This window comes from Leptosomus discolor, chromosome 1 (assembly GCF_034619465.1).
Source record: "Leptosomus discolor isolate bLepDis1 chromosome 1, bLepDis1.hap2, whole genome shotgun sequence".
NCBI classification, from domain to species: Eukaryota; Metazoa; Chordata; class Aves; order Leptosomiformes; family Leptosomidae; genus Leptosomus; species Leptosomus discolor.
The window spans coordinates 120,699,999-120,831,485 of NC_141391.1; the positions used below are offsets into that span (position 1 = coordinate 120,699,999).

A 131,487-nucleotide genomic window follows, 5' to 3' on the forward strand; every position below is an offset into this window, starting at 1 on the left:
CATTGCTGCACAGAACCTCACCAAAGACACTCAGGCAGGTACGTGCTGACAAGGAGCCAAGAGGGAAAGCATTGAAGAGACACGTGTAACAGCCTGAATCATCCATTCTAGTGTCCCAAAAAGTGATGCTTGTCTTATTGAGTAGCAGACTTGTGAAATTCATTCGGCCTTGATAGGGCTCATGAATCTTTAATCCATTTACAGTGCTGTACGTAGCTATATTATTGGGGTTTTTTTCAGAGTCCTTCTGCCACGTCACTTGCAGAACTTCCATGGGTTCTGTCAGGGCACAGCCAAGGGTCACGCTGCTGCCCACTGTCACATTTCTATGTTCAGCTTGCGGAACCACTGCAATGACATGAAACAGTCCATGAAATAGACAGATATCACACTTATTCAGAAGCCTAATGCTGATTCTAAGGCCTAGATTACCCACAGACACAACAATTCCATTAATTACATATTGTCTCTACGATTTTCTTCCAACAAAAAGTCCTCCCGCATCCTCCTAGAAATCAATGAAGTTATGTTGATTTACACTGGCTGAGGCTCTGGCTTTCTTCTAGACTGTTTAAAAGAAAAAGACATGCCCCTACTTCTATACCCAGCCCTTGCAGAGTTCCCCCTTTAGTTTTACTAAAGCAGCTTGTGGCTTCCCATTAATCAGCAAAGACTCAAATCTCTGTTTCCTAAAAGCTAGAGGAAGATTGAATGCATAAGGGAACTGCACACCAAGCCATTCCCAGAGAACTGAGCAGCAAAACAGGATAAACAGAAGTTCTGGAGTACGTAGCTTCAGAGTTTGCAGTGCATTTGAGAGGGAGGGCGGGGGGGAAAAATGTTTGTTCCAGAGGGGAGAATCCACTACGGAAAGTTGTGAACTCAGGTGAACTGCATCCAGTGTCACTGCAGATATGGGATGCTGCATGTCCCTCCCATCTCCAAGTACTGCTCCAGGAGGTCTTGTGTCGTCTCTACCAGCTCCATGTCTATATACGTCAAATGTATTTCACCTATTTTTGCCTCTTGCTCTGACCACTGAAGCCTCAGGAATCAGAAACCGGTTCCCCAATCACTTTCAGGCAGATTTCAGGAAATTCAACTTACCATTTGCCTTTCCAAGCCCAGCACAAGTCAAACACAAAACCAGAGCTTGGAAAGCCATTTTGGAACGGAAAGTCTGCTTCACCTGAAGAAAGATAAGGAGATGGGTGACTTAATGACAGATCATCTTCCGGTGATACAATGTTTCTGAGGTGCAAACATTAACGGTAGCTTTGTCATGTGAGAAAAACAGTTCTGGGGGCAGGCAGCAAGTTTTGACAGGTCTCATCACTCAACACAGAAAGCATTCTAGTCAAGAGAAAAAAAAAATTGCACGATGGACGTTCGAAAGGCATCCGCCAGAAGCGTGATGTACCGCATGTCCAGGATTACCTGTGGCACTGGGAAGGAGATAGGGTTAACTTGTGAAATCAAGGGATAGATTGAAAGCAACTTCTCTGAGGACTTCAGATGTGTCCAAAACTGCATGAATTGGGGCACTTTTGAGGCATACTGCACCTGCTACATACAAATATATTTCCAAAGTGAGAGGGGTAAAAATAAGGTTGCGTTGCTGTTTTCCCTAGTGAACAGCTTTTGACCTGCTTCTTGTTCCCTCAAGCAGTTAATCTTGCCACAATACAACTGCGTTGTAGACCTGCCTGCAACTGAAGCTGATGTCATATTTAAGTAGAGACGTTATTTCACTCAAAACACCTCTATAACATATCACCTACACCTGAGGTTTTTTGCCAATGCCTACAAAACTAGCTGATGCATCTTGGCAATGGCTTCTGTCAAGAATGTAAGCAAAGCCCAACTTTTTAAAGATTTTCAGAATGTGCAAAAAAACAGAAGAGAGAATCAACTGTAAAGCATTTGCTATATTATCATACAGCTCAACAAAGAAAGTCTGATGAATAAAGAAACTGGTTAGAAAGAGGAAAAAAAAAGAGTCTATTTAAGAAACAAATTCCCAGCAAACGTGTGTACATAATGCATACTCACACAACCAGCAGCCTGCCTTAAATGTTAAGCACACTGTGCTAAAACAACTCCCGATACAACTCTGCAGTTACCAAGCACGAATCCAGACCAAGCTCTTGGTGTAAAAATCAGGAAACGAGAATCGATGAGCAACAGACACAATTAATAATGAATTTGCCAGATAATACAGTGTATCCAGATACTGGAGCACATCTCTAAGTCATTCAGATAGATATTCCTAAAAACATGCAAAAATCAAGTGCCAGCATAGCTAGTAAGAAATTCCCAGTTATAGAAATGTTTCTAAACCAGTGAAAGATGCGCCACACCTCCAGGAAAGCACTGTAACAGCCTTCTATCTTACCGCTTTAATACCCGTTAAAAGTCCTTAACACACCACTGCTCACACCCGCTGTAGCTACAGGATTTCACACAACGAGGAACCAGGCTATCGTGTTGCTATATTGGTCCTGCCAGAAAAGTCCCTTCAGGTCACAAGCCCAATCTAGCGTATTATAGGGGAAAATAAAGAAGAGAGGGAAGGAAAAAAAGAAAAAAAAAAAAGGCAAAAAGCCAGAACATAAGACTCGGGGAAGTAAAGAGCAGAGCCTTCACCGTACCATACCTTCCCCAAACCGCACCTCAGAGGTCTCCTGAGCCACCGACTGCACCCCTGAGCTGGATTCACCAGTCCTCCGCCACCTCCCGTGAAACTCCTCCAACATTTACAACCTCTTTGTAGCCCTGGCCACCAGCACCAGCTCCGGCACCCGCTCGGCGCCGCTCGTCCCTGCCGGCGGCGTCACATACGCCTCGGGGGGCAGCCGCTGCGTGAGCCCGGCACCTCGGGGACCGCTCAGCTGGAAAAGGCGGGGGGGTGTCTGGGCCCCGCTCCAACACCTGGGAGCGGTCCTGAGGCGGCGGCCGAACTTCCCCGGGTATGAGCCTCCGGGCGCGGGCAGGGCCTCAGCGGCGGGGGACACCGGCCTCTCCCCCCGGCCCCGCTTCGGGCGGTCACTCCAGCCCCACCCCGGCCCGCCCGGCGGGGTCCTGCTCCCGACACCGCCCCGCTCCCGCCACCATGGCGGGCTGCCCCGCGCCCAGCCCACTGCTTGCCTCCGCACCACCACCACTCCCCCTCCCCCAAAAAAGAACCAGCCCGCCTCAAACCTGTAAAGGCGCCTGGGGCAGCCGGCGAGAGGGATGGCTGCTGACGGCTGAGTACATGGAAGCAGGAGGGAGCGAATGTGCCCGGGGGCCTGGCACAGGCGGAGCGCTCAGGGCCCCCCGCCCCGCCCCGGAGCTTGGAGTTCCAGAAAGTGTTGGGGTTGGTTTTTTTTGTTTGTTTGTTTGGGTTTTTTCGTGGTTTTTTTTTTTTTCCCCAGAACAGATCAATTCCTTTAACTTAATTATTGCAAGACGTCACTGGAAGTAGCACAACAAAGGTACCAAGGTTTTGCTAAACCTGGTAATTGTTTTATTCTTAATCACCACCAACTGTAATAATGAACTGCAGGTCTTTAGGCTGCCGGTAGTCAGTGCCTATGTTTAGCCCACACCTAGGGCTAAACCGCAGCAGTCGCTCTGTCACCCGCTGACCCCTCAGCGGCCAGGAAGGGGAGTCGAGAAAAGGAGAGGAGACCCTCCAACTCAGGTTGGAGTGAAAACAGACATAATAAACCAGCACTAATACCAACAGAGATATACAGAGATACACTCACCCAAATAAATATCCAGTCATCACAATCAACCAGGGACCAGTTCTCAGGAGCAGCCAGAGAAGGAGCAGAAGGAACCCCAGCAGAAACCCCACAGGAGCTCCCCTTCCTTGGCAAACCTTCCCCCTTTACAACGGTCATGACACTATGGGATGGGCTACACCTGTAGCTCACTCAGCTCAGCTGCCCTGGCTGACTTGAAACTACTAACGGGCTGCCCAGCATGTGATGCTGTGCCAGCCAAACCAGGACAGTCAGCAAAAAAAAAAAAAAAAAAAAAAAATAAATTGAGCACTAGATCAAGGCTCTGCCTCTTTTCTGGATCTTCAGCCCAGATAATCAATCAACACTTTGTTTTTGTTCTGTTTTTCCTGATATTAGGCTGTAGTAAATTAGCATTTAAAAAAAATCAGAGAATGATCTTCTGGAAAGAAAAGGTAATTTTATTATACAAAATCTCTAGCCAAGTTGATTTTATGCCCAGTTTCATACCCACAAGCTGTAGGCATGTAAGCGGTTTGGCCAAGATCTTCTGGGTTCCTCTTCATTTTTGATGAGAAACTGATTTTGGGTTATGTCTCTTGTATCATTGGGAGTGGTCTTTTGCTTTCGCTGCTGCCTTTGTGTTGGAGTGAGAGGAAAAGGGGTAGCACGAGTTATACAGGGCAATCGTGCTGCTATATTCCTGTTGTTAGACCACAGGATCTTCCATCAACAATTTGTCTCTGTTGTAGTTTTATTAGGCTTGTCCCAGGCTTGACAGAAACAACCCATTTCTCAGTTTAATTAGTTAGAAAAAGCATCCTTTGCAATCAATACAGGACGTTCGGTGTCTGCTGTTTGCTGTTTCTTCGGCTGCTTTCACACACACATGCACATGCCTGTGTTCATACATCATTCGCACCAACTGTAATATTTCTCTTGCAAGGCCCTAGAAGGTCTCATGTTTAAAACATCATTGCTCATGGGAAAAATACCAGACTTGGCACAATTTCAACCCCCTGTCAAAATTAATTAACAAATATGCCCATATAATGGCCAAGAGCCCACAGAAAACCAGAAACCCTTTCTTAATTATGCAGATGTGTGAGAATATTCACAGCACTGTTATTAAACTGTCCTAAGGAACTGGCTGGTTTTTGCACCTTTCCTGAGTCATCCCAGGCTCACATGTGTGTTAAACATGCCTGTTCCACTGATCTCAGCACCTCAGTGCACAAAGTAGTGCCTTCTGACCTGTGAAAAAAGTAAGCCCCTGCCACCCTGACTAGACCAGGTCTAACCTGTTGCTGGAGGCTGGGGGTCAGGGCAGCGGCTCTTCCAGCTGGGTACAGCTGTCCTCAGAGACAGCTTCACCACCTTGCTCGATATAGTGGAGCCCTCCTTCTGCCAGCTAACAAACCAAAGCTCAAGCTCTGCCATTACCTTTATTCAACATTTTCTTCTATCTCCTAGGACTAATGAGTAAGTCTTGGATCACTTTAATTTCCCTCTGCCAGCCTTCCCCTTTTCGTTCTGAGTAGAGAATTGGTTGCCTCTAAAGCAGGTCAGGTCTCCAGCAGGTAAACCTGTTGTTTGAGGTTGACATACCTACACCCTTCACACTCATTTTTCTTCTTATGGGAAAACTGCATTAGCAAGTTTCCTGTGCTCACCTACCTTCACTATAGTTGAGGGGATTTCAGAGGGAACTCCAGAGAACTGCAGACTACACAGCTTAAAATAAATTTATCCAGAAGTGCCCTGTGCCATCAAAGTGACAAAAGCAAGGAAGTCCCCAGGACATCTTCCTTCCCTTATTTCATGAAAATTAAGGGCACTTTGGGGGCACTTGAGTGGTGTTTTACATTAGATCATCCTGCAACTCAGATCTGCCGAGGTGGAAAAGTTTTCTATTTATCAGACTTTCACTGCTCCTTCGATGGTCTGGGAAAATGTAGAGAAGAATTCTGCCTCATTGCAAGTAAATATGTGATTTAAACTAGCCTGTGGAATAATTGTCATTATTTCAAACTGCTGCATAGAATATTTAGAAGATTGCCTTCCCCTAGACCGCTGAGTGGGACTGGACAACGGCTGAGGCTGGGCCAGCCACTAAGCAATGACACACACTTTCTATTCACTCTCTATTAAACCCTCTTGGCTCCCAGAAGGGGAAGGGAGAGAGAACAAGGGAGAGACTGACAGGTTGGAAAAGAAAACTAAACCGTCTCTAATGAAACAGTAACAACAAAAGAAAAGATAATAAAAAATAAGAAAATAATGAAATATATACAAAATTAATACAAAACCAGTACCGAACCAAACTCCCCCCACCCACCCATGCCGATGACAATACATCCCAGTGATGCTGCAGGGCTGGCACTGGGGCAGTCCCAGGGTGGACTTGGTAGCAGACAGGAATGCGATGCAGGAGCTGGACTCAGGCACTGGTTTCAAGAACACATGGATCAGGATTGCAGACAGAAGAATGGACAGAGTGCTTCTCAGATGGGGGAGGCCAACAAAGGAGAGAGCTTGACGCTCCTGATCCCTCAGCTTTATACTGTATATGACATATATGGGATGGTATACTGAGTTGGTCAGTTTTGGGTCACCTGTCTGGTTCGCTCCTCCCTGCAAGTGTGAATTTTTTATGTGCTTGCGACCCTTTTCACTTATGGCACCCCAACACGGAGTACAAGGTTCAGCAGTGACCTTGGTTGCTATAGGAGCAAGTATAAGCAAGAGCCTTTCTGTTTACCATTCCTTGGTATTAGCCATAAACATCAAGCATTATCACTACTAGAAGCAGTCACTGTCTGGAAAAACACGCTGTTGATTTCAGAAAGTGCAGTTACTTAGAAGAGACTTAGCTGAAAAGTAAAAGCACTAAAACAGAATTAGTTCTGTTTTAGCTCAAACCAGGACGCTAAAAAATATACTTGCACCCCTAGACAGTGCAAATCCTGCTTTCCTAGAGATGAGTAACTGAAAGAAAATCAGGCTGATACTCAGGAAAGAAGGATATTTCACAAAAGAAAGGCAAGACAGTCATTAAAATGTTTTATATTAATTTCTGTTGTCCTACAGCTCTTGGGACAGGCACACTAAAAAGAAAACAAGCTTCGGCATGTGGCTTTGGGACAGCTTTTTTGGTCTCAAGCTTTTTGTTTTGTTTTGCTTCTAAAACTGGTAACGTTTTTCCTCCTGAAAGGAAACAACACAATTACTAGGACTGAAAAAAAGAATTAATTCAATCAAAGAGCACTTCTAAACTCCTGCATGAAGAGTAGTGAAAAATAGGTAAACTGCCCTTTAGAAGTCCGGTACTGAAGTGTTTTGAAAAAAGCCCTCAAGTGAGATGTTTTGGAAAAACTGAGACTGCTTCTGCCTATTTGTTTTCTGAGTACTTGGTGTGCATTTCATTGTATTTTCCTTTTTCCTTCTCCATCACCAAAGCTAACTTTTTACTCTTAGAAAAGCCATACTTTTGCACAGAGTATAAATTATGTACTAGCTGCCGGAAGTACAGAGGTGAGGCCATTCCTCTCCCCCTCCTTCAGGGGGGCTCTGATCTGCTCAGCTGGAATACCACTGGTCACTATCTCACAGCGCAAGCCTGCGTATTTCTCTTTAAAATTTCCATTTCCTGGGAAAAATTTATCTTTGAAAAGCAGTAGTTAAACTCACTCACCTCTTCTTTTGTTGTTGCGTTTATACGCAATATATTGATGGCTTCCAATCATAGCCTCAATTGAAGATCACGTACATGTTCATGACTACCATGGAAAAAAACAGAGATAATTTCTCTGCCCCAAAAAAAAAAAAAATTAATAAGCATTTAATCTCAGAACGCTGTCATTCGAGGAATGCCAAATTGAAGCCCCCCATTGTAGCCTGCAAGCATGTGGCATGACAACCTTCAAAGCAAGCTGAATCAGCACGATTTTCAGAATGCAGGAAGCAGTTGCCCTTTGAATACTGGGCAACTCTGGGTCAAAACATCACTCGAGATTGACTTCTAAAGGTCCCTTGGCCAAGAAGCCTGAGATTGTTTTCTAAAGGTCTGTTGACCAAGAATCCCAGCTGCAGAAAATCCAGCTCTCACGAGGCAACCCTAGGCAGAACTTGTCAGAGGGATCTGGGCAGCCTAGATGCCTTCCCAGGTACTACCAAATGCCTGCTGTCCCCTCTTCTCCTCTAGCACACCTTCTTTTATCCATCTCAGGCCAGCCTGGCAGCTTTGAGTAAGGACTTGGGAACATTTCCATGTTTCCTTCCTTGGTCCTTTGCAAGAGCTCTTTATCCAGGAGAGCAAGGCAGAACTGAAACCAAATGCCCAGTTCTTTCTGTCAGTCCATTTCAATACCTTCTCTTCCAGTGACCACAGTCAGTGTCTGCCACAGGAAAGCCATCATAAAGTCATTTTGTTATGTTCCTCATTGTCTTTGGATACAGTTGTTGTAATTTCTTGATACCTGGATACTGAAAGTCTATTTGAATGTCCAAAGAGAAAAAAGTAACACTTCTGAGTTACTATTTTAATGGAAGACTCACTGGAGACATTTTCACTTTCTTGCACGATCTCTCCCCACTAGAGGGTACTCTGCTATTATAAAAGAAAGTGCTTTGCTCTGAGGTTGCACCATGACACAAGCTGTTAGAAGGGCCTTTGCAAATACATTGGAAGGACACTTCTAACACACCTTGCGTAATGATACAGAGAGCTGGAGGGGAAGCTTTCCAGCTCGCATCCTTGAAAATACAACTTTTTTCGAAATACTGATCCTGGTACAGTTCTGCAGGTCTTGCTCCATCTACTGGACAGATCCTCCCATCTGATTACTTGTGAAATGTCAAAAGGCGTCCCGGGACACAACACCTACTCACCAGCTTCTCTGGCTTGATCCTTGCTGGCACTCACATGCTCACCGGAGCTCTCTGCGGGTGCTGCACCAGTGACACACAGGTTCTGACCCTGGTCCATGCTGGTGGCTGGCACTTGGTTTCTCTCACTTAGGTCTCCTCAGTCCTGGGCCAGCTGCTGGCACCAGGCCCCCATACACATGCATACCGACTAGAAAGTCCCTCACCCAGGAAAAACGTTAGAAATGGAGTTTAAGGAGAAGACATAACCAGAAGGCAATGGTGACCAGGCACTAAGCGTGGCCAGACAAGCATACGGACCAACCTCCTGCATAAATGCGACCAGACCTTTTTTTCCCTTTATCCCTTCATTTCCCCAGGCTTTTTTATCCCCAGACCCCCTTGATTCCTCCCTTTCATCATTTTTGGTTCCTCTCCTAAGCATCCCATAAGTCCTGTGGAATCCCAAAACGCTCTTCCATTGCATCCCATCATGTGTCCATACCCCTTTAGGCAGTGGCCCCCCCACAGTTCAAAAGGTGCTCCACTGATAACTCATCTGGATGGGTTTCACACCTGGACCCTAGGGCTGAGGATCTCCTGGGACATCCCTGGGAGGGGCCTGGGCAAGGTGTCTCTTCTTCTGAGTCCTTAGTTTGGATTCCCCACCTGCCCTTGCATTCCTGTGCTCCTCTGGACTTGTGGAGGTGCACCTCTTGAGGGCTGATGTCTCTCCTTCTTGTGCTCAGCTGGGGTGTTATTTGGACTCCTCCATCTTCTGTTACCTCTCTGTCCTCCTTCGTGGGTGTGCATCCAAGTTCCTTGATGCACAATGCAACAGGTCCCCTCTCAAACTCACCATGGATGTTGCTGTTCAGGTTCTCCACTTCCTCTGAAAATAAGTGCCTGCAACTTTTTTTCTCTCTTAGGTTTCTCTTCAGACCTGGTAGCATTTTACAAAGTGAAGAGCCTGGTGTCTGCTCCTGCAAAAGACCCAGCACAGTGGCATGGTAATGACAACACATTTTTACATTATCTGGCAGAGAGAAGTGATGAGAAGACAAGAGGCCTCTCATTCACAGCACAGGATTAGCAAAACCTTGCAAGGAACTGGAGGGAGGTCAGAGGAAAGTGGCTAGTGGGTGACTCCCAGCTGTGGTCACTTAACTGATTTTGTCTGTGGATGCCACCAGCCCTCCAGAGCACCTTCATGACTGTGTGACAAGTGGGGCAGGGCAGACTTTTACGGGGAAACTACAGTGCCCAAGCTTTGTAGCACTCCCTAGCTTTTGTCCAAAAGGGACATGCTGTCTGCACCTCCTGGGCAGTTCCAGTACCTCTTCCATGCCCTTCCACCTAACCATTGACTAACTTTTCTCATTCACACTCCAGGCCTTCCCCAGCATTGCTAGAGGTTAGATGAGGCACGTATGCTGTCATCTACCTGGTATGGTTGTCGCATGGAAGCAGGAGTGGACCCCAGCTCTCGATGGAAGGGGTTTGTCATGTTCCTGGTAAATGTTGCCAAGGCTTTTGAATGATATGAATAATTACTGGAAGCCTTGAGTGTTTGCATTACCTCATTTTGATAAGCAAGGTGCTGGTCCTTCGATGTGTGCAGGCTCACAGCTTTCTCGCTTAGGCCTAGGTGTAAGCCTTTCTCCTTTTCAGATGTTCTGGATGTACTATGTCTCTTTGGTCTGAAAAAAAAATAAGTTAACTAGTCACATAATGCTTAGAAACCTCTTGGCATTTAGAGCAAATCTTGCTACTTTAAAATTGCTGTTACCAACTGGATAAGTTTCCACCAACAGGAAACAGAAAGGGAAACTGCAAGGTGAACATAGGCAAGCCATGACATTTGCAAGAAAATTGAATTTATTCTTACTTTTTCCTTTTTGTGTTGACTGTTTTCATGATGCAATATATCAAGATTGTTAAGGACATCACAGCTATTAAGACCGCCATGATAATTGTGCTCTTCTGAATACCTACAAAAAGAAACCTGTAAGTTCTGGGACATAAAGGGATGTCAACGTGTTTCTCATGTTCTCTTCCTGAGGTGGGGGCTGAAGTGAAATATTTATCAGTTTGTGCTCATTCATTCTTTGAAGAAGAAAAGGAACAGTGTAATAGGCAAAGAATTATTTTATTTTTAAAATAAATACTGATAATGTTTCACATTTCCCTGGTATTGGAGGAATCAAAACCCAGCATTTTTACTCCTGGTCTATTTGTGTTTCTCTTTCTGTATGATTAAATTTTATCATGAGGAAAGTCTCCCATCCTTCCTGAGACATACCCTCCTGCAAGATCTTCCATGTGAAATATTGTTCCCCAGCACCCAACAGCCAGGGGCCTGCTCTACTGGTACCCTCCAACTGAGGATACTGCTGGAGAGCTGATCACATCTGCTCTAAATCAGTGACTATGTAGAAACATAAACATACAGAGACATATATACATATGTACACACAAATCTATGTATTTATTATTAACATATTTATATATATGCACGCACCCACCACACAGACAAAAAGGTATCACAGGAAGTAGTCTTCTGGATGGTTTCAAATAATGAAATCTTCATCTAGCATGAGGTCTGAAGTCCCAGAAAAATGTCTAGTGAGACCTGTGCAAGTACAAGCTGCACACGCACAATTGCACATCTTTTCCTAAGCACTCCCCGCTATATGCTGCACCTCTCATGCAAACACAGCCTACCTTCCCTTCCTTTTTCCAGGTAAACGGTCTTCATTTTCCTTCCCTGTGGGTGGTCAAGGAGGCAGGCCAAGGCACGGAGGTGCCTGGGAGAGAATGTAAGTCTGTTTGCCACAGTTACTGTTCCATCTGCGTTTTGGAGATGGTGTATTTCAGGGGACTCATCCAGGTCTCCGTCATCCAGCCAGGTGATTTTTGGGGCAGGCTTTCCTGTTGCTGAGCAAACTGCAGTAAGGAGACCCGTGGTGGGCAGGTGGGATTCATATTCCACTGTTAGCTCAGAAATTGCTGAGAGTGAAAAGAGAAGGTACTTTTTATACTCTGTGGCAAGTTTACAGTCAAAGCTGGACAGAGCACCTCTCTTTATGGGGATTCTTATCTGAAAGCATCTCCTGGCTTATTTGCCTTCACCTCCTCTGAGGAAAGGTGCGGCAATTCTGGAGGCTATCCACCAAGAAGATGCTGCTGCATGGAAAATCTCCATGCGGTGGAGGGGATAATGCCTTACCCACCTCCTGACTACATCAGACCTGTGCTGAGTGCCAGAAAATGAGAAGGTGTTAGTAGAAAACTTACTTTGGATGTTGAGGCATATATCTTTGCTGAAAGAGCCGTGAGGGAACACGTTGAAAATGCATCTGTAATAGGACTCATCCTCAAATGTGAGATTTTGGAGCGTGATAGCTGAGGCCTTCAGGGTTACTCTAGTGAAACGTGCCTTCTTCCAAAATGACCCTATCAGCCTCAGCCCGTGGTTTGGGCTGTAGGTGGCTATGTTCTGGAGGGAAGACCCATTTCTCTTCTGCCAAGTGACTTGCAAAACATCCACCGAGAGCGAGAAATTGCAATAGAAATTTGCCTCTCCTCCAAGGACTGCTGCAATAACGCTATCAGATTTCACTACTTCCTTCAAACCTAGGAAAAAAGCAAACCCCAAAATCAGAGCAAGAGGAAAAGCAATTCTTTCAGGGAAGGCGATAGTGCCTTGAAGCAACCGGTCACAGTGTTCCCATCTCACAGAGCACTGGAGCAAGCAACTCTGCCATGAGGGTGTGTGGCACACTGGGAGACCTCAGACACCTTGGTATTATGGGTGGCCATCACATCATTAGCTATGCTGTACATTTCCTGTGGTGAGGAGGAAGGTGGCATGGAACAGAGGGCAGGCAGGCTCCTTAGCAAGCACAGCAAACACTGTCCCCGAGCTTGCCTGCCTGCTTCTTCCCAGTGCATTAACTCTTAGCTCGCTTTTGTCACCAGGATCTCAGAGGTACCCTCTATAGACCTGACATACAGCAACCACCTAGCGAAAGCAGGTCCCGGTCCTGAAAGCATCCTCACTCCACTCTCACTAATGCCTGGAGAGGAGCGGGGGGCTGGGGGGCAGTACAGCCCAAGGCACCCTGCAACTGGGAGGCCATGCAAATGGCCCCAGCAGAAGTGTGCACTGCCCAGACGTGTGCATTGGAAAGACAAACCTGCTCCATCCCTTGTGTTGAGGAGCTTAGCAACATTTACGAAGAAAGGAAATACACACAGGCTGAATATACAGCTTGAGTGCAAAAACAAACTGCCCTGTGCTGTCTTTGACCTGCATTTCCCGATTTTGCTGTTGACCAGCCCCGAGATTTCTAGCTACTGTTCCAGTTACCAATTAGTATTTGTCAGTATGAATGGCATCTATGTCTCTCTGATTGCCAAGAAAGGCTGGTGCTGTTCCGGAGTTAACCTTGTGCAGGGAAAGGATGCTCCACTCACCCATTTTTGGCTCTTCCAGCTGGCAACCTCTACAGTGCAGCAGCAGGCAGATTTCAGCCCAGCAAAGCAAGAGAACAAGCATCGTAGGACAGAGTAATTCGTTGGAAAACCTCACCCTCTTTCCCCTCATCCCTCAGAGGGTGGCTGGCGTGCCTAGAGAGACGGTTGAAGAATTTGCGCCTTCTTTTCAAAGGACTCCTCAGAGGCCAATCAGCAGAGCTGTGGTGGCAGGGCGTGGGCAGCCCAGACAGGCGCATTCCTCCCGGGAGTCTGGTCAATCATAAACTGACTGCAGGTTACCAGCTCGACTTTGTACCCTGCTGACTGCACCGGTTGATAAAGCTGGAAATAAAAAGCACCCCTTTTATTTTTTTCCCCAGCAAAGTTTGGTGCTGCCCCTAGTTAGCCCCATGCTGCTGAGCTCTACTGTGAGTGCCACCAGGACTTGCAGCTTGCAAAATGTAAACGTGGGATCTTCCTCGTAAGCACGGGTGGTGGCTGGCAGAGAGGGAAGAAATGAAGGACCACAGGCCCCGGCAGCCCCTGCTCCCTTTTTTTTTGTCAGGGGAGCAAGGGTGGGCAGTGAGGCGCTGCCTGTGGATCACCACCTGTACGTCTTGCTGAGCACCACGCTGGGCACCAATCCTGGGCTCCTCGAGAGGGTTGCTTTCATTCCCCAGGCCTGGCAAGGACTCACAAGCAAGAACAGGAGATTATTCTCCACCATGAGGGTAGCATGGAGACACCTGCAGGTGCCACTGCTTCACCCCAACCAAAACAAGAAATAGGATTACGGAAGGAGTCTCTGCGGAGGGGAGGTTTGTCTGAAGTCTCCCTGCTCCAAATGTGTCTGTATCTGCTGTAATTCCAGAAAGGAAAGCCAGGGGTGCAAAAGTGCTCCTGGGCTAAGGGCCAAGGTCCTGTGCCCAAGGAGTTTGCTGTAAAACCACACAGCACAGCTCCTGGCCACGCGGTAATCCAGCTGTGGGATTAAGCACCATGTGAATTTTCTGGCTGTATTTATGGAAGGATACTAGCCATATTTTATACAATTTTTCCTGGGTTTCTCTGTAAGAAAGGAAGAAGGTTATCTTACAGCAAAACATGAGAAGCAAATACCATACACATTCTGTCTGTGTTCATCTCTGTTTTTTATGAATTTGACTCTTCCTTCCATCAGGAGGGGCAGCATAATGTTTTAGATTTCTTACAAATTTCCACGGGTTTACATTCCCCTGCCCCTGAACCTTATAGATTAATTCATAAAAAGGCAAATTGTAATCCAGAACATGCCTCCTGGCACCTCCGGTAGGGGAAGCGGCTCTGTCCAGCCTCTCATTGGGCCTCACAGCACCAGCTTGCACTGCAGGCAAAAAGCAGGGAAGGGAAACCAGTGTGCCCTATTGTGTCGGAGCCTTTCCACAGGGTCCATTGGGGATTTTCAGCTTGTCTCCTTTTCCCTGGCTTTATTGTCTCTCTTCTCCGATGCCGGCTCCCATCTCAGTCTCCTCTTTCCCAGACTTCTGATCTGGGCAGAAGGAGCTGCCTTACCCCAGGGGAGGAGCCAGGCAGAAGCATTTGGGATCCGCCTCCCTCTGACACCCTCTGACACCCTCTGACTCCCTCTGAGTGAGCCCCCAGGGGCCTGCTGAGTGATGCTCCACAGCGGAACTCTATGGCACATAATAGAGAAAGCCATGGCAACTCACTTATGTCCCCTTTCCCAGGCTCAGAATTGCAAACCAAATTCAGGTGCTTTCTTGACAAACCAAAAAACCTCAACAAAAACAAGCATCGGAGACTCTTGCAGAAGCAACTCAAGTCAAGAAAGGGAAGGCAAGGACAAGAGAGGGTGCAGCTAATGCTGTGGAGGTCACATGAGGACTTTCCTGGGTTAGGAGGGCCAAAGAGCAAGTGGAGGTATATATACTCAATGCATATTATAATTATAATCGGGACAGGAGCTCGCTGCCCCAAGCAAACACCCATCACTAGCTAGCAGCCAATACAAATATCCCTGCAATGTGGAACTTGCACCCAAGATACAGTAGATAGAGCAGAGAAGATTCACTCCTCTCTCATCAGTCCCCAGAGCCTGGCTGGAGATGGGAAAGGAGACCCAGGTGCAGGCACCAGTAGAAGGTCACATGCATAAAGGATTTTGTGCAGGTGTATCTTCAGTTTCTTTCCCATGTGAGAGAGGAGGCTGGTGCAATTATCTTATATTGTGCTGACTTCTCTCCTAGAAACTCTTCATCATCCAGGCAGCAAAATGGGCTTGGGTATTTTTATTACAGCAACAACCTTTACCCTCTGAATCTCACTGCTTTTTTTATCCGGGCAAGGATCCTATCAGCCAACTGCATGCTGTGGGGCAAAACATGCCCCCACCTGCTCACATATAAAATAACAACATACAAAAATGGCACTTGCATGTCTAAAATACCCTGACAACAGGTCAGATGATTGAAACTGAATCTGTTCAACTTCTTACATTGTTTCCCACATCCCTCCTCCCTGGCTTTATTTTATGCAGCTCCTGAACTTTGCACACAAAAAGAAACTCGCTGGTTTTCTCTTTTCAGGCATTTATCAAAGGCCCTGCAATGCCTTCAACTTTTCAAATAAAGCAGCATGTTTGGACTGTAAGTACCAGAGAGTTTGACCTTAATTAATTTAAAAAAAAAAAAAAAATTTAAAGTCTGCAGAATTGCCCCAGGGTTACATTGAAAAGAATACTTTCTGGGTGTCACTGTCTATTTCAGGCTTTGGTTTTGCTTTTTCTACTGATGCCAATGAGGAGAATTACTAGTGAAGAGAAAGATAGTTCAACAACTGTTTAATAGCACTGTATTTTCTCTCCCTTTCTGCTGGTTAATGTTTCTTGTTCTCAGTTCTGCTGGAGACCAAGGGGCATCATGCTCCTGGTCACAGCCAGGAATGGTGAAGGAGGAAAGGAAATGTTGGCTCACTCCTGGCTGCAAGCCCAGACACACTGGCTGCTGAGGAGAGAGGGGCAGACAGCCCAGCAAACACACAGCAGGTTATCACCGCAAGGGTTCACCCGCCTTGTTTCCTGTCGGTAGCATGTTTACTTCAGTTAGGAAGTGATGCGGATTTCATACTTTTGATCAGAAACTTGCTGGGGTACATAGTGAAATACTTAGTGCCACTTCCCTCCCGCAGCATTGGCTCCCAGCTGTACCCCTCTCATTCCCTGGCTGTATTGCTTGTAGGAAGTCTCATGTCATACACCAGGGGCACCAACCCACAGGCAAAAAAGAGACCTTCCATCACTAATTAACTCCACAGACTTTGTAAACAGGGCATGTGCACATGCACTTAAGCCATATGCTTTCAAGCACTCCTCAAATTCCTTTTCCTGAAGTTCTTGGCCCATGTCCTTTGTGGTTTTGTTGTCAAACTGGCCAAACTTCTCAAGCCAATTATTCTGCTAATGCTCTGCCACAGAGTGGTATAGATCCCAGATAATATTCTCATTGCAAAGATAATCTTGTGAGAAGTGTTTCTCCTGGAAGCAGCCAAATCCTGAGGACTTGTTTTCTAACAAATTGCCAGCCTGAAAGATTTCCTGGGGAAATCATTCCCCCATTTAGCTCCATTTAGAACCCCTTCCCCTCCCCTCAGGCTCTGAGTGTGCCCTTTTGCCTTGGTCCCTTCTCCTTCCCTCCTTCCTCCCTGACTCCCCCTCAGCCCTGTGAAAACCCTGATGGAGAAGGGCAAGGGGTGCCCAGCAGAGAAGGGGTAATCCAGGAAAAAGGATAGCATCTTCAAAGGTGTGATGAGATGGAATAGCATCAGGGAGAGGAAACAACCTCAAACAGACCAGGAGAGGGAAACTGTGTGGCTGGGTCAAGGCAAAGCAAAGGACAAACTTTCTGTTGTTTGCAGCAGAGGTATTGCATCAGTTGAAAGTAAAACATCAGGTCCAGAAAAGGAGCAAAGGAAGAAGAAATGTGCTAAGGGAACAAAGGAAGCTGTAGAGAATCAAGTAGAAGGTCCCCAGACCTTCTCACTCACCTTTCAGTAACAACATCTGTCCTGCTAGCGATGATTGGTGCTGTTCCTGGCAGCTTCTGGCTTCAGTTTTTCCAAGTTGACCTCCAAATCCATGTCTGCCAGTTCCACAGCAGAATGACACACAGAGTCATAAACTTGAGACTAGAGGAGTTAAAACTGGACCGCGACCACAAGTTCCTTCTGCTGGGCCAGAGCCCACAGGAGACCCTGATGCATAACCCCCTCCTTCAGGCTGGAGTGTTGCTACCTGTGACCCAGGATTGGGCCCCCCTTCTTTTGCATACTAGTCAGAAGGTTTCCACCCCAGAGGAGCCTACAGGATTGGTGATGCAGCAAGGTCTTGGTTTCCCCATGCAGCCTGAGCTGGACTCTGAGGAATGCTTGCTGATTGTCTTGACGTGGCCAGAAATCTTTTCAATAAAGATTTTAAGAAATGTTGAAGTTATATATGTGGATAAATACTGAGGCATTGAGTAGAGAACTGACACCTTGCTTCTATTAATAAATCATTTTTAGAAAGGAGACAGCCTACATTTAATACCCTTAAAATTAAACTGTTCTGAAGTAGATATGAAAAGATCTTCAGAAAACTATACTAGGACATTCCTTCTTTTCTTCTCTTTATGCATATGTTCTGATATTAAGAGAAAAACCTGTAGAAAATAAAGATATTTATTTTTACTCGGCTGATGGGCAACTAAAATGAAAATAGCTGCATTCCTGTAGACAAGGAAGACTCAAGGCAAATTGGTTTCCTTAAGCCTAAAATGCAACCCTGGGTGTTTAGGATGAGATGCTGGACATTCTGTAGTTTATTTGAAGGATAATATCAAATAAAATAATCTGAATGAAAATTAAATCTCTAATGTTTAGTCTAAAACTGTAGGGCTTTTTTCTGCAAGTTTTTCATTGCATCTTAGTTTTTCGTGTACAATTTCAAGTGCTCTTTTACTAGACAAGATGCCTTTTCTTCACTTTTCCTTAGGGTTGTTAAGAACTACAGCCTCTAACAAGTTAGGGAAGTCAAAACTCCATTTGTATTGTGTATGGGTCTTAGACAAGGGATTCCCTCAGACTTCCCAGAAATTTCGGGTGACTTTTTTCAAAGCTGAGTAGACTACAATAGAGTTCATCTGCAAACCGCTTGGACAAAAGTTCAGTGCTCCTTTCACACACAGCTTTATATGAGCAAAGATGAAAGCAGCTGAGATACGAGAAGGCCCTTTGTATGACTTCCAAAATATGAGTAATTTCTGGTATACTGAGTGAAAACAAAAATATGCTTGATTTTTATCTGCCTAGTTTGAAGAGTCTCATTTGTGAAAAACGCACTCAATTAGTGCAATTCTCTTATTTCAGCGAATTTGCAGGGCTCGGTGCTGAAAACTGAACAAAAAACAATAGGTTATATTTTCTTCCATGTCTGAGTTCATAAGAAAATTTACCAGCGTGGTATTTAGTAGACGAATCATTCCCCCAGGGTCACACAACATAGCAACAATGAATGATGCTTTCAGTCTTCTATCACCAAAACAAAGTTCCTTTTCACTGTGTAGATTTAGTCCCGTTCCTCTGCCAGCAGTGGTTTCAGAAAAAGAATATTATTCCTATTTCAGCCAGTGACTTGTAAAATATCTAAGGGTAGCATTTCAGCCCCATTTCAAAATCACATCTTCAGCCACAGCTGCTGGGGTGATTCCTTTACATCTTAGTGTTCTGTTAGAACGAGGAACCCAGTACCCAGGCAAAGAAAATACCAACACAGTACATCTCTGAAACAGCCTAGCATGCCAGAACAGGAACCTAGACATTTTATACGGCCTGAGGACCCTTTATTATATGCTAATTCATACAAATATAAAATACACAGTTTAAAAAGACACTGTCTTAAGGCCCTACATGAGTTAAAACCTTAACCCCAGCTGGCTAATGTCAAGATTAAGGGATGCCAGAGTGAGAGGCGAAGGCTAAATAATCCTGTTCGCTTTGCAGAGAGAAACACATTACCTAGAGTCAGTTTTACCCAAGTAAGAGGCAAGCAGGGGGGATGGCATTCCCGCTTGCCTTCTTTCCATCTGTTAGGAAAAATGATGCCCTGCATCGGCACCACTGTTGCCTGGGGCTGGAAAAGTTGCAGTGACAGGAGGTGGCTGAAGGCATGATTGGGTCAGAACAACAACTGCCCAGCCACAGCACAGGCAAAAATCCTAGGCTTTTTGCAGGTTTTTCTTTTTTTAAAAAAAACTTTTTTTTTTTTTTTTTCGGGTGGTGGCGATATTAGCTCAGAAAATTCCTGTAAACTTTGAAGATATGCTCTGCTTTCATTTACTTACAAAGTTAACTTCATATCACTCATATTGGAGCAGCAAAATAGAGCAGTCCATTCCACTTTAATTTCTTACCAGTTTTATTTTTACTTCTCAAGAGCCATTCAAAATTTCCAGCATTTCATGGCCTAGACACTATTTATTAAAATAAATACTAAGTATCTGTATAAGCCCATCTGAAATATAGCTGCCAAAGAATTACTGCCAAATCGTTAAGAGAGATAACTGAACAGACAAGCACAAGATAATCACAAAGAAACCTCAGAGCAACAGTTAGGATGTTATTCACCCACAGCAAAACCTTCTGATCCCCTCAGTCATGTGCTTCTTTGTTCCCTGAAAGGTGGTATCTACTTTGTACTTTTTTTTTCCCCAGCTAACAGCCAGTTAATTATACATAGTCTGTATGTTTATATTAATTTCGTTGCTACTTGAACTCCACAGCACTAGCATATGTCATTTTTATGGCATTTCATTTTAGTAGCTGGCTTTGTATAGCATGAAGGCAAATCCATGTATTGGTTTTAAGTGTTCCACCTCTGGACGTCGTTTGTTCTTCTCATTATGATACTGTGAAAGACAAATAAATCAATAACGCCTTCCTTTCTTGTACAGCATTTTGTTTGTAAGCTACCACATCCTCCTCTTTCACTTGGTCTCTAGTCCTATAGTGCTCATAAGAAGAAAACTATGAGAGCTTTTCACAATTCAACATTCAGCTAAACAGTAAATGAATTTACAACGCCACACGTGAATATATAATTTCAAGACTGCAAACCCTGTTTTCCCCCACTCCAGGTGATCAGTTTGTAGAAAATAATAATACATTATCTCTGCAATCTTCCTGGGTTTATAAAGATTTCTTGCCAGCTTTGTGCCTTTCTCTCTTCCCTCTGAAAATCCTTTTCATTACCCATGTCCACACTCCCTCTTTCTGTGAAAGAGTAATTTCTCTTCTCTAAAAAAGCACCTATTAGTTTAAACTTTATTGGAAACCTTCTTTTAAAAGTATAGAAAACCTCTCCAAAAACCCCCTGAAGCACAAGTGCGGATCCTGCTGAGTAGCGAGGGCTGACACTGCACGGCCCGTGCAGGAGGAATGCCAGGGGCTGATCCCTGTCCTCTCACAAACCACCGACCCAGAGGAAAACTTGCTTCTCTCCCAGACCCTTCCCTCAGAGGAGGGGCAGAGGAGAAGGAAATTAAGCTGCAGTGGTGGGAAAGCCTAGACAAAATGCGGCTTCCTCCTTCGACAATTACAGGGTTCAGGAAAAAAATTCCTGATTGTGACAGTTGCAGCCGGTTCCCCTTTCCCCGCACTCACCAGCTGCACTATTACTAATCATTAGGAAACCTAAAAAAGTGGTTTATGACAAGGACTGGGTTTATTCATTCTCAACTCACCCACTTGCTTTCATTTTAGGTTACTTGGCTTTTTGACTACAACTCGACCTGATTCATCTGGGATACACATTTGAAACAGATGGGTGAGGAAAAACCAGATGACATGCACTTGCTCCAGGAAGCCACGAGAAGAGGAAACAGCCTGCACTGGCTGACTTCATGCTGCTCACGAGACCACACCAGGTAGGTGGGCTCATCTCTCCTTTCACGGATCTACAAGGAAAAAATCCGTGGGCATAGTGTGGGATTCATAGAATTACAGGAGAACTGCTCAGATCTGACCTACAGATTACAAGCAATGAGTTTTAGCAATAGGTGACACTTGTTGCCCTGTACTAGTGTATCTCTGCCCACGTACAACAGCCACTTCCTCCCTCCTACTAGCCCACTGCACTCACCTGCCACCATGCCACTATACCATGACATACACAAAATCAACTGCCCTGACAACTGCCCTTTTATTTCCCTACTGCCTCCCGCAGGCAGGTGGGGCACCTGGAAACACAAGGCAGATGTGATGGATTGGGGAAATTAAGAAGGGGGCTATGGAAACCACAGAAGGAGAAGAAGAGGGAAGGAAATGTCTATGTGTCCTTTGCTTTTGCATTACTTTCTAAGAAAGGCAGGTGGGAGTTGGAGTTGGCAACTTCCTCATGCCTGATGACTCCTGACTTGAAGCCTGTTTCTTCTGGCACCTGGGTTACAAGTTCAGGCTGGCTGCAGTCTTGGCCTGCTCTCTCGTGCCATTTGGGGAGCAGGTTCAACACCCAAAGCTCACAGCAGTGTGCTAGGCTTCTCCAAGGGTATTCTGCACCCTGTATCCTGGCGAGGGGATCCTTTGGCTCATCAGCAACACCTCCTAGGCCAGCACCCCTACAAAATGCTGCCTTATTTCAGACAGTCCCCCACCCAGTTTTGAGCTTGCAATGTTAAAATATCAGAAAGGAATAAACATAATGTTCAAAACCCCAGAAAATACAAAATACGAGTTTCATTATGCAGTTCTACACAGCCAGCCTGAGTCTCAAATAAATACTTCACAGCTTTTTTCTACAAAATGGAATATTTTAGTTTAACAAAATAAATAAATATCTATTGTGAATTGTCCTTTTTCGTATTTATCTTGAAGTGAGTCACAGCACATTTACTTGGAAACCCAAGGTGCCGTTGTAAGAAGCTTCTTTCTTGCATGTGTAGGGTGGGCAGCTGCTCAGGTGTTCAGCGGCATGCTGGGGCTGGGGGGCGCTGCTGCAGCCCTGCTGCCCGCAGCTCCATACTGCTCACACTTCTTGGCCTTGGTACAGGCAGGAAGGACCTAACAGAAGAGAGGTTGTTGGTTTTTTTTTTTTCCTTCTTCAAAATATATAGATGTTTTAAGTGCAGGGGTGAAGATCCAGGCTATTTGTGTTACATGATGGGTCCTTGTGTCTCTCTGTGTGAGGGGAAACTAAGCAGGCTCCAGCTTGGACATAGAGGCATGGTGCCCATTGGAGTCATGTATCACATTTCCTCCCACTGTTTTTTTTTTCTCCAAAACACTCATCAAAAGTCAGGGTGCACACTCTAGATATATCCCCCAAGGAGGCTGAGATGCCTTCAGCACAAAACCGGGCTGTGATTTTCTGAAATGATGCCACCTCACTCAGTTTACTCCTGCCTTGAGCTTGCTTCCTTTACTCTCTGCATCAGGATGGCCTTGGTGGATCACTGGCAGCGCCTCAGCCCTTGCCACAGCATCTCAGCCCCTGCCACAGCGTGGCACCCTGGGCTTTCCTCACAGAGGCATGCTCTTCCTCTAAGACCCCATTTTGTTTAGACGCATCCTCGAAGCTTCTTCCTCCGTGAGCTGCACTGGCCGTGCTGGAGGGAGCTTATTTTAGGAGATGCAGAAGAATGGTGCAAGGGCACAGCCACTGCTTGAACAACTGTTTTGTGCATAAATATAGTAACAGAGCAATGCTTCCCCCGCAGCATGCCTTGTCATAGAAAAAGTGAATGTTTTCTAGTTGTCATCACTGTTGGACACCTATGGGCCTGGCTAAGTACATTCAGCTTTCCCCTTCCCAGTGTGCTGCCACCCAGCCCTCTGTCTGGGGGCCTATCTCTTTGTCCCTCTCCGACCCAGGTGCAGCCTGGGCTGGGCAGCATGCAGCCAGCCCTGGGGTGGCTGGGAAGAGCTGGGTCTCAGCGTTGAGCCCCATGACCGGTGGGGGTGAGCCCTGCAGCACCCTGGGGAAAGGCAGACCTACCCAGCATGGCCAGGCTGGGTTTCTCTCTGGGTCACGTAGGTGCCTGAGGCAGCAGCAGAGGAGGCAGGTGAGAAGGAGGAGGGAAGCCAGGGGCACCAGCACCCCCACTGCAATGACAATGGCTGGTGCCACACTGCTGTCTGGACCTGTGGGGAAAGCAGCAGGTAATCTGTGCGTGAAGAAAATAAAACAACCCCAAATCCACTTCAGAAATCCCTTGGCCCATCCCCAGCGTGGGACGAGGTGGATAGGGGCACTGGGAGCACATACGAGCACGCACATGAGCAGCACTGCCAGCAGACCTGTGCTTGGGGTCTGATGCTGCGGCTGGGTGTGTGGCACCCATCCCCTCTGAGCTACCCAAAGCAGGCATGGTTGGTGTGTCAGACTACACGACAGGGAAACCCTGCGAGCCCTTGGCAGAGGCAGGGAAGCTGGGGGACATCATAGCATGTAGGGGACCCCATGAGCGGTGAGACCTTGTATGCCATTGCCCAGGGTGTCTGGATGCTCCCCTGCACCTTCTCCACCCCTCCCAAGCCCAATCCTAGTGGCTCTTCCAGGTGCCTTTCCAATGTGTCCCCAACCCTCTGAGGAGTTTCCTGATCTACCCCAGGAGGTGTTTTGCGGTATCCTCCCCACTCCACAGCAGGAACAGGGGATTACATACTGACCCTGTGCCAGGCTGTCCGTGGGCAGGACCAGTGTCACGTTTAGAGAGGGGTGTTGGATCACGCAGGCGATGGGGTATTCCTGGAGGATTTTGGAGTGTGTGTGGGTGAAATTGCTGATAACAGTCACAGTCTGGTTGCCAAGCTTGACATGGTACTCCCTCGGTTTCTGCTGCAGGATGCTGGGAAGGCGCCAGCTGATTTTTGGAGCTGGTTTCCCTGTTGCTGAGCAGCTCATCCCCACCACTTTCTCAGAGCCCTCAGCTTTCTCTGGATGGGGTATAAGCTTAGCCTCCACTTTGGGGTCTGAAATGGCTGTGAAACACAAAGTGACAAAATCCATTACTTTCTGCTCATGTTTGAGCTAAGAGTATCTGTATTTACCATTGTCTTGGAGGAACAATCTTGGTATCTAATGTTGTCTCGCCCTCCCCAAAGCCCCAGCAGCAACAAATAAACATGCAAGTTATCAGGCAGCAGTCTGGAAATGAAGAGCTTGGCAAAAACAGAGGACAAGAGAGTAGAAACATCCATGTTCCAATTCTATTATTAATGACAGCACTGCAGCATCCCAGCTGAGAAATGGTGATCATGGACGACTAAAAAGCAATAGGTAGTGAAACAACAAAACCGTATGTCCTTCTCCCTCTGAAAGGGCTGAACTTCCTCAATGAGTCAAAATTCTTGTTCTTTTCCCTCAAATATATCTGCAGGATTAGGTTTACTGCTGTTTGAGATGTGTAGGCTTGTGGACCAAAGGACTAAATGTATCTATTCATGCAAGACAGTAACAGCGATTTTGTACATGGTTACACCACAGGATTTCACCTCTAGAGGTTTTGTGCTTGTACAATTTTCCTCCCTCTTGGGTTGGCATCATGGTATCCCCCAAGACCTTCATTAAAGATTATTTATTCTGAACTCCTTCTCTACCCTAGAAGTTTTGTGGGTGCTGTCACATTTAGTCTTAGTCGGCAAGAAAGATGAACTATAGGCATCATATATGCTTACTCACACGAAGTGTCCTTGTTGATTCCTGTTTATATGAGCTGTATTTGCAAGGAATAAAGAAAGGGGAGGGGTGCAGGAAGCTGTTTTCAACCTGGGCAGAACTCCAGGGGAGATCTGAACACATAAGGGCATGTCTATCACCTGTGGAAAATCACCTATTGACTCCTCAGCCATAAAAACATACCATAATTTAGGTCAGAAAGGACCTCTGGAGGTCATCTAGCCCAAGCTCCTGCTTAAAGCCAGACTAATTAGCTCAGTTTGGTCAGGCCAAGATCTGTAAAGGCACATAGCTCCATTTGGGAGTGCAGTCCACAGGTTTCTGTACAGCTGCTCACCAGCTTGTCTTCCACTTCAGTACATGTGCTGATGGCATAGGGGTCCAAACCATGCTCTGCTTTTTGGTCCCTGTTTCTGAGAATATTACTTTTTTAAACCATTTAAGTGCAGTGGCAATTCTAGTTTCATTCACGTCTGAGTTAATATGAATGCCCTCTGGTTAAAAATTAGCTATTACTATATTTGATAGTACTCCATGTGTATATTACTATTGACATAGCAAAAATAACAACGGTCAACACAATATTTATGCTGAAATTAGATTTTGTCCCAACACTAGCAAACATATCACTTTTAAACAACAACAAAATTCTGTTTATTCTTCTTAGGAAAAAATTATTCTTTTTCCTTTTGGGAGGTAAACGAACATTTGGGTATGAATGAAGTGTACCAGACACTGAAAGACCCTGTGAAAGGGGGAAAAGGCTTTTGCCACATGCATAATGGTGCTTATAACCTCCTAGCACAATTCCAGATGCACCTCATGATGTTGTCTGGACCTCCAAGCCATAACTGCCAGAGGGTGGGAGCAAGACTTTTTTTTTTTTTTTTCTAGATTTCTTTTATTTACTATGGTTATGCCTTCCTAGAAAAAAAAAAATAGGTATTTCTCATTTTTTGCATCATCCATAGACAGAAACACAAGAAACAGAGTTGATGAAACCCGCTAGTGTTGCTCTGAGAGCAACAAGAAAAGTGTGTAGGGGGATTTCAGCTGGAACTTCTCAAAATCTCCCATGTATGAAAAGACAAGTGTCACAAACAGTTTATGTTTTGATTAATAAATGATCTCTGAGCTTCTTCTTTCTCTCACTGGATGCATAAAAATAACACATCCACCCACAGCATTAACTTCAAATATTAGGTTGCAACATCCAAAAACAATAAAGGAAAGCTGTCACAGATGTTTCTAGAGGAGATGAGAAAAAACATTGAGTATCTTGGCAGAAACACATGCACTTCACATCTGCTCTTCTTCTGACTAAGCAGTCCTCTGTCCTCACATCGCACCCCAAGGAATGATTATCAAGTGAAAAAAATCCTGCATGGTTGAGCTCCCCCTTAGCAAGTGTCTGTAATAGATGCACGGTCAAAACCTGTAAGTGCTTCCTTTTGCAGTAAAGTCCTAGACTAGAAGCTAGACTCTTTGTTAGCGTATGCCTGCTGTTGATGTTTGCTGCATACACTTGAAATAGCTGCTTCTTTTGCCTTTCATCAAAGTATTTGTTTCTAGTGAAAAATTGCCCACAAGAGATGTGGCATGCAAGTGCTTGCTTTAGTAACTTTTGCAGAGCAGTAACGCAAATGTTCCTGAATTGGAGCTGTGGCAGCGTTCCCAAGTATTTGAAAAACGAACTTTCTAGTGAAGTACATCAGCTTTGATTATCTCTAATGGCCTTCTGTAGTTAAAGGGGGACTATCAGGTCGTGAGGAGCTTTTTATGTTTAAATGCTTGACAGGGGTCTCGGAGAGACTGATAAAAAAAAAATTAGGAATTACTGTATGCCTCATGATGACAGAAAGCTTTTTCCAACCATATAGGTGTTCACCAGCAACCCTGTGCTTTGGTTTCCCTGTTTAAGAAATAACAATGCTATCGCTCAACTGTGCTCGAGATTTCCAGGAGAATGGTGACACCTACAATGAAGGCAGAAGGTCTCCAAAGATGTCCCAGCAAATGCCCAGAGAATTTTGTGACCCTGCAAGTCTTGCCTGTTCTCGTGTGGAACGTACCCCTCTCTCTGTACCTGCTCACTTGATCCCATTCCTGGGTTTCATTCTTGTCCTCTCTGGAGGTGAAAGTCAGCAAAATATTTTTGAAGGAAAACAGAAGACTGTTCAAAAGACACCAGCCAAGCACACTTGAAACTATTCTGTTCTGAAACGGGTTTTGCTACAGGCTAGGAAATTTCTGCTTCTTCTTGGGTTTGCTGTGTTCAACCAGGCCGGTCTGAGATTCCTCCAGACATACCTGTTTCTTTTTTCACAGTTTTGTAGAGTTCTTACATGGTTTCACTTCCCCTTGCCACACAGCGACAGTGCCCATCCTGGAACAGCCCCTTTTGTGAAGGCTGTTGTAACTGGGCAATCACCAGCTTGTAAACTCCCTGGCAGTCCCCTCTTGAGGGCAAAAACATGGCAGCGTTTCATTTTCAGCTGATGACTCTGGCTTGCTTGCCTTGCCCTGAATACCTGAGCCTTGGGAGATTCCTGCTGGCTTCACACTCCATCCCAGGGAGTCCTCTGGGCTTGTTCAGACAAGTTGTTCCCATCTTTACGAGTTGGGGAATAAGGGAATAAGGCTGTGGCTTTTAAGTAACATTGCACAAATTAGCTTCAATGAAATACATAATATGTGAACTAAAATCTTCTGTCACAGTAGCAAATACTCAAGTTTATTCATGGTGACCCTCTAGGACATGTTCAATAAAGCACGTTTCAGGGACGCAACTGTGACCCTTACAAGCCATCCCCTGGCAGTGGCCCATGAGCCTGCCCTGGTCTAGCAGGAGCAGCAGCCTAATGCTTGTCCATGAGAGAAGTGAAACTCTTCTCAGTTGATGCGTTTTCATCTGAGACGCAGGAGGAGGTGCTCACAGGAGTGTGTGTAGCAGCAGAAAAACATTTTTTTTTAAAGTAGTGCTCTGCTGAAGAATGAATCATAGCCACAAGGCTGATGATTTTGGGAAATATTTCCCCCACTTGGATAAAAAAACAAACAAAACAAATCTAACTACATATTTACAGGATAAACAAGAAGGGGATCTCTCTGCGAGGCACTTCCATATTTTCCTGTAATATATAATCAGTGTTTACCCTCTGAATGACTCAGGGCTGGGTATCTTTAGGAACACCTTCCTGTTCATATGTGAAATATTGAGTGAATTTATCCTAATTTCTCTTTTCTGCTGTACGAGCTTGCCCAAGAGGAAAAAAAGAACTTTTCTTCCAGGCTTGGTTTTCCCCTGTATTCCCACTGCTCCCCCTTCCCTTATTGCTTAAGTCATCTTTCCTCTATAAGCCAGGGGCATCTTTTCTTCCACACAGAGGACTCCTGGCACATGAGTATTTCTGTGGGCATATGTGTCCGTGTCTTTGTCAGCAGAAGGTACCAAGGGTAAACAAAATACTCTTCAGGGATCATACCACCAGCAGCAGGTCCCAGGCACTGATATTTTTCGCATGGGACATGAGCTTTGGCCACGCTCCCACAGCAGAGTAACCCATGAGAAAGTCAGGAGCCAACAGGATGTCCTCAGGGCGCGTCTAATGTCTCAGCTTTCTCGCTGGCAGGGAATCAAGACACTTGAAACATAAAGAGCTTTTCACTGTTGTTCCTTTTGAGTTCATCTATTTGTCTATATTTCAGCTTGTACTTGCTAGCTGATGATTCTGTATGGAGGTGTCAAATATTGACACCTTGAGTCATGATATGTTTTAACTCTCTTCTTGAAGCTGATTGATGTTGACATGCACAAGATATTAATGTGGCAAAGGCCACGAGCTGCGCTGTATTTCAGCCTTTTTTTTTTTGCAATCCTTTCCTGAGCCCAGCTTAACTATTGTCATTTTTACTATAGCTTCAAAATCATCTTCCAGATACTCTGGTCATGCATATGCCTCTCTTCCTTTCGAATACCTTGATTTTTTTTAAGATCAAAGGCAGAGATTTCCAGGCTGAGGAGGCAAGAGCAGCAGTGAAAGGAAGCAGAGGAGCATGGGGTTCATAGATGTGGAAGGCCAGCTCTCAGCACAGCACACAGACAGGGAAACTCGGAGGAAGTTGTGGGTTACACATCAGCTTTTGGATCTCGCTGGTGTTGACTTAAAGGGGAAGAAAATTAAAGAACTGTTGAAAGTTGGTTTCCCATCAGTGGTAAAACCAGAGAGGGAGGGAGAGCCAGAGAGGAAGCTGAGCCACCTTTCCCACCACAATTTAGCAATGACCAGTGGTCATTTTTCATGGGGAAAACAACTTAGTCCTCAGATGACAGTCTATATGCAATAATAATGCCTTACCGTAAACCTTGAGACACATCCTGCCAGTGACAGCCCCTGAGGGAAATGTGTTGAATATGCACTTGTAGCATCCTTCATCTTGGAGGGTGACTCCACCAAGGGAGATGGCAGAGACCTGTAACTCACTGTGGGCAAAGCTCACATGGCCGAGATAGCCTTTCGCTATCTTTTGGCCATTCATTGTACTGTAAGTCGCTATGTTGTCTTCAGCCCCATCTGTCTCCTTCTGCCAGGTGACCTGTAGCACATCTTCTTTCGTGACCAACTGGCATGAAAAAGTAACATTTCCTCCTGCCTGGACTGACTGGACCTTTTTGTGCATCACCTGCACAGAACCTGGGAGAGAAGCAGGTGCCACAGTCAACATTTCTCAACACACTTCTGCAACCCGTCCACAGCAGAGGACCCTCCAGCCCCTCGCCCTGACTGCTGAACAGAGCAACTCTGGAGGGTGTCTCTGCTCCTCCATCCAGGAAAAAAATGAAAACACAGCTCGAAAGAACTGCCCCAAGAGTTTTGCTGGACCTGACACTCCTCACACAAAGCATCGCACCAGCCTGATACCTGTGCTGCAGAGCACGCCACTGAGAAAGGCGGCTCTGATGTCAGGAGTGACTGATTTCTGTCTGATAAAACTTATCCCACGTGGACCCGTGGAAAGGTTCCCTAAACATTCAGCTGCAGTAACAACCAAATGGCTGTCGGTGCACTACCTCTCTCCAAGCCCTCCTGCAGCACAGAGAGATGCAAATCAGTGAAGCTGCTAAAAATTATTACGTGTATCACCATACACAGTGCGTCCACACTTGTTAGAGACTGACAAGAGAACAGAAAACCAGAAGGAAAAAGCAAGTTAGGGAGGACCAGAGGCAAACTGCCTCTGTCCTCTTGTCTCAGGTTTGACTAAGAAGCAGCTGAGACCCTGCTAAAAGTCCATGAATGGGAAATTTTCATAGCATAAGTGCCATGGTATTAAAGGTCTCCAGGGAAAAGAGAAAAAACAAATTAATCTCCTCTTCCAATTCACAGACACATGTGGAAAAACTATTAAGATGACATGCAAGCAAAATGAATGCTCCCAGGTTTGACAGCTCAGCTCCACAGTCCTCTTAGGATAACAGATTTTAAAATTTATTTGTGTACAGCAGCATGGGAAGGGAGGTATCAGCAGGGACAGTTACAGCACTGAAAATATATAGTTCCATTTACAAGAAAGGGAAATATATTTGCAGGTTTTAAACAGATCGAGGCTGTTTGCAGTCCCCAAAGCTACACTTGGCTAATCTGTCTGACAAAGATCTCAGGTTCTGCCCCCTCCATGGCTGTGGCCATGCCCAGGTAGCTCTCTGCTGGAGACCAAGAAGCCAGCTGTGAAGCTGTGTCAGTCGTTTTGCTTTTCAGAGCTCAGTAGTGCCATAGGCAGAATACAAACCATGACAATGGAAGTCATTTGTTGAATGAACAAATTCAGGCTTTTCTACATTATTTTTAATTACAAAACCAAATGTAACACACGCGTGCTTTTGGTAACCTGAGCAGATACCTACAAGCACCATGTCCACCACTACAAATAATTCTATCCTGGATACAGCAAATCAGCGGCATACTCTGACCCAAATCCTAGCCATAACAGGAGCTGAAATCAAACTTCAGTCATACGGGTCATTGTGAGTGTTTGGACATTTATCTGGTTTGTGATTTGCAAATTGCAATAAATTCGTATGTCTCTCTGCAGCTTATAAATGCACTGGTGGTAGATTAAAGAGAGGATGCTGTCAACGCAACCAACATATCAGAAGCCCCGCGCAAGCAGTGCGGTCACACAGAGTGCCACAAGTGTCCTGTCACCACTGGGCTTGCCCCAGGTGGATGCCGCATGGGGACTGTAGCACCCAGCAGCAGCCTGGCAGGGCCACCAAGGTCCCCAACAATAACAATACAGACAGACAGACAGACAGACAAGGGAGTTACCTGATGCAATGTTCCAGATGCTGGAGAGAAGAAGATAAGCAACAATCATCTTAGCTGTGTGCTCAGTGAGATGAGTGACTGAACCATTGAGTGTGGCTTCCCCTTTTTTATACACTTCGCTCTTACTCTAGGGACATTCCCCCTCCCTGCACATACGGTAAGAGGCACTTTGTAAAAAACCTCCTGCTCCTCTGTCACTCAGCCGAATAACAAAAATTTCAAGGGGCATGACAACGAATGTCAGAGCCAGAAACTGATGACTTCCCAGCCAGGCTGCTAGAAGGACAGGGGTAACAAGTTACAAGGCTGGGTTTTTCACAAGCGCCTTTACCATAAAGCTAGGGTTTTGCAAGTGCCTAAAAACAAGCCCAGATTCCTAAGCTGGATGACCACCCAACGTCTTCAGTGGGCAGGCGGAAAGGCTACCCTGGCCCTGACCTAAGCTGCAATGAGTAGTACAAATGTCCCCAACATGCAACTCAGAAGATCCAGTTAGGGGTCTGCACCCCACGTGTAAATCAGTGGAGGGCCAGGAGCTGCTGCTGCAGTGCAACTCTTTTTCCAGGTAAGGAGACCAGAGCAAACCAAGTGCCCAATCCATGGCCTAGGTCGTATGTCACCTAGGCGAAAAAGTAGAGCCTTGGTCTCCCCTCTCCTCCATTGAGGCTATCCCTGTCTCTGAAGGTCCATGCTCCTTCCCTAGCCCTGTTCCTGGGAGAGACACAGCCGCTGTCCCACAAGCATACCCCTTCCTCTCTTCCCTCATCTGAGATGATGTAAAAATAGCTCACACAGCTGTTTTGAGTCATTGGTTTATGCCTTTTTGCTTTGTCATCTTTACACCTATGTTTCTTTTTTTCTGTCAGCTGAAGTCACGTTGCTGAAACCAATAAAATCCTCAGCCTGTGGGTCACTCATGCACCACATGGTGGGGCAACCAGCCAGTGAGACCTCATTTGCTAATCAAAAATTGTACTGGTAAACCGTGTTTCATGTTTCTGCTTTCTGATTAGGTGGCTTATATTTTTGCAAATTCTTACGACTCTAAATGACTGTGATTGCATTAAAAATGTTTTCTTTTAGTTGAGTTGCCACACAGTCTGACCTTGAATCATGCAAATTGCTTGGGGAAAGCCAACAGGTCCAAAATATAACGTGACAAAAAAAAAAAATTCTCAGACATGCTCTCACATACACTGTTCCTTCTCTCCTCCCAAGTGGTAATTAAGTATCTGAAAATAGAAACATCTCAAGTATCAGTATTCCTCTAAAGAAACATTTTGGATGTGCTTTTGGATATGTTCAATAACTCATTCCCGTCACCCTGCAAACTGCGAGTGCTTCACCCTATTGTCTTCTTCCTTTGAGGTATCACATCTCATTTTCTTTTCCTTGAGTTATTTTCATAGTTGTGTTTTCCTGCAAGATTTCCAGAAGGGCATTCTGGCCTGACCAAAACGTGAAATCAATGAAAAACAGTTCTTGGGAGGTTTGCCAGACCATTTTACATCCATTAAGTGATGTAAACAGCTCCAACAGACCATGGAACAAAGCCTTGGACCAAGTCAGAAGGGAAAACTGCCAGCCTTGAAATAGAGATTCACAAACAAATATTTAATTTCTGATTGTCAGCCTCTCAGAACTTTCAAAACTGAAAACAACATTGAGGATTTGCCAGAAATATGTCCTTTTGCACCAAAGCCTCCTAGCAGGGTGTGACTTATGCAGGGATGCAGAGATTCATTCCAGGCTTTGTTGGTGTCCTCGCCTTAGCTCTGTTACAATCATGAAACAAAACTTTAAAGGAAGAACTTTTCACAAGCTTGCAGACACTTTTACTGAAGTCCTCGTAGCTGAACTTCACCACTTAGTGATCACAAAAGGAGCTGCACTTGATTTAAAAAAAGAAGTGCAAGCCAGTTGATGTATTTTTCTGTTCATAGGAAAAGTTCTTGTCAGCTTTAACCATTGTATTTTCTACCACAAACACTGCCATGTTCCAAAAGCCTTTTCAAACAACTCTGGAAACCTGGGTGCTGCTACAGCAAACACTTTTCAATAAAGACCAAATCTTCAATTTTAACAACAGCCATACAAAAGGTAGACATGGCTATTTCAACTGGAAAAACATGATGATTTTCAATTTCTTACTGCATTCCCTACCTGGTGATAGAGAGCCACATATGCTGGTTGCTCCTTCCAGGCTCTGCCTCTCCCCTAACAGCTCCTGACACTGCAGAGAACCCAGGCATGTGGGGACCCACCTCCCAGCCCACATGCGTGTGGGTCTGCATGCACATCTGACTGCTGCAGCATCTCTTTCTGACATTCCCTTCTTACAGGGATCAGCCAACATCAGCAGTTAATTCATTACTTTAAACATAAGGTAGGCAGGAAAGTAAGGTCCACTCATTAACCCCACCACTTATTTCAGTTTTGTGTGTCTATCTTTAAGTCTGTTTATTCAGACATTTCTTGATCTGTTTGTCTTTGCACAGACCTTTGGTGGATTACACACCTCATCCTTACTTGTCACTCAGATCCCATGATGTCCTGCTTCAGTTGCACTTTCCAAAGTATGGTGAAAGCTTGGGAATAAATTAGGCAGAAGATAAATCTTCCACCGCTGCTTGAAAAGCACAATGATTCACATTCTTCCTTTCCCTTTTGCTGCACTAGGATGGTCTCTCTAATTTCCAGTAAGTCAAAAAAAGGACATACATGCATCGCGGCTGGATTTGGAGAGCCGCAGTACACTGGGGTAAAGACAGTAGCTGCATCTACTGATGCATGATCCAGCCTGTGTCACTGCACCAGGGCAGGCTGTGGCAGGACCCGCAGCCAGTGGCTGAGGGATGCTGCAGGACCAGGTGATGCTCATTCAGGCAGGGCTGCAAACAAAGTGACACATTTGTGCACAAATTTTAGATGAGATGGCACAAGGGTAGTTTGTACACAGCCGCAGCTGTTTATCCTTGGTCATGTTTGACTTATCTGTGGTCTCTTCCTAAATTGGGCTCCCTTCTTTGCTACCACATTGCCATTAGCTGCAGTGAAGGACTGCAAATTACAGCTGAAATCTGGTGTGGGACTGCCTAGCAAGTGCAAAAGAGGAACAAAGGCAGGGGGCTGCTTAGCTGAGACCTAGCTTCTGGTGGGCTACATCTATCTGCAAAATCACATGTTACTGGGGGATGGCACGTGTTTAGAAACTGTCCAGTTAACCGCCTGTCGCTTCTCACCTCTGTGTTTTGATGAAATTGCTGCAGGTATCTGAAGTCTCACAGAGTTCTTTTTATTTTTCTTTTCCAGCAATGTACCACAATTAGTGCGTGAATTAAAATATACTTACTCCCTGAATCATCAGCCTTCCAAATTGTATTGCTGGTTCTTCTATTTTTCCTCTTTCTTGTAGCTCAGGAGGAAGTAAAAGGGACAAAAACCACAAAAAGGATAGGCAAAACCAGATTGCACTGGAAAGCTTCAGTAGCAAAGGATGTGCTTTGTTGGGGTTTGAAGGGTTTGTTTGTTACCACTCAGTTTCTCACATCATTTCTCAGAAAAGCGAGATGGCCAGGCGTGTGGTTTCCTCTTGCCAAGAACATCCCAAGTTGCTATTTCACTCAAGGGATCCTAGAGGGAGTCCACGCTGCAACCCACCAGCCCCTTCATGGAGGTCACCAGCACCAGCACGCCCTTGCTGGTCCTGGCACCACAGGAAGCCACATCACTCATCCATTCCTCCCCTCTTCCTCTCCCACCCCCACTTGTCAGTTCTTGTCTGCCGTGGAGGCTTTGGGTGGGTTTTTTTTTAGGTGAACAATGACTGGGTGCTGCATACACTTACAATGCGAGAGATCATGAGCCTTTTTTGTAACTGAGTTTCACTCCATAGCACAGCCGGTACAGAAAACAATTCAGGCAGCAGGGAAACCAAGCCAAAATTGACTACCCAAGGGTGTAGAGATCCAGTGGAAGGATGGGAAACTGCCTACCAAAACTAAGGTAGGTTCAATACCATTCTATATTTAATTACTAAACAAGAGGACTAAGAGAGTGATTCTATTAAAAATAGGAACGAATGCAATGAAACAGTCTTAAGGGACCATGTAAGGCACTATGAGGAGCTTTTTGATTAAACAAAGGTAATTTAGTGAGCAAATTAAGATGAACAACACAGTTGTTAGTACGTCAAAGAGTATTGCCTCAGGATGATTTTTAGGGAGGTAACTTCATCTGTAGGCTCTGAGAGTCTACTGAAGGGAGGAGGGGTGTTACAGATGAGGAACAGAAGGAGCAGAGAGCACTTGTCATCTGCTCTGAGTTTCCAGGCAGAAAAACTACACTTAGAGGTTCACCTTGTCATCTCTTATCTGTTGGCACTGTGTCTCATAAAGACAAGGCTTTATATATGCTATATAGAAATAGTTAAAATTATACAATATATTTAAATGCTGTACATGGGACATAGAAGTATACTATAGTGTTTAGGAATAAATTGTCTCCTGAGGAGTTCTGAAGACAGAGGAGGATGCTTGGCAGGAGCCACCTAGTACAGGCAGGTGGCCTTCCATGCCGTCTGTGCTGGAGGTGCTCAGTGCAGGGATTCTGAGCACCGCTGGGCACTGGCCAGGCTGCCCCTCTGCTATGGCCAGCAGGCTGCCATCTCTGCCCTCCCTGGGGTGAGGGTTTCCAGCAGGATTCACAACTATTGAGGACAACCCACTTTAATGTCACCCATACAAAGCAGGACAAATTATATTAGAAATTTCCCTTTCGGAATGGGACAACTTTGCGTGGGTCAGCAGATTCTGCTGGACCCTCATGAGGGCTCTCTGGTAACACCTGTCCTAGTACAAACAACCAAAAAACCACTGTGTGGCCAGTTGATTTCCTTGAAGGCCCACAGAGAGGAAAATTCCCTCTCTTTCCCATTGTCTTTTTGTGAGATCAAAGAAAAAGTCTTGCAGCCTCAGAGTACTGTACCCTGACTGCTTACTTGGTCTTAAGTATTTCAGAGAAGGTACTCTGTTGCCAAAATTAGATGTTCTGACTGTTTCTGAAGAGAGTGCATCTTTCACCTCCCTGCAGGTCTGTGGCCAGGTGTGTAAGGTATGATCACTTTTCCTGGCTTTCAGGGAAAGGGCAAAATTCCCCAAAGCATGAAGCCTTGCTCTCAGAAGCGGTTTGAGTCAAGGCCAACAACATCCACATGAAGCTGGTAGGTCCTCACCTGTGGCAGCAAGAAGCAGGGATAAGCTCCTGTGCCTGTAGGGTCTCAGCCCCAGGCTCTTGACCCCCAAGCTTGACAAATCCCCATTGCTTTAAGTGCCTGTGTCACGGTTATAGATGGGACTTCTGCTGCTTTTGAAAACATTTATGACTGCTTTTTAGGACCAGGAATCAGAACATCGTAAGCAAGGTTTTCATAAAGCAGATTTTTCCTGCTAGCTGTTGATGGGACCATGAAACCCATATCCGCCATCAGAGGGGAGGAGAGGAAGGTACATGTAAAAGATAACACCAGCGTGGTGTCATGTCACAGCCTGTGCTCATGCAGCTCCACACCCTGTTTTCCTCACTCTCAAAGGCTCTTCTCTAACAAGTCAGGAGAGGTAATATTGAGAGAGCATATTAACTAGCTGCTCTTGCAGGACAGAGAGCAACTGCAACCTGTCTTGCTCCAGCTCCCATCAATTAGCAGTGTCAGCTTGTTGTGTGCTTTGTGTAGCACATCATTCCTCAGTCATAGCTGCCTGATTGCTGATAAAGCCATGTCTTTCTGAAAAATCATAGACCTGGCAGCTCAGCAGGATAGAGAAATGACAAGGGTTTTGTTTCTTTACCAGAAAAACTTCCATTCCTGTGCAGTGACTCAGAATCCTTGCAAAGCTCCAGTGCTGAGGAGGTCCAACCCTGACCACTGCTGCTCACCAGGCAGTGTGAGAGAGACTGGGGGTCAACTAGAATGCAGTCCTCTGTTCCACAGCACAGGGCAGGCTCACAGTCAGGCTAAAGGAAAATCTTGGGTTATGACATAAAGGTTTATACATATCTCATAGGAGTCAGCCCATCTATGCCAACCTGATCCTGTGTCCCTGAAGGTGCTTTGTACTGCTGTGGGTTCAAATCCATAACAATTACGCTAAACTTCCCCAAAGCATCGTGTTTCTTGTCTTAGATGCTAGGCACACACCCGCCTCTAAAAATCCTCCCCAAAGCATTTTGTTCTGCATTCACAGATTATATTGTTGCAAACCCAAATTCCTAAGGAACGAGGCTCATGCAGTCACACCATCCAGCTGTCAGCATCTCTTCTGAGCAGCTTTAACCGGATCTGGGGAGAAAAAAAAAAAAAAAATCAAAATGGATGGGCACCTGTGGATAGGGGAGTATCTAGAGGCTTAGGAAAACTGGCAGCCAGGTGGAGGAAGTAACCCCAGATTATCAGATGGGAGGCATAGTCCATCAGCTTGAGGTGAATCAGCCCACCTGTAGGTAAGCACCAGCTGCAGCTGGTGTTGTCCCAGGGGCAATTACAGGGGTAGCTGGAATTACGAGGTACTGAATTGATGGGGTGTTGGGCTTTGTCAAGCAGCCAGCTGCAGAGCTGACAAAAGGATGGCCCTTTTTTTGCTTGGTCAGATGGTTTCTTTTTTGAGGGTTTGGCAGTTTTGCGTCAGAGGTGGTGGGTTTAAGGAGCCAGGTAGGAACTGCTATTTCTGGAGGTCCAGCTATTTTTGGAGGAAGGTCCAGCTGTTTCTGGACTGGTAACCTCTTGTTGAGGGAGACCAAGGTAGATAGAGCTGCAGCAGCTCCCCACTGAAGTCCTTCCTCGTGAAGGCTGGAGGTGTCATGTCTCACAACAGATCAGAGGAGCATCGTATTTCTGAAAGTAGGTGAGGCTGGCATCACGCCTTTATAAAGGTGTCCCAGTGGATGTATGTGTGACCTTACCAGCAGCATCCCACTACCTCTACCGAGGAGGTCTCCCTTCAGAGTCAGAAAGAGCATTCACCGCTTTGTCTCTTGGCCATTTGGCAGATGGATCTGAAGGAAAATCAACTGAAGACAACCTTAGTTTCAGATGCGCAAAACAGGCCTAAAACAAACTTGAACTCTTAATAGCAGGTGGCTTAATACTGCAGCTGCTGGGAGAAAACGTTGCAAGTGGGAGCTGAACAATTTCAGACCCTACCATTTACCCTTAGACCCCACTACCTTCTCTATATTTGATTTCTTGACCCTCTTTTCTTCTTTTTATTTATCCCCAAGTCTGCCACTTCATCCCTTCTGTTTGGAAAGCTTACATTTTAGTAGCACTTCTATATTTGGCTTGACCACTTCCCAAGCATGAGAGCCTCTGAAGCTCGTGCAGCAGCTCATACAGCTGCTCTGCAAACAGCAAAGTGAAACTATAGAAACAAAGAAATTGAATTCTTTGTTTTTATTTTAATAGTTGAGTCACATTTCTCCTCTTTTGAGGCTGCTTTCCAGAACTATTTCCCAATATTTTCACTGATAAAGCTATACTTATAATTGCCTCAAAAAACCACCAACAAGTCTTTGGGTTGGGCTCTCCTCCTCTAACTGGTGAGCACCTGCCTCAAAGGAGCCAGCATGTCTAATATGAATGCAGATGATGAGAAATGCTTTCAGTTCTCAGACCACGTGACTATTTTCGCACAGGATTATACATTATTGACTAAATAAGAATTTATCTAAGGATTTTGCAGCAATTTGCAGGTCTAATTTGCTAGGAACGTATACTATTTGTCTTTTGACAGTCCAGGGGAAGAGCTATTCAAGCCCACCAGCTTTTCATCGGAGCCAGGGACTGAAAAATCAGAAGCCAACTGAATATAAACAAGAAAAAATGGAACAAATAGATGATCACAAAATAAAAATATTTCTATCAAAATCATGATATTTAACAGTTATGATATACTTCTAATGTAAATTATGTGTATGACAAATATTCATGACATAATTATACATATTTTATTTTAAATGTATCTCACAAGACTTCTAGGATCAAACTGTATGGAATGTTCACACTGGCATCTCCAACTAAGCTAGAGGAGTTTATGCTCAGTATAGGGAAAACACTACATACAATTCAAACAAAACCAGGGAGGCCACCTGGAATGAGGTAGGATTAGTTTCAGCTTTACATCTTGCTGTTACAAAAGTGATGTAAAATCTTTCACTAAACAGGAAGTTGGGAAGTTCACTAATATTTTCAAGATTCCTGCTACTCTGATAAGATCAACAGGGGCACATGCAGAAAAAAATTTTTTCACATGAATTGCTGAACTTAGGTATTATATAAAAGAAATAAGACCTAAGAGCACATATTTAGCAAGAAGAGTATCAACAGCAGCAAAGAATGGTGACATTACCTATTTACCTCCAGTCCTGGGAAAGAAAAAGATATGCAAATATGCAATTAGAGACTGACTCATAATGCACCTCCACTGGCAAATTGGGCGCATTTCCCAAATTCATACCACTTGGCAGCTTTACAATCCCTTAGTATTTTTATTTTATATGCAACTCTAATATATATATACCAAAATCACATTGTAAAGTGTTTGTAAATTACAGGCATTTTACAAGCACAAACTTATAAATTATAACCAATAGCATACACTCCAGTGAGCCTAGCTCTTATTACCAAAAAGCTTGGTAACAACAACCTGGATGTAACTTAAAGGATCTTAAATTTGCCAAATAATTTCAGTACTTAAACCTGGAAGTACAATCTTCTGCTTGAAATAGCAAAGATTATTTCAACTGCTAGAGATTAGATGTGTCAGAAACCGGTCTGTCGGCTAGCCTTGCAATCACCCTTGGGTTTGCAGTTCATGTTACACAATCACCGTATTTCTCATTCTTTTGGTTTTCACTGAGACACGCCAGAGGGTAGATTGATATGAATAAATTGGTGGGGGATGGGGCTGGTTCTCTCCTATCTATTCCTGATATTTGCTACTCACTCATGCATCTGGAGGTATTTAATACAGACAAGCCCAGAAAAGTTGATTGCTCCTCAAACCCACAAACTTTGCTGAGCAGTACTACCAGGCTTCCCAGGGGGACAGAGGCTGTACTTCACAGGAACAGCTAAATACCATAACACCTGTCATCAGCTGCTGTCTTGTCCCTGCCATCCCTCCACCTGCAGACCTGTGACTTGTGCCTCTGCTCCTCTGGGACAGCCCCTCCTCCTGCAGCTCCCAGAGCAGGGCTCTGTGCCTGCCTAGGGCTGCCTCCCGGGGAGGACAAGCCAAAGGCTGAGAAGGCAGAGAAGCTTATAAAGTGACTTCTCCAAAAAGCTGACGGAGGGGTCTCCCTACACGACTGTGGGTGCTCGGGGTTTGGCAGTGGGGATCAAGGACTAACCAGCACCAGACTTAACCTGACCATGCTTATTTCAACACCCTAGGTGGAAAGTGCGCATCCCCATCAGGAGAAAAAGATACTCCCACAAAGAGAGTAAGTAAAGAGGTTCCTTTAGCACCCTGGGCGTGGTGTGGCACGGAGTGGGTGGGAGGGAGCCCTCCGCCAGCACCCAGCATCGCTGTGAGGCAGCCAGCGGGCACAGGCACTGCTGTGGGCAGCAGCCATAGCAGGGCATTTTGCATCCCAGCCACAGGAAACCTCCTTACATCCTGCCCTCTTGCTGCCCCACCACATTGGGTTATTTGGCCTCTTTGTTTTTTTTGGTTTCTGCAGAAGGCAGAGCGAGGGGGCTGCCATCCCTGCCAGCCATCTAAACCACACATGCCTTGGCCACCACCTCACAGCTGCCTCCCGCGATAGTGAACTCAGCCTTCGTATATCACAGCTGGGCCCGCAGGCTTGCAAGCATCCAAACCACAGCGAGGGGAGCACCCACTCCATGGGGCGCCTCTGCTGCGCCCCTACTTCATCCTCTGCAAATGCGGCAGAGAGCTGCAGGAGGAAGGGGCTGCCCTGCGTTTGGTCACACGCCAGCACCCGTTCCCGATATACAAGCACAGTTTAGGACTTCTTCTAAACAGACATCAACATGACGCATCTTCCTAACAAAATCATTTCTGCATGTTAAATATGCAAATAGGGAAGGATCATGTGTGTTCATGTGAATCATGAGGTCTTTGTTTCAATTCAGACTACTACCTTTCCCATCAGTGGGCAAAGCCATTCACGTAGGGATGATATAATACTTTTACCACTTTCACAAGTTGCAGTATTTGCCTAGAGAGGAACAGCTTCTTGTTAGTCTTGTACATCGGCAATTTCATGGCAGCACCAAGGCAGCACAGTAGTGTTTGAAAACCCTGCAAGTTCTCTAAGATGGCAGCTTTAATGAAATACTGAGAGACTGATGTCTTTCCTTCAGTCAGGTTTCAAAACAAGTATGCTTAAAAAAACCTGTCACCTTAAGCAAAAGCGAAAGCTCAGCTCTGAAGTTTTTACAGGAGCAACGAATAGTTCAATCAACCTCATAACAAGAACCAGCTAGGCAAATAAAAATAAAAGTATGAGAAAAGATGATGCAAACAACAACCCTCTGACATTTAGATGCTTATGGGACAGAGACAAATTTCCAGAACAGCTCAAGCCTGCCAAACCTATGTGCACATACACCCAGTGCACACTCAGGCACATAACACATTATTCAGTGCTGCTGTGCTCCAGTGCCCAGCCAGCGATTCCAGGCAGAATTAAGGCTGCATTGACCATAAAGCTGAAATACAGAGACCAAGCAAGCAGGAACAGCAGTTTCTAAGAGAGGCACGTAAAACTGATTTCGGTTAAGTTTTTTTTAAAAAAAAAAAAGCCACAAAAAAGAAACCAGCCCAAAAAGGTTGCTCACTCAGCAGCTAAGGCTGAGTCAATCCTGTGCTGCAGAAAGTCCTTGTGCACCAAAGAACAGCAATCAATCACGTGTGTTTTCTTTCTCTCTCCTCAGCACAGACCTACAGCTATCCACCAAGTACTGTCAAGGTAATGACTAAAAGTGAATGTTTTTGCTGCTCTCTGGGGCAACTGAGTCTGAAACACCCGTGTGTCAGAAAGGCAAGGTATCTATCATATTCCTGCAGAAGAGATAAAAGCTCATTATCAGGGTATTTGCTTGGGATGCAGAAAAACATCAGTTTAAGCCTATGCACAAAATAAATGTATATACATAAACTATGACAATGATACGCAGCTCCACTAGCAGGCAGCCAGTGGCCAAACAGATCGCAGCACTGACTCTTAATTTCAGAGACTGAGTGTAACGCTGCCTGGCCCAAATCAGACCATTCAGGAGGCTGAACCTCATCATTGTGTCCTAGATGACTGTCTCCAGCCACTGGGCAACTTATGGCCGCGGGGCTCTTCTCTGTCCTCCTCCTTCTTCCCTTCTCCACTCAGATTTCTGGTAGCTAGCGTAACCTCTCTTGCTTACAGTTTCATCAAAACTGGAATGTTTCCACAAAAAGTTTCAGTTTCAGTACGACATCTTCTAATAAAAAACCATTTAATTGGTCTACTGCTGACCAGCTTTAATATTAAAATAAGTCTTCACTTAAAAGACAAAAGGAGATTTGAATACTTGGAGGCTTAAAAGGTTTTGGTTAATTACTCCATTGTAAAAAAATAGCTGACATCTCAACAAATGGCTAAATGTCTGTTGGAACAGAATAAGGTCCTACCACCTTCAGAAGAAAGGAAGGAAAAAACACCAAAACCATGCACTGTCAGATTGAAGATGTAGTTTCTTATAAACCAGAATGGATCAAATGGTTGCACTGCAGAGGAGGACACACAGGAAAGACTGGTGTAATAAACACATTGCCTGGTCCATCTTACTCCCCTGGTTTGGGCTTAGATTAAGGAGCTCTGGCAACACATCCCAAGGTAATTTAAGAGGTAACCGTACAACTTGGTGTGTGCCCTGCTCCTCTGCCCAAACTCATTGTCCTGGAGACAGGGGTGGGGACCAGCCAGTTCTTAACTGATGTGCTTCACAGTGATGTGTGCTCGTTTGTGTTAATATGCTGGGCTCCAACAGGCAGCAGCTGGGTACCTGTGGTTTTCTCTCTCTGCTTTGTGAATAGTTCATTTTGGCAGAGGGTAATTGAAATTGCTTCTTGATCACAAACGATCACCAGAAGCCCTATGTACTGCAGAACAAAGCACTGCCATTTAGCAGCCCGACCTGGTGTTTTGGTTCTTTTTTTTTTAAATAAAGATGACATCAGTAATACAAAATTTGGTGCTCGGCAGATATGTGGGTGTTTAGCAGAAAATTTTGAAGAAGGTGGGCAAGATGACAGAAAAGAGTGTGATTAAATGAGCTCATAGTTTGTTCATGTGAGTGTGGGGTGGACTGCGGGGGGGGGGGGTGGACGGGGGGGGGGGGAAGAGAAGAGGGTGTGGAACTGTAATGGGGAACCTGCCAAGTAGCTGTCTAGTTTTGACAGTTTTTGGTGTCCCAAATAAAAGCACCAGAGTGTGGTTTGAAGACAGTCCTGGGAGGGTTGTTAGTGCAACAGGAGAGACACTGCTTTCAAGTATTAAACTTGGCCTGTGAATAATGAAATATTCAAATGAAATCTCAAGAGTTTTCATGTGTGCTCCTCCTGCACCATCAGTGTGTGGGACAAATCACTCCATCTCTGCATTTCAGTCTCCCCACTGATAAGAGAAGGTCAATAATAACAACCTTTCAAAACTGGTAGACTGGAAGTATTCTGGAAAATGTGGCTGCGAGCAAGTCTTGGGTAGACCTATATGTTGGAAAGGAGAAGAAGCATGCCAGATTTCACTCAGTGGATTTGGAACAAGTCACTCATGAAGATTAAGAGCCTACCTGTCCTCATTTCACAGGCACATTGCTGCTGCCCTCTGAATTCTTTGCAATAGCAACTAGAGGATGAAAGAGCATGCCCCTGCAGATAGGTAGGGAATTCCTTTTCTTAAGCAAGTGCACCCTGATTGCTCTGCTCCTTAATTCTTCCAGAATTTCTAAATCTCAAAATTTTATAAAGCCTCAAATCAAAACTCAGGAATTATTTTCAGTGCAGTGTCCTCAAGGTCAGGAGATCTTTCACACCACACAGAATATAAACAGACAAAATGATTTATGTAAGACGGGACAATCAGAAACAGATTCTGCAGGAACTGTGTTCTATCAACTCCTTCTCACTTCTAGGTTTGAAAAATAAAAGTGAACCCTTTGGATTTATTGACTCGTGGATCAGAGCCCTCTGTTCCACTTACAGAGTTTGAAAAATAGCTACAAATGTCAGCATGAACTCAGCAACACCCACTTAAAATACTACTACTACTACTGCAGGCAATAGAGGATACCACTATAAAGCCAGTACTTACCCACTGGCTTTATTACCCAGTGGGTTCAAATCAAGAACGTCAGGGCAAACACATTTCTAACTTCTGGTTCCAAGTACTTAATCAGTTCACATTGTCCCTTAGATGCAATGAGTCATCCTGCTAGCTATTTAGATGCACAATCACCCACAACCCATTAGCAAACACATTCAAGAGGCAAAAGGAGGGACAAGTCTAAACAGAGTTGGGAAGGCATTTACCCACACAATCTTACCTCCTCCTTCATTAATGGCTCTTCCTTTTCCTCCCTCCGTTTTCAAGAAAAGCATTAGTTGAGGACCACCAGGGAGGGTGTTAGCCATCGCTGCATCTCCCGTGAGTCCAGGGCCCATTCCAGGACAATGTGTCTCTACACAGGCATGTGCACACAGATACTTGAGGTCTTAGTTGACTCACAGACCCTACGGTCTCCCTGGCAGCTGGCTGCAACTCCCCTGGCCCTCCCTTTATTTCTGTTTTCCTATGGTTTTTACTCTGCAAATCACCCTGACCCCTCCCTTTAGTTCCTCCCCTAAACATCCAAGTCTTGCGCAAACCCTGAATATTCTCCCCTCACGTGCATCAATAATAAGTCCCACACCTTTAGTTACTCTCCCTCCACCTCCATCCGCTCTCATTCACTCATTAGGTGGATGTCACCATGGGCTCTCTGGGATGTCTCTCCTGGTAGAGCCCTGGGAGGAGATGGGGCAGGGGATGATTCAGGCTCCCCGCCTGCAATTGTGTTGCTGTGCTCCCTCAGGTGTGTGGTGATGAGGTTTTTATCACATATAACCTACCACCAAGCAGAGCCAATCTCAGGACAACAATTAGGCCTCCACCCTCCATCCACACTAGGCATGCATGTGTGGTTAGGTGCTCCTGGTGTCCAGGCACAGCTGGTACAGTAGCGAAGTGACTGCGGATTTACAAACCATTCTTGGTACCGTGTACATTGGTCAGCACCACTTCATGAGTGCACAGGCTGTGCCAGATTTTTTCATGTTGCAAACTTCTTCAGGGTATAATCATGTTGAAGTTGATCTCTCCCTCTCTCTTTCTCCCCTCCTTCTCAGGAACATTTTGGCAAAAACAATTTTGTGAATTCCAGTGAACTGTGGTACTCTACTGTCAGCCACGATATAAAACATGAAGCCTCTGTGATTAACAGCAATAATCAGACCGAATACGCACTTGTCAACATGCCCAAAACAAAGGAAAATATTGCCAGCGCTGAAGAACACAGTGAATATGATTATGTCCTGATAACTTAGAAAAGGACACTTTCTGCCCCCAAGGCACTCTTTTACTTGAATGTGTCAGCCTTGCTAACCATCCTACCTCTCCTGTCAGGTCTTCAAACAAACACCTCTCTCTTATTATCAGGCTTACTCATTAGGATACATCTACCAGTCATTCCAATAAGACAAATCTGTCCCTGAAAAGGTGATTCGAGAAAGAGACTTGGACAAGGTATAGAACTTGACAATCAAACCAGGAGGAATCATTATCAACTGCCATTGTAAGACGATGTTTCGCTATAGAAAATTAGGTGCTTCATTCCTAAGTAACTGAGGCTGCACTTTTTTCTGGACTTTTACAGTACTATTTTTTTTAAAAGAGGTCTTACAGGAGTACTGATAGAAATCTCAAAAATATAATAATAATAGCCCTTATTTTTTTTTTGAGTGTTTGGTTTTGTTTTTTTTTTAAAATGAAAGCATAGACCCTGTGTTATGTGCATTTACTCTTTTCCAAAGTTTCTCTGGCCTGCTTGATATATAGCATTACAGCATTACACAATGCACAGGTTTGATAAATAACTCATTTCTCAAATTCCACCCCCCCCCCCCATATCTTACAGTGAAGTCTTAACGAAGTTGGAATTAAATAAAAAACCCCAACAAACTGTATGCAAAACAAAAATTCCAGACACTTAGAAGATTATGAAAACTGATGCTGCACAGGCAGATGCCACACACCTCTCAGGAGAGGATTCCCAAGTGCTGCCTCCATGACATAATGCTTTCAGCTCACTCCTGCAGGAGTCTCAGGTTTAGCTCTCTGCGATGCCAGAATATAACCTCCTCACAGCCCATCAACCCTCTGCAACAGCATTTCTGGACATGCTCATAGGACTGAAACCAGTTATTCAACTGTTCACCACAGCTCATAAAATGATTATGTCTTGCTTAAGCATGGGTGTTTTTCTCCCTCCATTTTTTTAATAAAACAATTTGAAAGAAAACGTTGAACAGTTTTTCTGATTTTAAATCCTCCTTTGTACGTGATGGCTGGCTGCAGCCCTGGCCTTACCAGGTAGCGCCTTTGCGATTCCTGCCTGCAGTTTCCGTGCCAGGGGCAGTCCCATGGGTGAATGGCTACACACAGCAACGGACAGACACAGTGCTAGCATGGTGCAGGCAGACCTCTGCAGGTACTGCTGCAGTGACGGGCAGCTGAATCTGCCCCAAATTTGTACTGGCTGCTGTGGCTATACAGATGACTGCCTGCCATGGGATTTTAAAGAGCTGGCTGTACACTCCACAAGCTGAATTACCAGAACTATCTTTTCTCTTCCTTTTTAACAGTGTCTCAGTTGCCTTGGTCATTAAAGTATTACCCACAATCCTTCTATTGAAATTAACATTAAGCATTCACACAAAATATCTAACTTAATAAAATAATGTGTTTTCACACTGCTCTGTCCCTTATAAATGAGGTCGCGATTAATTCACTTGGTAATTTTATTTTACATGATCGATTTTCCTCAAAGATATAACTCCAGAAACCACTTTTTGTCATTTTTTGACATTTCCTTCAATGAGAGCTCAAAGCTTGACTGAAGGTAGACTGTGAAGTCGGACATTTTCTGTTGAATATCACGACACCTTGCTACAACTCTACCTCCTTCTTTCCTGTGAATTGCTGGGGTAAAGGTACTGGGGCAGAGGAGGATGGCTGGGGAAAAAAAAAGAATGTTTGTTTCCTTTTTTCTGTTGACTCTTAATGCTCATAGGAGTATCACCATAAAGAAGCATAATCATCATATTATTTTTCAGTTCCTAGAAACACAATCAAGATGAAGTTTTCAAGGGCAGGTTCAGTTATCTTAGTAAGCATAATAAGATCAAGCAACATCTCAAAGGCAAATTATTTCTTTGCAGTTGATATTTACATAGCCTGCTGGTTTTGGGACAAACCATGAATTTTATCCTTCCCCTGCGTAAGAATCAGAAGCAACATCTCTTCTAGTTGTATGCTGCATAGAATATTGCATTAAGAGAAATTATGGTTCTTACAGCCAACGCTACATCTTGCAGATCAAAATGGAGTCAGAATTAGCCACAAATACAAGAGCCATGTGAACTACTAACTTGGTCTAGGCTGTTTCCCAAGCTCAGTTAAAACTCGAGCAACAACAAATATGGGTTTGAGTGTCTGGCTTTATCAGACCGTCACTCCACACATCTGTCAGCATTTAGAATTTTGGTGGTTATTTTCCAACTCAAACAGCTAAAAGATGAGAGCCACTGAAGAATGAAAACAATCACTTCAAGATAAAAATAAATAATTTAATGCACAGTAAAACTGTCAGATTACTCCTTAAATAAACTAGTAATATTAGAAAAAGAGATACAGTTTCCCACAAGATATTTCTCACAACACAAAATGTTTCTTGAAATAAATTTATCTGTCCAACAGCACTAACATTTATACCGGCTATAAACAAATGACAAGAAGCTATACTTCACTAACATGGTAGTGAATCAATTCTATCCTGCGTTAAGTTAATGCTTTTTTAATTTTCATGTGATAGCCAGTTAGTTGCTAGAACTCTTATGCTATGCTGGCCTACATGGTCTGCTTCAGCACCTTCCTCTTGGCCTTGGTCCATATCAGCTGATCTCTTGTCAACAAGAACAAATATTTGCTGCCTTATTAAGGCAAATATCTTGCATCTGTTCATTTTTATCCCCACTGCTGGGACAGGGGCTATAATTAAGGGTACAGATTAGTTTCTCTTTGAATTGACAAATGCAGATCAAATAGCTGTCTATTCACTAGTATAAATGTCTAATTATTAAAGCACCCAGCTAATTTGACCCTTGAAATATTCCTGTGGCATTCAGATGTGTTAACGAACAAGGCATGTTTCTTCCCAATGTTTCTTCCTTCATTTCTATTTCACATTACAGAAGAGAAAAATAGAACAGATACCACCTTATCCAGGAAGGTTATAGGGTGACCAAGGGAATGAAGAGAGTTGAAGCTCACTTAAGAAGCTAGTGCAAGGGTATTGCATATAATTAAAGAAAATAGAGAGAGGATATTTAAGTTTTCAGGCTGTTTTATGAGGAAAGAACAGGGAAACATGGCATACAAATTTAACAGGGAAAAAAGTAACAGACATGAGCGTGGGGGGAAGTGAGCATTAAGGATGAAGCTGTGCAGATAATTTTGGATAAGCCAAGAGAAGGAGAAAGGAGCCACGTGCAAGACTGTTTTGAAAGCTTATGCAGGGAATCCAGATTTAATTATAAGGCAAGATAAAGCAGAAGTTTCAAAGTCAACAAAGCATGCATCAGACAAAGTACATGATTTTTGTTAGAGTGAAATGTGTTATTGAGGTGCCAGGACAACAACGAAGGAGGTAGCGGCATTATAGGAATATAACACTGTTATAAATATACCACATTTTCCATTTACAATATTGCATCAGAGACAGTATTTACAGGACAACATCTTTAGAAGTGTTTCTACCGAATGAATAGGTCCCTATCCTAGGATTACTACTAGATAAGGAGAAGCTCATGTCTTCTAGGAGGTGTGGAAGGTGAGGAGTCTTTCCATCATTTCTCTGAAAGTTAAACCAGTACATTATTAACATTAAAATGAAACTTCATATATTTCATTCCTGCCCCTTTACACTACATTTTCTATGAATCTTGTCAATATATAAGGAACAAAATGATACTGAGAATTGGAATGCATGACTTTTACTGCTCTCTTGTCCCCTGATAAGAGTACCAAGAAAAACTGAACAAGATAATTGCAAATCTTACTTATATACACTGTGTAGTGATGCATTAGCCTAGAATTATTCTGAAAGCATGCAGGTGTGGCTCAGTAAGTTGCGGGTGGGGGGAAGCAGGTCCATGCATTGTTTTCAGTAAAACTGCAAAGCTCATAGGACTTTTATCCTGATATTTCAATCAAGACAAATCTAAATGCATTTGAATCACTACTTAGTCACTGGTAGTCATTGGAATCACTACCTAGAAAACCTGTAAGAATGAATATTTGGTTCCTTTAAAAGGTATTTGTTTTATAATACATTTGTCCAAAAAACTAAAAAGACAAAAGTCAGGAGGTTTTTTCATCCTTGACTGTGAAAAAAAAAAAATCAGAAGTTTAATCCTGAATTACTTATCCTCTTTTACTTGGATTAAAATTTGTTTATAAGCATTCAAATATGAATATACAATGAGGAGAAATATTTAAAATTATTTGGCACCCTGTTATGGTACACACATATATGAGGAGATTGTCTTGTATGCAGAGATCTGAAAAGTTATGTTGGAGTCCATAGCTAACCAGTCTCATCACTACTCCCTTTCTCATCAGAGGACCAAACAGTGAATCCTAGGTTATAAACTAAGCATAATAAGACTCTTGAAAACTGAATATTTTACAATTTTCTTAATACTGTTGTGCAAAATATATTTACTAACAAATCTCAATATCTTTCTAGAAAAATTTCTCTCCTTTCAGGTAAACACTTCCGCTCTTTGTAAAGAAACAGACTCTCTAATGTACAGTACTTACATGTTAACGTGAGAGAAGTTGGGTCAAGCTTTAACCTGTTATATTCAGATGTCCCAGGACCAAAAGTATCTTCTTCATCATAAATACTTTGACGTAAAACGTTCCTTATAAAATCTGGGTTCATTATGTTTTCCATAAACCCCTCTGCAGATGGTGGTACAGAAAACTCTAGCTGATAAAATACAGTGGAGCTTTCATTACTGAAAAACAAACAAAGTATGTATGCCTTCAAGTCCCCGCTGGATCTTTTGTTTTTTGAGAAGGCTGACTTTTCATACAAATGTTGGCAAGGATTTTTTAAAAACTTGTTCTAAAGACAATCATTATTAAAAAACCCCTGCCACCAAAGATTCCAGTTTCCTCCTCCCCCTTCCTTGTCAGAACAGCTCTTGACATTAACAGAAACTGGGCACACACCTGAAGCCAACCTGAGACAGGTTTTCAAATGCACAAAGGGCAATTGGACCTGTGTCCTAATGGGGTGAGGTTTTTAGCAGTTGTGCTTCACAAGTACATGACAATAAGAGGTGCTGGGATATCTCATGCATAGGTTAGCTGCAAACCTGCAGAGATTTGCTTTCCTGCTAGCAGTACCTGGGGCCATCAAGCTCTACTCCTAACTCAGAGATGGAGTGGATTATGCAAACCACTGAACTGGAATCCATCTCTGGAGATTTCATTGTTTGTGATCTACCAAATCCACTGACTACAATTTGACAGTTACATTTTGTACTCACAGAATTTAAAATATCAAACAAGCAGTTGGATGGGGGAAAAGAAGACACAGAGAGAGAGAAAGAGAGAGAGGGAGAGAGAGGGAGAGGGGGAGATCAGCTAGTCAATATGTATGCAGAACTACAGCTTTCTACTTGAAGGTCTAAATCATAATGTTTACCCGTAAGGTTAAGGAGCTACAGCTCATTCATTGAACAGAACCAGAATGCACAAGGCTGGCAGTGCAGGTGAGCACATTCTCCAAAGCTGGAGCATAGGAGGTTCTGCATTAGCATAAGGAAAAACTTTTTCAATATGAGGGTGCCAGAGCACTGGAACAGGCTGCCCAGAGAGGCTGTGGAGTCTCCTTCTCTGGAGACATTCAACACCTGCCTGGACATGTTCCTGTGTGACCTACTCTAGGTGGTCCTGCTCTGGCAGGGGGGTTGGACTAGATGATCTTTCGAGGTCCCTTCCAACCCCTAACATTCTGTCATTCTGTGATTCTCAGGACAGACCCTTGCTGCAGCCCAAGGGGGGGGTTTCTTCCATTCTTGCTCTCTCAAAGGCCTTGAGACTTTGCAAATCTACTTTCCTTGATCGTCTCCTGTCTTTCTAATGCCTTTTGTAACAGTGCATTTTCAGAAGTCCTTGGGGAAGTTCTCTGACTGCCCTCCCTTGCCTCTACTCTCTCTCTACCACAGGACCATGCTGCAGCTGATCTTCCCAGCCCCACCCTTCCCTCTGCTGCTCAGTCACCTTCCTGTTGTAAAACTGTGGTATACCCATAGATTAAAACTTTGCAGTCTCAAACACAGTAAACTCCTTAGCCTTCCTCCAGTGACAGTTTCCACCAAGAGTAAGATCCTCCCTCTGTTCAAGCTTGTAGCTTTCTGTTGCCACTGCAAGGCAGGCCTTTATGCTTTTCCACTTCTTCCCACCACTGCTACTCTGCTGGCTCCATCAGTCTTCAGTGGCTAAGCTTCCTTCACATGTAAGCATCTCCCACCCAGGCTAGCCTAGCCTCCACTCTGCCACCTGCTCTGCCTCTCACTCCTGTTATGCCAGTCTCTCCAACATGCTGTTGCTTTGAGATTTACTCCTGTTGTCCAAAACAAAGCAAGGGAGAAGAGTGGTCCAAACAAACTAGCAATGCTATATTACTGTTTTGTCTCTCACAACTTGTATGTCCCCATTGCCTTTAGCTCTTTTGGAAACAAAAGAGTTCTCCCCTCCCCATGAACGCTGTTTTGTTTATTTAAGGCTATTTAAGCCATGTCAATCTCAAGTGGTTCCAGCAGCTCATTTTCTTTTTAATAAACATACTTGAACATGTTTATTAAGGGCTGCACTTGGAACCAAAGACAACAGAGATGATACTTAACAGCAACAAAATGTTAGCATCATTATGTATTATTAGCAGCACTTGCCATTTACACCAGAGGATCCTTTGACCTGTTTTTGCTGCCTATATATGTAACTTTCCCCAAAAAAACCTATTTTTCACAGATTTAAATGTTGTGCAAATTTACACAGGCACATGTATGTCTCATCAAAAGCTCGGAATTTTCAGATAAATTTTATGATGCTTACCTGAAGTAAACTACCTGAGCTGACCTAAAGTAGCGTCCTAGAGCTGGAGATGAACTGTAGACATCTGTTAACTTGGAGAGAAAAAAAGAAAAAAAAATAAAAATTCTTCCATTCACTCTCTTTTCCCCATGAAAGAAAGTATAGCAAATCATTCTTACAAGGTGTTTTAACAGGCATAAACACAGGTGTTGAAGGTCAAATATCAGCAAATATCTGCCCTGGAAAAGGCACACAATCCCTTTAATCTTGGCAGACAAGTTAACTTATGTGTTTGAGTGATTACTGTATTACCTATACAGAACGGAGGCATTCAAGGTGAACTAAAAAGCAAGTGCTCATATTGCCATGTGCAATTTATGTTGTTTGGCTTGGGGTTTTATCAGCATCAAAAAGCCCTTCTACTCGTACTTGGTAGAGGGAAGGGTCTCTCTACTGAGAGTCCCTTTCCATGATAAGTCTAAATCAGCACTGCCGTGCCTGTTGAGCTTATTTCAGCCCTAACTCACAGCTGTGATGGCTCAATGGAAACAACAGTTATAAACTCAGGATGTCATCGTGTACTTACAGCAGAATGCAACACATAGGATTTTTAGCCAGCATAGGGTTTAGATGTCCTTCACTGACCCCTCCTAACCTAAATTATTCAATGATTCTATGAAAAAGGTGAAGACTGTCCCAATCATTACCCAAATTTGGGGAAAAAAAACAGGCACACTACTTTTTTTTTTTTTTTTTTTTTTTTTTTTTTATGTCAATGTGAACTGCTTGTGTGCTTAAAAGCAGACAATTATTTTTTCTAGATCAGGACTTAAAATTATACTAGAAAAGTACAACTCAGAATTTTTTGTGGACTTGCAAATAACTGAGTTGCTGCACAGAGAAACAGAAACTTCTTAAGAGGGAAAACACTGAATCTGAGTTACAAGCAGAATCAGCTTTGTCAAGAACCGCATCAACATATACCTTTTTAGTAATATCTTCAGAGAAAATGTGTGGGAGACAACACATTAACTTCAACGTTCCCGAAAAATTGCGACAATTTCCACTATTTAGCAGTGCATCAGGATCCCAATAGTCATCCTCATCTATGTAAACATCTAATATTTGAAAGGAGATAGAAAGGGAAGGAAAAAGTTCCAGTTAGAAGAAGTATTGAAAAAAACTCTCTTGGCTTTCTCCAGGGTGACTTTCTCAAAAGTTTCCTTGGTAATGACAGACTGGGAGTGACAGAAAGAAAGTGCAAGTCACCTGAAGAAAAGGGACAGCACATGGAGGTCAATCACCCACCCCCATTAACAAAGGTCAGGTGCTTTGGGAGCCTGACTGACACCACATGAAGGGACGCAAGTGATCCATTGCACTTGTTGCAATGTTACAAGCATCATTCCCATCCTCATCCACGACTCTGTTCTCATAACACTTTCTCGTTTCACTACAAACTGGAATTGCCATCTGATCAGGATAAAAGTTGCTTGCTGCCAGTTAAAATAAAAGCATTCACACGGACTACTCAACACACCACCCTCTGCAGCCAGCATCCCAGTCCCTTCGGCAGTTTACAGGAGATTACAGGATGCTGCTGTTCAATTTGTGTTATATTAGACTGTATATATTTGTATTAGAGGACAAACCAAGAGTGAGTTACTTACTAGAATAAAGAATTAGGCTGATGAGAATGACCAGGAAGAACACTAGAAAAATTGTACTTATAACCATCCATAGTTTACACTTCCAGAAAACTACATTCCTGCATGTTTTCCAGTGATCTCTCTCCTAGTTATAAAAGGAAAGGGCAAACTGATTAATGACATAAGGCAGGAAAAAATATTGAAACATGTCTCTACTGTCACATTTAGAAACAAAAAGCCCCACATAGATGTAAGTGCCTCATTGGTAAACAATGCCCTACACCAGGGGTTCCCACCCTTAACTCTTGCTGCAGGTGGGAATGTAGACCTGCAGAAGGCAAAGGACATTCACAGGCAGGCTATTACTTGAAAAAGAGACGTACCATTCCCCATTTGTGCAGAATTTCTAACTCCTGAATTGCCCATAAAGCTAGGGTGCTACAAAGGTGCTCTCATGGCTTTCAATTTCTCTTTAAACTATGTCAATTTGATTTGCATGTTCCACAAGCTGTCTTTTTAAAGTTTGACATCTCTCCCAACCAAAAAGGTGTCTGTGGAGGAATTTCCAGAATCATTCACCTCTGCAACGTTGATGATATCAATCTGCATGGCTTCTGGGTGTCAGCACCCAGAGCAAGTGTACTGCTATTCGTTAGACACTATTGCATTAAAAACCACTGTAACATAATTGAGACTTTTACAGGTGACTCCCTGTTTTCTTCAGAAGATTAGAAATTTGAAGGCTGTTTGGTACACTTAACAAAGTTTATTACAAGTCTCACCTGTTCTAGGAGATCACAAGGAAACTCTCTTCAAAGCAACTGTGCATGCATGTACATTTACATAGGACAGAAAGGGCAATAGTTTAATTTTAGATAAGGTTTAAGACAATAGCAGAAATTAGTCTTTTAATTAGTCTTTAACACCAGCAGTACTAATGTTAAAAAAAACAACTCAGGTGACATAGCAAAAAAAAACCCCAACTCCAACTGCTTTGTTCCATGGCCAGAACACTGAAGGAAAGCCATGAATTCATAAGTAGACCATGTTGCCTTTTTAATTCCTCCTCCTCTCCATCCACCATAAACCCAGTGGTAAACTCCATGTCATTTTTGACATCAAGACCAGGCAAGGAAAACACATGCTGTAGGTTGTCTGGGCCACACACATGCAGGTTGGCAGGAATGAGCTGCTGGCTGGAGGTGCTAACCCAGGTTACCTTCCCTTACTTTTTGAACTTTCTAAGAACCCAGCATAATAGAAAGCTTTTCACTGAATTTAACTGACATCCACCAGCTGGCTTAAAGCTTCTTTGGGGGTGACAGATGAACAGGGAGAGAAAACAGACACCCACAGAAAGATCTTACAAGAGTCATTTCTCCAGGAATAGAGGCAGAGAAAGTGAAAGTGCTCTCTGCAGACATCCCTGCATGCAGAACTTTGCTTTGGTGGAGAATGAAGGGCAAAGGCTGGATACGGTTTCACTTACAACATGCTTTCACGTGTGATCATGTTTACATACATATTTTTTATTTGATTTGTAAAATGTATTAGAAGAATGAAGATTCAATTTAATACTTGACACTAGCATATTGTTTTGTATTGGACTAAGAAAAAAAAAAGCCAGTAACTGCTGCCTAGAGTACAACTATGAAATCAGCCATAGTAATATGGACTGAGACAACTATGAAGCCCAAGTTTCAATTGAGCCACATATTTAGAGCATCACAAAAGTGTAATTTTTAATCACACATAGCAAACTGGCTTGATCTCAAGCAAACATTCAGTTCTCCAACTATCCAACACTCTCTGGACACTGCTCATATATATCACAAGACTGCTGGGAGGGAGCGACAGCAGAGAAAAATCTCTCTCTGGTGGGCAGGGCAGTTCTTCTGATTAACGTGCCACTTGAGCAGGAAGCAGAGCATGATAGTTTACCAGCAGTCCCTGTAGGATAGGAAGCCAATTGCCAGAATCAGCAGAAACAGAGCCCAAATGAAAACTCAGTTCTGGGAGGGGGAAGGCTAAACAGAAACTTAAGGGTAAAGTTTCTCAAGATAGCTGAGCAGATCTCGCTCACCCCTGCATCTCTTCCACCCTCTTCTGTTCCTCTTTGCACCTCCCTAGAATTTGTCTGACCCTGCAGCAAGCTGATTCAGCTTACCAGACCAGAGGAGAAGTAGCTGGCCTGCAATATAGTAGAGTAAATGGAGTTTTTGTCTAGCTGGTGGAATGAATCAGCCCATGGAGATGATCAGCAGGGCTCACACAAAGAAGCGGTCGCTGCCGGGAGCAGGGAGGGAGTGGTGGCGTGACTAATACAGTCAAGCTCTCAGGGTGGCTCAGCCACCCCTACTGAAAAGGCGGAAACTTCTTAGCTCTGCCACAGATATTCCCTCTGCACTTGAGTAAGTAATGAAAAATCATCGTACAACAGTCACCTGTGAGAGTTGTCCACATTACTCCTTTGCCAGTGTCAGTCTGTTCCATAGCTTTGAGCTAGACGCTGGCAGCTACCTCCCTCAGGACTCACATGCTGGTCTTAACTGAGACTTTGGGGCACTCTATTAGTACAAATTCATAATTGTTAGCAACTGCAAACCACTCAAAGATAAAAAAAAGAGAGAATCCAGCACAGTCTGTTGCAGGGCATCCTATTCTTGTTTTGGCAGCGCTCTTTTCTGATTAATTTCTTCTGAAAGAAAGCCTGTTTTGATATGGGTTCCAACCTTACTCTGATCTGGATTTGAGCCCAATCCTACACATGAAAAGAGAACGCAAAACTCAGAATACCAATTATAAATTCATTTCCTAAAGTAAAGCTCACAAACAGCCAAGCAAAAAAAAAAAAATAAAGCTTAAAATCCCATTCCAATATTAGAATACTTTATTGAGAGGAAGAAAAGAAATATATTTAACAGGTTTTCAGCCTTTACTTCAAGTGAATAACCTTTCCTGCTCACTCAAATGACAAATTAAACCACCCCTACAAAATGTTCCTGCAAAGTGGTATTTTCCACAACAGCAATCATCAAATAAGCAGAAGTCCTACCTTTCTTGTTTGAGCGTTTAGAGGCTTGTCATGATCAGCCTCACTTTCCTCCACATTATCTTCTTGTAATTCAATAACCTCATGCTCCTGACTACAGCTTTGCCTTTTCATAGCTTCTGTCTCTGTGCGAGGACCTCTGTCTCTGAAGCAAGCACGGAGGCAACTCATTTCCTTCTGGTTTCAGCTGCAGTTATGGTCAGTAACAGTTCTGGTATGAGGGTGGAGACGATAACAGGGAGAGTTGGGACAGTTTTCACTGGAGTGATCTCAAAACACTGATAAATAAAGGGAATTCCCTAGAAGGACAAATAACATTGTCTGCACTAGTTACAGAGACATGGGAGGTGGAAGGAGTATCGATTTGCCTAGTTGTCATAACTACCACTCTCAGCTGGGCAATACTAGGTTTTCCAGTTTGTCTACCTTACTCTACGATCCCTTTATAAGCAGGTGACTAAACCTTCAGCAATGCTGTCATTTGCTATGGCAATTTTGAAAGGAACCGGTTGCTTTCCCTTGTGCTATCAGCTGAAACAGTAAAACACTACCGCTGTTATCCACGCAGCTAAACAAACAGATGTGGTTCTGAACAGCACAAACTGAGTAAAGGATCACATAGGCTGTAAAGGGAAGGAATAATATTGACCTTTGTGCTGTTAATTGTCCTCTGTCTAGCTGTTATACAGACTAAAATCCGGTCTGGTGTTAAAGAACCATTTATATCTACATATACTATCCAACCTAAACCTGAGAAGCTGCTTCCATGCAAAAAAACCAAAAGGACAAATCTGAAGAGAAGAGACAGATGGACTTCAATTTCAGCCTGTGCTCTACAGAGCATGCTTTTGTGAAACAATCATGGTGTGAGTTGAGATCTGGTCTGCACTAGCTTCCCACATGAACTCTCCCGTGTTACTTAGAGTCACTCATAACAACGCACTGCAGCCGAGGGCTGATTTATCCCTCCACTACCCCAGTATTCTTCATCCTACCTCCTCTCATTTTTCCTGCTCTAACTCCATCCTCGTGTCTCCTTCCTCCCCACAGAGCACCTCTCTCCCCTCTGGATCAAGGGTTGGGCAGGCAGCCTGTAGCTGCTCGCTCTCTTGTCCCATAACAGAGAGGATCAGGCACTAAGAGAGAAACAAAGCCTCTTTCTCCAATTCCCTCCTCTCTGGCCCAGTGTCCACTCACAGCACTGCTCTATCTTTTTCCTGCTAAGTGCTGAGGATGCTTCCTCATGCCCCAGATTTTCACTTTGTGCAACTCATCTGGCTGCTGATGCCTGGAGCATTCCCAGGGATTCAGACTCCCAACGTCATGTCACAGCCATCCAGGCAAAGGCAATCCATGAAGCTGAGCACACAGCTTGGTTTCATTCGGCAAATAAAAAGAAATACAAATTGCATACCTCACCTTTGGTTCTGGAGAATCCTTAAAACTCTGGAGGACTGAGGATGAAGCTGAGAAGTCATCAAGACAAAAACTTGTGTCTGGATCTACAAGATTCTACCTGGAACATCTTCACTAGAAAAGCCTTTGCCCGCTGATTCTCAGTACTTGTGCTGGAGATGAGCTTCATTTATTTCATTTCCACTCGCAGAAAAAGAACTTACCTTCCTACTGAATTGTTTGAAACCAAAACAGTCTTTTTAAGTCAAACAAGTTAATGATTATAGATCTCAACCTGCAAAAGCCAAAGTCCTTTCTTTTACAACTGTGAAGGAGCTCCTTACTAAGTCTTGAGTTTCTTTCATCTGGGTGATCTAACTTCCACATTTGATGCCTTTCTTGCACATGAAGTAACTGACCTTTCTGACACATGGAGCTGAGAAAATCTTAAAGAAAATGGGAAGTCAAGAACCGATCTGAACTTTCTGGCCTATGCTTTTATCTGAAACAGAACAGCAGGAAAATTATTTTCTTTCATAGTGAAGGCATCTCTGGTTTCAATATATGAAAGAGAACCTTGTGTTCTTAAAGGTGTGCTTTAGTAAAATAGGCAAGCTAGGCTCAGCTTTACAAAAGACGAAACACTGAGGTACAAATACAGTTCTGATTGCAGCTGGGGATTAGAGTTTCAGAGGCATAATCAAATAAATAAAACATAGCCACTTGCATTTTTAGCTCATGTTTACTAAAAAAGAAGATGTGAATGACTAACTAGCCATTAAAGATACTAAACCACTTAAAGTATAGGCTTTGAGTATAGCTTATGTAGTAAGTTTGACATAAGCATCAGGGAGGCAGGGGGAATTCACAACACTACTGCAAGAAATGAAGGAAAAGCAGTATCAGTGTTAAAAACAGGAATCTCACTGCATGTAGATTACAGCGCTAGCTCATTCCAGTGTGTTCCCCACATGCTGCCAAGGTGGGTCTAAAGCTAAACAAGGATCACATATTTATGTGCTGTAGAATAAAAGTGTACTGTGTGGACAGCAGTTACTGGTATTTGAAAGGCCAGCTTCATCATGGTTGGTTTTTCTTAATACATTAGAGTTGACAGCTAAACACTTGCAAATACTGAACACAATTTTAACACCATCTAGACAGATATTTTATTGAATTAAATACCAGACTTAAGTCCCATAAACAGCTTTGGAAACCTTAAATCAGCTAGATTTGGACTGATTGGCTCATCAGATGATTATAATTATCAAAACTAGATTTACTGCTAGAGTTAAAGCAATGTGGCTGCCATTTCCTCTTCTACTTTCTTTGAGTACAAGGATATATCCAACTACATAAATTCATTTTCCTTTTATGTCCTTTTCAATATAGTGTGGCCATGTGGACACAGCCCAGGAAGAGATACAAACCAAAAATACTGACCCTGAAACTCTGCTTGCTGCAGACCGAGGACATTAGGAAAAGCAGTGTGAACCCACCAAGAGCATGCTAAATATTCACAAAGAGAGATGGGGAAATACGCTTTTAACGTATTGTAAACATCAGACCCTACAGCTATGTTCAAACTGTAAAGAGAACGTAAGAAAGTGCTGAAGTTTCCTTTTGTTTAATTAATGAAAACAGAGTATTTCTTTCCTCTTATTTAAACATCATCCCAAAGAACCTAAATGATGTTCTTCTAGTTCTTCAGTGAAAATTTCTTACATCCTAACATTTGATAGCTATTTTGCTGATGTTTGTAGGAAAACACGAGACAGCCTAAAAGTTACAGCCCAGAAAGGAGCAGTCATGTAGTGGCAGCATAACTAGAGAAATAATTCATTTTAGCTTTCTACACTATACCGATCATAGTATTTGTATTTTCAAGAAACACGAAATAATCATTTATGTTTAGAATCCTCTAACATCACTAAGGTAATATATATGAGTTGAGTATATATGGGATGTGGCCATGAATATCCAGATATGACATACAGAGAGCAAGGTAGGTGGAAGAAGGGGAGAAGGTTTGCAAAAGAGAGATTTGGCTGGATGCTTGTTACAGGTTCTAATCCATTTTAATTTGGTTTTAAGGCAGTGCTGTTTCTGCTGATGGGGATAAGGAAAGTGAATCCATAAGGAATCTGAAGTTGCCTTGAATCTGAACAATTACTTCTAGGTGAACAACAAATGACAGTTTCTTCATTAAGAAAGTGCATTCTTTTGCAACGAAACAGTCAATGGCATTTTTGTGTTATATCATCAGAGATGGACATGATAGACTACTGTAGGAAGTAGCTTTCGTAAGGGTGATAGATGATCTGCATTTTCTCCTTGGCATATCTGGTTTGTATTCTGACGAATCCACTCATAAAGTGCCGTCACTTTAGTGTATACACCAGAACGATTGCAGCGAGCACATCCTTCACCCCAGCTCACAATGCCAGCAAGGTACCACCTATTTCCCTTTCCTGTGCAGGCCAAGGGACCTCCAGAATCTCCCTAAAATGAAGGTAGTTCAGCCATTAGTGAACATGCACACACACAGAGCACTGTAACAAAAGTTAAGTTATTTAAGGTCAGCAAATACCTGCTGTGCTCTTTCTCAAATTACAAATTATTATTAGAATCTTATTTCTGGATAGAATGCACCCAGCTAGATATCAAGTTTATTCAATTTCTTTCAAATACATAGCAATGGCAAGAAGAAGTTTGAAAAATTACTCATTGCTAATGTCCCATTACTGGATTCATAAAGCAACTGATTAGTTTGAATGAGAAGAGGAAAAGACAGGGATGGAAAGCAGGAATTCTGATACCATTTGACCATAAATTTTTCATAGATTGAAGGCAGAACTCTTTTACTATGTATTAAATAGGAACAGAAAAATATCACTCATCCCCAACAAAAAAAAAAAAACAACAACACAACACGCACACACAAAAAACCCTCCAAAACCAAAAAACAAACAAACAAACAAAACCCAAACAAACCCAAAACCAAAAAACAAACCAGGCACAATCAAGTATTATCAGCAGTTCATAATCAAGACTGTGTCTACTTTCATAGAGGGGGAGGAAGGAAAAAAGACTAAGAACTGGCTTCAAAGGGAACATGCAGCCCTATACAGGAATGTAGAAAAGTAACAATTCCTATTTAGTTCAGTTCATAGGCTCAAAATGCATTCGGGCTCCCAAACGCTTTGTGCCCTTCATTGTTTTAACTTTGTTCGCCTTCTGTGAACAGGCCTGGCCACAGAACTCAGAGCAGTTATGAATGCAGCTCATCTCTGCTGTTGTTCCTTGAGCATACAAGGCAGACAGCAGCCTCCAAGTTGACCCTGAGTCTTGTTTGCTGCCCTCAGTTGGAGCTAAAACATGGAAGAGATCAGAAGAAAGCCATATGCTGAGAAAAGAGTAACAATAGAGAGTCTCCATCACCCAATCAGTCAAAATTATCTAGAGATATAAGAAAAGAAGCCTGCATGGTTCTTCCTCTCTCTCAGGCTGCTGTTGTACTGGCAATTTTGATAATCCAAGGGCTGATATCAAAGTGACTTGAGAAAGGAGGCTATATGGTCAATCCAGTTACACAGCCAGTTCTGAAAGATTGAAGGGGGGGAGAGGAAGGATCCTAAAAAGAGGAACCAAGATCAAAGAACATCCTAAAGTGATAAGAAGCAGAGCCTACGAGAGCAAATGTTTTATGTCTCACTGCAAGTATCACATCCTCTAAAGACGAAAAGTGTTTGGAAGCTTCACATAACCTGTGCAATACCTGCACAGCTTACATGTCTGTGAAGAAATGAAACAAATCAGGAGCCTTGACCTGTAGTAAAAGGGTTTCAGGGTGCTGTGGTGGTTTCCAGAATGAAGAAATAGCAAAGATTCTACCCAGACTAAGAACTTAAAGGCCCAGAGGGCCAGTAGACTGAGACTCAAACACAGCACATTATGATAGAAACTGGATTGACCAACATGTTATGTAGCCAAATTGGTTTAAATGTCCATCTAAAAATTCAAGGGCATTTCTTAAGCAACAGACTTTTGAAGGACATCAAGCCTCTAAACTAACATGTTCTAGCAAAACTATTCCAAGGTCTAAGGTTATAGACAAACTGCACATAAATTTAACAAAAATAATAATTGAATTAGAGCTTAGAGACTACAGAAAAATCCTGCCAACAGTCTGTTATGCATGAAGAATTTCAACCCATTATGAGCTATGGTCTTGCAAAAAATTATTCTATTACATTGAAATAGTAAAATTTATATATTACACAAAAATTCTATCAAATTACTGCAGTGTAAAATCAGTAACACATTTCTCTCCCTATACGCAGTAACTGGTGTAATAACCACATTTGTAATTTTGAAAGTGGGTATTCATCATAGTAAGTTTAAATACTCATAAAGTACACAACTAGTCTAATAACTGAGAAGCAGGAAGAAGGCAGAGTCAAGACAGTTGAAATACATCCAAAGAGCAGTTTCTGATTGTGTGTGTAAATAAACTAGGTCATACAACTTATGATACCATGACGAAATCAAAACTTGTGATTATACACATGAATGAACATTTGAAACTAAAAGGCAGCATTGCAACTGCATTTACCAAACCTAGCTTACCTCTTCCTTCTGCATTTCTTTGGAACAGTAACAATACATTATCATCATACCATTACAGTCACACCCAGATATCAAAAAAGGATAAAGATCAATATGAATGGCAAAAATTGCAGATGGCCCTAACTTTATTCCCTTTATCTTTATGTCCCTGCATTATAGGAAATGTAACTGTTGAAGAGGAAAAAGAATTATTTTTGATACATTTTACCCCTTGTCTTTGCAAAGCAACATTTCTCAAGAGCTTCAAAAATTATCTATGCCAAATTTCCTTCCTTAGTTTGGAGAGCCTTTAACTGCCATCTTAAATAAACCGTACACTCAAGACATCTCTCTCTATTCCTAAGAAAAAAAAGAAAAAAAATCAACAACCCACAACTCTGAACAGCTTTCCGATGAAAGTAAATATGCCTTTGTAGTTTTTCTACAAGTTGCAGATTACCTGGCACGTATCAACACCACCATTAAGATTTCCAGCACACAGCATACGTGATGTGATAAGGTCATCATACAGCTTGTTGCAAATACTTTGGTTGATCATTCTCACTCGAGCTTCCTGCAGTGTTTTGGCAAGATGACCTAGAAAAAATACAAATGACATTGCAGAGGTTATGGTGGTACAGAATTCTGACAGAGATACAACTTGTCAAAACAAAAAAGAATTGCTCCATGCTCAAAATCTACTCAACTGATGACAGAAGAGTAATTCCCCTCCCTTCAATCGCTGCCTGCCCTCAGCTTTTTAAGCTGTTGTCTACACTACCCTCTAGACATAGAGGTCCCTGTGCACCACCTGTCCATTTCCTTAGTCTTTGTTCTTGTGAGCTTGTTCTGCCAGAAAACAGTAAAAAAGCCATGCAAATTATAATACAATCTTCCACACAGTGCAACTGACTTTGAATGCCATTTCAAATTATGCCCAAAAGTTTTTGGTTTTATTTACAATACAGTTGTCTTCAAACACTGTTCAAGTCTTACTAAATTGAATTTCCCCATTCTTTTCCATCCTTTCACTTCTAGGTAAGGAGCTGATGAATGAAGCTGAGAGGGGAAAAATAAGTAACTAAAAGCATCAAGCCTGTAAGTCACAACTGATGCTAAGAGTTTAATTCTGTGCTACAGTATCAGCATAAAATGTTCATTGTGAACTAAATATTCTCAGTCATGTTTTGGCCCAACAGTGAACAGAACCTTTTCAATACTTAGATGATCAGAGGAAGTATTGGGTTTTGGTTAGTTTGCTCGATCAGCTCTGAAGGTGGCTTGGGAACGAAACAAGTAAGATATAGAAAAATATGTTTTTTTTCACATGCCATTATACTGACTTTTAAATATTACTTACATCATTGTGTTAAAAAGCAAGACATTGTAAGAACGCATCAGTTGTAAAGTCATTTGCCCTTCATGAGGCTATTACGTTATTACCTAGATTTAAAATTTTTTTTAAAAAGGCATATTAAGAAAGCCATAATTATCACAGCATATGGCTTCTGACCAAATATAAAGAACTAGGTCTCAATGCAATTGTGGGAACCACTGCAATGCTGAAGAGCTGTCTAAGCTCAGGTTTCAAAGCTGACTCCTGTTTAATGCTGAGACAGGGCCAAGATCCCGCAGAGCTCCCACACCAGCTCTCTCCAGTTCTGCTTTATTCCTGCCTCCCCGCTGCAGCATGCTACTCCAGGCTTCACAGAGGCAGAACTCTTAATGTACTAAAGGTGTACATTAAATTGTCTTTAGATAAGACAGACAAAACAAAAAAAACTCCACAATTTTTTTTGCAATTATTACTGTTCATGGCTCCATATTGTCAAACACAGTCTTAGAAGACAAATTCTTTCGCTGCAATAGTTGCAAGTTGCTGTTTCCTTTACCTGCAGGACTGCTTATGACCTATTAATGAGACAAAATGAGCCAGGAGCACAAAAATGGGCACATTTTTGTAAATCTATGGCAATTTGCTTTTCAATGATCTGTGACACCTGAGTACACATATTGTCACTTGTCACCCACCACTCAGGCAAACTCAGAATTCAGACTGTAGCTGAGGGGACATTTTCCAGCTTTTTATAGACCTACTAAATAAACCATGGATATTTTTTCTTATGACTATAAATATTTCATTGTTAGAGTTTAAAACTAAGACAAATTTGAAAGAAGTATATCCAGGAAATAAACATACTATTTTCTTTTATGACTCCCCAGCCAGTTACATAGCAGACAGTTCCATAAACAAACACTCTAGAGGTGCTGGGTAAACAAATGGGCTGTACCAGCTCACTGAAGAATACAGGCATCTCCATTTCCAACAGAGCAATGTCATAGTCTGAGATAGATTGGTCATACTGCGGGTGGACAATAATCCTTTTGATTGATCTCATAGCTACATGATTGCTCTTTTCATCAATAGCATGTAAGTCCATATATGCTCTCCATCCTGAACGAAGGGAGTATCTGTAAAAAGAATGTTTTTAGAACATCCCATTGGAAAGTAATGCAGTGTCAGCTCATGCCTTTTTGTCTGCTTTTCAGTGTTTGATAAGATGCACCAAAACCAAAGTGAAGGGAGTAGAATACCACTTAGGAAGATAGATGCACTACAGTCCCTGTCTCCTAAAACATTAAGTAGTGTTTTTACTTACTATATTGAAAAAAATTCCTAGAGTTGGAAGACCAATTCCTTGCAGTGCTCCATGCTTTGGAAGTCAGAAAAGTGTATTATTAAACTCTATTTCCTCCTTGCCACATGTAGGAGGTACGTCTTTTCAATTTATGCTACCTAAACTGAACAGTCATAAGTTTTACACTCCACTTACAAATAAGTAGTAGTATTCTGGGAAGAAAAGGCTCAGAAAATCCCTGCCTTCTAAAAAATTGATGTTTACCCTAAATCTAACAAAACGGTGTGTTTTATCATGCAGGATTTATGGCAATAGAGGCAAAACAATTACTTCAGATACTTAGGACTTTCGAAACCAGCAGAATACAATATCAAGTGTTCATATAGTACACCATGTCACAGAGTTATACGTGAATCTACTTATCCAGACAAAGAATAGCTACTACAGAGTTTTGAAAGTAACACTGTAAGGTTGTCAAGCTGCAAATACTCTATGACAGTATAACTTCTTCGTACCTCACAGAATTGGAATCCAGGAAGCAATGGGCAGCAGATATGAGCCACCTATTGGAAATAACAGATGCGCCACATACATGGCCGTATGTTCCCATCTGTAAACTTGCTTGCCAAGGCCACTTTCCAGCTCTTGCATCTTCACCTCCAACAATTCTGTTTTTCTTAAACTGATGTCTTCCACAAGCTAATAGTAATAGTTGAATAAAATAGTAACAAAAAAACACAAAGTCATTTCATTTTCCTACTTAATACATAAACTTTTCTCCATAAACCTCAAAGCTGTTAAAAAAAGATATTTTCTTACTGTGCAACTGGCAAAAAGGTGAGGGCACTTGCTCATTTAAGCACAATTCTAAGCTGGGTTGTTTCCAAAAACTCACTTGAATAAAATCTCCTATCTTTTCTCTCTTTGCATACACAGCTCCTTGACTGTATTTTGTTCAGTTCAAACAAGCACTAAGACCTACTAGATTATCCTGGAAGTGGGCATTGCTTGAAATAAGTCATCATAGACAGAATGGATCAGTGGATTTAAAATGAAACAGTGCAAAATTCAAGACAGGTATTTTCATAGAGGTGTTACCAGGAGACTCATTGTTTTAAATTCACATCTGATTTAATCAATTCTTAATCCAATAATGTTTGATCATAGCACAAATTCCTGACTCAGTTTCCCAAGTCATTAACTAATTTTTAAATAAATGTTACTACACCACAGTTCATTTCGTCAGATCCGTCTGCACAGTCTCTTTTCCCATCACACTCAGGATTTGGTTTCAGCAAGCATTTCCCATTGAGGCATTTGTATGTATGAGTGGAGCAACTTCTGTAGGCTGAAATAAGAGAGAGAAGATAGCGTCACACGTTTGGAACTGTAGTATCAAGTGATTAAAACCACTTTCACATTCACCCTATTCAGTGAAAGTTGTTCAAAGATACACATTCCAATCTGCTTGAAGTCATATTCTGTACTGGTGTAAAATGGTCCCTCTATGGAGAGGGGACAAGGAGAACATTCCACTTTCGTTAATGTTCACAGTAGTTTCAGCCTCCACTGTCCATGAGGAAAAAGACTGAAGAGCCTCCAACTGTCCTCACTCCCATTTTACTTAACTCTCTATCAAGAAAGCTAGGCTTGTCAAATCCATTGTTTTACCTTCACCAGTGTTACTGGCACTGCAAATTGTAAATCTTCACAGCAGCTATCATCTGGAAGTCAAACTTTTGTTTTTAAGTGAAAGCTGAGAAAAATATGGAAAAGCTTTATATCTCCCTCCAATGAATTTTTGGCTGAGGACTATCACAGTTTAGTATGTGGAAATCCTGACAGATCTCAGCCATAGGCTTTCATTACTATTATTCTTATTATCATGTCTTGGTTTGAAAGACAGGTGTCTGCGGAGGAAGGCAAGAGCCTCCCTTGAAATGGAAAATGCAACTCCCTTCCCTCCAAATTATTATAATTTTGAAATTAACGGGCCTTCAGGCAAAGATATGGGGAACAGGAATAACAGTTCTTTACTAATATATATATATATATATATATAAAAAAAACACAAGGCGGAAAACAAAACAAAACAAAAACAACCCACTGGTTTACACTGACAGAGTCAGAAATGCAACCTGACACCCTGTTAGGGTGGCAGTAGCAGTCCGATAAGATGCTGGCTGCAGTCCTCCTGAAGTGATGGATGTAGTTCTGCGGAAGCAGCGATCTTGTAAAAGGATCTGGTCTTCCTCCGAAGGTCCAGTGGTAGGTAGGTAGCTCTTGTCCTCTGCAACTCCAGTGGGGGGAAAAACTCCTCTGGGAATCCAGTGGAAGAAGGCTGCTAGGGTGTTCGAGATCTCAGTTTTTATTTGGCATGGACTGCTTGGCTCCTTCCCCCCGGGTGGAGCATCTCACAATGGGATGGGGAGTCGTGAGGCAGTTCCTTGATGGGCCATTAACAGGAGATAGTCCAGGAGCGAGTTATCTATAGGTCAGGCGATAAGGCATTGTTGTGCCCATTAACAGGAGATAGTCCAGAGGGGGGAGGCAGGGAGCACCGCCCCACCTGGTCTCAACAGCTCCTGAAGGTGGTAATAGAATACTTTTTTTTTCCTTTTGGCACATTTTAGACTGTAACCTAGGACAATCAGTTGTTTACAGTGACCTCTAAACAGTGGAAGGGATTTTTTTTTTTTTTTTCAACAAACAAGGACATACTCCTGGCTACCTCAAGGACCTAAGTTTCAAAGCAAGTGAAAACTTATAAAGGCAAAATCACTGGGGGTACATCGGTAGTACTAGCAATGTCCATAACCATGGTGGATCTGTAGTAAAGAGACCATGCATGAGGCAAAGGGCAAAAGTCCTAAAGCTGTTATGTGTCTCTCCCTTATTTGGTACTGATCTGGCAGCAGCTGGGGAAAAGTGCTCTTCTAACAGGATCACCAGCAAGCTGTGGTTAGTTCATCTGACTAAAATCACTGTTATCTTGGATTTTGCTTCTTTAATTTCTTGTTTAGACTCTCCCAAGACCTGGTTATATTCTATATGTTTTGTTTTCACTAATACTTGTGTGCTATGAAAAAATATGTAGAAGTACAACATTTATCCATTAAAAGAAGTATATTCCTGCTTCTGCCTTCCACTATCTTTTGGAAAACCACTGAAAACTTATACTTACAGCAGTTGTTTTCGTCACTGTCCTCCCCACATCTGTCATCATCTTTACAAGTCTTATATTGATGCTTACACTTCCCATCACCACATTTCAACTGCTCTGGATTAAAACCTGAAGAAGAAAGGTCTATAAATGCTTTATAATCCAAATAACAGGCTAGCAGCCATGTGCTACACTCCCTACCAGAGGTCACATTGATGTTACTGTGCCACCTCTGCCAGACATTAGCCTACCTTGGTTTTGATAGCTTCCAGTGACAGAGAAACTTGTTGCATTACCTAACCTGTGCTGTGCTTTCTGACCTTGAATTGCCTTCTGATCACTCCTTCTGGCACCTCTTCATTGTTCCCTATCTTTGATGTGCAGTGCTCAATTTGGATACAATACTCTAGCTGAAGCCTTCCCACTGGTGACTGGTAAAATCTTATATCCTAGTGTGACACTTTAAAAAAACACAAACAAAACACGAATGCAAAACACACATAAAATTGTATGACTTTGTGACTCTCAAGTCAGCTTTCGAGCCACTATCACTCCCCAGCCATTTTTCAGCAGAAAAGCAACTTAGGCAATCCACATATGTATTTGATTACCTAAGTTCAGGTCTCATCTTCGTTGAATGGAGTATCGCTTTCTCCGCATACATTCTCCAGCTTGTCAGGATCATTTATAAATTCATCCCTCTTAAATACATCCCTCTTTCCGTTGTGTGTCACTTTTCCTATTTCATAAGCATCTTCTCTAATCCATCATTTTGATGACTAACAAAAATTATGAGATGTCCCATAACAGATACTATCAGAATGATATTTAAAATATACTTCCATTTTGGTAATGAGTCATTTGCAACCATTCTCTGGAATGATTTTCTGGTTTTTTCCCTCACTGTTTTTCCTCTACTTACTTGTAAGTTTCTTACACAAGACAGTGTCAAAGTACAACTACTCCTCTAGTTATCCTCTCACAACAGAGGACTAAAACAAAATAAAAAACTCCATGCTCATTTTTAATGCCTTTTTGACTCTTTCCACATAGTCTACTTTGAGTACTTGTTGCTTAATATTTTTTTTGGAAGCTTAAGTTGTAAAGATTGGTGTAAAATTCCCTTCTCGTTTTTTCTGTTCTCCCACTCTTTAAAGATGCATTACACAGCCTCTTCTCTAGACTTTTAGATCTTCACCCACATCCTTCATGTGATCTTAAAAATAACCACCAATATTTTAGAGATAATTTAATCCAGTCTCTAAACTACCTGAAACAAACTGTTTCCAGAAGAACACAAACAAGAAACAATTTCCCTACCACAGTCTAGTTCATCACTACCATCCGAGCAGCCTTTCCAGCCTTCAGACTGATTGCTTGAAGGAATACATATTCTATCTGCACATCTAAGGGCAAGCTAGAAAAATAAGAAATTAATGGCACTAGAAATGCTGTTACAGTCTAAATTAATTAACACAGGACTATACCAGGAAGAAATTTTAAAATGGCTAATAAAAACCAAAGCTAGTGTAATTTATAAACTAAATTGAACGTTAAAAAAGGAAATGCTATCTTGGGATAATCTGACAAAGATTTTTATCAAGAAGTCTGAATTAAATTAGTCAATATTCACCTAAATGGACTTAGAAAATTAAAATCACATTCACTGCCTCACTCTAAGGATTGAAAGTGATTGAGCACAGATACATAACTACTACCACTAACAAACACCCCTTCAATTTCTGAAGGTAACGTATTTTACATGAGAGCATCTAAGGCGAGGAGAAAAAACAAACAAACCACACACAAAAATCTAACTAGGATTTCTCTATAGTATTAGAAATACAAATTTTGTGACATAAAAATGTCATAGAAACTAATTTCTGTGCTACTATACTGCAACTTCATGTCTGAGGTGAATAAGTGCTTTATCAAACAGTTTTCAAATCTAGCAATTTCATTACAAAACAGCCTTTCACCAAGAGTCTCTTTCTCCTTCAATTAAACTAACAACTAGTACAGATGCTAAGGTGTTTCTTTGCAATATATAAAAAATGTTTGTTCTCTTCTACTTTTTCAGATGTGCCAGCCAAAAAAGAAACAAACAAACAAACAAAAAACCCACACCAAAACCAAGAACAAAAATGATGATCTGTGGAAGAATAAGTAGCCAAACCCCCTCCTATTTCTGCCCAGTTCAAGTCAACTTCAACTTTCTCAACTTTTCAACTTCAACTTTTTCCCCCTCTAACACTACCAGCAAATTAACAGCTAAATTGGATTGAAGGACCAAACACATTTGTTCCACATTTATTTAATCAGTTGCAGTCTGGAGTCATTTAGTCCTCTTCACTACTTTGCATGTGACGCCAGTGAGATGAAAGCGCACATTACCCAGCCAGCACTAGCTCAAAGCAGGAGTTTCTCTGTGTTCTCTTTGCCATTCCCTGAAGTCATACAGCTGATGGCTGGCATTTTTACTTTTTTTCTCCTCTTCCTCATACTATTGCTATAGACAAGGCTACTGTGGAGGACCAGAGCTCTCAACACAATTTGGTCTCTCAAACAGCCCTCCACAAATACCTTTACTGTATCGACTTAACACTGACACATCACAGCTAATCTGCCCCTCCTGGTGAGTCTTAGTACAGATCCTTAAGATTGTGACTAAGCATTGATTACATGACTTTGAGCCATCTGCTTGCTGGCTCAGTGCTAGAAATGGAGCAGAGCACACAGAAAGTAAAGACTTGTACACACAATAAAGACTGAGGATTTTTCTCTGTCAAAAGGCTTTGACTCATCTCTGAACCATTTTTGAGGCAGTAACCAGACTAACCATAGGACATAGTATAGTTTGTAACTTTTTACAATAGGAAGAGACATACATTAGTGGAAAAAGAAATCCTTGAAAATATCTGAGTCCTCTAGAATGACTGACCACAAAATCTGCCACTTATTTCTATATCAGAGATCTTAATATATATAAATACTTCTAAGTGAGTCAGAAACGAACAGAACGACACTTAGTCAAGTAAGCTGAGGATCTGAAGAGGTTTCACAAACTGAACTGATCTCTTGAAGTCACAGAGAACTTTAGCTACCTAGATGTTAACCGGGTAAAGGAAAGAGAAGAATATATTGCAGATGTATCTTTTCTAAGAAATATCATAAGTAAATATGTGTACCTCCTGAAAATCCCTGTTCCACCTCCTGGAAGCTCCCCCAAAATCTAACACTGATCCAGAAGTGCATAAATGGGGGAGTCAGGAAAGGGCTATAAGAAACCTAGTCATATTTCTGCAACACCTGCTAGCAAGGGGTCCTCAATGACAACTTGAATAACTTATCTAAACCTGGAAGCTGATCCAGAGCATGTTGAGTTGTGATTTTAAATAGACTAACTATTAATGGTTAACTCCTGTTGGCAGAAGAGTCATACTTAGAGGCTCTCTGCCATGCTATTTTCATGTTGCAGTTTCGCTATTTTAAGATGGTGTCAAAATGCCAAATAATTAGATCTACAGAAACTGAGAAATTTAACTTTTACTCCCCATTTTATAGAAGTGTTGTTAAAAGTTAGAGAATAAGTACCGGCTTCTAAAAGCTTCTTTTGGCTAATTTTCTACATCTATTTGTCCAATTAAATACAAAACAGCCCAAGAGAAGTATTACAAAGGCTATTTACAAATGCCTTCCACTCCACAACATTTCTGGGACTAGCAGACTTTGAAAGAAAATACAGCACCATGATCAATGGCAGAATCTACCTCATAAATACAAGCAGCTTCTAAGCACGCTTGATTTAAGATTTTGCATTTAGGTTTGCAATCTCAAAGGCTACATATTCAGTAATGAAATCATACAGCCAAATCCAATGGCCGTTGTAGGTTTCAGTACGGTCCTTGCAAGGGACAGATCACTCTGAATGCTGTTTTTTTGGGTGGGTTTTTTTGGGGGGTGTGGTAGTTGTGGTTGTTTATTTTAAACACACATACTGTAACTTGTCTTATTTACAGAAAATAATTACAATCACTGAAGAGTAAGTGGTATAGAAAATGAAACTTCAGATGATGCAAGCTCTTCGTCCATGTCAAGACCATTACGAGGAATTTACAGTTTAACTGCAGCTAGTTTTCTATGTCATTGCTTTTAGTGGGAACAACAAAGTAAGTAAATGCCTAACACCGCAGAAAAAGCAGGATGCTTAAATTAATATAATGACAAATGTTAGGCACTAGGGCAGGATTAAGAACATTATTCTGCTTAAATTCAGTGGAAGTATGCAAATTTTTGTTGAAATACATCTTTCTGCACTGAAGTGGTGAGACATTTTTTCTTCAGTACAGTAAGTTGCACAGAACTTCGAAGTGCAAATTAATATGTCAGAAAATAGGGTATTTACTCACCTAACCCCATCAATTTCTAACCAGTCTTTATCACATTTACTGGATCCTGGAGACTTCTCTTGAATTTGTATTATGAGGATTTTTAATGAAAGCTTGTAGCCAGGCAATGGTGCCTAATAATCAAAGGATAAATAGCCTGACACAGAGATGGACAAAAAGAAAAGGCCTGTGTTTCTAAGATAGTAAATCTTGTTTTACTTATTAGCAGGTTGTAAATACTGTATCTTTATTATGCAAATCAGCACCTTTGAAGAACCAAAAATCTTTGCTACTTTAAACACATCTTTTTAGACCCAATTTTGACCAGACTGTGCCAGATGAAGGAGCGTAAGCCTTCCTGCAGCCAGCACAAAGCACTGTATCTGAGTTTCATGCTAAGTTTGTACTGCTACGTGTTCCAGTAGGTCAAATAAGAGATTTAAGATATCTACGGCAGCTGGTCACTATGACCTCTCTGTTTTAGAAAGCCTTTTTCTTCCCTTTCCTTCATATCAATGAGTTTTGTGCCACAAGCTGATAATAGTTTTAATTGAGCAGGTGAAAGGTAGAGCCCATTACCAACTTGTAGACATGAAGAGCATTCTTTTGCAGGGAAAGTCAAAAAAGAAGTTAAATGTTTAGTGGAGCAACAGAAAAACACACCAGGAAGTTGGCAGAAATCATGAGCAGATTCTAAGTCCTGACAAAGGGCTTACTGGAAATCCAGAGCTGAATTTCTGAGCCAGAGAAGGTCCCGTTTCTGCAGAGTTCAAGGAAATACAGCGTGGTATCCATCACATGAGGTGTAATTTACGTGATCATTTTTTCTTTCTGACATAGAAGCAAAGCCCTGACTATCAGCGATTTTCTCTGACTGACAGTTGTCATCTTACCCATCACTTTACTTCTGTTCTGAATAACAGTCAAACTTTTGGAAGGTGGCAATGATTTCCTCTCATATCTGGCACTTGCACAGAGCAGAGGAAAGAAATGGGTGCCTGAGGAGAAGTCAGGTGCAGTGGTATATTTTCCCTCCATTTCACCCGCATTGAAAGCTATTTCACCCAATTTTATGTCTTTATTATATTATCACATAAAACAAAATCATCACTACTCAGAAGAGTTCCCAGCACTTACTCTGATGATCCAGCTGCAGTCAATGTTTGGTGGGTAGTAACTTGGGTAATAAGGGGAACTCAGTGTCCCGTTCCAGGAAATGTAATGACCACCACACACTGGGAGAGAAATATATCAGCAAGGAACACAGTTATCTCAGCTGGGCTAAAGTGCAGAGGCTACTTCACTTGCTAGGACCCCTCTCTACATACAGAGTTAGAAGAATGGGTTGTGACAGTATTAAACCCAGGTTGTGCCTGTATTAATAGAAAAATCTCATAACTTCCACTTCCACGTCGCACTGAATTTATCTCACTTTTGGAGCAAAGGATAAGTACAAAACACCTCCGACTGAAGATTTTTTTTTTTAAATATTCTTTCATGCTAAGTGAAGGAAGCAATTAGATGTAGGCACAACAGACCTCCCCCTTTCAATTTACTTCTGACCTTTCTGTAGACGTTTTCAAAAATTAAAAAGTAGTCAGTCCAATGAAGTGAAATCTCTGATTAATTTCATTTAACCAGGAAGTTTGTGTGTCAGTTCTCAGTCTGAAAATTCATGCCACGTTGGAACAATATCTTTGAGGCTTTATTTTCTACCAAGAAGTCTCCTAGATATCCAGTCCTTAGTGCTTTTGTTCCCTTTAATTAACATAGTAAATGCAAACATGAATATAACAGAAATTAAGACAATTTCGAAAATAGCAAAATTTTGGACAAAACCCAGACTATACATCATTTAGAGTGCCCATCTTCAGATAAAGTAATTCTAAATTGTAATGTGCATGGGATAAGTATTTGCTTAAGCAGCATCCGCAGAGACACAAGCTGAAAATCTTAAGCTTTGGAGTTTATCCCCTATGATTTGTTCCACAAGTTACAAAATAGTCACCTGCTTAATTGTCAAAATTCTTTCACTTAGACCTTACTAAATAACTGTGGCTAAACTTTCATTTGTGAAGCCCCTATATCTGCTATAAAATACTACGGTTTATCATTACTCAAAACATTTCACAAATCACTTAGAACTCCTGCAAAATTCATAGTATTCCATAGGTTTGGAGCATACCTCTTGGGTCTTGAATACACTTTTCTTATACAGTTACCTACACTGAACAGTGCTTTAAGAAAAGGATCAAAGACATACTAGAAGTATTTGCTCTTGTTTTCCATTTTCATTAAACACGCATTCCCCAAGCTAGGGATAAATTGACAAACCAGATAAAAGTACCACTCTGTCACTGGCGGTATCTAGATTTGCCTAAATATATAGTGCCTGTAGTGTTATCTGGCTGGCTGCTCTGCTACCATTGTTCAGTGTGACCCATGTAGTAAGAGTAATGTCTGGGAAGTATGGCTTGGGTAGTAATCAGGAAGACAAAACATCTCCAAGACCAAAGGTTATTCTCTATTCTTTGTTCAATTCTCAGACTCTTTTTTAAAGTTGGTCGGAACAACAATTCCCCGACTTCATGCCAACATTCCCTCCCCCCAGATACATTCAGGAAAAATCAACTCTTTTAGGGGCAACAACAGGAATAATTGTACCTACATCAAGTGCTTGTTTCTATTAATCACTTGCTGATTTTAGGAATAGCTTGAAAGTGAGCTTTTAATACGTCGCTTTCTTCTCTTCAGTTCAGTGAGAAGGTAAGTAACATTACGTTACTTGATGAAGTTAAATGTACAACAGGAGGCATCCAGGCCCCAGGTCCACACCATCTGAAATGTTACAAAAATTGCATAAAAAAATCCAAATCATTTCCCACATTCCAGTCATCTTTGCTGAGAAACTGGGCAGAAGTAACACTGATCTGTGTTTCAGAAGTATTCCCCTGGATACCACTTCCCTTTTATTCTTCCACCCGGTTGATACTACACAAGACGCTAGAGTTTCCCAGCATTGAGGCTTAGTCACTCAGAGTGAACATCACAGATATTTTTGCCTAACAGGTGCTCTGGAGTTTTCAGACCTCTAGAAATATCATAAAGGCAGTGCCAAATTATGTTGCTTCATTAGTGATAGTGGCACTGAGACGTAGCGGGCGGCAACAAGTGCCAGTGCAGCAGTGTTGAGCAGCATCTGTGCAATGGATGACAAGCCCAAATCACTTCCAATTAACATTCAGCTTGGTTTTATGTCACACAAGGTGTGAAGCCCCATGCATGGCAGCTATTTCTTCTTATCGTTCTTTTTGTTTAAATAATGAGGAGTTAATTTATATCCCAAAGCTTGAAAGCTTACTACCACTTGTAATTTAAGATGCTATTTCTTGCATCTGTAAGTTCACTCTTATATTTATTCCATTTTAAAACCCACAGCATATTTTGAATTTCTTTTCATTAATCTATAGAGCTGTGTGTGAAAATTTCTAACAATTTTCTCTTTTTCTATGCACAGCAAACGAAAGCAATTAAGTTTAGACCTCACAGTGACAGAGTATTTCCCTCACAGCCCTGCATCAAGTTCTTCGACATCACTGAGATCCAGAGTGGCAGCATTGAAATCAATTTTTTGAACCTTAAACTGAAAGTGGTCGTCTTCTGCTTTAGCAGGCTATTCCCTGCTCCCATTTCATGCGAGACAGTACACAACGGATCTGTGATTTGCCTCTCTCTTGCGGACACTATTAAATCCTTTTAATGATAGTATCTGTCAAATCATTTACAAAATGAACAATTTGAGTTTTTTCCACGCTGCCACATGGAAATCTTACAGCATCTTGATCTTCTACCCTGTTGACAGACTGGCTTATCTTCTATCTATACCTTTTGTCGCAGTATCATCGGAATACCAAGGCAAGCACATATGAGAAGAGTTGTCCCCATAAGATACCTGCTTTTACAGTACATCTCTCAATCTCGGCTCACTCTTTGGTATTTGTCACCGTACAGCTGTTGAACAGCTGTATTACTGCAGCTTACGGAAACTGGTGAGAATCATTTTAGTGGCCATGTGCGACCCTGTGGCCATTATTCCCTGAACATCAGGAAATAATGGCTATAATACAGTAATTCCTGTCTGCCATGGATATTGGAGATATTGTTATTAGTTCTACTGCACCTGTCCTAAGTATGTCACTAACAGCTTTTAGCTTAAGTAGGAAACAAATAGGCATATGTAAACACACACATTTGCTAGGATGGTAACAAAGTAATTAAAAAAAGTCAACTTTTTGGAGGTCACATCAGGCTTTTAACATAATTTCAGTCACCAAATTCTGTTCTGGTTCTTTGATAGCCAGACAGGAATGCACATTCTTGAACTTTCTGTCTTACAGCATACTGCGTTGATGTTCTCTGAATAAGTTACATCATATACCTGCATCGGTTTTGCTAGCTTCCAGGTGCTGTCATGCACGTGGCTGACTCTACATTTCTGGTTCCTAAAAAAGCCAAGCCATTGCAAATAATGAGCAATGGAGTAACAGTCCCAGCAATAACACGTAATTAGCAGCAGAACAGATGCAGCCCAGCATCAGGAAAGGGATTCTCCTTGCTATGCTACAGTCTGAGACGAAGTCCTTACAAAATCCCTGTGTTTGTTCCATGCCTGGCCTTCTGACAGTCTGCCAACAATGGCAGGCTCTTGTGTCTTGTTGCATAAGGAGAGAAGTAAGTCTGTTAATAGAGCTGAAAAGGACTACCTAGTCAAGTAATTTAAAGCACTACTCAATAAGTGAGTTTCAGACACTGCTAACTGAATCTGCATGCTCAGCTTAGCCTCTTCCTGAAAGTTCTTAAAAATAAAAAGAAAGATATTGCCCCCTTGAAACTATGCATCCTCAGATTCTATAACTTGTTTATTTACTTTGTTAATGAAGACAGGTTCATGGTGGATAACATGTCCATGCATGAAATTTGACTCCGGAAAGTGAGAGCAGTGTGGCCACTGAAGGTTAAATATCATCTGATCTCACTTACGCAAATGGACTACACAGTGACTCTGAGGATGAAGCCTTCCATAGACACAATACCCCTGTTATGAATAGGGATTTGCATGTGACTGGAGTGCTATAAAACATGTATTTTCTAAAAGTTGTAGAATACAATACTCCAAAAAAATTAAAGTCTGTATCTCTTTGCATTGTGACAGTAATTGTGTGAAATCAAAACTTTAAAAATTAGTCATAATGTAAAATAAAGCCCACAGAAAGTTGTAACAGGCCCTCCAGGGAAGTGGTCACGGCCTGTTCAAGGAGCATCTGGATGATGCTTGTAATCACACAGTTTTGATTCAAGTAGTCCTGTGAGGAGCAGGGAGTTGGACATGATCCTTATGGGTCCCTTCCAACTCAAGATATTCTACGATTCTAATTTGGGGGCGGAGGGCAATAATATGGAAGATCTTTTTGTTGCCTTATACCAGATTTTTAATCAAGTTGTATTTGAAGTCTTATATTTTGGAAGCCCATTTAACATCAATTTGATATCACTACAGTTTCAGAGAGTTTCTGTACAACTCAATAAAACATCTCTGCTCTATACTACTATACCTTGTAATGATCTTGTTCTGCAGAGGAAGAAGGAAATCATATGCTGATAAATGGTGTGATGCACAGCTCTCTGGAGTGACACCATGCAAAGTGATAACTACGAGTCTCACCACATAGTTAGAAGGAACTCGCAGCCTCCGTTGATAAAAAGACTTCTTGGGATTCAGCAGAGTTAGAGTCCTGTTGTTACCTGGCTTGGCATACAGGTCAAAGGATACTGCTATACAAAAGAAGCTATATCAGTGGCTGAAAAACTGTTGAGTTTAAAGATAAACTAAGTTATTGGGTAAAATTTCAGAAGAGGTGGCAACAATCATCTACACATACTTCTTGACTAATCTAATCTCTTTTTCCCCTTACCTTTACAACTCTGTTCCTTGTTCCCTATCAGGCTGCATCACCTTTTCCTTGCTTCTGGCCAAGGAAGTACACCACCTCACCACCACCAGCTCATCGCACACTCAGCAAACAGGAGGGGACTTGACTGCAACTCCTGCCATCTCTGCTTGAAACCTACTGCTTCCTTTGCCATTTTCTCTTCAGTCCTTTCCATGCACCGAGAACAGTAAGTATATCAAGTCAATCTTGAGATGTGCTTGATATGGAGAAACCAGGCAAAATGAATTAAATCTCTACAGCATTTGACTGATCGTTAACTATGAATAATCAAAGTTATCTAGTCACAAGGTAAATAAACTATGTATGATTTTGTATAGTAGCTTTTTAAAAGTTGCCAAGAAAAGGAGCCAGAGCTCATTGCAATTCATTTGGGACTAATAAATTTCAACCATTCTAGTCAGAACATCAGAACAACAGCTGTAAGGTATTTTCATCCCAGCCTTTATTTGGAACACAGGCCAGGGAGATCCCTAGTCTGGGTTGGTTTGTAGGCCCTACAGATATAAGAATAACTGGGAAACTGCCATTTTTCTATTACAGGATTTTTTTTCCCAAAAGCATTATCAGTTGGGATTGAGGCACAATTACCTGATTTTAGCATCACATCATATTCTGCAGAATCTGAAACTGAAATTTGATAAGTATTAGCCACACAAGCCAAAAACAGAAACTGGAGAAAGAAAAATAGACAGAATAAGTATTAAATGACAGGTACATTGTTACCAAAAAGCTCCATTATAACAAGATCAAAATCTTCCTCCCTAGAAGAACTGAACACGTGAGCTGCTTGTTTACTACTGATTTCTTTTTGTTCCACAGGGGTTAATTTTTTAAGAGAAGCAACCATATCTTGTGGTGCCCAGAATGTATTCCAGTAGTAAGCTCAAAGTCCAGACTCTCCTTCACTGTGGAAGGAAAAAAATGCATCATAAATACACTCTAATTAGCATTTTGGACATGCTTCCACTGGTCTGCATTTTTGTTTTGCACAGTTTCATAGCCAGTTAAACTGCTGTGCAAAGAGTTGGAGCTGAACATGGTGGCAAAGAGCTCTCTTGTTTAAAAGTTGTTTTCTCTACACAGTAGAAATACTTTGAAAATATACTGCTTAAACAGTTATACACAGAGACTGAAAACTACACCTCACAGAAAATCCCTGCAATAGCTTTTATGGAATTGGATGTTTCCATCCCTGCAGTATAATTATACAATTTTAAGATACAATTACAGCTCCAGACACATTTTCTTTAATATTTTTTAACTCAGACTAGCACCATATGACAATATAATTTTATGTCCATACTTTGATACATTTCACACAATTTCACAAAATATTGAAATAAAAAAAAAATCTGTAAGTACACATATACAAAGTATTACTTAAGTGATTCAAAGAGACAGTCCATTCAAAATGGCCTATGGACTGAACTTTCAGAAGTTTTCAAAGCCTATCAGGATAGTAGTAGCCATCTGCTCAATGTATTTACATTTCTCACCAGGAGCTTAAGTAGAGTGCCCTGCCTGAAAGTATACCTTTAATTTTTGTTTTGACAGGTTAAAAAGGAATTTAATTTAAATAGGCGGAAAAAAAAATTCTGCAGGTGATAGAAGAAAAACCTGCTGAACTGTGATTTCAAAAACCAAACACAGATGAACAGACTACAAAGCAATCCATAAACCAAGGAACAATTAATCGGACTTCATTTCTCTTACCAATTCTACAGGGCAAGACAGAAGTCACACTATTAGCATAGCTCTTAACTTACATACTTAAGAGCATTACTGCGTTTCTCATTCTCTATTACAGAGATCTGCATGTTCTTCCAGATAACTAATTTAAAATGCGTGAAAAAGAGAAGACAAAAGAAACTGATTATCTCAAATTTACACCATATGCTGGAACAGTACCCACCTGAAAGCAACCACTACAGACTTCAAGTAGTACTTTCCCAAGAAGGAAGACTCGTATGTTTCTGCAAACTGACAGTTAAGTAATGGGAAAAGAAAAATGTAAAGCATTACATTTTAGTGTCAATGTCATCTCTTATACTACAAAGTATTTGTCTTTTTCTTCCTTTCCTTTTCCTCATACCCCCCCATATTACAAGCATTATCCATCATTTTCACAAAATGTATCAAATAAGGATCATAAATGCTCATTCATTTCCACTAAAAATAAATAAACAAATAACTTTTAAGTCACACCACATTTCAAGACCATTGAGATAGCTCTTGATAATTAGCCATGAAAAGAAGATTTTATGAATACCTTTATATTTTTGTTTCAGACTTTAAATTTCCAGCATGTAGTCTGGGTATAAGCCACTTGTATTCGTTGTGGACAAAGCAGCTTTGAGACACTAGATTAGCTCTCCTGGGAAATGCAGGCTAACAGAGAACTGCTTTGTGTTTAAGGCTGCTGTTCACATGTACCCAGGAAACAGTATTGATCGCACAAATAGGAACTCACACAAGAAGTGCAAGAAAGCAAGCATTGTTGTGGGGATAAGAGAAAACAAAACAAAAAGTTAAGCATTGAATTTGAGCTATAATTTAAAAAAAAAAAAAAAAGAAAGAAAATCAAAGAGAAAAATGTAGCAAGGAAGAGTGCTTAAGTAAAATAAAGTGAAAAAACCCACGTTCCTAATTCCTTTAAGAAGAACAATTTGTCTATAACCTTGAAACCCCCAAGTTTTATTTGCTAGAAAATGTTGGCCTTACTGCGAGACAGAGATGTCTAGCTACATTCCTAAAGCTGTACCCCACCAAGGCACTTGCTAGCTTTAAACTTATTATTTTGAAGGAAAAAAATATGTGACTAACTGGAGTCTTCTACTTATTCCTAGTCTGATTCTATAATAAATATTTTTAAATTATTGCTACACTTATATGGGAACTTACGTAATTTTGGATTGCTTCTGCTTGCAGGAGGAATTTCTGTGACTTTGGATCATTGAGGTCATTTGTATAAGTCAAATTAGGAATTTCTACACTGCCACCAATATAAATAAAGGAGAAAGGTGGAGCTGGGGAGAAGAAAAGAAAAGGATGAAAAAAATTAGCACACTTAATAGCATTATGGAAATCTTCCAGAACAAGAAGCTTGCAGAAGCAAGTATTTTTCCTTGACATCTGTAGGTATTAGATCTTAAGAGAAATATGCAGTAACACCAGAGTGCAGAGTCAGTCCCATTGACAGAGTAATGCCCAGAAGGAACAGAGAGGCACGAGGTACAGGTTCAGACACTCATTTTTACTAGGAGGCTTTAATTGTTAAACTTCCGTTTTTTACAGTGCTACCCTCCTGAAAAGCTATGGTTAAAATTGCTATGTATTGAGATCTGGGAAGAGAGTACATAATTTAGGTACCCATTCTGGTTTGAAAAAGGGAATAGAAGACAGACAGTTAATTCTTATAGGTTCTTGGGAAAGATGGCAGTTAAAATAATAATGATATTCAGAAGCCGATTCAAAAGATTTAGAGACAAAATACCTTCATTATTCTTGTGCAAATAATTGCTAAATACACGTGCATTTTGTTGCTTCAGCAAAGACATTAAGGAGAAGGGAAAGTTAGCAGTTTATGCACACATTACGTGCTTAGCTACTTAGTGCAGAGCTTTTTGTACTAGTCATTCACACAGTGCAAAATATGTATGCCATCCAGACCAGGCTGGGGAGAAACACTTACAGAATGAACAGTGCAGGACTAGCACGATTACTGTAACTATTAAAGAAACTATAGGTAATATTCCTAGAAGCCGTCTTCTCCAGAAACACAACCTCATCCATTTGAGGAAACAGTACTTCTGACACAAGCCTTCTCGGTAGGATGGGCAGTAGTGAATATCCAGACCTTCCTAAAGAAAGACACGGGAAGGTATCGACTACTAAGACAACAAAAGAGGGGCTATTGTACCATGTTTTAGTATATTTACCCTTTTAGTTTTTAAAGAGGTTTAAGTTGAAATAATATCTTTTATATTATCAGCTATGTCACACACGAAACCCACATATTTCTCAGCTGCTTCCTTGCAGCATGCATTTCAAGCTATGTAAGTGGAGGGGAAAATTTTTATCACTTTGATTAGGAGCAATTTGCATATAAAGAACAGAGGTCAATACATACCAGAGTGGGCAGAGAGATCTTTTACTGAGTTCCTACTGTAAAGTTTAGCTGGTGTCTCTTACCTGCCCTGCAGTCTGCTCAGAGTCGTATGGAGCTGGTATGCTGTACGCAGAAACCCGGCTGGAGGGGAAAGCCCGTGTCATGGTGCCTTGACAAATGCCTTTTGACAAACCTAATAACAAAATCCTAGATGAACCTCATTTCTTAAACATAAACCAGAACAGTGTGCTGCTCTCCCCACCACACACACCACACTTCTCTCATCTCACCTTTGCCGTACTGCTTGAAGCTGCAGCCAGCTGATCTGCAATCAAAGAAGGTGGGGGGGAAAGCTGCTATCACTGTAACTCTTTGTTTTCTTAACTGGCTAAGGAGGATATGGATCCCACCATTTGAAAACAGCTCAGTTACTCACTTCTTTCAGAAATACAGGAGTAGGAAATAATTTATGACACAATGCAAAGGACAAACAAGCAATTTACAGATAAAAAGTCCCAGAACAAGGTAAATGAGGCAACTTCCAGTGAACACCTGGTGGAATCCACAGAAATATTTATAAGAGAGAAGAAATGCACAATTCCACAGACCGTCTGAATTTTCCAGCCTCAGGCCGGTACCATAGAATAGACGTAATTGCAAAGCAATTCATGTTCACATTTCCTGTTTGAAATTAAAACCAGTTTTAAGTCAGCAAACTGACAAGTTCAGGGTATTCTGCACGTAGAATAAGAAAATCAAGGATGTGTGCAGGCAAAGAACGTGTTTTATGTATGGGGGGAGTAAGCAAGTTCACAAAGAACAAAACCCGGAAAAAAAAAACAGGCCCAGAAACTTCAGTCCCAGAAAACGAAAAGGGAACAAACCAATCCCAACACAGATATCCCAAACTACAAAGATGATTAGTTGGAAGGCAATCGTCACAGCTTGGGAACGCAAACTACAACTGTAAAGAGACTGCTTTGTCAAGTCTTTTTTTTTTTTTTTTCCCCAACAACCTATCTTTGCAACACACACAACCTGCTGACTGACTGATACTCTGCCCCTTCCTTCATGGAAAAGAAACCCAGAGGAAACAAACCCCTTTTGCATTATCTCTAGGAATTGTACCAGGACTTTTTAAAAACCCAATGGATGGAACCCAATTCCATAGCAGTACCTCTCAGAGGGTGGAAGCATTAGTTTTATTTGGGCAAGGACAAGATCATTGCAATAACACACATCACCACGTTTAGTCATCTTGTTAAGCTTGCCAGAAGATAAAGAATTCAGACTCTCAGGTGGAGAGTTAGTAGCTCCAAGTCATGCAGGTAATTAAAATGAAAGCTGGAGAAGGAATGAGAATAATGCTTTGTTCTGTGCTTAACCACAGAACTTCTGATCTCCAAAACTGAGGGCCCTATGCATTTGAGAGGATTGAGTTCACTTTCTGCAATCCCTCCTCTTGCTCTTCCTCTGTCAGCTGTTCTTGGCAGAGGAGGTAGGGAAAGTAGTATTTGCAAGAGTACTAACAGTTGATTGCTGCTTCACAGTTACTACTATATTGGGCTGTACACATCTCAGAGGAAATGACTGAGTAAACCTTAAGCTCTATCTCTAGGTGATCAGTTGTATCTTCAGCTTCCTGACAGATGATTGCACATGCACTTAGTTGGTGCCTGAAACATGAACACGAAGTGCCAGAAGTTTATTATTGAACCTCCTCCTGTGTCTCCAGACATCAGCACAGAACAACCGCCACAAGGAACAGTCTCTTCGTCTTCCTCTTTCACCAAGGTTTGAACAAAGGGTATTTGTTATTTCCATACGTGTACTCCAGAATCAGCAGGGAGACATGACAAGAAATTTCACCACTGAACAGTTTTATCAAATGTGATTTTTAATGAAAATATCTAGGACATATTTTATTCCTGCAAAACAGTTTTCAAGTTACAAGACTGAAGGCACATATTTCTGAATCCATGGTGCAAAATTTGACACTCTTGTGTAGACACCTGGGAAATTTGGTCTTCCACATCCATGACCCCAGCTAACAATGCCAGTCAGAAACCATTTTCCATCTCCATTGCTTTGACATGACAAAGGTCCACCAGAATCACCCTAAAAAGAATATATTGAGTTGTACGTGTTTACAATACAGATCATTAAAACAAAATTCCACAGAAGATGTTTCGCGTGAGTAGTTACAACAGTGATTATACTTTCCCATTCACATAGTTCAAACCATTAGATAGTCCGCAGAGGGGTTTTTCTTGAAGAAGATGGGATTGAATAATGGTACCAAAGTTTGCTTTTTCACAGGAGAGAGGCCTAGCTCTCACTCTTTAAAGACACTAATAAAGATATTACCTGTCATGGACTTGATCTGAAATCCACATTTTGTTTCCTAGCCTCAAACTTACAGCTAAATCTGAAATCTGCTACTTAATATGTAGGTTCATTTATAGGTTACACGCCTAATGACTTCAAAAAATAGTAAGCTTTAAAAAAAGCAATCAAGAATAAAATGAAATACAGTAAATAAAATAAAATATTTAATAATTATATACTTTCTTTCAAATTAATGGTAAATGGGAGCAGATTTAATCCCTCAATTGATCTGGGTTGTTTTTTTTTTAAAAAAAGAAGGACCCCCCCCCCACACACAAACCAACCCTAAGTGTTGTCTGGCATGTAATGTTTAGAGTCACATAATATCTTTGTAATCAGAGCAGTTAAAATAAAGTCTCTTACAGACATCAAAGTTTTATAGAGGATGGCATAATTACATAATACAGGATAAACAGTACTCTTCCCTCATAGGATATTCTTGTAGAAATATATTGGCAGAGGTTCAGGAAAAAAAAAAAGTGCCACCATTTGGGGAAAATGTCTTGGGTCAAGCTTATACTTTCCTGTAAGACTCTGCTCCACATATAACATCTCTGAAAAAGACAGCTAATAGCAAATGACACTTTACCAGAACGTTGGATACAATAAAGGACTTCCAAACGCAAAAGGTGGGTTGGTAAAATGTTTTGCAAGAGAAGTGCCTACTTTCGAGACATATACTTTGTTAGAGCTAGGAAACTATTTTCCTTTGTAGGATCTTAGGATATACAGGTTGAAAGGGTCATCAGGAGATGATCTAGTAAAGACACCTGCTGCTCAAAATAGGATTGTCTTGAATTGCCTCACAAAATCGCTAAAGATTTAACTTGGAAGCTAATTTTTTCCTTCATTGACATCTAAGATTTTGCATTTAGAGAGTCAAATTTTCAAGTTTTTTCTTTAATTCTTGGGACAAGAGAAAAGTGGAACACCAACATTTTTCACAAAACTGAAATCCCACATTTCAGTCTGCTCCAACAACTGCCAGACACAGTCACAAATCATTTGCCCTTACAGAAATGCAGCCAAAAGACCTGTAAATTATGCCTTTCCTTGGCTATATCTTGAGTGGCAATAAAGATAACTGCAGAAACACATTCTCCACTTATGATGTTTATGAAAATTACGCTTAATGTCAACTGTCTCGCTAATTTCTAAAAAGCTGCCAGTGCATTATACTCCCTCTGAAAGCCTTCAGACGTTGCTTGACTTAAGAACCATTATGATTGCTCTCTCTTTTATGTAGACCAGTGAAAGCCAGAACATCCTGAAAATTCCAGATCTTCATCATAAAAAAAAAATAGTAGTTTTACTCTTATTTTAGCAGTAAATTTACTAGTAAAATAGTAGTGAATATATATGGTTTATATAAGTTCTATATAGTATAGTATAAATTATAGAAGATATATATTTATATAATATATAATATTTTACGTATGTAATGTGTGTATATACATAGTTTTACTACTATTCACTGGAAGTAAATTCAGAACTTCACGTTTATTATCTTTCAACATTTCCAGATCAGAAATATTATACATTTGGAAATTTATGCCTATCTGTCTGCATCTCACCAGCTAGCCCTGTAGTTCCAAGTTGGGAGGAAGGTATCCTGAAAAGAGACAAGCTAGTTTCTCAGTTTTTTCTTTAACTGAGACACTCTTGTGCCAAAATTTGCCTGCGTTCAACTTGTTCTTGGGACTTGCAAACTGACTGGCCCTTGGCCTGCAACGGAAACTTAGTCACACTACCCATGCACATAAAGCAGCAAAACTCTGAAAACACCCAGGTGACAAGTTTGCTGATAGACAACTCTTACATCACTGTTTTTCAGAACTGAAACATATGGATGACAAAGTAATTTGCCAGTCAATTCGTACACCTCCTCATGCAACAATGAAAGACAAGATAAACTCTATGCAAAATGTGCTAAAATACATACTTTGCACCCATCTCTTTTCCCAGACATTAGTCCAGCACAAAACATCCTAGCTGTGATAATTCCATATGTGGAATGACATAACGTTTGGTCAATAATTTCTACCTCTGCTTTCTGAAGAATTGCTGAACCTTCATCACCTGGGAAACAAATTGAAAGAAGAATGATTCAACAGAGTTTACCATTTTACTCATTGAAATACAAAACAAGAAGTCTTCGGAAAATACCTACAGATACTTTTGACCTCCGAGTTATGCCAGAGCCCAAACAATTAACTGTGACAGTGCAGAAAGCCTCTTCTAAGTACCAGACATTTATGTGATGTGGTCTTGGTCCTTTGGCTGCACAAAATACAATGGCATAATTGCTAGGGTTGGCCAAAAAGCTTTTTCTTAATGCCTTTTGGAAAATGTCACAATACTTCTTGATTTGTTGTCTTTTTTATTTTTAAAAGAAAACAGGATTTTACAAAGGTATTCAGATCATCACAAGACAGATTTGAAATTAGGCCAGTATCTCTGAAGGTGTGGGATCCAAAATTAAGATTATGAGTCAGAGTCAAAGAATGCAAATTGCGCTTTTGGCAGCATAAAGAGCTTGGAAACATCTCAAAATTTAGTCCTCTGTCTGAAAGTTATGGTAAAACATATCTTTTCTGTAAGATACATGCTTCCAGAAAACAAAATTAAACTGAACTCTCCCCTCCTTTCAGTACAACAGCTCTAATGCTACCACCAGGTGATCCTCTTGAATTCTGGATATCCCCAAAGAAACCTCACCAAAATATTCAAATACACAAGCGCTGGTTTACATGTTGAAACTTTGTTTCAGGATTTGATAAAGCTAGTATGTAATAAGATATACTTAAAAAATACTTAAAAGACCAATTTGGCAATCAAATTGTATAAACAGATAAAGGAAAAAGAGGGAACAAGGAGAAGAAACCCCCTTTTTTCTTCCTTTTTGAGGCATCATATTTATATTTCAAATAATCAGCTTTTAAATTTCACAGACGACGGACCAGTAGGCCAAAGAGAGACACCACCACGTGTCCATACCACCGTACTGAGCTTTCCTGGTAAGGCGGTTGCACTCGGTTTGCAACCATATATGCACTCACAGCTACTTACAGAGAGGCTAAATGTAGTTTAGCAGGTGGTAATTCTGGCTGTGAACATCAAGTCAAAATGCTGGAGGTTAACTCCCTGCTGCTGCCTTGTACCATGCACTTGCCTCTCCTACAACCCGTCAAGAGCGGCGGGGCTGCCGGGCCAGCCCAGTGCCAGCAGCCCCGAGCAGGCAGGCGAGGCTGGGCCAGGACAGCCCTGAGGGTGCAGACAAACTACCTGGGCCAGGACCTTGCTGGCAGACCCAGGGCTTGGTGCGGTGGTGGTTGCGTTATTGACACCAAGAGAAGCCATCACACCAACGGTTACACTGAAAGGGCTTTAGGAAAATGGCCACAAGAGGGGCAGAAGGCACCAGCATTCACACAAGGGGAGAGGCAGGAGGGCCAGGCCTATCCTTGCCATGGGGCAGCCCGCCATTACAGGTGTGGCCATTTTGTCAAAGGGGTGGCCATTTTGTCAAGCCACACTCCTTGGACAGATTTAGCACCTCACAGCCGGGGCCAGTGCTGCAGGGCTGTTCAGCCTGCTGAAGCTGAAGGCAGGCGGAGGGACACTTAGCAGTTTCATCTCACTGCAGCAAGCAGCAAAGGGTCCATTTAGGTATGCTAACAAACCTCTAAGAGTAACAAAGGGGAAAAACACTACCGTGTTATTTCGGAGAAAGTGTAGCTCCCTGCAAGTCTTAGCTAACAACATGAGCACGCAGGACTTCCAGATCCACCAGACTGGCAGGTAATTTTCCTAAGCATATGAAGGTATGTGCACACGGTAACCTACTTCCATAGGACGTTAATTTCAAAACGTTATGATTTTCTGCACACCTCAGCCATGCAACAAAAGCAGGTGTCCTGCACACACACACCCACAGCTGTTGAGGCTGCTGTTCACTGGGGAGCAAAACTGGTTCAACTGAAGCTCTAAAACTCACCTGCTTCCTTCTTTTGGCCCCAACCTGTTATCCAGCACTTGTCACCACTGCGGACTTTGTGCGAAAAGGGAGGCACGCAGATCGGCTGGATGACATGGCTCACTGTGTCCGGCCACGGCTTGCTCAGCTGCAGCAGCGCAATGTCATAGTCATAGTTCCTGCTGTTGTAGTATTCGTGGACTATGATACGTCTCACTGCAGATACAAACTTTGCACGGCCTTGTGTTTGCATCCCCAAGTGAGCGCGCCATGCCCTTGGGTCAGCCAACCTGGTTGGGAGCAAACAAACCAGCCATCTCTTAAAAAAAGTACCCCAAAACACCAGCAGGTGAAAGAGGAGGGCACATCCCACCTCAGTGCAGTTCAAACTCTGGAAGTTAAAGGTCTTTGGGGGATGCTGGCGATGTCTGGGACAGAGGGGGAAGATTGCTTACTTGCTCCCTTGAAAGCAGTGAGCTGCAGACACAAGCCATTCTTTTGATATCACTGATGCCCCGCAGTAAGCGGCTCCCATAAAATGGAGGCTGACCTGCCAGGGCCATTCACCTTCCTCAGTGTTCGTACCGCCTACAATCCGAGAGATGGGGTTGCTGCCCTTCGTGCTGCCACAACCTGCAAGGGATATTTCAGGTTATAATCCCCATCCCCAGCGCTTTCCTTTAATGAAAGTTCTTCCCACACAGGGCATGAAAGAGTCTTGCACTTTCTAATGTTTTGAAATCTATTTCCTTGTCCTGATCTAATCAGAAAACTTCTCTATTTGGCTTCTCTATTCCTGAAACAAGAAATGACTACATAAAAAGAGCACCGGCTTGGGAAATTTAGTAAGTTTCTTTTCTAGCTCTTCTGCAGAAATTGGCCTCTAAATATTTCTTGTGTCAGATATGTCAAAGGATCCATTGATGTAATAAGCATCAAAATGAATATATAAAAATATACAATCCTTCTTTTCTTTTTAATACTGTCAGCCCTGAACTGAAAGGAGTCCATCAGGATGGAATTAAGTTCAGCATCGTCAGGACAGTCCTTGCCAAAACAGTAGGAACAATGCAAGGAAAATATTTATAGTAGAAGCTACAGTTGTGAGTTTGGTCATTTATTATTTCAGAAACCAGGTGGTCCAATCATTAATTTGCATTGAAACAACTGAAAGTCTGGAAATGTTGTATATTCCTAACTCACAGGTAGCTGATCTTTACCCCACTGTCACTGAGCATATGCAATAAAAACTTAATACCTGCTGCATGAATTGTATCCACTCCAAAACAGGAAGGAAAAGGGCTCTATTGTGTAAAAAGTTCAATGTTTGAAAAGATGAACATTTGAGAGGGACTTACTGCAGCTGCTTTCATCACTTCCATCAATACAGTCCATGGTCCCATCACACTTTGCATTTTGTTTCCTAATGCAGATGTTATTCCTGCACTTAAACGTGTGGTTGGTGCAAGGAATACCTGAAATAGTTGGGGGAGAGGGGCAGAACAAACAAACTGTTTGCTTAGCTTAATGTGTGAAGAAATGTCTGCACAGATAAAAGATCCATACCTGTATTAGTAGATAGGAGGAAACATAGCAAAAGAGCTCTTTGGCTGGGATGGCTTAAACAAATCTCTAAGTAGAATAAACTATTCAAGTAGAACTGCATCTATACTAAGGCTAGCATCAAGTCAGCTGAGTCTGAAGAAAGATTTCCTTCCATCCTTTCTCATAGCACTAACGAACACGGATATAGTAGCAAAAACTTAACTGTAGAACAAGTGTTAGGCTAGAAAGATAAAATATCCAGTAGTCTGGAAAGAAGCCCTGCTTTATATTTCAGTATTAAATATGAAACTAAAGATTGTGGTGAAAGCAGTCTTGCTAATTGTATTCAGTTAAACTGCAATCCTCAGCCTTGGTATTTTCTTATTTCCCTGTGGCTCGCAATGAATGAGGCCACTCAAACCCAGTCTATTTTTCTTGTCAACACACAGAAGTATCCTGTAACCATTTACACAGACTCAGTCTACTGACTGTGAGATACCTGTCTAGTCAAGCAGGTAAAAAAAAATTACTTTTCTTTGAAGAAGTTACTTGCAGCACTTCTCAGTTTTGCTCCCTTTCATGTGTCATGGTGTCCATTTATACTAAAAAGTTAAAGAAATGTCTGACTCAAAATGTTCATGTGCCTAATGCTAGATGTATAGCTTCTGTAGCATTTTAAACACATTAACCTTATAACCCTGAGAACTGCTCCAGAGAAACTATCATTTTTATAATTATATTACAGATGGTAAAACAGATCCAGGAAATAATTTGCACAGATTATGCTTTAAAGAGATAAAATCTGGGATTCAAGCTTTAAACCCCTAGATCCCCATCCTGCACCCAAAATGCTTAATTCTTCTGCCAGTATCTTGCTGAAACAGATGTTCATGAGCTCATTAAAAAGAACCAGCTTAAAATCAGTAATTGCTTGTTTATAAGCTACTAGAAAACAGAACAAATTATATAGCCTAAGTTAGAGTTGATAGTGTCCCTTAACTCTTTACATGCAGTACTCAAGTCAGGATTGGATAGATGACAGAAGAGAGAAAAAAATTAATCAAGAGCGTAGCCTTACTGTGGGTGCAGTTCTGTTCATCTTTTCCATTCTCACAGTCATGTACTCCATTGCAGGCAAGCAGGTTATCCTGTATTGCTAAACTGGAGCTACAATTCCACTCAGGGACAACTTTAAAAACATAAGTCAAATCAGTACAGAAGCATGCTTGTAATGCTAACACTGCCCTTCTGACTATGCCCAGGTACAACTTCCATACCTTCACTGCACAGTACAAGGAGGAGTACGAGTGCCACATTATGCATGGAGAAAATAAAGCACAAAGGAGTTCAGTGACCTTCATTGCCCCAAGTGGAATAGCCCATGTCCTAACCCTCTTTCACCATGGACATTCATTATCATTCTCGTGTACTCTATGCACCCCAATTTGTCAGTCCCCAACAAAAATAACTCATCTCAAAATAGAACAGAACTTTATAATTACCAGCACTTATCACATGATAAAACCCTAAAATATAGCCTATTACAGCTATTTTTGCACATCTAACTTTCTTCCCTATGCTTTCCAGTGCCTCATGCTTTCTTCATTCTTAGCTTCATCTGTTTCTAATTAACTATAAATTTGGCACTCAAAAGACTGACTGATAGTCTGCACCTGGGCATAGAAAGAAGCTGGAAACATCTTTTGTTTTTCCCCCCCCAAAAAATTTTGCCTTATTTCAGCTGGCTTTCAAGACCAGAGAGTACATTACTTGGGTTTTCCAGTCAAGAACTCTAGTAGGTGAATACAAACCACAAAAGAGTTCATCGCTTTCATCGAAGCAGTTGTTTATCCCATCACAGCGCTGCATCTGCTGGATGCACAAGCCGGTAGAACACCTGAAATGTCCAGGTGGACATGCTGGAGGTAAAAACCAAAAGAAAATAAAACAAAACCCCAACTTACAAGTTTTCTTTTCCGAAATATTGCCAGCTCATTTCAATTTACAGTCACTAAGCTGCTCCAAGGAACGATAAAGTTGATCTAAATGTAATAGTTTGTAAGCATTGCCAGCACTTAAATTGAATTCAGATGTTGAAAAGTGGGATTTAAAAAAGAAGAAAAAACATCTCTAAAGTTCCAATTCAGCTGCTACTGCAATATGTGCTGCAGGCTCTACACTAGGGCAGGACCAAATCAGCCAGTGTTTTATGGTGCACCACAAGAGAGCCTAGAATGCTATCTTCTTTTAAAGGACAGACTCACTTTCAATAACCAAAATTTGCAGCACTTTGCAACTTCAGTTAGTAATCTGTATTGAGGTAACTTATGAATTACGTAACTGTTTGCCTTTTAAAATAAAATAAGGAAATTAATAACTTTTTACATACTCCACATATAAGTAATGCATAAAATTGCTCTCTAATGTGCGACGTAACTGACTAGAAATGGTTGTCCTCTACTATTTTAACAACATGAATACATAATGTTAACACAGGGGAAAAAGTATCAGTAAACAGTTGTCTGCTTCAGGACTTGAAAAATCTCACAGTCAGTAGACTGTTTTATCAATTTTTTGAGATGTTTTTCAGCTCAGATGTCTACTTGTACACAAAGTATTTAAATTGATGGAAACACTGGAATAAGCAGTTGGTTATCTGGTACTCTGATCATTACATGGAAGTGTTTGTAGCAATAGAAACATTGCAGCAAAACCTTGGGGATGAAAACAAACAGAAACTGCAGATCAACTGACTGCACTATGGCCGCACAGGAAGCTTTAAGGACTGTGCAGAAGAGAGCAGAATGTGTGCATACAGGAAACCAGAGCATGCTGCACATGCCCACAAACCTTAGCTGCATAGCCTTGATAAGCTAGAAAAGGCTCTTTGTTTGCTGGTCACCTGACTTAGTAAGATTAGAAAAGAAAATACACAAAAACCCAACAGAGAATTTCCTCTGTAAACCTAATTAAGTCCCACTGGACCTGAAAAATGCTGCTTCACAGGTCTGAAATGCAAAGATGGGTTGAAAAAGATAAATATCTGTCTTACGTTGGCTGATGTTATAGCTGCCATACTCCACCAGAAGTGGCTTCTCCGAGACCTTCGAACTGCACTGAAGCTCGATGCTGACAGTAGAACTTGCAATGTGGAAGACTGTTTGGTGATCAACATAGTAACCGCAGTACCTAAAAGTGTTCAGTGGGGTTCTAGAGCGGCCTTACATACAATTTAAACATCAACATCACTGAAATTCAGCAATGCAGTCAGCTGTCATACTTGAATTAAGAACCAAAACCTGAAACAGTACCAAAATTCCCCAAAATGCTGGTCATAATCCTTCATGACCACACACATGCAAGCAGAATGTTTTGCCAGAAAGTCTAGAGGGAGAGAGATGTAATGAAGAAATTTATCAAGACAAATGTGGGTACTTTTGTCACCACTGCTGAGATCTGGTTTTGAAAGATTGGGATTTTGGGGAAGACTTAAGTAAGTTTGGTGAGAGGGGAAATGTCAGCACAGTGGAGAGCAAATTTAGTTGATCTGATTTTGAGGATTGCCCCTAAAGAAGAGTGCACAAAGGCATTTGGATAAAATTGGCCCAACTACTTCGGAGGCAGAGTGGAATAGATTTAGGGAAACTGAAAATATTTCTAAGTAGTCACCCAGCCTCCATCCACCATTAACATTCTGGAATTTTACCTTTGAAAGTCACGTCTTCAAATAACTAGCCTAGATGAAAAAAAAAAAAAATCCCTTGGATTCACATCTACTTTAAACTGCCATTTTGACAAAGAGTTTCCTTGGACTTCTGCCTATGTGCCACTTAACTCGGAGAAACCTAAATGTTCCCTGATGCCAGCAAACATTTAATTTTGCTAACATTTCTAACATTGCTAACACATTTCTATTGCCAAAGATATTGCAACTGGCATTTAGATACTATTCTACCTGGAAGAAAAAGGAAAAAAGGGAAAAAAAAAAAAGGAGAAAAAAATGGAAAAAAAGAAAATAAAAGAAAAATATAAAAAAGAAAAAAGAAAAAAAAATGAAGAAAAAAAAAACAACCCCCAAAACAGAGAGAGGTTGCTGAATCTTGCTTTAAAAATTGCAGACAGTTTTAAATGTAGTAAACCAGTGAACATTGACAGTACAGGTTGTTCTAGAAGTAGAAATAAGGATCCTTTCTATTCCACGAAAACATCCCAAAACCGCAGCATTTATCAGAAAAACATCTGGCTTTAAGACTCCTGTCAAGAAATGCACTTATCAGTCTAAATAGATTTAAGAGCAGAAGCAGCTGTATTGATTCTTAGCACACTTGGCACACACACTTGCTTGACAGCAGCACACATGCTGCAGTTAGAATGAACTTGAAAGAATGCGGAAAAGGATTATTATATACTTAAATGGACTAATGGACTATTATCCAGAGGTAGATATTTCCCTTGTTTATTTTGGCAACACCAGGCATGGCATCAGGACTATTCTTCATGTCAACGAATGCAGGGAAATTGGTCAGTGATTTCCATGTGGATAGAAGATGCCTGGAAGTCCTGTGCATCCCACTGAAGCATGCCACAGATAATGGCCATGCTCATTCACATGTTTCCACATGTGCTTTGTTTCACCCTATGAAAATGAAACATTCTTTTAACAGATCTAGGGGATTTTGTTCCAGCAATGTAAAAAATAAATGAAGAAAACAAACAAAAAAATAGACTTTTCTTATATATCCCGAAAACAGATGCAATTAAAAAAAAAAAAAAAAAGAGTTAATTTTACAGCTTTCTACTCTAGCAAAGTTAACTGTCAAAAAAACAATAAAATCAATCTAATAGGGCTAAAAGTGAAGACTTCCTGCTACAGGAAGTCTCTTTCTCACTTATTTTAGTGTCTCTGTCTTCAATGTTCACAACCTAAAACAGCTTGCCAAAGCACATAGCAAAATGCCACCTAACCACCTGATTCCCTTTAATTAGCCCACAGACATTTTCTACATTCCTCCTTCAGTCAATGACTTCAACAAACCTTAGCACCATTGAAAACAGAATTACAGGCTGCATTGACCACTTCTCAGCCATATAAAACAACCTCATCCCACCAGAAGTAGAGGAAGATCCTGCCCTTCTGTGGAAGGGCTGAGACAGCTACATCAAGGAAGTTATCTCCTGTACACAGTGAGAAATGCCATATGCTTGTGAGATTTGTAAGACAGAGCTCCTTGGGAGCCTTCTACTGCTGTTTTATTAGCCATTTCTCCAGGTCCAGGGCAAACGGAGGTTGCAAGGTACCACGTGCAACTCTGTGCCATTGTTACAGAGAGAAACTAATTAAGGGGATCCTATCCCATATGTTGAAGCAGGGAGTGGGATACCTTTTCACGGGATGAGTAGATACATGCATCCTGTAACAGGGACAACGGGATGTTGATCAATGGCTTTAAGAAGAATAAACCACCGGCAATTCTTTGTTCACATAAACCTCTAAGAGTCTGCTCACAGAGGCTCATTGATATTTCTGCCTATGAGAATTTCAGCAAAAGTATTTCATTAACTGTAAGTCCTCTGACTAGGCAGAGGAACATTTGCATGTCCACTGGAAGAAAGATGAGGAAGAACTGTGTGGTTGCCATCAGTGTCTCTAGTTAGATAAAGTTGTCGCTAGAGGTTTGAAGGAGCCTTATCTGCATCATCTCATAGTAGCAGTTTATTTACCATGATCAGCCTCCTGAAGCTTCTTGACCCTTTTTACCTAAGACAGCAGAATATGCATGCTATAAGCTGTAATTGCAGGAAGCTGAAAAGGTGGCGTTCTCCCCACCCCATTTCATTAATCATTAAAATTGGGGATGGGGTGGGATGGTAATCAAATATCTGAATGCTTCATGCTTTAAGTCATTTTTTTCCATAGAAAGTAGACACAGGACAGAAAATCACAGAGGTTCAAAAGCCTTCTTTTCAGTGAAAAAGACACTTTCAAAGGAAAGCAAGTCTCACTCTACTTTTATCATCAGCAACTCGCAACAGAAATCAGAAACATTTAGAACACATGCAGTACTTCAAAAGTAAGGCCCCAAGTGCATTCCTAAGGGTCATACTCTGACATTTGATTCTGTGGAATGTATAATTTGTAGGCTTATTTAAAAGCTACTTTTTCATCTAAAGAATCCTTATGACATGAACACATCGTCTTTTTCTTCTCCAGATTTTGCCTTTATTTGATTAATAGCTCAACCATCCCTAACTTGTCAAATCTTTCCAATTGTGTCATAAAAAGAACACCAAAGAACCCCACAAACACACCAAATGTTGTCTGTTTTGACTGGTGTTTTTAGGTGTCTATCTAGTGCAGCAACAAATTCCCATCAAGGCACAATTTTAGGACCTTTGAGGAAACTGAATTTTCTCTATATAAGTACAACATGATAACTTAAAGGTTTGACTGCTTAGTTTCAGTAGTGAGTTCAGAAATTCAGTTTCAAGTCTGTTCATACTGAGGTTTCCATTTGAACAGGTTTTTTTTTAAAAAAAAAAAAATCCATCATCCTAAATCTAACCTTGCCTCATCATCAAGTGATTGAAAGATGACTCTAAAAATGAGGAAAAAAATGCGTGGACAATATGCATGGGAAAGCAGCAGTATTTTAATAAAAAAAGTAGCAGCAACATTTTAATAAAAAACACTTAAGAAATACAATGGTACCTTGGCAGCTAATCTGTGCGGTTTTTCTTTCAAGAGCCAGCAGCTGGAATGTGGAAGCAGTTACCCTTCTCTTCCAAATAAATATCATTGTAATAGATTTCGCCAAGAAGTTAATTAGGTTTGGTCTCCTCATGAGCAATCATAGAGTTAAGTTACTCTTAAAAGGGTTTTAACAGACCTTATTCAATGATCCCAGAAAACTCAAAATTATTTTAGGGTTCACAGGACATCTGCCTGCACCCAGCTCTTCCCATTTCTTTCTCTCCAGAGAGTACCAAAGGCTCTTGCTTTCATCTTCCTGGTATTTTTCAATAGAGTTGGGTTTTATATGTATATATATTTTGCAAAGGTTCAGTCGCATCATTAGCCAAAGTGAAAGAACAGTAAGAGACACCAGTGAAGTATCTCTGTCTTTGTGGAAACTCCGAGTGAGCTGCAGTAGTGATGGGAAGGTTTATTTTAGTAATAAAGGTACAAAAGTACTTACATGTGTTCATTAATTTTCCACCATCCTCGCTCACAGCCTTTAATATTCTTCTCACTGATAGTATAGTTATGAAACTTCAGAGCTATACCGAGGCTTTTATGTGGAGTCTGTTGTGAGCAAGAAAGACAGTGCAAATAGTCGTCTTCCTTTTGCAAACATAGCGCACAAAAGTCTTTAGACTTGTCTCAGCAATTACAGTGCTTGGCAGTGCCACACTCTGGGAGCTGTGCTGACTTTGCCAGCTCAAGAGCTAGCACTTGAGACACCTGCCAGGTATTCAGTCTTGAATAAAAGCAAAGGTTGGCAAAGGCCCACTACAGCTGCAGGCTTTCTCCCCCTCTAGCCAACAGTCCTTTCATCTTCAAAAAGCCACTGGCCATAGAAAGCAGCTTTTCTATCAAGATCAAAGCACTCGAACACATCCAAATTTACTTGTGTAGGGACACACCCCCCAGTGGATTGTTAGCTAAGATACTGCATTGAGTAACTGTGTCACTCTTGTAATGCTAGGAGTTATTGTAGTCTTCTGCTAGCACCTGCTCAGCCAAGCATTCTTTAGCATTTTACAAAAGATTTTTGACCCCAACATAATCATAGGAATTTGTAATTAATTAATATTTCCTTTATTAAAAGGAACATTTTTGCAAGACAAGGCAGTGTTCCTTTAAAAACAAGGGCTGGTTCAGGACAAGAATCCAGAAATGGAGACTTTTCTCCTTCCCTCTTACAGAAAACCTGGTTTGGGAAATCAGGGAAGTTTCAGCGTTAAACTACTGGGAAATTGAATGGTTTTGAGAAACAAGTCTTGGGGGTTGCCCATGTTAAGCGGCCAGAAACCTTTCACTCAGAAGTCCAAGGTGAATTGAAGACCTGAACTTTAGCAAAAAGGTAATCGCCTTAGCTTTCTAGAAGAGGAAGAGGCTATAGGTCATGGCTAGCTGGACTCCACTTGGATTGTTGTGATTCAACATGGGCAACCACTAGCTTAACCAGACATGAGTAGCATAAGCAGAAAGATGGGTAAAGAGTGGACTACATTGTATCCATTGTCATATTCTTCAGAGAGGAAAAGACTGAAGGGTAAAACATAAGTCAAATATCATATTTTAGCAGCATCAATAGGGAAACACTAATGTCATCAGACAAGGCATGACAAAACTATTTTAAACTGATGTAAACTTTCTGTCATTTGCTTTCAGGAAAGTACCTGAAAAGATGCAGAGAAAGGATATCAAGAAAAAACAGTCTGTGGGATTGTGCTGATAGGACAGACCATCTTAGAAGACAAAAATTCAATTTATTAAGCATAACAAATTAGACTGAAAAAAGATATCAAAGAAGCGGCAGTAATAAGTAGGTTAGAGGAGTCATTTGTAGATATTATTTTCCCAAATTTTTGGGTGTGGGAGGAGGGGAATTAAAAACTATAAAGTCTTACATTCTCTGCCGTGAAGTAATTCTGCAGGCTGAACATCAAAACTTATCTCAGCTCTTCACCTTTATAACAGAATAGCTTAGGAACTATGTTCTCTTTGTTAAGAACAAATGCATAGAAAAAAAAGAGAAAAAAGGAACGATACAAGAAACCTGAGCACAGCCAGCTATTCAGCTATATCATTTTGATAAACTGCCACATCTACAAGGGTGCAGGTTTCTCCTACACAATTGCTTCTGCTATATATACTTACAGGTTCTGCATGCCCAAAAGACAAAACAGTGCCTAACAGAGAGAGATATCCATGTTACCTGGAAGTTCCATGCACAAAGACATTTTGGAGGATAATAGCTTGGATAATAGGGACTTGTGATTCTACCTTCATAGCCAATTTTCTCTTTTGTCGCTATTGCTTTTCCACACCCTAAGGAAAAAAAGGAGGCAAAAGTTGGTAACCCTTAATATACTTCCAAGCAAAGCTATTCAGTGGGCTAAGCAGTCTTCCACTGCAAAACAGGGCAGCTTAAGAACTTTATTTATCTGGGTTCAAGCTGGAAAAAGATACCCTTCCCGATGCTGCAGACAGACAAGGGATGTAAAAGTCTAGGAATACTTGTTGGGCTCCACAGGACCAGGAGAAAACTATGAAGTTTTGTATTGGTTATTTCACTGAAGGCAGTTCTGCAAATAAATCTCAGTGAACAGTGTTGCACACCAATACATTCAGAGGATGTACATGAGGATCTCTAGTCTTAAAATACAGTCAGTTAGAAGAGAGGTGGACAACGTGCTAATCTAATCAGCCTCCTGGAAGCCGAAACTTTCTTTCATGACTGCTCAAAGGATTTAGAGAGTCCTTTAAAAAAAAAACAAAAACATATAAACAAAAACCAACAAAGAAAACCCAGCCCCGAATTTAAACAAACCAACCAAAAAACATAGCCTTGCTTTTAAAGTTACTTATGATGGAGAATTCATCACATGCTTTTATGATGGTGTTTTAATGCTTAATTACTCTCAACATGGAAAGTATGCAATGTTAGATTTTTCTCCTTGTCCTACTAGCATTATGATCATTTTACTGTTTCTGATTATGATCTAAACACATCTTATAGCTTAAAGCAATAAAAAGCAGATTATGGACTTGACACACTGACTCCTTTGTGTTAATGAGGAGGTAGCGACCGATAGAAAATGCAGGCAAAGCTATGGAAGTTTTATCTTCTGAACGCAGTTTTTAATGCTGAATTCCTTCAACCTTTAACATCACCACCGAGTCCCAAACCAGGAGAGAGGCCAGAGCAGTGCTACACCTGGAATAACAACTCCATCTACTGGCACATTGCAGTCCTGACCAATTGAATTCAGTCAGTGCTGATTTCAGACTTCTACCTTTATATTTCACTTAAGAACAGCTAATTTGCACAGGCAGACGTTCAGTAATGCAGAGGAGATGAAGGAGAGACAGAGGCATGCAGGAAAAAAAAAGAAACTGAGATACAGGAGTAATCCATAGTCAGGAACATGACAGCCACGTTGGGTTCTTAGACAGAAACAGTACAACAAACACATTTCCAAACACAGAACAAACCTACTTTCTTCTGTAATGACCTCAAAATAGCCATGGAACTCCTTCCGTTCCTTAATTTGTGCTGCCTTAAACATTACCAGCATAAGATTATTTGTGGACACAAGTAACACCAAAGAATCAGCTGGTTCACAGGCTCTGAGGGGGAAGAAAGTCAGTAAAAGACAGTCAAAAAAACCTGAAAAAAAAACCCAACACATTGCTCTCATTCTGTGCATAAATTTCCACTGGTGCAGAGTTTACCTACCTCAAAGCCTAGTAAAACTCCATACTCACAAATATAAAAGTAGGTGTTACAAGGCCAGTTGGAAACTCAATATTGGAAAGCCACTTCTTACAAAAAAGAAAGGTATTGCAAACATGAAAAGGAATATTGAAAGGTTAGCTGTAGGAGATAATATTGACTTTCAGCCTTCACTCCAAGCAAAACCAAATGAAGCCAATAGTAAAGAAAGGCTTATAGAAAGAGAAAATTTATTTTATTAGACCAACAGACTTAGCTTGGGATTGGGAAGTGGGAAAGACAAGCAAGTTATTCTTCAAGTCGGAAATTAAGAACCTGAACTAATCAACTAGTGTCATTAAAAAATTGTTACTTTCCATGTGCATCACCTAGCAGATATCCTCAGTTCTCTACAGATACTATCAAGTAAGTGAACATCATCTGCTATTTTATAGACAAGTCAGTGAGTGATTCAGATTACTAGAGGACAGCTCTCAAAGAGGACTGAAAAGCCAATGCTCTTTTTTGAGGCTTATATGCACACTGACAGGCCAGAGAAAAAGATTTCAGGGGTCAAAACACTGAGCTTTTTGGCTGCTTGATGAAGGTGGTGTCTTCACCTTTTGGTATAACAGAGACCTGTGGAACTAATTACCAGGAATTTAAAAAAAAAAAAAATCCCCTAACAAGCCCACTGGATCATTAAAGAGAGAAAAAAATAGTCCACATCCCTCAACCCATCAGAGCTTCAACTCTAGATTTTAATAACCCTCTAAACCACTCAAATAGAGCAGCTAAAAAAGGCCCTGAACTGGTGAGTAGCGGTAAGTATCCAAAACCAAAAAAATCACAAGACTTACTTTTAGAACTTCAGTCTTCATATGAAGAGCACTAATCTTCATATGGAAGAAGAGTTTGCTTAGGGGAGGAATTTTTGACATTTTCTTTTAGTTAACACCTGTTTCTGCATAAGAAACAGAAAATTCCACCCAGTAATGTGTGAACTTCTCATAGTTCTGCAGCTACGTGAAGATGCACTCCAGTTGAAGAATAAAGAAGAATTTAAAAAATATTTAACTGTTTCTTTCATTAGCAACATAAACTTTTCCACTTTTGTAAAAAAAAAAAAAGTATTTTGCCAGCTGTTTTGTGCATAATGCATGAAGATCAGACTATTTTTAACAGAACAAACAAAACCCACCAAAAATGCAGTTGATAAATCTACAGAAGGAAAAACCAACCAAATGATTATCAATAAATTCTCGATGAAAATTAATACTCACCGGTATAGTATCTTAGGTTTGATTGGCATCAGAGAGTCATAAATGGTTAGCGAGTCAGTGATGCAATTATCTGCTTCGATCTGAAGGGATACTATTGAAAGGCGAATAAGATGTCCCACTGATGCAATCAGCTTAAAATAGCAGATTGTTCCCCCTGAGGTAGCGTGGATATCCAGAGGGAAGTACTCATGTAGGCGATCAGCGTACAGATCATACATACAGTTTGTTCCTGTGGAAATGTCACATTTTCAACACTGGACACTCACTACAAAACTGTTAAATCCTCATAGAATTCAGAAAGAAAAAAAAATCTTAAAAATAATTTTAAACTAAAAGAACATGTGAAAGTACAGCTAAATGTGAAAACAAAGTAGTCTATGCCAGTCTCTGTTTGCATCTTAGTTACAAGTCTGTGGTCAAGGAAAAGTCTATTCATAAAACTACAGAACATTGCAAACAGTGCTGTAAATAAGGCCTCATAAGGTATTTGCACAAAGGCATTGCCATTTTTTACAACAGGTATTTGCATTTAACAAGGAACTGTGGAGCCCCCAGAGGATAAAGTTCTTAAATAATCGTTCACTGGGAAATGTTAATCAAGGCAGAAACACACTGCTCCTCCCTACAGATATTAGGATATTTATAGTTAATAAAATAAAAACAAAATAAAAATCAAACTACATTTTTGTGTTACTCTGGCTTTTTTAGATTACCGTTCAAACATCAGGCTTCTCACTGTTTTGTTGTGAAAAGAGCTGTAAGTGCTACCACTAAATTCGGATTCACCAATTCATTCAGGTTGGAAGGGATGCTAGGACCTTTTTTGTTCAACATCCTGCACAAAGCAGGGACAAAATTAATTCAGACCAGCAGTTTTTCCTGTCAAGTCTTGAAAACTTTTGCAGCATTAGAAGTCACTGTTAGAAATGTAAATGATATAACCTTGCGCACAAAACACTTTTATTAAAAAAAAAAAAAAGGCAAAAAAAAGGCTGCGTCATAATTTAGATAAAAATCACCAGAAAATTACCCTACTTGTAACCAATTTTCCAATTAAGCTGAAACAATTGTTGCTTTCAAGTCAAACACATTGAGGTCTTTATTTCAATTCAATATTGCAGCTCCCATTCAGCAAAAAGCTTAGGGATTTTTTTTGTTTGGTCATATCTAAAACTCTTAACATAGATATTTGAAAGGTGAGAAGGAAAATGCAAATTAGGGAGAATAAGTCCAAAATAAATATTTGCATTAATTTCTGCCTATTAAAGACCTAAGTCTCTGAAATAGTTACTATCATGGAACACCAACTAGAGCACTGCAAATGTTCATTATCAATTGTTGACTCAAATTAAATGTTGGCCTGTTAGTCAGCAGTTAATCAAGACAGGAAGTAGCAGGCTTTGTCTTACTTCCACTTCTAATTTACAATCTTGAAACTAATGCTATAAATGTTCATGAACAATCTATAAGGGTCATGTACCGGTCAACTGAATTACAGTTATAACTATTTAAAGCTTTGGTGGGGCCATTGTTCTTCCTTCTTCTTATCTCTTCCAAATAACATTCTTTTTATAATAGTTATTTGTGCTGATTTACTAACCCTTAACAAAGCCAGCTGTGATCATAATCTTCAGAATGAGGTGACTACCATTATTTCTACTAAGTAGTTAATAATGCGACTAGCTCACTGCTGGTGTGGAGCGCGGTGCAGAGAATTAAGAGCTCTTGAACTAGAAGTGATGCAAGCATACCAGCTTGAAACCAAAGCTGGATACAGTCTTTACCCAAACAGACACTGCATAGCCAGATACCATGGCAATGCAAGTCACTTGCATCAGCTGAATCTTTGTAAGTCTCTCGCCCAACCCATTCTTCAACAAATCTGCACTCCAGTGCTGTGCCTGAACTTATGACTAGATGCATCTTCATGCCAAAGTCATTCCACTGCTCTCAAAATACAACTAGGAGATGCACCTTCCTCGTATGCTGCTGCATTAACACTTTCACCTCTGCACCGTATTCTATAGTCCTAAGCAGACACACTCAAAGTACTGAAATGACGCCAATATAAGACTTTCACAACTCCTGTAGCAATTCATGTTGTTATTCCCCTGCAACTTCATTGCGTACCAGCACTGCATTTCTCATAGATACCCATTGCCACCTGTGGTTGACTAGATTGTAAGTCTCTGAAAGATGTCTAGAATATGGCAGGTCATCTTTCTCCTATGTGTGAAGGAAACCTTATACGTCTTAAAAAACCCTTAGCATCAGTATCTGTGTTGCACTCTCCTCCTTATTTGCTTCTCTTTTAGGGACTGCACTCTGGAAAAAATTGAAACACAAGTTGTGACTGTACTAATTCCTCTGCCCTGGAACACTGAACTGGGAGATGAAATTGCTGTGCAAGTAAGCATCAATATAGAAAATTTTTTTATATCATTAAAATGCACGTAAGGAGACGTGACAGAGGCCAATACTGTTATGCTGTGCAGTTTAAGCCAGGAAAGTTTTAGAGCAAATGAATGTGGTAACAAATGACTTGAAGTTTGAAAAATCACGGACGGATGTCAATCTAAGCATTGCAAACCATGGCCTAGGGTCTGTGACCAAAAGTCCACCTGTGGACAGAAGTACTAGGACACCTTGACTCAGCTGCACTGACAAAAGTAATTGCTGAATTCTGAGAAAGTATGCAAGCTGAAACCTTGCAAGATAACAGAAGCAGAAATCACAGATAGAAATGTAATTGTTGAAATAGTACAAGTTAATGTCTCAACAAAGGCAAATACAGACACAGAAAGGTCTAAAGCCCTTGAACTGAAATTGTGCAACTTCACAAGATGAAAAACAAGCCTTGTGTCAAGGAACAAGGGAGGCCAAGACATCCCTACCTGATTGACCACTGCTGGCCCAACAAGACTTATCAGGTGTCTGCATCAAAGCTGATTAGCATACTGTTGCATAGCCTAGTAGCACATTTTTTCTAGGTACCTACTCCACATACTAGTGAACATAGATGCGCTGTACTTTTCAACTGCTTGTAAAGTCTCTGCACACTGCTGAAGAACCCTACCGGGAGGTTTACAACATGAAAACAAGAAGATATGTAAGTAGTGTCTCACATAACCCTGTCAAAACTGAACTGCTTAAACGATTTTCTGTTAGGAAACTCGTTCAAAAGAAAAACTCATCATTAACCTTGGAGAAAAGGGAGCAAAGGAAGGTAAAGAATGGGCAAAAGAATTGATATGGTTCATCTCAAAAGCCAATAAATAGATTTAAATTCAGCACTTCCCAGTTTAGAAAAGCTTAATCTTAACTTCAACACAGAATGAATAGAAAACAACTAATTGACTGAGTTTATTTCCTACCGTGCCACCAGGTACATCTAAAAGTTTTACCACTGAGAGTAAAGGCAGGTAGTTTCTGTATCTGTCACATGCAACACTCCTGGTCGCTCTTATAGCAACTCAGGACATAAATACCAAGACTGAATTTGACCCTCTTAATTTAACACTGAACAGTATCTTTGAATCTAAGACATGAACTAAAAGCTTTGCTCTCCACCTCTCCTCTGCCAGGAAGCTGCCAAAACAGTGAATTACCTGTTCCTGTTGTTGACCAATAATCTGACCGAAGACCTGCTGCACAGAGAGAGAGAGTTGTGTGAGTCTTCTCATTTGCCCCAAATCCAGAATTCAGGGTGTAATTCATCCACACTTCTTTAGTCATAACACCAAACACACAGGACAAACAGCTGTCCCAACAAGGAAGGCTGCCCAAGCCCCCTTCATTTCTGCAAATTCTGCAAGCAGCTTTGGAAATATTATGTCCCCAGACATCTTAGTGCCTGAAGCAAGAAGAGACTGCATGTCAATTAAGTAGTCAAATGTAATTGAAGGACTGAGACGGAGGTACCAAGGAGGTAATTTTCTCACTCTTGGCCACAATCTTTTTTAGCTTTCAGTTGGGCAGAGTTGTTGAATGAAACTTTTTCTGTCCTTTGTTCATAGAGCTGAAAATCATACAATATTTCGTAGCTAATTACATTAATAGACACTTGAATCCTACATTGCTAATTTTTTCCCCAGACAGGAATGGAGCAGGAGTTGTTTAATGAACGGGCAGCTTCATATTCTGTTTCTTAATCTTTAACAAAGGGGTGACAAGAATCTCATTTTCAATGGAGGGGCTAAAGTTTGATCTATGCATAAATCTTAGCCCTTCACCTTTGTATACTTTTAAAGTCACGGACTAACGCAAATCTGAGCTGGCTACAAGGTGTCAGGCTTAGCTCCTGAATTTGAACATAAGCACTCCAAGAAAAGGAAGTTTTGCATCAGTGTTCACAGGGATACTTTGTACCTCGATTTGCCCTCAAATCTGGTTTTGATTTTCCTTCTCCACCCCCGCCACCTCCCGCCCAATAATTTTAGTATTAGAAGCTAAAGATGCTGGATAAAGATTTTGGTTTGTTTATAGAATTTGATACTCAAAGATAAAAACGTTTGCTTAACAAAGTGTGTCCTCAAGGGTATGGGCATGTGCTAGTGCTAATACTAACCACTGAGGACAATGGAGTCCATGTCGACTGCAAGGCCCTGAAGACTTCCCACCGAGGTCCGGTTAATGATACTTGTCTGAATGGAATCCTTCAAAATGGCAGCCACACAATCCTCACACAGCACTTGGCCTTTTGCCTGTGGTACCACAAATACGATCCAGAAATGAATAAGGAGGCCTCCATTGTTGTTGTTACTGAAATGAAACGGCCTACAGATTACCATCATGTTGAAAGTTTTCTGAAGTATAAATTCAGAAGGGTATGGCTTATTTCCATCTTGTCTTGTTGCTTTGACACACTAAATGTATTTTATCTCCTAAAAAATATAATAATAAAAAAAAGCCCAAAATGCCAAAACGCACTTCTCACTTCCAGTTGGGTATCTTCACTAGGCTGACTTCCTGAGGGCTCCTGAGTTTTGAGATCTACAGGAATCATCGTATCTACTTGAATTAGAGCTGGATTATCTCCTAAAGATCATTGTCTTGGAATAACTAATCCTCTACCTTTAATTGCACATGTAATGTTAGTACTTTATTACAGTATAGAGATTTTCACTTTCTCCTGTCAGTAGAAAAAAGTTTTATATGTTACTTACTAAATATGTGCAACTTGGTCAATAATACAGAGTTGTACACTAACAGCACCTTTAAGTGGTTAAAATGCTGTGTGACCTATAAGCGAAAACATCACCAAACCTTTTTAGAGGCATTAATTCTGTTTGCCTTAGATTGTACTCCCGGCAAACAAGGAACAGCTTATATGACTTTAGTTTGCCCTTAATTTTGTGGAATTAATTGGTACAGGTTTTTAATTTATATTGCTATCAGTACAAGTGCATAGCAAAAAGATTAAACCATAACCACAAAACCAGGTTTCTTTTGTGGGCTCATTACATTATATACTACCCAGCAGAAATACAATTACATTAACCACAGATTTACCTGACTTCCGAAACTGTGGACTGCTTATAAAATTTGGAGAAAGAAGAAGTTGTGTAGACCAAGTTCATCTGAAAGAGAAAGTATTTAGCCAATGAAGATTCAGCATTTCTGAAAATCAGCCATACCTAGAGGTGTTATATGCCTAGGCTTTCCTAGGAACATACGCTTTTCCACCAAGAATATGCAATCTGCACACGTTTCCCAGACATACAGCAGCCCAGATAGGCAGAGCAGCAGACAAGAACACACCGGCTCTGTCATGTACCCTTAACAAGACCAATATTCCCAGGGAACATCAAATCTTCTGCTGACGGCCAGCTGACATGTACATCAATATATTTTATAAGAAATGAGTTTTGAAAAAAGTGCACATTTTTTGCCCAGCAAATGTCAAATGCAGAGGGCTTCCCTGTCCTGATGCTGAAACTCAGGGCCATTCTTCAGGAAATAAGCATATACTCATAACATCATGTGTGTTGGTACTAAGCTGAGTTAACAGCACATATCAGGTTTTCCACAGAATCACAGAAAGAGTGAGAATGGAAGGAGCCTCTGGAGAACATCTAGTCCAATCCCTCTGCTCAAAGCAGAAGCAACTACACCAGGCTGCTCAGGGCCACGTCCAGTTGAATATCTCCAATAACGGAGACTCCACAGCCTCTCTGGACAACCTGTTCCAGCGTTTGATCACCTTCACAGTTAAACAGTTTTTTCTAATGTTTATGTGGAATTTTCTTGCATTTGAATTCAGTTTGTATCTGTTTTCTTCACTCATGGCTTCGTATTGACATATTTCTTTCCAATACATGGTGCAATATATGCTGAGAAGGAAAAACCCTGCTCATTTCATGCTGTGGGACTGCCTTTGGGGAAAGCAAGCTCTCAACTCCACCAGTTCTTTGTGTGTGTGTTGACAATACCAGTGTGACAATAGCATTCATTCCTCTTGTTCAAAGAGGCACACTTCTAAAGCCACAAGGTGGCATGTACCTCAAGCTCTTCAGACCTCATGTCGGTGCTTAATGTTTAAAATTACTGTCCAAGGGACTGTAATAGATTATTTTGAAACAAAGGTTGTAAAAAAAATCACACTAGTATTAGTCTGTAACTTTTAGTGTTTGACACAGGAAGTTTGAACAATTATACTAAGTGCCTAAATAAAATGGATGGAGCTCAATCTTTCTCCAAGTTAGTCTACAAGTGTTTTTTTACTGTGACTATCAAAGTGGAAAGGAGGTTCTTCCACTACCACTTTGGGGGTGTCTGTGCCAGGAGCCATGAACAAAAGAGTTTCAAGGAGAAAAACAAACAAAATCCCAAATCTCCCACATCCATACTATCAATTTTGGTCAACAGTCATGTCATCAGGAAGTGCAGTTTCAGCAATGTAAAATTCATTGGCGAGTTCAGGCAAAGTTTACAGAAAAAAAAATAATTTCGAAGTTATGTAGGAGGTGGTGATGCTGGCAGTTCACACCTGCTGTCTGTCGCCTCTCTCACTACGTGCAACAACAGCCAGATGCTCTGGGACAAGAGCAAGACACAGCGTTCACAGCAGGTTAGAGCTGCTCCATGGAGAGCAGGGGAAGGACAGAAGCACTGGCTGTCTGTTACTCCTAAACAGGAACACGAGTTCATATTATAAGATGGCAAAAACTTAGCAATTATTCAAAAATCTCTTGATTGCCTCTGACTGTTATTTTTGTGTGTGTTTAGCAGTTTTCATACGATTGCTTGAATCCATGTGGACAGTGCTGCATTTTCTGGCATTAATGTCTTTTTCCTCCCTACACTAAATGTCTTTAAAGTCAAATTCCCTTTTAACCAATATTCCCACTCCTCTCTTCCCACTGTAGAGCAGCCTTAACTGCCTAAAACAGAGTGCTATTTCTGCTTTGACTGATGCAAGGTGTTTGGGAAGAATAATGGTCTTTCTTTAGAATACGTAGCATCAGAAGGAAATGGAAATGGAAATATGTTTGAGAGCTCTAGGGTAATTATAGGTGCTTTAAGGCAGAATACTGGCAGCAGATACAAATTTAAATGCAAAAGACTTCATCGGTTTAATGTCTCCAAAGTGGCAATTAAGTTTTGAAGGTCTTTTGTAGAGTTTTATTCATAGACCCCCGATTCAAGGGGGAAGTGTGTAACATTTTTAGTGCATGTAAAAGTCAAACAGACCTTTTCAAAACTCAGTTTGTCATTAATAAGCAGAAAGCAGTCAGTTCATTCCTACCTCCAGATAGTCACTCTTTGTAGATAGTTTTCCAGAGGGTCAAAAAAAAAAAAAAAAGTCAGAACACCACAGCAGACTCAATGGCACCTGAAAGTCGCACCTCTTGTGCACAGCTCTGATCTTTTTGCTAGCCAAGCAGCCCATTCATCTTACCACATGCTGTACATTCTGTGCCATGGAGAGGAATTCTTTAGAATCCTTTTGCCTATATTCTGGGAGGAACTCTATGTTGGCAACACGAAACAGACCAACAAAATACAATGCATCTTTGTTTTCTGCCTGAACTGCAAGAGACAAAGAAGACAGTTAGCCTCCTTCTTTTTTGGTTGTCATTTTTTAATTTTATTTCTTCTTTTAACAACAATGAGATTTTTTTCTGATTAAATTCTAAACCAAATTAATCTATTCGTTCTTGCAGCAGACATGACTACCAAAAGAACACGATTTTTTCACAGCTAAACTGTTCTGAATGAGTACCACAATATGAACCACCTGTTCCCTACACACAAGGTAAGATACCACTATACAAATGATTCAGCACAATGAAGGCAATATCCACATCCAGATTCTGGAGCATCCCTACGGAATCTCAGACAGTATTAGTGTCAGAAGTCTAAAGAGGAGAACATAGCTTTTGCCGCCCAATTAGACACATCTGTATTACACTGTCCTTTAATTTCTTTAAATCTATTTTGCATGAGAGACTAAAAACTTACCTGATCTTCAGCAGGCCAAGAAAGAGTGGAAGTCAAAACTTCTGAGGAGTCGAGCTCATAGGAACTGTCAAGTCTGTGCAATTAGTTTGCACATAAAAAATGTTTTGCATAACACTTCAAAAAAAAAAGTCATACCTCCTAAAGCCAACAGCTAAGCCTGCTCTTATGATTACTTGTTAAGTCTTGACAAAGACACCGAAAAGCCTTTCGGGCCCCATTTAAATAAGTTCCACTCTTATTTTTGAAACAGCCTTCAGGACAAGTGAGATCCTAAAACCCAACTGAAAGTGCTAGTGGGGTCAGTGAAATTGGCATGAGCTTTCAGTAACTCACCAATAAACAGCCACAGCAAAGTCCATGTTACAACTCCTAAAATGAATAGAATCAGGGTAAAGAGAATTATTTTGTTTTGAAAATTCCACAGCAACTTATCTTTTTTCTTCAATTTCAATTTGCCGTGTTTTTTCCTTGCCAGAATCCTCTTTGCCAACCTCTCTTCTGCAGCTACCATTTGGACTGAGATGTTGGCTACCTAAAATAAGGTGAAAGACAACAAAATATGTGGAACATTTCTAACAGAAATTGACTGACCAATTAGAAGAGATTCTCATATATATTTGTCTGATGCTGCCTATACGCAACTATAATTAGCTTAACAGCAGTTTAAAACTCCAGTCGGAAAGTAAGGTCCTTTTCTTCCAGACACTTGCAAATAAAACACAGTGTCAGTCCCTATTGCATAAGGATGTAAAAACAAAAGGTATCATAGGATTACAACTCAACATGCAACAGCTACCCAGCATTAACTGTATGAATGAATGCTAATATCCTTGTGCATACCTCATTAGTGTAAAGTAAATTAGCCCTCTTTAGACCAGAGTGTACGCCACCTTAAATTACCTTTCACTGTCTCCAGCTGAGATGTATACACAGACAAGTACTTCAGAATGGCAGCTTTTCAACAGCAGCTTGGTAACCTAACCTAGCAAGGTGTATCATGACTCAAATCTTTGTTACGCTTATGCAAGTTTGGTGCAGCAGCAGACACACATTCAGCCCTTCATTCCTCTCTTTCTGTGAAGTTAGACAGAGGGGTTAGCATGATATTCAAATAGTCAATCCTTTTTCCAATACTGTGGCTTGTCATTTCCCTGCTAGGGAACCAGGAGACAGGTATAGACTCACCTCCCAGCTCATGGTCAAAATAACACTGCTCTTCCCCCAAAAAATTAAAAACAAAGCTACTTTTTTCTCAGACCAGAACCGTCCCAATACAAGTGGCCTCAAACCATTCATTCCTCAGAAAAAAGTCTCTACTTCCTTTCAGGATGAGGAGCAGTGGGTACGGACAGACTACTAGAGTGCACCATCAATGTGGTCCCGTATGTTGTCAATGATGATCTGTGGAGGAGGTGTCAAGACACCAACTGTGAATGAAGTGGCTAACAAAGTATGACAGCATGAATGAAGACAGTCTGTCCGGTCCCATGAAGGCCTAAGGAAGTGGCTAAGGAAATATCTAAAGAAATTGAAAAAGTGTATGAGAAACTGTCTAAGAAGGAGGATAAATCCTATTCTTCCCCTAAATGAACTTGTGTTGAAGCCATTAGAAGAAGACGCTATCCTACAAGACCAGCTCGAGAGGAACAGTACGTGTCCCGAGGTATCATGTGGTCTTTCCTGTGTGAGCATGGATAAGACATAACTAAATAGGATGGTAAACCTACTTTTGTCTTGCAGGCTCAAGTACGTATGTTACAAGGTAGAACAAATAAAAGAGAAAGTTCTTCTAAGAGAACAGTTGCTCCAGTGAGTACAAACTCATTTGTTGATGCGTACCATGCTAAAAATTAGAAGGGCCCTGCCTCCAGCCAGGTGGAAGAAAGGGACAAAAGAGTTTATTGGACTGGGTGAATTTGATGGCCTGTCACGTCGGAACCACAGAAGTATGAAGCCTTTGTAGGTACTGGCGAACAATGCACCCTAGTGCCATCGAATCATAAAGGAACACAAACTGTTATTACTTCTGGAGTGACAGGAGGATGTCAAGAACTGACTGTTGTGGAGGCCGAAGTGAGCCTAACCGGGGACAAATGGGAGAAGCACCCTGTAGTGACTGGTCCTAATGATCCATGCACCCCTGTATCCAGTGCCTGAGTCCAGCTCCTGCATCCCATTCCTGTCTGCTGCCAAGTCCAGCCTGGGACAGCCCCAGTGCCAGCCCTGCAGTGTCAGTGGTGACGTATCGTCATCAGGGTGGGGGGAGTTGGGTATGGTATTGGGTTTGTATCTATTTGTATATATTTCATTATTTTCTTACTTTTATTATTTTTTTTTGTTGTTGTTATTGTTTCATTAAAGCTGTTTTAATTTTCTTTTCCAAACTATAAAGTCTCTCTCCCTTGTTCTCTCTCCCTTCCCGTTCTGGGAGGGGAGAGGGGTTAATAGAGAGCATCTGTCATTTGTTAGTGGCCGGCCCAGCCTCAACCCTTGATAGATAATAAACCAAACCAAACCAAAACAAAAATAATAATTAAAACAAACAAACAAACAAACCCCAAATAAAAAGTCCTGCATGTCCAGCTCCCTTTGAGAAGTTCCCTCCAGTGAACAGGAGAACAGATCTTACTGGAATAGGACCTGGACAAGGTCATCATCTGGATATCCAGCCCATTGACAGTTTATTTTGAACTACACTCCCAGATTTTCTAAAAGTAGATTCAAAATATCTCCTGACCATCTTATCTAGATACAAAAGACTATTATGTGACCATTCCTACATTTGCAGAAGCAGTTTCTATTCCTATAAGTACCTTAACTATGTACAGTTTGGTCTGTTCTGGAAAGTCCGTTTGTACCAGACACTCCCCCAGGCATTTTCCTCTGCAGGAGATAATCAATGCATTTAAGCATATAAATAATGTCTATCAGTTGTTGCAAGCACAGCAAGAGCTGCCTGGGGAAGTCTCTGAGACTTCATAAAATTCCCTCTTGGAGGTCTCCCATGTCAGTCAAGTACTTTGTCATGAGATCAGCTACAGGTTCAGTCAATTCATTGTCTCATCTCTGCAGATGTTAGCTGGCAAATCCGAGACCACTCAGGGCACTAATGACCAAGTGCACTGGGTATGAACACAGGCATAGCTGTGATACCCAGCTGCACCAGAATTAGAACTATAAAATAAACTTTAATTTCCTCCTTACGTCACAACTATAACATAAGTTATGTAATATTGCCATATCAATAAGGAACAGTCAGGAAAAATATTCCAAAAACATGTTGGTGTTAGTGAGAAGGAAGCTCTCAAGAAGCTGCCTTAGGAAATCGCGAGCTCTCCATAACTGAAGGTGTTGACAAACACTGGTCAGCAACTAGCAGCAAGCACTTTAGCGCAAAGTCTTCTATGAAGCACAAAACAGACTTTGAGACAAAAAGACCCGGCTCAGGACCTCATATACATAAAGATAAAACTGAACTTCACCATCTTAAATATAAGGAAAAAGTTCTTTTTGTTTGTTTGTTTTGGTCTTCATCTTTGGAATAGCTTAATTCATTTTAAGGGCATTTCCCAAGTTGTTCTCCCCCACCTCACAACTGATTCTATGCCACTTGTGGGGCTCGGACCTACTCAGAGGTATGTCATGTCTAAGCAATGCAAGTCAGGAATCTCTGACAAAGACCAACAATAACTGGTGTATGATTCGCTCAACATGCAGATAGCCTCACCCTGCTGTGGGATACACCCCTGTCCCATCAGCTATCGCTTTCAGTGCCCACACAGAAGTACACCAAAGAGTTTGTAATCACACCAGAACAGACGCGCACACAACAACAGAGACCTTAACTCGGGCAGATCTGGTTGCTCCTTATGCTCAACCGATCCTTCTTAGCCTCTGCAGAGCTACAAGGGTTCAGCAGTGAGGAGAAAGGCTGCAACAAGCTGACAGAGTATTTAGCATCATTTCATTCTTTGAAGACTTTGAGAAGGTACACTGCAAGAGCACGTGGCCTGTTGTAGACTAAAACGTATGGACACAAGATTCGTTTTTCACTCCTCCTAACTATATTTCACTTGAAGAGGGAGAAGACTATGAAAGTCAAGAAGTACTCAGCTAAGAACTACACTCTGAGTTGTCAATGTGGGATGCTAAGTTTAATACGGTGGCTACAAAAACTATGTGCTAGTGGAGCTTGACATGCAGGAAATGCCAAACATAATTACTAGCCATCTGCAAAAGCAGTGCTGTGAAATAATCTACGATAAGCAGTTGTTTCCCTCTGCCCAACACTAGTAGAGCCACATCTGAAGTACTGGGTCCAGTTTTGAGTCCATCAGTGTAACAGAGATGTTGATAAACTGGAGTGATTCCAGGAGAGGGCCTCCAAGAGGCAAGGGGCTGGAGGATACAACATACAGCAAGAAGTTGTGAGCCCTGGGGTTGTTTAGATGGAGACAAAAAGGCAAAGAGTAAATCTAATTATAGTTTCCCCTACCTAAAGTGGATTATGGAGAATACAGAATCACACTTTTCTCACTGATGCACAGCGAAGAGACAGCCACAACAGCCACACATGGAAGGAGGGGAAATTCCAGCTGGGGGGTGGGGTGTGAGATGGGACACAGACAACACAGTGTGAAGAAAAAAAGCAAAAAATATTGATTCTAACCATGAGGGCCATGCACCTGGGCCATGCACAGAGAGGTCAGGAGACCCCCACCCCTGGAGATACTCAAAACTCAGGGGGACAGTGCCTTCAATGAGAGTGCTCTGTGTAACCTCACAGAGAGAGCATAAGCAACACCATCACAAATATCCTGCCAGTCTTGTAGTCAAATATAATGGCTGTCAGTCTTTGACTTCAGAGTTGAGGATGTTCAAAAACAAGAAGAAAAATGAGCAATAAAGCAACAATGAGTAGAGTAACAAGACCCAGTAGTACACTTAACAATTTCCTCAGACAAAACATGAAAACACTGAACTGGAAGATTTTGGACTCCTGTCTTCTGTCTAGGTAATTAACTGCACGTGTTTTGCATGCTTTCAAGAAGGACTCATTTTGCCTGTCTTCTTTATTTTTTAAAAACCTTATTGAGTACGATTCTGTGTATAGATGAAAACAAAATTGCTTATTTGTTTAAAGCTCTGATATATCAAGTTCCCTTATACGCTCAGACATTCAATAGGACAGCCTGAGACAGCTCAACGAATGCTCAGTTCTGACATCTGAAATTTGGGCCACTATGGGTCAAAGGGGACAGTTGCTGCTTTCATCAATCTTCCCCTAAGAATATTTTACATTTAAGTTTTTCCATGTCATTCCTTTTTGTAGCAGTAGATCTAATCACAGATTTATTCTTAAAAACTAGATGCAAAGTTCCTGTCAAGGATCGTTAAAGACTGCTTAAGACTGACATCACTGGACTGTAAGTATGCACTTGAAACATCTAGTGTCTACATCGCATGTACCGCAATTCTAACCTTATTTTTTTTAAAAATGCACTTCATGAACCAAGACTTGCATGGCAAAGTTCTCTGTTACACAGGATTCATAGGAATATTGAATGCCATGCTCTACATTTTATATATTTCCCCAGGTTACATTAGTTTACCATAAACACTTTATAGTACAAAAAACAAAGTCAAATTTAAACTGTTCCCTTCCCTCAACAAGGATCACAACTCTTAATTCAACATTCCTCTCTGCTGCTACTTCATTCTTGTATTCTAGAACTGGCTTCCAGCAAAAATTGCAATTTGACTATTGCCATACACTAAATTATTTAATTAGTTCTTTGTCATAAGTTAAAGCTATGAAATAATCCCCTTCTGTATCTTGTCAGAGAAAAACAAAACACTCTACCTACTTTAAAGTTGCCTCTCTTGCCTAGAAATTGATTTCTTTTTGGAAAAAGATGTTGCCATGACACAATACAAGCTTTTCATATAGTTGCACTGATATTTCCATTATTTCTACTGTCTGAAAGTACTTGTTATTAGCAAATCTGAAGATATACAAACATATGTTGACATGTTCAGATTGAGTTATAAAATGGAAAGTTATAAAAAATCAACTAGGATGTTAAGTTTTATACCTGAGAATTAGATCATAAGAGATCTAATAGTGTCAAGAAGTTTATGAAATCAAGAATGCTTAAGTCACCTACTTACACTTAGTTCATCTTCAGGTTTAGGTGCTGGGTGACTGTTTTTTTCATCCATCCCAGCAGAATTAACTTTATTGCTTGTCCCAGCTGAAAAAGAGCCTTGCACCTTTTCCCAGGCACTGATCCTACTTCTGAAGCTGAAGACAACTAACAGCAATGTCCAGGACCAAGAGAGGCATCAATTTACTTTGATGAGTTTCCAATTGTAATCTCATCTGCCCTGTTGCTCTTTTGTGAATATTAGAAGGATGCTATCAAGTAACTTTAGGCGTCAAAGTCAGACTGAATAAATAGACTTTTCATAGTCTTTTTAAGCTGAAATAGACTCCAAATAGTTACAACAAAAGCACAGTGCTAACCTCTATATATCATTAAAGCTTCACAAAATTAGTTGTCATAAACAAGAAAAGAAGCACATAAAATGTAAATATGAGAGCAAAATCCTGCAACTAAAAGAAGGAAAATAAATTTAAGCACCTTGAGCAAGAGTGCTGCAAATAGTAGATAACCATGGCAAACTAAGAAGAGCATTTTGACTCTTTTCTAGAATTTTGTAACATACCTTTTCAACACTCAAATTTGGTCATTTCATTGTAACCAAGAAATAAGCTGCTCCAGGAAACGTATTTCTTACTGTTAAAATAGATTAGACTTCTAACTGTGAATAATTTTTGTAATCAGATGCAGGAAGTAACTTGTACCATAACAGTTCCATCCCATTTTCTTTGGTAATTAAATATTTATAGAGGATGTAAAGCAGTACTTTGCTCAATGGATGCTAACTATAGAGCTGTCTTACTTTTGAGTGAATAATGATCTCAACGCCTTCCTTGAGTCAACTTCAGAAATGGCACTGGAGAAAAGCCAGCTTTTTATTTAAAAATAAGAATACACATTCTATTAATTTATCTTTGAAGATATAAAACCTAGACTAACAATCATAAAAACTTTATCAACACAGTAGTGAAGAGATAAATAAAATAATAGAGTAAAAAAGATGTAGCCAGACCTCATAACAGGGGAGCTCCAGGACCTAGCTATGCTCCATTGGTGTAACCCACAATAGATGGCTTAAACTACAAGGCAAAAAAAGCTACAGTTAGATAATGTACTTGTAAACAAAAATATTTGTCTGTGTGTTAGTCTTTGGCTCATGTCCTGAAGCACAATATTTATGTCCTCAGTCATTGTTTGTTATTTGTTCTAGAACTCCAAGTTATTTTAACCATATGAAGGGATACTTTAAACTCCGGGCCTTATTAATGCTTTAGTAGCATAGGAAAATCTATTAATTTATTCCATATTACTATATATATAATAGCTTCCAACTTTCTTTTTAAAATTTGTTTTATTTACACTTAATTTTTGGGTGACTACCATGGTCTCTTAAAGTGTTTAGGTAATTCCCAAAAGCCTTTCACTATCCTGTGCACAGGGAGTTACTATGTTACAAATGGTATTTCAGAAGTTGGTCCATAGATTGAAAGAGCATTGAACATAAAAAAGCTTTCCCTTTGTCAGTATCAAGAGTCTTTTTCTTGTTTGTTAAATAAGTCCTATATGCTCTGAGGGAGCACAGTTATCTCCAGATTTCACTTTTCTTCAGCCATTTAACTTCACGTATTTTCTCCTGAGAAGATAAAAATAACAATGGTGTTTGCTATTGAAGCAGCAACAAGAGTCAATCAAAAGGTATGGTATTAAATGTGCACTTTAAACCTAGTAAGAAAATGACATGCCATTTTCTCTAGATTACACAGAAAGGCTGAGGTGGAAGTTATTTCCATTCCTTCAATGATATAAATAACACTGTTACGCAACTTACACATACCTGTGTGTATGGGCTGCTGTATGAAATACACAAATAAAGGAAAAAAAAAAAAAAAAAAAGGTGGAGATGGAGGACGAAGTCCTCCAGCTGTCAGAACAGAGATCCATGCTGCAGCCTGTGGAGGAGACCATGCTGGAACAGACAGGTATTCCTGAAGGACTGCGGCCCATGGAAAGCTCATGCCTGAGCAGAGGAAAAGAGTGAGAAAGAAGGAGCGAAGGTGCAGTAGAGAGAAACTATTGTACACTGACATAACCTTCCCACCCCACTGTGCTACTCAGGGTTTGGGAGGTGGTGTAGGACGGGCAAGTAGAGTAGTCATGAGTGAAGAAATGAAGCTAAGCCTAGGAAAGAGGGGCAGGAACAACTTTGTTTCACTGTTTGCCTTTTTGTTTCCCCCTACCCAAATTAGTAGTTACATTTTTATTTTAACTGGCAATAAATTAAGTCAGTTTTCCCCAAGTTGAGTTTGTTTTGCCTAGGACAGTGATTGGCAAGTAATCTCACTGTCTTCATCTCAAACCATTATTTTTGTCTCTTCCTGTTCTTCCCATTTTCTCCCCTCATCCTGCTGAGGAGGGGAGGGAGGGACTGAGCAGCTGGGTGGGAGTTTGGCTGATAGCCACAGCTAACCCACAACAGTGTTGCAATACATGGTAGTTACTTCCCCCTTTCCTCTTTTTAAAAAGCAAAATTAGGGTTTGAGTTTGTTTTGGTTTGGGGTTTTTTGGGTTGTTTTGTTTTTTGTTTTTTTTTTTTTTTTACATGACAAGTGCATTCCATCTCCAAGTAAAGCTAAGAATAAAGAGGTTGGCAAGCTGAAATAAAACAAGAAACATATTAGAAATAAAATAATTTTATGAAAGTGAGCACTGCTGTTTCCTTCTGTTGTGAACACTGCACGTTCCCTATATAAAAGAAGTCTGAATACTGGAAAAATCCAAAGCCAGTGAAAACCCTAGGCTTACTCTTTCAGTTTCCCCTGACAGATACTAGTGATTCCAGGTCAGCTTGAAAAGTTAACATAAGCTGATTATTCCATTTCTGAGCTCTGGGGAGAAAGGTGCTTTCACACAGGTCCACCTGAAAGGGCCATTGGCTTTAAACCACTACTTGGTATGCATGAACTGGTATTAAGCAGCTTGATTTTATCTCCTGCAAGTAATGCATATCAAAACATGCATCTTATCTCTTTCTGACCCAGATCAACAAAATAAATTGATTAATTTCAGAAATACCCTATTTTCTTGCCTTTGTCATGGCTTTGAGACCAGTTCCATCTCCCTGTGCTTTCCTACTATACAAAACCCACTGTCACAAATCACGGACTTCTCAGTTTATTCACACAATGACAGCGATGCATGGTTTTACTTGCATCATTCTCTCTTAGGGCTGTGGTTTCCTCATGCACATCTGTTTGGCAGCCTGATTTTTAGTTCCCTCTCTCTCCAAGACTCACACACAACCAGGGGCAGCCTGTTAGTCTAATCTGTGACACCCCCAGCCCACTGAGTCCCTGATTAAGGGAAGAGCTGCAAGAGATCTACATGACAAACTCAAGCCACAGCTGAGATGTCTGCCTGTATTACACAGATATCACAGAGGAAGCCAGGATACCTGTGATTCAGCTCTCTAGGAGAAAAATCTTGTCTTGTGCTACACAGTCCTAGTGCTGTGCTAGGAGAGAGGCAGGGTTCATCTCACCTGTCTCAGACTATCTAAAAGTTAGCCATATAAATCCAAGATATTTTTCTCGATTTAGTCTGTACACAATGGTGACAGAGAAGCATTCAAAACAGAGAAGATTAATCACATTTTCACTACTGAGTGCAGATAGAAAAGAGGCAAAAACTCATTTTATCAAACCCATCATCTACAAAATCCTCTCTGTGTAACAGAAATCTATCCCTTCTGACCAAAGGTGCCTTCATGACCAGAGCAGATACAGTCTTTCTTGCTCCTTTAACTGGTAGGAGCCTAGAACCAGCTTGCTTGCATCAGCCCACTAGCACATCAGGATACTCTAGAGAACTACTAATGGCAGCATGACATCTTTTCCAGACTGAACATCAAAAGTGACAGAGCTTGCTTGTGTTTCAGGATCTCCCTTTGCTAAGCAGCAATGTCTAACAAGCTGCACAAAAACATGAGAGGAAGAGTCCATACACAATGCAGTTAATCCTACTAAAACCTGCTTTTAGTACCTATAAGAATTCTCTTGCATATTGCTTGCATCTGTTTCTCTTTAATCAAAATTCAGGTAAAGCACAGGTCTTAACACGTCTGTGAAAACTAAACAAGGGTTTAAGCGATGATTTAAGATTACATTTGAGAAGACATTCTTAAAGATTCATAGGTAAATCAATTTTCATCAGAGCTGACATGGACTGACATTGTATGATTGCATATTTTGTCCCTTGAATGATTTCTCCAAGATTACTTCTGACAGAGGAAGAAAAGGTTTTGGCTGTCCTTCCCAATAACCCAGCTGAATTTGTAATTCAGCTTCATTTTGATCTCAGAAAAGGTCAATTACCTACACCTTTGATAAGCACATACTAATAATAACTGGTATGGTATTAACTATTTGCAAAGATATGCATACGCACAGGCAATACATTAACATTTTGGGTACATCTCTTCCATCACAGGAGACAGAACCAGCACACAATAGCTGTTTCTTTAATTTTTTGGAAGCTGAAATTGTGAGCAAATTGAAATTAGGTTTTTACCGAAGTATGGAAGTAGATCGCAATTGATTACTAAATACTAAATTATTAATAATTGTCTACTAACTTATGTTCCAGTATCAACTTTGAACCTTTCTCCTCCTCTACTAAATGAATACCAGACTTTTGAGAGCTTTGTCATCTGGAGATGCAGCTTCTAATCACAGCGCCCATATTTATTTTTCTTGTCCTTGAGCTCTTAATTTCTGATTCCTGTCAATGCTTGACTATGCACTAGAGGCCTCCAATGTAACAACACAGTTTCCAACAGACAAAATAATCTTAGAAATTACAGGCAATTGAGCTGTCTTCAAAGATCCAGGCACGCACATAACTGCCATTGACAGAGCATATCATCTGAAACGAAGCAGCTGACTGCCTTGCATAGCAGCTTCCCCGAGCACTAATAGAGCCGTTGTGCCTCGCCTATACGGACTGAGAACAGCTTAGTTACTTGTATCCCCATCAATTTAAATTAAAATAAAAGGCTAAGTGAGCACATCTTTTGGGCACAGCAACTGTTTATCAGTCTGTGGCATTTTAAGGACATACAAGCCCTGATATGCCATCCGTTAATGATCTTGCACCACTTGCCTCTTATTGGGGCCACTAGCTAATTTTAATCTCAATTTCTGTCTTGTTTATATGAAACTGGACAGCTATGTGTGACAGGGAGCAAGACAAGAAATGACACAGCGTACATGAATCATACTACTAGATTAAATACAACTTGTTAGGAGAATCACAGTGCTAGGAAGCATGCTGCATTTCAAATAAAATAAATAATATATTTAAAAAGATAGAGTTTCTACAACAATGAGGCTGACTCAGTTGAGCTAGCACTGAAGCCAGTGATAACACCCTATACAGAAGCCAACTCACGGCAAAACTTCAGCCAAGCAAACCAACATTTGTTGCTTTTCAGGTGATAAGATGTGCTGATGTGCAAACTCCCATCTGTCAGAGTGCTCAGTCACGTGTGTTTGGGTAGGTCAGGCCCGAGCAGAGTTTGACAAGCCAAGTCAGAGCACTTACTCTTACTGGTGAATATGTCTGTGCAAATCACACTTCAGCTGGTCAGCTGGTCCTTAATTGGTGCCCTGTTGAAAGTGAACAAAGAGGAAATTTGTAAGCTCCTTTAGGCTTCGGCTTATAAGCAGTGCTGTCCAGAAGCATTAGTCCATGAGGCTAAGACTCCCATAAGCTGTTCGGATTAATGGATACCCCATACCTCTATTATCAAACCCTATATGACACATGGAAGGCAAATGGGAAAACATCTCTCTTCCCACGCTTTCATAGCAGTCAGTTGCCATAATGGATGCCCAGCTGAAACGAGACTACTGTTTGGTACAAGCGAACAAAAGATACTCACTCATGTATACAGGACTGCAGTGTCTCCCCCAGGAAACACTGTGGACAAGGCCTCCCTCCACAAGCTTCCTGCCAGCCTAGCCCCAGTGTTTGCCACAAATAAATTTTCCTATAAAGTGCTAATATAATAATCTTGTCCTGCCTTTCCATGGTTGCATTTTCCTTGCAATTAAACAGAGAGTATCTTTAATACCCTGGAAGAGAACCAGCACTTGAAGTTTAATTCCTTGTCCTCCCTCCTCTGTCTTTTGAAAACCTACCCATGCTGCTTCCTTTCAGTCTTGCCCTTTCACCTTATTTCTGTTTCTCTGATCACCTAAGTATGAGGACAGAACAAGAAAAAAATCCTGGAAAAAAACCCGGTAGCTTTTTCTGGCTTCATTATTTTCACCTAAAAGACTTCAGCAGGGCATTCAGGGCACCTGTGCCACTTTTATCTCTACTCTATCAGGTCTCAGAGTCCTGTGATGATATCATCCAGGCAGTGACAGACTACGACAAGCACAGACAAATATAAATTGTTAAGTAGAAGAATGGATTTTTGAAAAATTTTTTGGTTTTAAAGCAAGTAACTTGAATTAACCTACTATTAAACAGTTGGATTATTTGCACTTCCAAGTGTTAAACAAGCTATTCACTCTGGTGAATTTGGGGTTTCAGTTTCTTTGTTCAGGGGTTAAGGGGAAGCTCAACATTCCACCCGCTAGAAGTGACTGACACTGCTGTTATCTTCCCTTGCCCACCAAAAATTTTGACGAGTACCCAAAAGACCTACAGATATTAATTCTGGAACTGAAAAAACATCCTTGAGAGGGAGGAATACAAATACCAGGAGGTTAGTTCAGTTAATTTGACAAGGAAACATTCAAATAAAAGTATTTTTCGGGTTTGAATTACATAGTTCTATTATTGGCAGGCTCCTCACCAAGACAAAGAAAATTGTAAGTGCCAGCAGAAGCAGGGCAGTGCAACTAGATAACTTACAATGAAAATCTGGTGTTCAGAATAAAAAACCATGCACAAGCACAGACTAACCAGTCACTATGAACCACTAGTAAGGACTGTGAACCGTAAGTACAACTGACCAAGAATTGCACTGATTCCTGTTCACCAAATTTCACTGTCCCCTGCTCAAAACACAGAGACGCCCCTGATGTTCTCACTAAGTCATCGCAGTCCCCTCTGACCTTTGAGTACTTGCAGGCAACTGCTCTATCTCAGCTGCAGGGACACTAATTTTCACTAGGGGTTGATCACCAGCTTGAATATCCGCTCGTACCCTTGGGCTGAGTGCAGTGGAACAACAGGCAGCAGTTAAGAGGATCTGAACTGATAGACACAAAAATGAAAGCCTAAGTATAAAACTTGTTACTGTGATCCACATAAGCTGCATTTGTTTCTTCTGCCTGCTTCTAGGTTCTGCATTAGAGAGATTGGTGTTTGCGTGTTGATTAGATCAGTAGGACCTCAAAGGGTTGCATATGGTTGTGATCTGCATATGGCATTGTCCTTACACATTCACTGCCACATGATGAAACAGCAAGAACCGAAGACCTATTAACACGCAGAAGATAAAGCCCTATCTGCTCCATCTACGATGTCATGAGAAGGCCCTGACTTAAAAAAAAAAAAAAAAAGCTTACCATATTCTGAACTACAGCTGAGGGGTTTTTGGTTTGTTACCTTTTGTGGCTACTTGGTAGAAGCTCAGCAGAGAGAAGTACCTTTTCCAGACCTTGGGTCTCCATACAGCCTCAACTCAAAGAACCTTCCTCCAGCACCATCACGTTATCCAGCTCCATCAGTTGACATCTCACAGCAACATCACTTCAGTCAGCTCTGTGGACAAAAACTTTATCTGGAATTTAAATACTGCATTTTTCCACAAGCAGGCTCTACTCCATATTCTTTCAAGCAGGTTCAACATTCCCGATGTTAGAGCTAATCACCTCACAAAAGATAAAACGAAGCTAGTCAAGACCATCGGGGAAATTAGTTTAATCAGCAGTTTGCCAAACTGGGGAAGCCATCTGGGATTTGTTTAAGGATCAGTACTTGAGGATCAGGAGGTTATCACAGCTGATCACACATGTACAAGTACAATACCTAGTAAAGATGGCTGGTCGCATAAGCTGCACTTGCTTACTGCAGCGAAATTTCAGCATCCTTTGTTGTTTGAAAAGCAAAAGATCCCCACACTAAATCCTTTGTGTACAGTAATGTCAGAACCTGCCAAGACTTTGTGCTTCCTCCATGTAACAGAGCAGAGCTGAATGTCTGTGTGCCTTGACCTTCAAGCACAGGGAGCTCCCTATATCCACTTCCATGTTGGCTGATCATCTTCCTACCTTTTGCCTGTCCAGACTTGTAGTGGATTTATTTTAACAGGCGAGATAGATTCCTCGTGATGTTTCACTAAGTCAAAAGCAAGGGAGAGCTAATTTAGGATCATCTGTGACGCTGGCAGGACTACCCTCCTATTTACTGCCAAGGCCACATAACAATCCAAACAAGACAAAAAATGCCTACACTTTCGTGTGGACAGCCTGAATCCCTCCTCACACAGCTTAGCATTTTGTGCAGCGTGGTGTCTTGGCTCTCAGTCTTGCAAGTGATATGCAGGGCTGTCAATATTTTTCCTCCAGAACCATTACCGGGAGGCAGCTGTAAGGGCTTTGCTACCCTTACACTGAACACATCACATTGCTGGGATTCTGATCAAGAGACAAATTTCTGAACTTACCTCAGCCTGATCATTTCTCAAACTTTTCCCTAACAACATTTTTAAGAACAGATTTGGACTCCAATTTCCCTGTGTTTCTTTGGCAGGGGGTGGGGGAAACTGTGCATACAACATGATTCCTACGGTTTAAATTGGTTATAGAAATTGTATTTTTCAACAAGTATTCATAATACATTCTATTTTCAGTGCAGCCCTCCTCCTGAGGATTTTAAATGACTCCCAGATACCATGATAAGTCTGAGAAGTGCTTTGCATTTGTAACAAATCCTGAGGGAGGAAACATGATTCATTCTGCAAAACGCCAAGCAAACGGCAATAGCTGCAGCCTTTATCTCAAAGGAGAAAGTGTAGTTACAAGAGCCCAGCTCGTAAGTAATGTTCTATAGAGCTATTTTTGGAGTTCATTTTCTTCACTCCAAGAAGCAAAATGGCTAAAAAAAAAATTCCTTTTCTTTTGAAGGTCCTGGTTTCCTTTCGATGGATAAACACTCATCCATCTCAGAATAAAAAGTCTTCAGTGGGAACACTGTCTTTTGTTTCTTCAGATCAGCAGCTCCCGCCGGACACAGGAACAGCTTATCCCAGTGCAGCAGCTTTGCCTGTGCAGAGGTGAGGTTCTGGAGAGCACACGTGCATTTTGCTGTGCATTCAGTAGTATTTTTAGACAGCCAAGTAAACAAGCAAATGTCAGTTCTCTTTAAGCAATGAACATTACCAGTCTCTGCTATGAACAGCTTTTCACTAATGCAAATAAAGATCCACCTTCCCTCATTCCCAGCCAAAATGACAGGACTTTCACCTTCACTTACTATACATAGGTTTAAATTAGATATATTAACCAAGAATATAGAAACGTTGACCTAAGGAACAACCAAAATTCAAGATCTTTGGTGAGCTGTGGTGACAGAAGGAGTGGTATTGATGACATTAAGTCTGACAGGTTTATGTTTCCACCTGTAGAGGTCATTCATCTCCTTCTCCCAAATGAGGGGGATCCTCCTTTTTCTAATAGAGCAGATGGTTCCCCCTCCTAAGGATCCCTTCCACTCTAATCTTTTTTTTTTTCCTTTATTCTGTCTATCTTTCTGTCACCTCTATTCTATCTATCTTTCCCTTTATTTCATGGGTTATTTCAAGCTGTTCATCTAGCTATTTTTCTAAATCATTTGCTTTCAAATTTGTGGTTTTTTCGTAGAGACCCACCACATGTATAAAACAGGCAAGTTGGTAGCACGTAGGAAATGTTTGCTTTTGGTTTTTCTTTTCTATCAGACTGTATTCCCTGCCCACCCCCGCACCTCTTTTCAGGTTTAAGTAAGGAGTCCAGGAATGAAAAAAAAATCTTTGTTCTGTCTGCCCATTACAGGGCTTCGCATGCATCATCCCCCACTTATGCCAGTCGCAACCACTGTAGTCCAGTCCCTTGCAGACTTTGCTGACCACACAGTGCTCTGTTGGGGGCTCACATGTCACCACTAGGATGATGCAAACAAACAAAGAAATCCAGCTGTTTGCATCCTCCATTTTCTGATTCTGATACTCTAAAAATATCCCTGCAAGATTTTGAGGTTTAAAGCATTCTAACCATTCTCAGCTGGCCTTAATCATGCATGCTATACCTACAGTACAAGTTAAACTAACCATGGTTAAGAACATTGTCCTGAACACAAAGATAAATTGCTCCTTTTATTTCAAAATTACGATGAAGAAGGTAGCGTTTTCCAAAATTCTTCAAAGATTCATTCTAGATGAATGCTGAGGTTTATGATTCATCCATTATAGTTAGTACATAGTCTCTTAAAGAAAGTAGACAATGTTCAGAACTGAAACTTCCTTCCTCTATATCTCCCACTTTTGTAAGAGACGGCATTTATACTTAGTTGAAGGGCATGAGCATCATTGCTCCTTCAGTTAAGTGCTCCCTGGGCCCATTTATCTCCAGCTAATAATCCAATTTGCCTGGATGTACTTGACTCCAGCACGAGTGCAATTCACAGAGCAACTGCAGAAGGTAGTTCTTAAGGGACTCATCACATTACAGAGGAACAGACATTTTAAATACAGAACATATTCTGCCAAATGGGGTTCACTCATGCAGCCTGCTTCAGTGACATGGCAGTACTACGGCTTGCTTTTATTTCACAACTCCCACTTAAAAAGCAAACAGCACAAAAACTGTTTAATCATTCATGGATTCATTTCACAGAATACAGACACTGCTGAATCTGGCTGTAAACAATAATTTTGCTTTTGATCCTCATTCTACACCAAGGATATAAAAGGAAAGAGAAAAAGGCAGAGAAGTACTAGGAAAAAAAGAAAAATAATTACTGCAAATACACTACTCTTTTTTTTTTTTCCTGTGTTTTTTTTTGTTATTGTTGTTCTTACTTTGACTCAACTGGTTACAGGTGTTTCATGTCAGAAAACATAGAAACCTACCACAACAATCACCTTCACATAATACTTCTCTTCATATTCTCTCTTGAAAGGTTACGGCAATAGCTTGACTTATTAACACACACACACCAAAAAAACCCCCATCTCTGTTCCAGCCATTGTATCTGGCACCTCATAAACCAGTTCATATTATGGTAATACTTATGGGGGAAGGATTCACACAAACGTGTCACTGCAGGAAAAGTAACTTTTGTTTTTAAGCAACACCCCCAGGGCTAAGTAAATCTCTTACGAAACACTCACTGTGATTTCAGTGGGTCTCTTTTTGAGACCTGAGCAGAAATGTTTTTTAATTACACTGAGAAATCCTAAAGAGTAGAGCTCTTATACAAATGGTAGAGAACAAAACTGAATGCACTGGAGTCTGAAAAATAATTCCCAGGACTTAGGTCCATTACTTACAACTCACTACATTGACCTTCATGGTGGCAGTCAGCACATCTTAGCTGTGAGTCTTTCCCTAATGAGCCAGCCGTCCTTTGCCCCCAGCAGCTCCTACAAGGACCATGCATGCTCAGGAGACAGATGCCTTCACACACCCACACTCCTACACAGTTCATTTTCAGCTGTGGCCACACTGCCCCTGGTTAATAATGTCCCCACCAACATCCAACAATAAAACACACTTAATAACACACAGCCAAGAAGGACTAATAGCTGCTTTGCTATGTTCGCAGCAGCTCCTGTCAATGCTGAGTCATTTCAGGGACACTGTCTCAGAGCAAATTGTCCCACAATAGGAAAGCAAAGTGCACTTCTGCTTATGCACATGAGCCTGAGTTTTGTCTCACCTTATCTTTCTTCAGGCAAGGCCTGAACGTTTAGCTGTGGTTCCTTCATACAATCTAACAACCAAATCCACCTGGCTACAGCTCTTGTTTTTCAGTAGAAAAACCTTCTCCAGCTGCTACTCACGTAGGGGCCCAGCTGCAGTCCATCTTCATAGAATCATAGAATCCTTTAAGTTGGAAAATACCCTTAAGATCATGGAGTCTGACTGTTAACCATATTCTGAAATACCCTTCTGAGGCAGGGGGCATCCAAGAAATACTGCTTTGATTTAACACCACTGCCACAACTGTGACACAGTGCTTGAGTCATCTGAACTGTCGTGACAGATCAGGGGAAAAGGTCTCTGGAGGATGTCAGGAGGCGATGATCGCTCCTGGCATGTGCACAGATTCCCTTGATATCCCACTTGCACCTTCCAAACTGCTACGTGAACTATCAATGTTTCCTCCTTGCATCGAAGGCTTTTTCTATTCACTTGGAAAACCAACGTTGCCATGGTATCCAAGCACATTAAATCCAGACCTGCATTTATGTGGCTGTTTTCCTGCAAGACGGTGAAGTGGTTTTGTCCCCCTTTTACCAAGACCCAAAACCCCAAAGACCAGGTCTGGTGCTCAGCAGCTCTGGGGGTGTTAAGGCACTGCCATGGGGAGAGGCGCTCCAATATCTTTAGGAACCTGGTCAAAACGACATCCCTTGGGTCGTGTGTTGGAAGGAGCTGGAAGCAGCAGAGCTACCCTTCCATCTACATTATGTGTGGGAGCTAATATAAAGAAACTTAGTATGAAGTGTTGACTCATAATGACACTAACGTAAAACCCGCTCCAAAAAACAATCCCTGCTCATTTTTGTCCTTCTTTTTTTCCTGTGCCTTAACAAGAAACAAGAGAAACAGAGCATTTAGCTGATTTTTGTGCAAACACAAAAGCTTTCATCCACCTCTCATCTTTATTGACAAGATGACAATGCATACCCTTTCTTAAAATTCAGTTTGGAAATATTCAGCAATCATCAGTCTGTCTCAGACACATTGTGCTGCTTCGAGTCCCCACAAGCCGTGTGCCTGGGGGTGCCTGCTCCTCTCTAGTGCTGCCTCTCCCCTCACCAGGCGAGCCTGGCCCTGCAGATCCTCAGACCAGATCAGAGCAGAGATCGCATCTGCATTTCTGGACATCACTTCTTCTGAACCTAGACATAAACATTAAACCTGCCACGTGGCTGCAGAGCACTGACTCACTAAAACATAGGATTTACTCCTGCCCAATAATGGAGTAACATTTCTACCAAAGTGAGGCATTTAACAGAAATGTCATTAGCGAGAAAGGTCACCTCTCTAATTTCCTCTATAAATCCAATAGGATTACAGACAAATGTGTATCTGCATCTGCGAAACAGCATTATAAATTTACTTGAATGTCACAACATCATGCCCTGTGTTGTCACATGAACACTGCAAGATGAGAGCAGAAAAATTTCCTTCCGTTTGAGGTGGTGATTTTCCCGCTATAGTAATAGTTAATATCTTTTTTCACACCCCCCTACCATTTTACCTCATGGTTTTCTGTTGCTTGAGCTTAGTCACAGAACTGTGGTGGTTTTATTTTGGAGATTCAGGTGGGCAGAACAACCTCAGCGAAGTTTAAATAGATATATCTGCTTGTTAGAGTGGGGACAGGTGGCTGCCTGTGC

General features: G+C 41.3%; 4 protein-coding genes and 1 pseudogene across 4 annotated transcripts in view; all 5 read right to left on the reverse strand.

Moving 5' to 3' along the window:
• CD200 (CD200 molecule) overlaps positions 1-1,189 on the reverse strand; it is a 4,100-nt gene extending 2,911 nt beyond the window's left edge. Inside the window, exons 1-2 of the mRNA XM_009961932.2 lie at positions 1,108-1,189; positions 22-348 (exon numbers count right to left, since the gene is read on the reverse strand). Coding sequence (XP_009960234.1) covers positions 22-348; positions 1,108-1,165 — 385 coding nt within the window. The 5' untranslated portion in view covers positions 1,166-1,189. The remainder of the gene's footprint in view (positions 1-21; positions 349-1,107) is intronic.
• A 21,707-nt stretch (positions 1,190-22,896) lies between these two features.
• On the reverse strand, positions 22,897-31,173 carry LOC104344862 (OX-2 membrane glycoprotein-like). Its single transcript, XM_009949121.2, has 4 exons — positions 31,110-31,173; positions 29,139-29,474; positions 23,772-24,083; positions 22,897-23,243 (listed from the first exon to the last, which is right to left on the reverse strand). Exons 1-4 carry the CDS (start codon positions 31,156-31,158, stop codon positions 22,897-22,899), a joined length of 1,044 nt encoding a protein of 347 aa, XP_009947423.2. The 5' UTR covers positions 31,159-31,173.
• Positions 31,174-49,306: 18,133 nt separating this feature from the next.
• Positions 49,307-57,464, reverse strand: C1H3orf52 (chromosome 1 C3orf52 homolog). Its single transcript, XM_009949120.2, has 6 exons — positions 57,297-57,464; positions 54,263-54,386; positions 53,577-53,710; positions 52,614-52,684; positions 50,307-50,506; positions 49,307-49,338 (listed from the first exon to the last, which is right to left on the reverse strand). Coding segments are annotated over exons 1-6 (699 nt in total). The 3' UTR covers positions 49,307-49,336.
• Positions 57,465-60,950: 3,486 nt separating this feature from the next.
• LOC104353831 (suppressor of tumorigenicity 14 protein homolog) lies at positions 60,951-83,769 on the reverse strand (annotated as a pseudogene).
• A 1,783-nt stretch (positions 83,770-85,552) lies between these two features.
• Positions 85,553-117,924, reverse strand: TMPRSS7 (transmembrane serine protease 7). Its single transcript, XM_086463387.1, has 18 exons — positions 117,874-117,924; positions 112,036-112,234; positions 111,140-111,270; positions 108,751-108,818; positions 107,807-108,000; positions 106,848-106,886; positions 103,240-103,468; positions 101,741-101,871; positions 100,457-100,569; positions 98,711-98,817; positions 94,567-94,703; positions 93,326-93,433; positions 92,593-92,703; positions 91,328-91,444; positions 90,425-90,602; positions 89,991-90,259; positions 87,936-88,072; positions 85,553-85,723 (listed from the first exon to the last, which is right to left on the reverse strand). The coding sequence occupies exons 1-18, from the start codon at positions 117,922-117,924 to the stop codon at positions 85,553-85,555; spliced, it is 2,490 nt and encodes an 829-aa protein (XP_086319513.1).
• Between the last annotated feature and the right edge of the window lie 13,563 nt (positions 117,925-131,487).

Excerpts from the sequence above, each read along its gene's own strand:
- TMPRSS7 (XM_086463387.1), bottom strand. The coding sequence starts at position 117,924 with ATGGATGAAAAAAACAGTCACCCAGCACCTAAACCTGAAGATGAACTA. Across the intron at positions 111,271-112,035 it reads TTTGCTGTGGCTGTTTATTG|TTCAGGCAGAAAACAAAGAT; the intron begins GTGAGTTACTGA and ends TGTCTCTTGCAG. Across the intron at positions 98,818-100,456 it reads TTTGTGCATGGAACTTCCAG|ACTCCACATAAAAGCCTCGG; the intron begins GTAACATGGATA and ends TGCTCACAACAG.
- LOC104344862 (XM_009949121.2), bottom strand. The coding sequence starts at position 31,158 with ATGATTGTTGCTTATCTTCTTCTCTCCAGCATCTGGAACATTGCATCA. Across the intron at positions 29,475-31,109 it reads CATCTGGAACATTGCATCAG|GTTCTGTGCAGGTGATGCAC; the intron begins GTAACTCCCTTG and ends CTTCTCTCCCAG. Across the intron at positions 24,084-29,138 it reads GATGTGTCTCAAGGTTTACG|CCATTTCAGACCCCAAAGTG; the intron begins GTAAGGCATTAT and ends TGTGTTTCACAG.
- C1H3orf52 (XM_009949120.2), bottom strand. The coding sequence starts at position 57,464 with ATGAGTTGCCTCCGTGCTTGCTTCAGAGACAGAGGTCCTCGCACAGAG. Across the intron at positions 53,711-54,262 it reads CAGCCTAATTCTTTATTCTA|ATGTTTACATAGATGAGGAT; the intron begins GTAAGTAACTCA and ends TTCAAATATTAG. Across the intron at positions 50,507-52,613 it reads GCTCAGGTAGTTTACTTCAG|TAATGAAAGCTCCACTGTAT; the intron begins GTAAGCATCATA and ends TTTGTTTTTCAG.